Raw genomic sequence first — 140,145 nt, forward strand, 5'->3', positions numbered from 1 at the left:
AGAAGTTTATAGTGCGTTGAGTTTATACTGTTAAGGCCCGTAAACACCAAGCACGATAACTATAAAGATAACGATGAAGATATAGTTCTAAAAATTATTCTCAATATTAAAGAATAGTGGAGTCCACACCACACCCCCTCAGTTTGTTCACAAATCGCACACTGATTGTATCTATCTGTAGTCTTAAAATACTCTATTATGTCTTCTTAACAGCAATAGAAAAATATTGTAAGGAAATTGATCGTAGTTAGTGGAAAGGTAATTGTAAAAACCGCTTGCCATGTGACGTCACTCGTTTGGACTGCTCCACACAGGCCTCTGTCAGACGCTGCTGGATCCTCCAGGAAAAGTAGGTTGCTAAAATGACACCAACAGAGAACTAAAAAGTAGTTCACAAGTGTATTAGGTCAGCCACAAACCTAAAGCGAACACAACTTGCTGGTACTGTTTACTCACAGCGTGTGAGAGTGTTGCTTTTTAGAAGAACAAATCTCGTTTAAATCAGCCGAGGCGACTTGCAGTATTCGCAATATCTAACAAACAAATAAACAGTGTAAACTGTATTTACTGTTGCTCACCGATAAAGTGAATGATCGGTTATATTTTATTTAATGCATAGATAGTTTATTTATAATGCTTAACAGTTTCATTAATATATACTACTTAGAGGTGCACGGGGCATCTGGGACTACATGAACTGAACTTTACAAATGAAACCCCATAGAAATATCAGCTATGGACGCAGAGGCAGATGCTCGGTTGACTCGTAGTCTGTGGGGTTTTCAAAAGGTACGGGAAATTGTTAACGTCCTATTGCTTGAATAACCCAACACAGGACACAAGTTACATTAAATGAGTTAACGTTATAGCAAACGTTCATGCGCGGTAGAGTCGCGCTTTTATCAGTCGATGTAACTTTGCGATGTAACACGGGCTAATGCAGACGAAATCTGTAGTAACACTATATATCACAGATGAACGGGGTTTAAACGATGAAAAACATTGTCATACATACGGGTGATTCATCGGCCTAACAATCCCCGGCTTTGATTACCAGTTTTCACGGATTGCAGGGAAATCCAAGTCGGTGATTTTGGACATTTCTCTGGTTGCAAACTTGCACATTTGTTTGGATCTTGTTCACTGCAGTGATTAGAGATCAGAGCAAAAGTCACAGGTGAAAAATTCATCTTAAGATTTTATTTGTTTCATTACATGATAGCTGGTTATTATCTGGTTCAAGCTGGAAGACCAGTAACAAACAAACCAGTAATTAACATTAGTTGGTTATATTAAGGTAGTAAAAGTTTTTTGTTGTGCTTGATAACTAATCAACCAGCTAATTACCAGTTAGAAACCAGCTACCATCTTAAACTGGACTATCCTGCACAGTTTTAAAGGATGTGTTTGTATTTTAATACTAAAGATTGGGTCCTTTTTCTTATTGTGTTTACAGCATTTGTTAGAATCTTATATTGTTGTGAAGTTTATTTCCTTTGTTTTCATAAGCTTATAATAACAAACACTCCTTAGCACTTGGATACACAGGACATTGTCCAGCGGACACCAGATGGCACAAATGAAAAATTGATCATTACACAACATTTCCTATATTATTTTCATGGACAGACTCCGTAGATAAAGGATTGTGGATTACAGTAAGTGTTGGGGACAATGGCTATTGTTCCAATGGGATACTTCCAATGGGAACGAATACATTGCGAAGGCTGTGCACCTGTGGGAATCGAATGCATGAGTGAGAGAGAAATGCAGTTCAACTAAGGAACCCTGGAATTCCCCTTTTGGCTGAGAATGGTTGCCTTTTCCTGCTTTTTAACTTAGCGCCCATTGTTTTCATGGAAATCATGTGTTGCCACTGGAAACCCAACATCAACCTGTTATGTGTAGTTACAGTCATTTATTTTTGCAAGCTTGGACAGCACTGCTTTAAGGCCTTAACCTATAGGTTTGCAGTAGTTTCTTTTCAAAATGCACAAATAAGACACTTTGAAATTTAAGAAGTTCTACAATAGTGACATCATTTACATTCTGTGCTGTCCTTGTAGAAGACTGGTATGTCTGGCCCCAACTGGATGCCTCCAAGAACGCTGGGTAGCCCAGATAGAGCCACAACACCAATGTCACACTCTGGCCACGCTGGCCCCGCTCTCTACAGACCTCCCAAGAAAGGTCTACCCGACCAGAGGCCCAAATATAACATGTATGACCAAAATGGTGGAACAGGAGGAAATAGCATGCCTGTAAGATATATGGCTACTGGACCTTCAGGTAAGAGCCCTATAACAGTAACATTTTAAGTTTTTTTAGTGCATGTTTGTCCATCACATTTTCGGCTCTGAGAAAATTATTGTATTCTGTTGATACCCTTAAAAAGGATTTTAATCAAGTTAATCCATGTAGTTTAGAATTTAAATATCTTAAATAGACTTCTCTGTATCATATTTGCTGAATGAAATCCAATACTTGTTTCATGCCAGTTTTGAGTTGCTGATTCCAAAAAAAAGTGCCCGTTTTGCTCTAGCATGCATCTCACACTTTCTCGAAAAATATGTTCAGCTTTCAGCAACTGTTGGTGAATAAGGTTGTGCTTTCAACAGCTATGGGTGAATAAGGCTTGCATTTACCCTTAATTACCGGAAAACTGCCACAAAGACATGATTCCTAATTTTCCCTGAGGCATGTTAAAATGGTTTGTTCATTAACACATGTATGATGATTCTGAAGTCAACATTTTATGCCTAATCCTGATTCTGAGGTTAGAATTATTGCCAGTGATGGAAGTCCAAATATGACCCAGATGTTTTCTCTGACATCTATGGGTTGCTGCATCCAAACATTAACAGGAAATTACCGGTACAGATTAAAAAAAAAAAAGTTATTTAATATATTTAAGTTATTTAATGTTGAATAGATCATTCAAATGTATTTCTTTGCATTTTTAAAGTTAAATAATACATTTTTAATACTTGTCATTAAAGGGGACATCAGGTGCCCATTTTCCACAAGTTGGTATGATTCTGTAGGGTCCTTGTGAAATCTGTAACATACTTTGGTTAAAATTCCTCAATGGTTGTTTAAAATGACACCCTTTTTACCTTGTCAAAAACAGCTCTGTTCACAGATACCCATTTTGGTGCATGTCTCTTAAAATGATAAAGAGCTACTGCTCACCACATCCCTTTCTTCCATGGGGCTTGTCAACACAAGACTCATGAAAATATCCATATATGGCTTGGAGGTGGTCTTAATTATATAGCTAACTATCTAGGTAGAAACCTTCTGCAAATTGAAACGCTGGATGACAGTTCAGACTCAAACAGTCCATGACAAACTGGTTGTGTGTTTTTAGCATTTATTTGAAGACAGACATGCCAGAAACCATTCAAATGCGCAAAAAAAAAAAAAAAGTATTTACATGTGAGAGGTTCTTGTTTAAAATGGTTTAGAAGGGTCAACCTTACAAACACAGTTATATATGAAACAGACACATTTTTGAAGCTTGTAATATTATGTTTTTTGTTTAATTTGTATCTTAAGACACACTTTGAATACTATTTGACAGTTTGTGTTTCGTATACTGAACTCATGTTTGTGTGCTCAGGTGTAACCATGCAACACCAGCATCAAGATGATCGCTCAGGGTCTACTACCTACCACCCCTTGTCTACACAATCAGGAGACCGATACTATGCTCTAGGCCAGGGACCTAAAGAAGAACGCCACACATGGAACCCCCACATGGCCAGCCATGAACTTCATGTAAGTGATGCCTGCATCTTCATTTATAATTATTATTTCTCAGCAGGACTTGTTGTGGTGTTCTAAATATCATTGGAAGACAAGTCAGTTGATCAGTTATTCCTTAAACACCCCTAAAAATTGAAAAGGGAAAGTCCCCAGACAATGGAAGTAAATGAGAAGCATACGTTGTTACAGGTTTGGAACAGTGTGAGGATGAATAACTGATGAAAGAATTTAAAGTTTAGTCTGAATTATTTCTTTAAATCTGTTAAAACGTTCCCCTCACATTTAGGCATTGTGTTCCTTGAATGTATAAAATGTGAGTTTTGTTTGTGGCTGTTGTTTGCTTAGAATCTGGGATCAGAGAAGCACATCTCTAATATTGATGCAGAGATAGACTCTCTTACATGCATGCTGGCTGACCTGGACAGTCACCCTCAGAACTCAAGCACACAGGTACAACACACCTATACTGCAACACTTTTGGGTATGCTAAGTGAGTGAATATGTTTAAGGCTGAAATACACTACACAACTTTTAAAATCTGAACAGTTTTTTAGTAAACCCTCACTGCAGAACACAAGATCCAGGGGGCATGGTTGGATCCACATCTAAGGGGTGGAGATTGGTAGGTTTAGGGGTGGAGATGGGTGGGTTTAGGGATCAGGGGGTGGAGAGAGGTAGGTTTAGGTATATTTAAGGTGGGAGGAGTTGGATCTGGACCCAACCACACCCCTTGAATCTTGTGTTCTGCAGTGGGGACCATATCCACATTTTGAAGGCTGTGTTGGAAGCATCTTCTATAGTTGACTGCCTCAGTCTAATAAATAATTAGACAGAACTGTTTATCAACTGTGCATGAAAAAAGTATCATAATGTTTGCTTTTTGCTTGATATCACAGTTGAAGTCTGTTAACTCCAGACTCAGTCTACCCAAAATCTGCAGACTGTCTCAATCACTAGCATCAACTCAACCTGACTGCAAATCATTGTAAAAAGTTGTGTAGTGCATTCTAGCCTTTAGGAAATGTTTAGGATTGTGTTATTGTTGCACTGATTATAATTGTTCTGATTCTGTTTTTGGTTGTTTTTACGAAACTTTGTTTTCAATTTTAAAAGAAAGTTTACATTTTTGTATGAAAGAATAAATAAATAATAATTTCAAATTTTTTCAACAGTTGTATGACAATGTGCCTTACAGCAAGCACCTCCCTAGTGACCGCTATAACCCTCCCAACCAGATGGGGGCTCCACCACCAAGCAGACAATCAATGGGCTACCCCCCTCCACTCCAAAACCAGTACCACCCCGCCCCACCTTACACCTCTACACCTCAGCCAGACTATGTTTACTCCTCTGTTGCCTCTTCCGTCCACAAACCTTATCCACAACCAGTGCCTGCCTCCTATACCACTGCCTCCACCCCAACCGGTCCACGTTTCACAGTACAGGTGAAAACGGCTCAACCCGTCACCTATTCTCAGAGCGGACGGCAGGCAGAGCAAGCTTACACCCCTCCACCACCCAGCCAGCATGCGTCTTACCCCCCTCAGCAAGAACGGCCACATTATGAGACGCAGGGACAGCGCTGGTACCCAGCACCACCACCTCCTGCACAAGAACCTCATGGAGATCCAGCTGCCTATAAGGGGGGGTCAGGAAATATGTCCGGAGGGCGAGCCGGCCAGGGACCACCAGTGAAGAAGAGTCAAGACCAAGTGTCAGCGTATCAGTCTAACAAGGTAAGACTTATTTGTCGTTGAGGTCGAAGCTGGTTTGTCAAGTTGTGGTAGAGATGGAAATTTTCTGTCATGAATATTAACACACAATTTCTATTGAGTGTCATTTACAAAGAAGAAAAAGTTTTCTGGTATTTTTTTTTCAGGTCTGTAACTATCTGTAAGTGAAGTGTTTAATATAAGTTTTTTTTTTTAGCAGTGGGGTTACCCAAGCCTGCTTGAATGCAGTGCGGAAGGTGCCTGTGAGGAAAGATGTGTTGATAATGTGTGTGAGTGCTGCTAAAAGTGTAGGAGAGATTGCTTGGAGGAGGTGTGAGGGTATTGGGTCCATTTTGTAGGATGGCAATTAGCTAAACTTTTGAGAGTGCTTAAGTAGGATATAAGAATTTAATAAAAATAAAATTTAATTAAATTTTAAAATTTTAATTTAATGCATTTAGCAGACGCTTTTATCCAAAGTGATTGACAGTGCATTCAGGCTATCAGTTTTTACCTGTCATGTGTTCCCGGGAAAAAACGAACCCCCCAACGCTTGATGGCGCAATGCTCTACCAATTGAGCTACAGGAACACTAATATAGCATTTATGGCAAATTCAAATATACTGTAATGTAATTTCTGTTGAAATTTGTATTTAAATTTGTTTGTAATTAGACATTTGAAATAGTACTTTTAAATGTTCTATTGAATAACACACTACAATTACAAGTACTTAACATGTGCTTTAGTATGCTAGTCAACACATCAAAATAAATGTTCTACTGTAGGACATAAAAAAAAAAAATATTAAAACAATGATTTAAAAAAACCTTTAAGTAAAACTTTTAATTTGACATTATTATGAATTTTATTTAAGTGTACTTAATTTAAGAGTCAAGAGAGTTATATGCAAGTAAAATATGTTTCCAATAGGCTTTTAAGATTTGAAGCACACTACTAAGTACATACAATACAATTAACTGCACTTTGATTTCACAAAGGTTGTGAATATGTCAGAAAGGTAGTATGATTTTTTTCGTTTTAACTCTACAGAAAGTATGAGACTGTATAAAGAATGCATCTGTATAAGAAAAATCAAATCTGTACAAAGTGAACAGCAGTAATGTTTCATATGTCCAGTTTACTTATAAATGTTTTTCTATGTTCTGCCAGCAAGGGGCAGCACCACACCCAGAGGAAGAGTTGGAACGACTCACCAAGAAGTTAGTGTATGACATGAATCATCCCCCTACTGAGGAATATTTTGGTATGCTCCAATATTTTACATCCTCATTGTTGTGCTTTTGCTTTTACTTGTTTTATGTTTCAATCATTGTAATGGATTTCCCTGTCTATCTGTCTCTCAGGTCGATGTGCTCGGTGTGGGGATAATGTTTTGGGAGATGGCAGTGGCTGTATTGCCATGGAGCAGGTGTTTCACGTGGAGTGTTTCACCTGTATCACCTGTCATGCCCGTCTGAGAGGCCAGCCGTTCTATGCACTAGACAGGAAGAGCTACTGCGAGAGCTGCTATATAGTGAGTTCTATTTATTTGTTGACTTGTGTTTGTTTCTGCCCTTTCATTGCATGTTTTTTCTTTGGACATTCAAACTTTTCTCACATGTTCTTCCTCTCTGCTTGCAGAGCACACTTGAGCGTTGTTCGAAATGCTCAGAGCCCATCCTGGACCGGATCTTGAGGGCGATGGGAAAGGCTTACCACCCTCGCTGTTTCACATGTGTGGTTTGCGGTTGTTGCTTAGATGGAGTGCCTTTTACTGTGGATGCCACATCTCAGATCCACTGTATTGATGACTTTCACAGGTACTCCACAACTTTGTTTTTTTTTTTTTTGCTGTTACTGTGTGGTGTGTAGTCTCTGTTTATATTGATTGACAATCAAATGCAGATAGTGGAATGCCATGTTGTTTTTTTGAATGGATGAGGTTCTACCAAATGTCTGACCAGTTACTACATGGATTTTATTATTAAAACCTTGTTTGCTGCTTCTTTGAACAGGAAGTTTGCTCCCCGCTGCTCGGTATGCAGCCAGCCCATAATGCCAGAGCCTGGGCAGGAGGAAACCGTGAGGATCGTTGCACTGGATCGCAGTTTCCATGTTAACTGCTACGTATGTGAGGTAAGATCTTTGAGGCTGAATTTTGAGGCAGGTGTTTTGCCTGTAGTGTCGTGCCTTAATTAAATTAGAAAAATAAGACATTTTCAGAACTGTTTCCAGTCAAATGAAATCAGCATCAACAAAAGCCATCTTTGCAATGCAGAGGTGACATATATTTAGATGTATTTGCACATTGTTAAATGCAGCTAAAAGGTGGCATGAATGCATTTACACTGCAGTTGCAATTGCATGAATAATACTATGAGATTATTTTTTTAATACAATTGTGAATATGAAATGATGTAAATGCATAATAATAAGTAAAAAGAACTAAATGAGTGCTACAGAAAACTGTTTTTTGGTTGTAGGACTGTGGTCTTCTCCTCTCTTCAGAGGGCGAGGGCAGAGGCTGCTATCCCCTGGACGGACACATCCTGTGCAAGAGCTGCAGCGCCCGTCGCATCCAAGATCTTTCTGCCAAAATCTCCACCGACTGCTAACGCCCTCGTCCCATCACTCTGTGCCCTTTCTCTCCTTCATGCTTATTTTTCCGAATGTACCACCATCTAAACATCCACCACCTGGGATTTCTTTCTCATCCTTGACTTTACGTGTTGATCGCACAAATAATATGAAGTCGTCCCTCTCAGGGTAGCATAGAGCTGAGGAGAAAAATATAGCTCTTGTGCTAAGGGTAGTTTCACTGGAAAGCTGTTTCCTCAAGAATATAGAAAAACAGGTGGTGAATGAAGTATGATGGTTATTGTATAGTATAATCCTCAGCATAAAAAAATGTGAGTCTTGTAAACAGGGTGCATTTCCTCCTTTGGAGAAACAGTCACTTTTACAACACTTAAAATAATAACCTTTAATGGAAATACAGTAACAATGACAGTTTTCTCAAATAATGCCCCAATTCTGCTGGCAGTTGGGGTCAATTCATATTGTCTCCATTCAGATCATCTCTGTTCTTTTATCCTCTCAAAAAACAAAAACGTGTTGTCAGCGGATATCCAGTGTTTATTTTAATACTTGAAATCATGAATGTTGAAGGATATTATTACTGTATTACGTTTACTAGCTTGATATCGGTTCATTATCATTGTGTTCATCATGATGAGAATGATAGTTCTGGTAAAAAGGTGGGAAAAGTTAAACACGGGCAGCTGTTTGGTTCTGATTTCCCTTCAGTCTCTAGACGGTTTATGCTGATTTCTGAAACTCTTACAAGAGACGTGTTGTCAGATAATAAAGGGTCAGTGTATTTAATGACCGCTTCAATGAAGGAAATCTTTTGGCAGGTGTGTGTTGGATCAAAGTGCTTGGTTTCATTCTAAAGCTTAGTAGCTGCTATCAGGTTATTTGAGATTTTTGCTATGTTCAGTGGTTTGTTTTTGGCAGCAGGGTGCATCATTTTCAATGAGTTTGAAAAGTGAGAGAAATAGAGAGTGATTAGTGAAAGAAATCCACTAGGCTAGATGAAACCAAACTCATAACATCAAGGAACTTCGTTGCAATTTTGACTTACAGAATGTAAATGGTCAAGTATGAAGGTTAGGAGGAGGTAAAGCACATACTAGAGATATTACTTTCAGATTGTTACACGGAGATTGTTACTGATTGGGTATTTGTTTTTTTTACATCTTTTCTGTATTTTCTTTATATTCTGTCAAAATGCATTTTTAATGGTCTGGTATTTGAATAATGTCTAATAGCAAGCATTAGTTGCTTAATGCTGTTATATAAAAAGGTTTCAAATAAGGTGTTTATTGTTTGATGCAAAATAATTAAGTGCTGGGGTTTGAGTTTGATGAATGATGCAATTATCTAGAAACTAAAAGCATAAAGTGGCTCAGATGGTTGCATGCTTTATTTATTGATTTGTCTGGAATAGTTTGTAAGATTATTCCAATAGTGTCCATCTGGTCAATTTGCTGCCAAAAAACTTTCTGTAAACCCGTCATTGCAGATGATTGCTAATTGATAAACTGCCCTGGAACTGCACATTCTGTTTTAATGGCTGATTTACTTTGTGAGCTGCCAGTTTATTTCAGGGCACGGTTGGATGAGATCGCTTTTTTTCCTCTGATGTTGATTGTAGGGAGAGAAAAAGGTCAGTTTTATAAATTCATCTGTTTTTACTGCAAATGTGTATTGACTTCTAGTTTGTACTGCCGTTGTTCTGATTGATGGTTGAACTGATGAACTGTGAGAAAAAAAAAGACTTAATGCTGTTTGCATTACATCCCATAGAGCCTATCACACATAAACGCACTTTCCCTGATCACACTTTATTACAGAGGCAATTCAATGACATTGAACCTCTCATGAATTTTTCAATTTAATTTAAACTTTAATATAATCACTAGCAATCAATTCCACCCATGAAACAAATATTTTATAGCATCCAGTACATAAAAATGCATAAACACTCTTTGTACCGGAATCGTACTACTGGTGTCATGTGCTGGTGAATTAAAGAACATTCTTGGTTAGTACAAGATAGAGGAGAAACCGAAGAACATGGAAATTGGTTATTACAATCCATGATGTATGCACAGGACCAGAAATCCTCTTAGTGTTGATGCCTACACAAATATAACAATGTTTGAAATGGTATTGAAATTTGAAACTAAGTAGATTGATTAACAAGAGGTGAAGGTCTTCCAGTAGAAATTCCGGCAGCCTGCTTTGCGTTCCCGCTGGGAGAGGGGAATCTGCCGAATCACTTCATTACGAGCCTCAAGATCATCAAAGCTTTCAAGAGCATCTTTCTCCTCAGGTGCCACCGACTCAGAAAGCTGCTTCAGAAACAGCAGACGAGAGAAATCCTGAAGCTGAAGAGAGAAAAGAACGATGATTCAGAAACTTTTCACTATCAAAAAGAAAAACAAGACTCTACTTTGAAATTGCTTTGGTGCTTAGACAAGCATGTTATTATTTTCTATATTTACTCAGACATTACCTTCACAAACTAAGTGCACTGTAATTTTTTTTTAAGTTGTAATAAAGATTATTGGTGTAGGTTTTACAAAAAAAATACCACTCATTCTTTCACCTTTGAAATTTCAAATTTTGTTCAATGTTTTACTTGCTGTTTATTTGTAATTATTTGTGGTAATTATTAACAATTTCTGAGTAAGGATTGTTTTAAAGCCATTCTTCACTGTACAATTATATTACAAATATCACTCAGTAATTGCTTAGAAAAGGGTTTATTTATTAACATTAAATATTTACATGAACAATGTTTCTTAAATATCCGATATATAGTAATACAAACTAAAATCAAAAGTTGTATCTAATCTGTATTAAATCTGTATTATTTAATCTAAATGAGATAACAGCAGAAATCATGTCCCATTAATGTTAGTGCATTAGCTAACAATTTTCATCAAAATTAACACTTAATTAAACTGAAATAGAAATTTCTTGTAAAACATCCTCCAAAAATGTGTATAAAAAAAAAACTTTTTTTTTTTTTTTTTACAGTTTTTGCCATTTTTCTCATTGTACACGGAAAAATGGTGTAGAAAACACACCGAGTCAAATATGGACAAAAGTTGTAAAAATTTTAGAAAGGTTTCTCTCTCACCTCATTCTCCTTGGAAACCACTTCTGAACGTAGCAGCTGGAGCAGCGTGTCTCCTCTTGGAGCCGAACTGACGCTGCAAAGCAGCAAAGACATGGACAGAGTCACAAAAACCACCTGTAATGGGGAGAACATCTTCTCAGAACTGTAATCGCTGCCTTTTAGAGGGGTTTAAAGGTGGCAGGCTTTTATAGGCACCAAAGGTGGGATCCATGGGTCGATTAGAGAACATGTATTGGTCGAAATTAATGATGGGTGGTGGGTGTAGAGGAGCAGGGCTAAAGGGTAAGGAGACATTTTTGCATGGGGAGGGACTCTCAGTCCCAGTAGGAAAGATGTTTGATAAGGTCACACTAAGATGTTACTTTAGCATCAGAAGCCTTATCAATTCTGTCGTTTGCAACAATATATCATAAAAAAATGGATGGTCTAGGACTTAAATATACTCCTTTTTGACAGGTGAAATGTTATTAATTTCAGTGGAAAGGTACTAATGTACTGGTAGGGTGTTAATTATTACAGGGTGATGATGCTGTTATGTTCCGGTAAGGCGTGTGGTGTCACTTGTAATTTGAAGAGCCATGCATTTCTGTGTCTTGTTCTCACTATGAGGTCCTCATTAGACTAAAGGATTAATGATGCGAAGTGACTCAAATGTTAATAGGTCTGCTTAAACATTATTTCACACCATCTTCCATCTCTGGTGATTTAGTTGACTGCATTGCATATACAGTATACAGAGAGATCCAGAATATGTGATCAAATGTGAGACTCGTTTGTGGATGATATCAATTATGTTTGCAGCTATACGTGACATTAGTCTAAATCCCTCACATAAACCAAGACTTCGAGATCTCAGAGGGCAATTACTCAGACTTGGCCATCTCAATGGGGGGTCATTAACATTTACAAAGGAGAGGTGGGCATGTCAGTGCTATGGGCATCATGCTGAGCATGTAAATCACACCCGTCTCATCCTTGGTTTAATATGCCAGAAAGAAATAAGAATGTTTTTTTATTTGTCTATCTATCTATCTATCTATCTATCTATCTATCTATCTATCTATCTATCTATCTATCTATCTATCTATCTATCTATCTATCTATCTATCTATCATTGTATTCATTATTTATATTCTGACCTGCACTCTAGGCAACATTCTATAAATGAAAAGGGCTGCTGATTTAAATTTAGCTTTAACAAATGTTGCTGTTACTGTCCTATCATTATTTATTAATTTATTTGTTTATTAAATATTTTATTTTTATATTCTGACCTGCACTCCAAGCTACATTCAGAGCCTATGTGAAAGGAGCAGACAAACCCTTTATATATATATATATATATATATATATACACACACACACACACACACAAACACACACACACACACACACACACACACACACACACACACATATATATATATATATATATATATATATATATATATATATATATATAATATAAACAAAATTGTTTATGTGTGTGTGTAATGTATAATTTTGTTATATAATAATATAACATTTTGTATTATGTTAATAAATTATTATTTCAGCTTTTTTATACATTTGTATTAGAATTTTTTTAAGCTTCTTAGCATATAGGCAAAACATAACACAATGTGAATAATTAAAATGTCGACATTTTTTCTGCATCCACTTTACCTATGTATAAAAAATATTACAGTTTAATATAAAATAATTTTCACTAAATAGCAGGCAGGTTTGATATGATGATTACAAATACATTGCACTTACATAGTCACATAATTATTTTATTTTACTTTATTTTATTTATCAGTATACACAATCATACAAATATTCCCTAAACAAAGCCTTTTTTACGTGCTGTTGATCCACAACTGGGTCAAACGCTTTCATTTATTCGCACGTTCAATGAAGACACCATAACTAAAAATCCTAACTTGACCTGACATGACTTGTATTTTGTATTTAAGTGTCGCTGATATCAGTCTGCGCATGCGCTTCTCACAAAGCAGGAAGTATCTGTTCCACACTGACAACAACAACAGTCCAATCACGGCCCCTTCATTCTGTCTCCATATTTATACTACTGTAAATTTAAACATATAAGTGACAGTGATGTCTCGAAAAACCAAAAAAGAGGAATATCACCGCTTCTTCACTGTGACAGATCCACGCACACACGAGAAAGGACACACGGAATATAACGTGACAGCAAGGGTTAGTAGCATCAAATCATATCACTGAGAGGAATAATACAGTGTCGTTATTAACAGTTGACGTCCGATTTCTGAGTATTTTGTTCTGAATGGACTGTTGTGCTGATTTCAGGTATCTTATTTATTAATATTCTAAATAACCAAGATCTTTATCATTTAACTACTCGTCAACTGCTTTGTACACTTAATAAACTGTGCTTCATAGCTACAAAAACAATATTTCAAAATAACTGATCCTCATAAAGAGTGTTAATAACTCTTAGTACAAGGCGTTGTTAATCTGTTTTGCTTCGAAACTCGTGATTTAAAGAGTCTGGAACGAGGTCACGTGACTTCAGTGTCTCATGCACCAGTCTCCCCCGTTCCTCATTCATGCATACAATAATTACCCCTTTCAAATCCTCTCCCTTCGTGTAATGTGCTTTAACTGATCTGTGTCTTTCTCCACAGTTTGTATCAAAGACACAGCCGGCGAATGTTAAAGAGGTATGAATATCCTTGTGTATTTGCATCAAGTTGCATCAAGATGCATCAGGCTCATTGCTGGTTTGATTGGCAGGTTGTGGTGTGGAAGAGGTACTCAGAGCTGAAAAAATTACATGGAGAGCTAGCGTACACTCATAGGAACCTGTTCAGACGACTAGAGGAGTTTCCCCCTTTTCCACGAGCACAGGTTTTTGGTAAAGTAAACAGGAATTACTAAGAAATTATGCAAAAAAATATTTACTGGTTGGTCATTTTTTATGACTTCACTTTTTAAAGCACTTAGTCTGCTTCATTGTATTTTGTTTGACATCTCCCACTGCTCTCTATTCTGTGTTATGTAATGTATTTCTCTGTCTCGCTCTCACAGGGCGTTTTGATGAGGCTGTGATTGAAGAGAGGAGGAAAGCAGCTGAGGCCATGCTGCTCTTCACTACAAATATTCCTGCTCTGTACAACAGCCCTCAACTCAAAGAGTTCTTCAGGGTTAGACATATACAGACATTATGAGAAATATACATTTATATCATTTATTTTGTTTGTATTTTTTTTTACTTATAAAATCTGTACACTACAATTTAAAAGTTTGGGGTAAGCTTGATTTATTTATTTATTTATTTTTTTTATATATTATTTTTATTTAAATAAATTAATACATTTATTCAGCAAGGATGCATTAATGGGGTTCGTACCCCATATGTGCCTCAAAAAAAAAAAAAAGTGACCGTTAAAAACGTTTACATTGTTACAGAAAATTCGGTTTTAATACTGGTTCGTTTAATCTATTCAGCATAAGAATCACGAAAAGAAACCAACATTTTTTCGACATTGATAATAATAAAGGCACATGTTTAAACTGTGACATAAAGACTGTGAAGCTGTGATAGACTAAACTAACCAGTATTTATGTGAAATAATTTTCTGTAAAACTGTCACTTTTCATCAGATCTGCATATTAGAATGATTTCTGAAGGATCATGTGACACTAAAGACTGGAGTAATGATGTTGAAAATTCAATAAATAAATTAAATGTGACCCTGGAGCACAAAACCAGTCTTAAGTCGCTGGGGTATATTTTTAGCAATAGCCAAAAAAACATTGTATTGGTCAAAATGATATTTTTTTTCTTTTATGCCAAAAATCATTAGGGTGATATTTTTATGTTTACATTTGTCTTTTTTTCTCCTGTCTCAGGGAGGAGACGTGAGAAGACCAATGGAGACAGCTGCCATTTCTCCATCTCTTCCGCCGCCTCTCATTCCCCTTCCTGAGAGGAACGCTGAGCTGTCCGCTGAAGAGGAGACAGGGAGAGAGGATCCTATCCAGGCCCAGGAGCTGGAGTCCAGCCAAAGACTGACCGATCTAACCCAACCTGAAATGGCTGTTGAGGCTCTCAGTGACATGGAAAGCAGCCCCACACGAGAAACACAAACAGAAATACAAGGACTGACAGAAACAGAGAAAGAGACTGACATGACAACACATAAGACTAATGGCACAGACCAATACGCTGCTGCTTCAGACACTACAAACTGTTAGTTTGTTACAGTTATCAATCATAAAAAGTCATTTTATTGTGTTTTTATATGATTTCCATCTTATTTTTTCATTGCTGCTCTCCATCTTCCAGCTGTCTCACTTGGAATTCCCGGCTCTCCACTCGACCAATCAGAAGAGTTTGATTCACTGTTTGACTTAGGATTGGATGATCATTCAGACAAGGCCCCGCCTCCGCTTTCAGATACAGACCTCGCTATTTTTGACCCATGTGCCAAAGAAGGTAATGAAGTCTGCACAGTTTAACTCATCATTTCTACATATAACTGGTTTTCTTGTTGTTTTTTTAAACCAAACCTCACTCTCATCACCTTACTCAATCTTTCAGATCATCCGTATGGATCACCCAGCCACGCTGAACTCCTGTCCGTTCCTCTAACCGCTCCAGATGGGACTGAGTCTGCTGGAGATGTGAGCTACGTGTACCAGGCCAACGAAGAGCTGAGTGCTGCCAAGGAACGAGAGCGAGAGGGCGAATACAGTACAGCAGTACAACGATACAGGACGGCTGTTGATATATTTATGAAAGGAGTGCACGGTAAGAGAAGGAGGCTGTTCTTGATAGTAGACAAACCAACTGCAGTATCCTACAATGCTTGACATGACTTCATTTCCAGAGTGACTTATGAACTTAAAGTTATAAGGCGTACAAAACTGAGGGTAAAATGCTAAATAGGTTCACTACCGTTCAAAATGTTGTGGTCGGTAAGATTTATTAATATAAAAATGTTTTGTTTTATGCTTATTTAAGGCTGCATTTATTTGATCCAAAAAATACAGTTAAAAAGGCAGTAATATTGTGAAATATTATTACAATTTATAATACCTCTTTAAAATTTTAATACATTTAAAAATTTCATTTATTCCTGTGCATTTTCAGCATTACTTCAGTCTTCAGTGTCACATAATCCTTCAGAAATAATTTGTAATATGCTGATTTGGTGCTCAAGAAATATTTCTTATCATTTCTAGTCAGTTGTGCTGCTCAATATTTTTGTGGAAACTGTCATACATATTCTTTAATGAATAGACATAACAAAAGTATTAATTTCATTCCAAAAATTATTTAACTAAATAAATCATACTCAATATTCCAATATTTAAAGACACCACAATGTTTTAATAAGCTGCATGACCAAAACATTGCTATTTCAATGAATATAGTAATATTTTTCTTTTTTTTCTTTTTGTTTTCCATCTAAATAAAAACAAAATTGAAAAACTGGCGTATTACATATGCAGATTACAGATCCTAAATCAGCCAAATGCCAGTTTACACAAGTACGTTAACATGCAATGTATTTTTTTTTTCCCTCAAAGCAGGAAACAAGCTCTATTTGGATGCAATACACAATATTTAAATAGTTGGACTAAACTAAACCTCACAGCATCCCTTTGTTCTACCCTTCTCTTCTCTTTCTATTACTCATTCTCTCTCGCTAGGAGATGTAGATTTGAAGAGGAGAGAAGCAGTGAAGAGGAAGATTGCTGAAATCCTAGAGCATGCGGAGAGACTTCTCTCCATACAGACTCCCACTCACGAGCACAATACATAGAGAAACAATTTAAACACACACGCACACATACATACCCACTCAAGCTTCATCAAACCTGGGATACCCAAGCACACTCCCACATACATACTCTCATCAACCTGAGTTTTGACTAACACACACACACACACACACATATATATATTGAAACCACAGTTTCACTTAAGTGCAACTCGCCGGCCACCCACACAGTCAACACACACACACACACACACACACACACACACACACACACACTTGAGTCCCACACTTACCTTCCCGCTCACTCAGTTACACTTGCAGGATATGTCCATCGGTACTATACTCCCTGCAATGTAAGACCACCACAACAGAGTTTTACTTCATATGACACTATTTTAACTTAATAATCTGATCCTAAGGAACTGGAAATGGCTTTTATTAATCCAGTGGTTGATCTGTTGTGTGTATTAAGCTATGTTATGTAAATGACTGTTTAAATGAAGACATTGCCTTTTCAGTGAATACTGCCTGTTTTGTAAATTAAAACTAAATGAATATATAAATTGTTATTATCAACATGAAATGGCATTTGTGACCTATTTTACTTCGGTTATATGAAATTTCAGTATGGAACAGGACGTTCAGTGACTGTGTGTAGTCAAAATGTAGGGAAGGGGTTTGATTCCATCCACTGGGAATCGATTGGATTGTGGGCGTTTCATAATAGAGTTTACAGTCGATTGTAAAATGATACTCCAGTCCTGAAACTGTGCGCTTCATTTTGGGGAGGCTGTCATTATTGGCTATTATTGCTGTAGCATTACATTACATTAGCATTAGCTGGCATTAAATTGCTGCATGTTCTCATACTACAGTAGCTTAAGGAATATGTTACAGGTTCAATACAAGTTGAAACTGTAAAGGAATAGTTCACCAAAAATAAATAAAAATAGCTAAAAATGTACTTACCCTTAAACAGATTTGAATTTGTTTCTTCATCAGAACAGAATTGAAGATTTGGATTTAGCATTGCATCACTTGCTCACCAATGAACTCTCTGCAGTGAATGGGTGCCGTCAGAATGAGAGTTTAAACAACTGATAAAACATCACAAGCAATCCACACGACTGTAGTGAAAACTGCATCTTTGTTAGAAAAAAATCAAAACAAATCCATCATCAAGACATTTTGACTTCAAACTGTTGCTCTTCTATAATATTGCTTTCCCCAGTGAAAAAGCTGTCTGAATCAGGAGAGAAATATGCACTGATCGAGCACTGTTTACAAGCAAGAACAGTCTGAAACATGAATATGGATTTTGATATGAAAGGACAACAGGCGATGGACTTTTTCACTAAAGGAAGCATTATTTTGGATTATTGACTGGTATTTTGGCTAGTTTAAAGATTAAAAACATCTTGATGGGTTTGTTTCTTTCAGACATTCAGCTTCACTTCACAAGACATTAATTCATATACTTGAGTCATGTGAATTACTGTATTATTGTATTACTGGATTATTGTAATATTTTCTCAGCTGTTCGGACTCTCGTTCTGACGGCACCCATTCACTGCAGAGGATCCATTGGTGAGCAAGTTGTGTAATACAAAATATCTCCAAATCAAACAAACTCATTTACATCTTGGATGGCCTGAGGGTGAGTCATTTATAGCAGATTTTAATTTTGGGGTGAACTATTTTTTAACATAATGAATTTAAATGATTCAGTTCATGTCATGATGACTTGAATGAGTTTGAGTGCAGTTTATTGAACACTCCACCAGATGTCGCTGAACTAGATCAAGACATCAGCGCAGATAAATCTCCATCTCTAGAGCCGTCATGTGTCTTGTGCACTTTGGCTCTGTTTCTGGAGTTGGGTAGAAGGGAAGTAACGAGTATAAAGGACACACAAAAACAGATAACATAGCAGAAAGAACTAAAGGGATGAGCTGAGGATGAGTGTGGATCATCTCTATTGTCAGTGGATGGAAAATTCCCTCTCTTTTCCCTCCTACTGTTGTTTTCTCTCTCTTTCTCGCTCTCCCGTCGGGCTTGTGTATTTGCTGTTTTGGCTGCCTGGGGAGAATGTGGAATGGAGAGATGTTACCGCACCTGTGTGTGTGTGTGAGAGATGGAGAGAGTGACAAAAAGGAAAACGGGGGGAGATGGAGTGTGTTTGGGCATTAGCATGCTGAGAGTGTCAGCTCTCGATGTCCCTCTCTCCCCCTCTCCATCCCTCATTCTATCTCTCACTCACCAATCCCTCTCTCCTCAGTGTCCATGGCAATTATACCATCAAAACACTCCAGCCAAAGAGGATAATTGCAACCTGAGTACTGCGGAGAGACTGAGAGGGAGAGCGAGTGAGATTGTGTGTGCGCGGGCGCGTTTTCTCACGTCTGTGGTATCTGTGAGAGTGCGAGTCGGTGCATTTGATTGTGTTCCTGAGGTTCTCCACCGCATTGTGAGAGTCATTTCGGTCAAAGATCAAAGAATATGTTTGCGGTGCTGAGAGGACAAGGACAATCCATTGAAGACATGCACACTCTCACGGTTTTAATGATGTGCATTACCGCAGTCAGTTAGTGAAGCTCAAGGTCAGAGGCGTAAACTCGAAACACAGCTTCAGTTTTATCAGAAAGCTGCTGAAACAGTGGCTCGACTGGATCCAGCATCCAGTGTTGTGATGGTTACATTTAGTGATATCTGAGATGCAGGGTGGCTTATATATGCCTATTTATGCTATAGATGACTCTCCATAAAATTCACAGGCTCAAAACTATATTTTAAAGTGTATGCTCCAAAAACTGTTAAAAGGTATAGGGTCATTAATATATTTTTTAAAGCAATGAATACTTTTATTCAGCAAGGATGGTTTTAAATTTATCAAAAGTGAGATCAAATGTATTTATGATGTTACAAAATATTCTATTTCAAATAAATGCTGTTCTTTTGAACAACTTTATGTAAAGAGGAAAAAAAAAAGCAGCACAGCAGTTTTCAACATTGATAATATATAAAATAAATAATAATTTATTAAGAACCAAATCAGCATGTTAGAATGATTGAAGATCATGAGAGTAATGATGCTGAAAATTCAGCTTTACCATCACAGGAATAAATTACATTTTAAAATGTTAAAATAGAAAACAGTTATTTTAAATTTTAATAATATATATATATATATTTTAATAATATTACTTTTATTTATTAATTTTATCAAATAAACGCAACATGGAGAGTGTAAGAGATTTATTTAAAAAGCATTAAAAAAAATCTTGACCACCTCAAAAAAATATAATATAGATTAAAACCTATATACATAAACGCTGTTAAAAATATATAAAAAAAATATATTTTTTGTTACAGTACACTGAAAAATGACTTTGAAACACTTTTAACTCAGAAATAAACAAAGATTAGCAAAAATTAAACGCTAAATATTGCAGAAGCAAAACTTAAGCAATTATTATGGCAAATTAATTGATGTTAACAAGCTAAACCTTATTGTAAAGGGGGCTAAAGATATTTTTGAAAACATGATATGCAATGTCATGTGCATAAAGTAATTTATTCCATACTGGCACTAGTAAAATTACCATTTCTAAGTCATTCTGCTCAGTTATTGCCTTCTTATGTCAAAATATTTCAAATTTGATCAGTCTGCCTGATGTATGCATCTATATAAAATATCCCCTTAAACACGCTCACATCCTGCATGTGTGGATTAGTCGTCTTTGGTGTTTTTACGTCTATGTGGTACTAATTTCTGAGGACTGGATTCATTATTTTGTCCCTTCAGTTTGAATATCCTCCAGTTCAACTGCAGTTGTCACTCACTGTCTCTCCTCAGTCACCTTGCCCAGGGCTGAATGTGTGAGTGCTCTTTCCTCTCATACACACTTTCCCTCAGAGGCGGCCAATGGGCAAACACTTTGCCTGTCCATCGACCCCCTCAAACGTCTATCCCCGCTCCTGCTTTCTCTTTCTCTCTCTCCCTGCTGGAAACCACATTTTCATTCCGCGCATATTACCGACTCATAATGCAATATGTTTGATCGTGACTCATTCAAATGAGACATTTTGATATGTCTCCCACCATTTGAAAGGATCGACATTCGTGTGGCATTTTTAAAACACTGCTCGCAAATGGCTGCGTCCCTTTGGTGTATTTCATAGCTCTTTGTTAGAATTGCTCATGCATTTTAATATTGTTTGCTGTCAGTCATTTGGCTCCAGTTCAAAGGATTCAGTGTGAGTTGCTAATGTAGTTCAAAAGCCTTTCGGCCTGACCTTACAAAAGGTGTGTGTATGTTTACAGTGCAGATGGACTGTATTAGCGGATAAGGAATTTAGCAATGCATTTAACACCTGCATCGCACAGTTTTTACAGAGAAATATAAATGAGTCAGAAATGAAGCAGACAGAAATCCGTTAGCATTAATGCCACTTGTCGAAGTATGCAGGATTTTTTAATGTCCTGTCTGCTACTGTATTTATCCAATATTTATGTTTTCAATTTCAATTACACTTGGATCGCTCTACAGTCGCAAGGACCTTTTATTAATAATGCTTTGTGTCACATTTCTTGTTTCCATAACAACTGGGTTATTGTGAACAGTTTGGTTGGTTGAGGGGTATTTCAGTGAAGTGGGGGAGAGAGGGAGTGATGGAAACAATGAAAGAGAGAGACAAGGGGTGCTATGAAGAGGAGTGGAGGGACCGATAATCAGCTTTCACACATTGAGGGGTGGAGGAGTCTCTGATTATGAAGAGCTCTGTTGCTGCTTTTTCATTCCGGCCTTGGCATACAGTCTCAAAGGGCACATGTCTGGGGGAATACGTAATGAAAATAAAAAAAAAGTTAATTTAGAACAACAAAAAACAGACCCCTTTAGTTCTGAAATATTGTTTATATTATGTATTAGCCAATTATCTACTAACATATTTTTATGCATGCTGGTAGATATTCATGATCTCTCATAACACTCAATACTAAGTCAGATGTTTATTCAAGCTTCCTGACAAAAATTGTAATCATATGTTTCCAACATACTACACTCAGTGTTGTTATGATCTAGCTTGTATGTAGCATTAGTCATAATTGTTATTAAAAAGAAAATGTGAAAAAAAGAATGTGGACAATTCCTATTAGAATCCTGTTATTATTTAGAACCTCTCCTAAAGCATTCCGGTGAAAACAAAAAAGAATTCTCCTATAACCAAATGTGACCCTGGAGCACAAAACCAGTCTTAAGTCGCTGGGGTATATTTTTAGCAATAGCCAAAAAAAGAAAAAACGTTGTATGGGCGAAAATTATTGATTTTTCTTTTATGCCAAAAATCATTAGGATATTAAGTAAAGATCATGTTCCATGTAGATGTTTTGCAAATTTCCTATCGTGAATATATCAAAACGTATTTTTCGATTAGTAATATGCATTTCTAAGAATTCATTTGGACAACTTTAAAGGTGATTTTCTCAGTATTTAGATTTTTTTGCACATTCAGATTCCAGATTTTCAAATAGTTGTATCTTGGCCAAATATCGTCAGATCCTAATAAACCATACATCAATGGAAAACTTTCACTTTCACAAAATTTACACGTAAATTTCACAAATATAAAATAAATAAATTCTTACATTTTGCATGATCTTTATCAGAAACCTACTATTGTAATAATATATTTTAAATATTAATTTAAAATAGCTGGAAGAGGGTTACAATTCTGAAATATTTTCTTTACATTGCTTGTGATATACACTACCGATAAAAAGTTTGTGCGCTGTAAAATACAGTGAAAACATTAATATTGTTAAAAAATGTAAAAAGAACTGATTCCTATTTTTAAAGATAATTTATTCTTATGATGCAAAGCTGGATTTTCAGCATCATTACTTCAGTCTCCAGTGTCACATGATCTTTCAGAAATCGTTTTAGTATGCTGATTTGTTGCTCAAGAAACGTGCTGCCCAATTTTTTTTAGGGGAACTGGGATCAGGATTTTCTGATGAATAGGAAATTTAAAAGAATAGCTTTTATTTGAAATATAATGTTTTGTAGCAAAATCTTTACTGCTACTTTAGTGTGTCTTCTTTTTAAGAAATAAAATATTATCACTGACCCCAAGCGTTGAAGCAGCAGTGTAATAGAGACATCTTGTGAACATTGTAGTCCTGTGGTGAGCTTTGTGTATCAGAAAATACATAGATCTACTGTGTGTTCTGCTCTAAGAAAATTCTCTCTTTTTAGCATCACTTTCAGACATAATAACAGTTCCATTTGTTTTATGAATTATCCATTTGATTTGTGACTTCAGATGAAACGGAAAGCTTCTTACATTTCTTGAATGAGATATATTTCTAATCAATAATTAATAAAAATATTAGCAATAACTGTAGTAATTTTGGCAGGGAAAAAAAGGTCACCATTGTAAATGTACCTTATATGTACTTCAGATTATTTTGGTAAATCTGGTCCTTTTTATTAGTGCACGCTAATAACCAGTAGTTGCCCCACGTGGAGAGTGAGAGAAACAGTGAACTCTCTCTCTCTCTCTCTCTCTCTCTCTGTGTGTGTGTGTGTGTGTGTGTGCGCGCGCGGAGCAGCGGACATCCCTCCCTCACGCCTCGACGCCCACTGGCTGATCACCACGCGATAGAGTGCGCGAGAATGAGAGATGGACAGCGCGAGACGGGAGCGACAGCAATAACAGGAAACTCGGTGGCGCTTTTAACGCTGATGCTGCCGGTGACCAGCGGACCCCTCGACAAGACCCAAATAAAACACGACAGGAAAGCGACGGACCGGGAGATGCTTTCTGACTGACTATTTCGTAAGTTTTTAGATTTTTTTTTTTATTCCTTTTTTATCTTTTCGGACATCTGCGTAGGCTATTTGTTTGTCCTTGTTAACTGCGCCTCATCATTATCTGTTAATGAATCTGCGTCGCGCGCACAGAGGTTACAAATGTCCGCTCGTGCGTTCTGCACCGCTATTCGAGCAGAAGCGGTGTATCTGTCTTCATAACCAGAAGAAAACTTTGATGTGAACTCTGCGATATTATTTACGGCGAGTTGGTTCGTGTGGCAGTAATTAACGCAAATCAGTTTCTGTAATTTATCCATGAGGGTGTTGTCCTTCCATCTGCTACTTTTTTTTTTCATGGCAGTTAAACGGCTTTATATTCGAGCAGTAATCTGATGACATCTGTGGCGTTTGTGCCAATGAGGAAAAGGCATAAACGTCAATTTAGGAGAGTAATTTCTTATAATCTGATTTATCTGTCTATCTGTCTGTCTATCTATCTATAAACAAAACTATTTAGTACTAATGTATGAATTAAGAAAAAAATTCAGATTTAGAGCTTTGGGACTATGGTTATCTCATTAAAATATTTACTGTCTCACCATCCATATATGTGTGGGAGAGAGAGAGAGAAAAAGAAGGATGAGAGCAATAGAGTCAACAGTCTGAACAAACAGGGTACAGCTGTCAGCGGATAGATAACGCACACATGCAGAGAGGAAAAAAAGAGGTGATGATGATGCCGATAACAATGAGAGGATTATGAAAATTTTTTAAACCGATCCAAATAGCTGCATTTTTTTTGTCTGCCATTATGCATTAATTTTCAGCAAATTGTGCTCTCTTTAAAGATCCCAAAACCATAATTGAATGCAAAAGGCGGCAATGGATTCCCCTTCGGATCGATTTCATCAGCAGCCCTCCCAGATGTGTCCCTTCGAACTGTATCGCAGTTTGCCAGATTCCAACCCCTCAAGCCACAGATTTTCCCCCGGCAGTCTGTCTTCCCACCCGCTCTTCTCCCCTCTCATGCACCCCAACAGCGTGTCCCAAAGGTGGGGTAGTTTCCGACAGCGTCAGGGCTTGTTCCCTGGGCTTCTGGTAGATGATGATGTAAGTGAAGAGGACGTGTTTGGGAAGAGAGAGTTTGCCGTTAGGGCTACGCCATCATTGCAGCGCTGTCCGGAAGAACGGGGACAACGTTCGGCTACTGAGCCTGGAGACTGGGGGCAGGATTTTGCTAGAGTCAGGAGACTCAGGATGGACTCGGCAGCTAGAAGTGAAGAAGAAATGAGGAGAGAAGGCAAGAGGGGGAGGAAGAGCACTGCCTCGGTTAGAATGGACGAGAAGAAGGCAGCAGAACAAGGGAACAGGAGGGAAAGCAGGGAAGGTAGGAAACGACAGCGGCAAGAACTGAAGCTCCAGCTGGAGGAAACCAGAGGGAAACTTCTAGAACTCCAACGCAAGGTGTGGAAAGTGTACGGAGGGCAGGCGGATGACGAGAAAGGAGGAGAGGAAGAACAAGAGAACGGACCGATCAATCTCGATGAGGTTGCAGAGATGTTTTCCGACAGTGATGATCCGCTAATTGGCAGTGGTTTTTCTCCTCCGCACTGTTCGTCTAAAAAACCCAGTGAAACAAATGGCAATGCCGGGATGTTTCCAGAGACCTCCGTGGACCTGGATTTGGAGTTAAATGGTGATCAGGTGTGGCTGGGATGCAGTCTGATCAGAGGTGAGTGGGAGAGTGCAGAAGGAGGTCAGAAGTTTGCTCAAGCCCTAAAACAGGAGCTGGCAAATGTTGTGGCTCAAGTTATTGACAGAGTTGTCCGTCTCTATGCCGAAACCGACCCCTCAGCAGTCACAGTGTCCAATGTTCCCCAAGAAACCAGCATGACGTTAGATCTAAACCCAGACCAGAGGCCGAGACCTCATCTGTCAGAGCAGGTGGAAGCATTGCCACTTCTCACAAAGAGTCCTCAAGACAAGAGGGCCCCTATTGCTCAGAGTGTGCCCAAGGACCTCCTCCTCCCTCGAGCAAATGCGAGCCTCACTCCACTACCCCAGCCTCCTCTCCCGGCACTATTACCTCCTAGGAGCAAAGACCACTTCCTTCCCTCCTATCCCCCAGACAACCCCGTTCCCCTGCCCCTTCTTCACTACACCATGCAGAATCTCTTCGCCCGCTCCCTCTCCAGTTTGCCTCTTCATAAGGACTGCCTGTCTGAATCTTTCATGGACTTCCGTTCACACAACTCTGCGTTCCCACCCCTCCCTTTGCTGGGCCAGCTAGAACCCCCTCCGTCAGATAGAGCGAGAGAAGGGGGGATGAGGGGAGGTGGAGCAGGAGTGGTAGATGGAGGAGATGCAGCACTCTATCTTGCTGCTGGGTCAATATCCTTTTATAAAAATGATGAAAATAGACACACATATATAAATATATGTACACTGCAAAAGTTTGGGGTCAGTAAGAGTTTTTTTTTTTTAAGAAATCAATAGTTTTATTCAACAAGGAAGGATGTATTAAATGTATAATGTAATTCAGTATTTCAAATAAATGCATCAAGGAATCCTGAAGAAAAACATATCACTATTTCCACAATAAATATTAAGCAACTGTTTTCAACGCTGATAATGATGTTCCTTCAGCAGCAAATCAGTATATTACAATGATGATGATCATGCGACGCTGAAGATTGGAGTCATTTCTGCTGAACATTTAGCCAGGTCATTACAGCAATAAATAACATTTTATTTCAAATATTACATTATTTTAAAATAGAAAACATTTATTTTAAATTGCCATAACATTTCACAATATTAGAGTTTTCCCAGTATTCTCGATTAAATAGCCTTGGTGAGCATGAGAGACTTACTTCAAAATTAATAATAATAAAAAAACTGACCCCAAACATTTGAACGGTAGTACATATTTAATGTGTTTCTTTGTTTATTTGTACCAAACATTCCTTAACCATCTACACTCTCAGGAAGGTCTCTCTCCGTGCCACCTGAAGAAAGCCAAACTCATGTTCTTCTACGCACGCTACCCCAGCTCCAGCACACTCAAGACATATTTCCCTGATGTCAAAGTGAGCATTATTCCTATCCTGAACACCAAAAAGTATAGCTGTGTGCTCATAACCTGCACAAATTATATGGGCTAATGACTTATTGAATGAATTTGCACTGACCTATATACAGCAGTGTGGCATGGTTTCCTTTTGAAACAATTTGAATCAATTTGAACAATCAGAAATGTCACTACATTTACAATGAATTAATATCAATGGAATTTTTATTTAAAAAATTACATGTACTGTGTTATAATAAAGCTGTATTGGTATCTTGATTGATATTATGCTGGATCTATCTCAATGTTATCTGTTTTTCTCTACACAGTTCAATCGCTGTGTCACTTCCCAGCTGATTAAGTGGTTCAGTAACTTCCGGGAGTTCTTCTATATCCAGATGGAGCGCTTTGCCCGTCAGGCAGCCAGAGAGGGGCTTGCATCTGCCAGGGAAAGAGCACTCCGCCTGGGCAGAGACACTGAGCTCTACCGCATTCTCAACATGCACTACAATAAGAGCAATGATTACCAGGTCAGTGTGTGCATGTGCACATGAGTAAAGGCTGTAAAGTGGTTCATGTAACCATTCAGTAATGTGTAAAAAAAAAATCATGCCCATTTTCCAGGTTCCAGAGAGGTTTGTGGAAGTGTCTGAAGTGGCCCTGAGGGAGTTTTTCACTGCCATACAGAGTGGTCGGGATGCTGATCCGTGCTGGAAGAAGGCCATCTACAAGATCATCTGTAAATTGGACAGCCCGGTGCCTGACAGCTTCCGTCTGCCTGGCTGCCCCACGGACACCTACCGGATGGGTTAAACAGAGTTTATCACACACACATGCACACACATCCATACCACATGAAACACTGTGCACGGTTTGATATCATGAGTGTGCACAGAGCAGGTAACAATTAGTGAAAAAGAACCAAGAAGGAAATACAAAATTGTTCTGTAAAGATTGAGAACACTGAATAAATGGTTTATTATCTTTATCATGCTCAAACGTATTACTTGACTGATGATTCTACTTTAGTCCAGCATTGTTCCAGTTAACTTAGCACTGAAAAATGTTTTGATTATATGGAGAAAAAAAATCTCATTTTCTTCGCTGTTACATTAATGCTTATTAATTAATCTGAAAATGCAGGCCTGGCTGTCTTTTGATTTATATGTATATATTTATACATATACATATTACTTGTTACTCGTTCTTCAATGTTGTTGAGTTTCTGTGAACCTGTGGTATCGTGTAATAAAATAAGTCGACCCTCCTTGCTGGCAGTCAACGCTACAAATTAGTGCTATAGTATAAATTATAATTGTCAAATGTTTATGCAGTCTTACATGTAATACTGTCTGAGTACCCTAAACAACATGAAAATTGTATATGCTCTACTGTGAAAGAGTAATGAAATTGTGACAGTTACCCTGTAGCTAAGCCCAAACACCTGACAGCTACCACGAGTCTACAGTGGAATGAGCATCTACAGCAGTCAATACAGATGGTCAGATATAGATTAGCATTGCCAGCTTTTTTTGCTGTGTGGGACTGATCTGAACAGAAATGAAAATAGTTCTGTTAGAAGTAATAAGGTCTTGATATAATCATAGTTAATCTAGTTATACACTAAAATCTAGTTAGAAGTATGTAAAACATTTTGAACAAAACATTTATGCATTTACTAAAATAAGGTGGTATGATTATTATCATAAATGTGACATATTTTGATGCTATTCTTAAAAATGCAAGGGGAATGTGGTTCCAACTGATATTTTGTGCAATCACATGATCGTAGTTAACTCATGATGCGTTTTTGGGCGCATGAGGGTGTATGCGCGCCCCCGCGGCTGGTTAAAGACATCGTAGCGTTGTTGCACGCGCACTGCACGCTATGGCGCTTCCGTGGCCTCTGCTGCTGGAGCTGCTGTTGTACGGGAGCTGTTTTATCTGCGGGATCGTCACAGCCGCCTCTGTTACAATCTCACAGGTATCTGCTGTTTGTTATTTCACACATACCTTGGTGATACACGGTGCTCTGCGCCCGGAAACAAAATACAAAATGCAAGTTTCAAACTTTGATGACGTTAGCTGAAACCTTGTTTACAGTTTACAGCTTTGTTTAGTGCCGTTCTTTGCTTAGAATGTGTTTTTGATGTTTTCTCTAGCAATATAGACATGCAAAATCATAACTTTCCCCTCTGGAGGTATTCTGTGCTCGTCTCACGAGCTGCTCTTAACATCGTCATAGTCATGTGACTGAAGAAAATAAGACCAGAGATGTTTTAAAAAATGTCAAGTGTATTTATCCATGCGTTAGGTTAGAAGAAATAATACGTTTTGGAGGTAAAACCCGGAAGTGAAGACAAACTGAAAGTGTGAGAAGTAACTAATCTTCCACTTCTGTCACTTTCTCCGGTTTGTGTGTGTCATGTGACCATCTAAAGAATCTGCTCCCGAGAGTAATTGGCTTATTAAAGTCAGATGAGCAGAAAAATAGTGTGTAAAAATATTTGAAGGAGACTCAGTCGGGTTTCCTGCTAGCATAAGGAGAAGAATGAAGGAGAGAGAGAGAGAGAAAACCCTTAAATATAATTTTGTCCACCAGGGATGATGGTCTTTATGTAGTACAGGCACATTTCACTCATATTCTTTTTAAAGGCTTAGAAGCACACGTCCCTTGTTTGTTTGTTTTTTAGATAATAGATATGTTTGATAGACTATTATCTAACATAACATTAAACATCAGCAGTATCTTTTAATTGCATCAAATTACTATATTTCACTCCTCAATTTGGACTTTGGGGTATTGAACCAACAATTAACCAACTGCATCCAAAAAAATAAAAATCATCCTGACAGTTAATTAATTTGATATTCAGTCTGTTGTTGTAAACAAATAAGTAACTTAATTTTTATAAATATATTTCCCCATAGAAAATGAATTTTTAAAAAATTATATACGCTCATTCTATTTTTTTTATTTATATAGCTAAAGGTAAAAAATAAATGTTATATCTTATTCTTAAGAAGTGTTTACTATGGTCATAACAAGATGCATTTTTGTAACCCAGAATTTTCTCTTCAATTAAACAGGGCAGTTTTGATGGGAAGTGCATGCTGTATGGTTCAGTGCATCTGAACTCCTCATCCATCGCTGTGCTTTCATCCAGTTCTCCCTCCCTTTGTTACTTTGTGTCAGCCATCTCCGTGTGTGTGGCTGTCTTCTGCTTTTCACTCACTCTCTACTGGATCTACATCGCCTGTTTTGACGGAGAAGTGAAAAGGTATGTCCAGGAATAAAGTAAATCCAGTTTGATTCAAGAATGAGAACAGGGGTTATCTGAAGGTACCTACGTTTGTTTTTCTGTTATGTCGTGCACTAGTATGAATGGATTGCAGGTTGAACTCTAAACAGACATGATGCAAACTCATAAAAATAAGTTGGGGCCAGAGTTTTTTTATTTAAGAAGTTTATCCTTCTATTCCATTAAGGATGCATTAAATTGATCAAAAGTGATGGGAAAGACTTAAATAATGTCACAAAAGTTATAATCTATTTCATAATTTCACTTATAACAAAATGATCAGAATCCCCTTAATGCACCATTATTAAATGTAAAATAATAATAATAATAATAATTTCAAATCCAGTAAAAGATTTTACAGTGTTCCTGAACTGTCAAACCTAGTAAAACCTTGTTCTTTTAACCTGTAAATTACTAGGAATACTCATAATTGGTTTAATATATTAAGATTTTTAAAAAAATTCAAAAATATAATGCAAACATTGTGCAATGTTGTCTGATATCAGAGAGAAATTATGGATGAATATTACCCTTGGCTTGTGTGGAGTCTTCCTCTTCTTCCTCTTGGTGACGGGATGCATCCTGAAAATCGGCCGAGACCGACTGTGTGACTCAGTGATTCAGACAGTGAAGGATATAACCAAGTAAGTGTGAGAGAGAGACCTCGGTAATAGCTTTTGATTATTGCAGGCAAACAGTATTGTACATGATAACAACCATAAATGACTTGTAGGACTCATGAGTGTATCTACATTGTTTTGTGCATTTGTAGGTGTGAAGAAGCACAGAATAAGCCTTGGATGAGCCCTACAAATGGGAGCCAGTTCTACACCAGACTACACAGTGCAGAGGTACCTGTAGCTACAAACTCCCTCAATCACAAACATAATAGATACTGTAATCACTTTTCATATGTTCATATAGTTTTTTTAATTACTTAGACAATACAAAAATAAATGTAAATTTATTTAATAATCAATTTTTTTATTTGTAATTTTGTTCTGTGTTTTGACATTTTTATTATTATTATTTCTTTGTCAGATGTATTTTTAATATGTCTAGTTTAAAAAAATTAAATTCAGTTTTAGCAGAGCAGAGGTGACCGTGCCTTTGCAGTAGCGGCCCCGAAACTCTGGAATAATTTACCTTTGTACATTAGGCAGGCATCTTCACTTGCTGTTTTTAAATTACATTTAAAAACATATTTGTATAGTACAGCATATAACACAGTATGAGAGTTACCTGTTAGGAGTTCTTTTAAGTGTGTGTTATAAATCACTATTGTATTTATTGCATATTTTATTGTGTTTTTATTTATTATATTTTATTTCTTTTTATGCTTTTTAGTTCTACTGTTTACTTTATATTGTATGTACAGCACTTTGGTGAACACCTGCTGTTTTAAAAAGGTGCTCTATAAATAAACTTTGATTGATTGATTGATTGATTGATTTAGTTGTCTTAGTACATTACGTTTAACTGATTAAAAATGAAAACTGTTGCTTTGGCTATAGTTAAATATTATACATTACACACTACTGGTCAAAAAGCTGCATTTATTTAAGAATGCAGTAAAAGCAGTTATGTTGTGACACATTGTTACAATTTAAAATAGCAGGCTTTTATTTTAATTTACTTTTAATTAATTAATTTTAAATTGAGTAATGTAATATATTTTTTTAGCAGCCAATACTGTAGTCTGTAGTGTTACATACTTCAGAAATCATTTTTTAAAAAATAAGAGAGAAATTTGACAGATGGAATAATAAAAAAAAAAAAAAACTAAATATCTTATATAGAGAGAGAGAGAGAGAGAGAATAAAAATATAAATATAGATAATGTAGAGAAAAGCTTGATAAGATACCTCATCGTGAAATGATTTTATTATTTGTTAATTTATTTATTTTGGACATCAACTTTAAGAAACTTTTTTTTTTCTCATTTTCAGACAGCAGTATGGGTGAATTTCTTCTTTTGGTTGATCATAGCAGTTCTGGTGCTGATCCAGCGTAACAAAGGGTCAGAAGTCCGGACAGTAGATGCAGACCCAGCAGCGACTCCTTCTGAAACTGAGCCCTTGTTCAACCCCGCAGGACACTCTTAGTGACCAGAGACACGGCTAATCTATGTCGCTCCACACTAACGCAGTCTATGTGTTGCCTGAACACACACACTCACTCACTCACTCACTCACTCACACACACATACATACATACGCTCGCATTGACAATCGCACTGCTGGCTAGCAGTTGGATAGTTGAGCCAAGAGGATTTTGGCAGCGCCAGTATACGGTCTTGATTTTGTTCACGAGCATTGCCAAGGGTTAGTTGCCATGGTTACTGATCTGCGGCTGGCAGCACAGACCTGGCAGGTGATAGTGTGCGGTTGCCAGATTGGTGCTGTGACCTGAACTGATTGAGACGCCGCTTTATGTAAAGAGATCAAATCAGACAGCATTGTCAGCGTTTTTATGAGCGGCAAAACAATATAAAAAAATAAACCTGAGGAGATGATACTTAAATCTTCAACAACAACAAAAAAAGGCTTTATATTTCTATACTACGACTCTCTGGCTAAAACACTTCAAGGGTACATAAGTCAATTAAAAGACTTTTGTATAATAACAACCATTATATTGAACCTAACTGACCTGGAGTCAAACCAAGTTAACCACTGTACTGTGACTTTTAACCTTTCTTAAGTAAAACCTGCTTTATATCAATGTACAACTTTTTCGCCCTCTGCTGTCTGTTTATATGAATTGCTCTGTAAATCCCATTGTACAGTGCTCCTATGCCTATTTTGTGGGCCAGGAATGTCCCATAAGTGATCCCCTCCCATATTTCACATTTCTCGTACTCATAGTCCTTGGCGTACTTTACATGGGCAAAACTGTTTGAGAGTGTCTTTCCGAGAGTGTTTCGCTATTAATCTTGTGCCCAGTAGATGTGTCATTTTTTTTAATGGCTTTTTCCTGCACACAGCCATGGGAGGTAGGAGTGTGTGCGTGTGTGTGTTTGGGATGACAGGGACATAAATCCATAATTTGGCCTGTGATGGTATCCGCTTTCCACAGGCGAAGTGCCAAATCTGAGGTGCTGCCCACAGCACTAAAGTCCTCAGAAACACAGTGTCCTTGTCCCCTGTCCACTAAATGCTTCATCATCATCTAAACATTTCACCTCCTGTTTTCATGCAACTTTTTGTACGTTTTCATTTAACTTGCAACCATTATTTCAGATTTGCTGGTTATGGATTATGCACTGGCGTTTTTTTTTATATAAATACTAAATCTGTTGTATAACCCTCTATGTCAGAGTTTATGGCTATGTCAACATTTCAAAGCAATTAAATTTATCAACCAAGAGCTTATGGTCTCACAATATGTCTATGTATTAAAGGTGCATGATAATATCTTTGATATTATTAGTATATGGGATTTTATACCCAGGGATTTCATTCGGCTGCTATATGAAATAAGTATATGAATAATAATAATAATTAAAATATAAGCAAAGAGAAACAATGGCACCCTTTTTCATATAATCTGAGGCAAGATGGACATGAGTTTGTTCCCACAACTGAACAGATATGGAGACATTTTTTGCATTACATCATTTACTCACCAGTGAATGGGTGCCATCAGAATAACAGTCAAAAAAAGATAAAACCTCAGAATAATCCACACAACTCCAGTTCACTCTAGCAAATTCAATAAGTAAAGCTTACAGAATCAGAATCATGTTTGCCATAATTAAACTTTATTTATATACTTTTATATAATTGTAGCCTACTTTCTCTCATGCATTCGCTTTCTGACGGTTCTAATCTGTGTCCATTAAAATAGTACTCGTTCTTTAAAGCTGCTTGCTAAGTTTTCGGGTCTGTCTCTCACGGGCCTCGAAGGCATGCTTTGTATCCAGTAGCTCGTCTAGCATCCGTCGGAGGCGGGCCATGTCCAGCTGTGTGGTCTCACAGTGCTCCCTCAGGCTCTGGGTCTCCTCGTGCAGCTCCACTGAGGCTGCAGCCAGCTCCGCGCTGCGCTCCTTGCACTGGATTTGTAGTCGAGCAGCATCCGCCAACATGGACTCCACACTGGACACCACCGAATCAGTCTGTGCCTTTGCTATCTCAGTCATCATCTGGCAGAGGGAAAAAGAGGTGAGCATGGTCATGAGTAAAGACAGGAAGTGCTGCTAAAGGATAAATGAGAAGATGCAAGGAAGGGAGGTTTGATGTCTGATGTCTTTTGAAAAATGCAATAATAATGTGTCTTTCTTCTTTTGAACACATAAGATATTTTGAAGAATGTGGATAACCAGTTGTTGGTAGCCATTGACTTTCATATAGTTTGCTATTGAAGTCAAATTGCAATGGAAGTCATTGGCTACCATATAAACTGTTTTGCTACCATAAAAACAAGTTATTCTGAATTCTTTGTATGTGTGTGTTTTCAACAGAAGAAACTCATTCAGGTTTGGATCATGAGGAAGGGGAGTAAACGATGAAAATTTGTTTTTGTGTGTGTATGTGTGTGAACTATCCTTTTAAGATAATATAAACTTTGACGACTCTAAAATACAGGTCTAAGTAATAGCTATACATTTTGTGAAGTAATTTTTAAATCTATATTCGCCAGAGTACTCCTAAATGTCGACCAAAAATACAGATGACTCGTCTTACACGAGTTGTGTGTATTTATTCATTTTGTGGATCCAATATTTTCTACACTTACAACCGACGGAAACTCAGGAGCTGTGTCCCAAAGTGAAATGATGTATATGCAGTGCTTGACAAGCGCTGTCATTAAACGCATATTAGCAGACATCAGTCGAGCATTTACACTCGGCCAAAGTGAAAATGTGTCAATCATCATCCGTCGTAACGCCTCGTTATACCGCAGCGGTTATCGGTTTGATCCGACGGGCTTGAAGCGGCATCAAGCGGCTTACAGAGGCTTACCGAGCCTCTCTCAATCTCATCTTCAAATTGCTAACATTGTTAAAACACTAGACCCTATAAAAAAAACCAACAGCAGGTACAGTCTTAACAATTACAGTGATTTAATGACAACTCAGCACCCAAAACAAACTTTACAGCTCAAAAACGCAAATTACTTTCCACACTGATCTGATACCAGACTCACCAGATTTTCCCCTCAGTCTTGGTCATGTAGTTTTTCTGCTTGCTGTGCGTCTGACTCGATTCAGAGTGACTGTTAAATCCGAGATTTTCTCTAACGTGTGGCTTAAATCTACTTCACCTCAAATTAAATACGACAGGATTAAGAGCGAGACAGGGACAGACTGAGACTGGGAGAGACATTTTCATAACAAGAGTCTATTTACAATTGTTTACCATTTTGAATGTAAATAGACTGGACTAAAAGAGAAAAGTTCTTACAAGTGATTGAATTAATTTTAAACAGACCTATTAAGAAACTTGTAACACCAGCACTGGCCGCCTGGCGGTATAATCTTTTACTGTCTATGGGTATAATAGAACCTTTGTGTCCAACGTCATATCCGGTGTTGAGTTCTTGGTTCGGATTGGATGATCAATGCCGAGGATTCGTTTTCACCACTGCTGTTGTTCCAGGTATGTTGACCTCTTGACCTCCATGTAACCTTAACACGTTCTTTATGAAGAACTTAAAAACAAGACACTTAATCAGTGACAGGAAAGCAGCTCTACACAACCTAGACATGTCCAGATAGCATAATAATATTACTATTTGTGGGAAACACTGCAATGTAAATGTCAAATGGATTTGATGAAACAATCAAAAGTATCTTTTTTTATTTGATCAGACTGTCAGATTACATTTGTAACACAACAAGTTACTAAATAATCCCCTATATACTGTAGTGCATTATGTGCCATTCACTTGACAGAAAATACTAACTCTGTGAACAAGTGATCGATTTTAGCTGCAAGTTCAATGTGTATTGAAAGTGTATGGGACGTTTCGGATTCTAGAGAGCTTTTTACTGGACAGAAGATCTGATGAGAAGCTGAAGTGCAGGGTGATGTCATTAAAATCGTTGATTCATTGGTGAAAAGTGAGAGACTGTAAGTTTTAAATACTTGTATCTTGTAAATGCAAATTTTCTAATTGTTTTGGAGCACACTAGCTTATAAAGTTATATTTGTTTATGGCAAAATATTTCTACTACTGTAAAAGCCAAAGAACTTCAATAATGATTTCATGGGCACTTTAAATTTACAAAATGATAACTGGACCCCAAGTCAAAAACAATGTCAAGGCACAAATAAGATTTCAAATATAGCAGTTTATTATGTACCATCAGTATTATGTTTATCATGATCATCATGATCCTTATATTAAGCTTTCCCTCCAACACACAGACACACACTCAAACAACCTTTCATAACTCCAAGCAAAAATCAGTGTAAAAAGATTTCAGGCAAACCTGTTTGAGGCATTACAACATTATTTTGCTTGCTAACAATCTAGTAATTTTGGGGAGGGACAACTTTTAAGCTATTTATTTCAACTGACCAAATTAAATGTACCGTACATCTCAATGAATTTGGCTACGTTGGAAATGGTATTGTCAAAAAAGTAAAGTATTGGTTTAATTTTTATGCTACTTTTAATATCTGTCTGGGGGAAAAAAATGCAAATTTGCATTTCCTTGAAAACACACACACACACAGATTCCAAACATAAAGACAGTTGATCTCAAAAACCACCTGGATCATCTGCAATTTAAAAGTAAATCTAAAAAAACTCTCATCCATCTAAGCGCTAGAAGACAGTTGTGCATCCAGTTGAACAATTACAGTTTCTAGAAATTCAAGAATCTGGAAATCAAGAATTCTGGGAGTCCAGGTTTCCACCATCTTGGTATCAACAACAGGTGAATGGATAAAACGCACAGCACAGTCAAATACAGATGGCATACTTTACATTCTTATTGTGATTTAATTAGACACCACATCACTGTTAGATCAACATTCACGTTGTGACAGAACATTTTGACAGTATTGCAAAAACATGTTCTTTTCCTTAATCAAAGTGTTTTTAAATTATTTGCAGTACAGTTGCAACATTTATGTGACCTGCTAAAGGATAAATGAGAGCGTATCTGCATGCTCTAGGCTTATGGTGGGACGAAGCGTATTTATTTGGACTCCAATGTGTATTTGCAGATTATATTTAAAGCTTGACAGCATAACACAGGCAGGAAAATGTGCATTTGTACACATTTTCCAATTATTAAACACATTCACGTGTATGCTGCAGTGAACTCACTACTACGACGTCACACAAAGATCCACATTTACCAGAAGATGAATGTATCTTGGCACATTAAGCAGTCTCATCTATGATTGGCCTATTTATTCACATGAACCTTCAGCCAATCAAAACTGAATGAAAACAGCTACAATGGAGGGCAACATGCTGTACCATTATTTTTGTCTGTGTGGTGCTCTTCTGTGTCAAGTTCTTCATGAGGCAAATTGGTGATATGATGCTGTACAAATAAACAATTACTGACAAACAATACATTGAAAGTGAACACAAAGTGATTACAGCACCTCACAGAAGCAGGATTTAGTTTAGTTCTGTAGTTTCAGCTTAGTTTTTTTTTTATAAGTGAACCAAAACATATTACAGGGTCTTGCAAGCTTGCAGAAAGAAAATATTCTCAATAAAGCTGCAAGAAAACAGCTTAATATGATAATAATCCTTGCAATATTAATGGTATCCATTAGTTTTACCAAAAATCCATTTAAAAAGTGAGGGAATTTTTAAAGAAAAAATGTAATGTCATGTCAACAGTGAAATGTCTCAAGAAGTTGAATCGCAACATTTTGTGCAAATTTATAAGGTTCTTCACTTTTTTTTCTTCTTGTTTTTCCTTTATTTCTAAAAAACAAAACTTTTTTGACTTGTGGGACACAGCTCTTTGTTGGCTATGTGTATAGATTAACATTCCTCTTGATGAACTGAGCTGTTCTCTTCATTATCTTTGGAAGACTTTCCAATGGTCTTGTCTTTCAATAGCATGCCTTTTGGTGCATTTTGCTCCATGACCAGAGTTTATTTAATGTTCTTCTTTTCTTCCGCATTCCCCTTCATTTTACAAACACTCACTTCCTGTTTCTTTATTGCATAGATAAGTTTATATTAACATCAATCATTGTTTGTTCAATTTATGCATCCATCTTAAACCGATCAAACTGACCATTCTCCAAAATGCTGTCTCAAAAACTTTATTGGCCAGTTGTTGGCATTATTTTTTAAATGCTAGATATTATGGTAAAACATTGGTGCCAGGCCACTTATAATATTAGCACGAGGTACCTGGAGTTGAAATATTTTCCTTCTCTAATCTTCAACCAAATACTTATTGATTCATCTCTATTAAAAATTGGTGTGTCTCTTTTCAGTTTCCTGTGGTCACCATTCACGTTGTGGTTTTGAACTTTTTTTTTTTGTTTTTTTACTCATTCATATGCATGCATAATTTACAATGAAAAACTCACAGTGTATGTATATCTCTTGTTCTTTCCTATAGTATATTCTGCAAAGTTTGTCTGAATTAGCTCAACTGACAAATTACTTCACATTCTTTTTGGCCATGACTTTTCTAATCATCTCTCTTTTTTCTTGCATCCTCAATGCAATTTTTTATGAGGGGTCTTCAGGAAATGTCCTCACCTGAATGGCAACTCTCCTCTCCATGCACAATCAACACCGGGAAGAAAAAGGCATCCTGATATCTAGGAGGTCCGTCTCCCTCCCTGGCTTCATCATCTTCTGCATCCTCCTGTTGTTCTCTTTCCTCCCCATCTCTCTCAACTCCTTCTCTGTCCACCACATTTGGCACCTCCTCATCCTCATCAACCTCTCCCCCCAGCACTCTTCTGCTCTCTTCATCTTGTCTGGTTCCCAAACCTAAGAAACCACCTCCCCCACTTGCCTCTTCTCCTCTTGTCGCAAGTCCTCCACCGACACTTCGGGAGTGGAAGAGGGATGATGGCCGAGGAGCTTGGAGCCGTCCTAATGAGAACCCACTCCTGCTCAGAACGAGCCGACCCGGTCCTCCAGGACCAACTCCTGATCCACTAGCTCTCATCCCACCCATGGTTCCACTCAGCAGGGCTGCAGTCGGGCCTCTCAGCCGGGATGGCAGGGAAGCACTGCTTGTGGTGCGGCGGCAACGAGGACAATTCTGGAGCAAGTAGGCCGAAGCGAAGGCCACTGGAAGAGTTGGGCCGCCCACTGTTGAGTTAGTGCCTTGCCCAACTGGAGGAGTGTTGGTACCTTGGTTACCGCCTGAACCAGGATCCATCAACAGAGCCTCAGAGTAGCTTGGCACCATCTGCTGGTTGCAGCGAATGTGCCACTCCAGCTCTGTCATGTCTACCGTATTGACACGTGAAATGGCACGATAGCTCGATCCAGTCCCAGACCCAGGTCCGTTTCCATTCTCGTTGCCTCCACCATTCTCAGTTACGTCACCCCTACTGTTATCATCAGCCTCACCAAACAATTTCTCTACATGGTAGTGCACATATGCAGTACGATACTCTGCAACAACCCGAAATGGCCAGGACAGGAGCAGGGTTGAGGCCAGCCAGAAAATTTTACACCTGGCATACCAGGGCTTTCTGGATGAGTCTGGAAAAGCAAGGATGTGCTCACGGAAGTCCACATTCTTCAAATGCATTCCCTCCCGTGCCTCCATGTAATCATCTAGTCCTTCGTTTTCACCAAAAAATCGTGCACGCTGGGTGAGGTAGGCAGCCTCCGCTCGTGCACTGGCGAAACTAAAGCATTTGGTGAAGCGCAGCTGTATTGCTGGGTAATCCATTAGGCCTCTAAGCTCCTTTGAAACATCTTTGACGCCATACCTCGCATAGTCAAACTCAGAGCTTGCAGCATGCGTGTTTACACGCTCATGATACACTTGCGTAGTGGTATAGGCATCCCCGTTGCGGTAGCGCGTTACCTGTCTTGTCCGTCGCACATAGTGATAACTGATGGCCTTCCACCAAATGCATGGTGTTGCTTGCTGCAGCCTCTGTACACGCTCATACACCTCTGCAACCTCTGCTTGAGCCAACATGGCTGTCTTGGAGTAGCAGTGCCAGCATTCCACCAGGTAGACCACATACAGCATGGCCAAGAAAGCGAGAGGAATATAAATGTAGCCGCTGGAACAGGGACTATCCAGATCCACTTCTAAGGGGATATAGACATTGGAGATTGCTGAGGTCGTAGAGGGGTCTCCAGGCTCCACAACGGCAGCCTCTGGCTCTGTTGGAGCTAGCACTGGAACTTTGCACAGCTTGCACCAGACCAATGTACCAAAACACCCAAACATGAGCAGAGTGAGGAGAAGACACTTCCAGTTAGACTCACGACACAGAGAGACAGCCAAGGACTGCTTCACTGGACGCTGCTGCAGAGAGGTAAGAACAAAGAGAATATGTCAAAGCCAGCATGTGGACAATAGGTTATAATAATAAAGATATTTAGGATTGAATATTGCCTGGAGAAAAATAGATCTCATATTTGCAAATTACTCGTTTGGTTAAATTACCCAACACTCATGGCCTGGCCTAAAGTAAATTACATGTACATTAGGTTACAAAAAATAGACTTAATTACTTCATACAAGCCATGAGATTCCAGACAAGTACGTTTTGTACGCAATTTTAAGTCTATATACAATAGTGTTGTTTGCAATGAATTAGTTCTCTAATGAATTCAAAAAGATCTGCCATGACAGAAAATCCTTTAAAGTTTGATGTCACAGGACTATGAAAAAGAATGAAAGAATGAGGAATGCTAAATGCTGCTTTCTTTGTGTATGTCAACTGGGATGCAAGTGAAGTGTTCTGGACAAAAATAAAATCACATCACAGTTAATCTTGTCCATGACATTAAATAAATAAAAGTGCACATTCTAGATTTGAAATTGTCTTGAACACTCTGCATAATGATCTCCTCTCTTCCATAAAGCCATATCCCCTTTTCTTGCAGTCTTTTTCTATTAACAAAACCGCACATTCAGAACTTAAGTAGCAGGAGGATTATAGCCTTTGAATGACTGGTGTAGCTATCTGAATCTTAAGATTATAAATTTGCAGTTCGGTTAACTGAAAATGACTGAAAGAACATGGACTATGCAAGAGTGAGGAACATAACACAAAGAAAGACATTGGAATATGATACATCTTTACAGTCAGAGAGTTAAGTATGTTGGCAGGTAGAGTGATATGTCAAAGACAGATACTCTGTCAACATCCTTCACTTGACTTCAGTCTTTCATTATCCTTCAAAAGCCTGTGCCACACTAATGCCATACTAAAATGTACAGAAATGGCACACTATCCGTTGTAGCATATACTGCTGCCATCCAAATTAATTTAAAACTGCATTTCTGATATGATTCACATCTTTCTTCATTTCAAGCGGTCTCCATTTCTATTGATCTTCATGTAACGAGAGACAGGAGGTTAACTCAGCACCAGTGAATAAATAGAGAATAGAGAGAGAGAGGGGGAAATGCTGTAGTTCGTTAATATAGACGGCCTGGAGGTCAGTGCTGACTCTGGTCTTGAGCTTTGTCTCAAATTTGTTGACCTAACCAAAGTCATTATCTGCCTTGAAATAACACAGACCTCCTTTGATCAGATACTGTACCAGTGATAGGACATCTATCAGATAGAAGAGCATGACAAATGTTAAAGGGAAAGAGCCAAGTACAGTGGCAGACAAAATGTGAAAGAGAGGAAGAGACATTGCCAAGAAGGCTGGTAGTAAAACAACAGCCCCAAGGGAAAAGCTCTGCCAAGACCTGAGGGAAAAAACCAACATATTACCCTTTGTGAAGAATATGTATTAGGCCTACTTTGTTACACCATTGCATTACTTAAACTGTGTTCTATAGGTTACACTCTTTTTTTGGTAACATGTTCTGATTAAATAACGAAGACGACAAATTTTTTTTAATGTTAATTACCAATTTAATGCATCTGTTACTACCATGCCTTTCTTATAGTACCTTATAATAACATTCAATCTTATGTTAAGTGAACATGGCAATCATTCTATATGACAATATTAGCATATGATACCAATCAATGTACTACTGCAATAATTTTTTTTGCAGTTACATTTTGTGCAAATATGACCTCTGTTTATCCAAGAAAAAAAGAGAGCCAGACTGAGGACAAATAAATCTAGAGAAATTACAAAATGAAGGCAAGAGATAAAACACATGGTTAACAGGAAATATACTGTACCACGTTCACTGTGGAGGGATATAATATTATATCTATATACCACCAAAACAATTATGAGACTGAAGTACTGGCAAGAGTACAGCTTGACCATGTAATATGGCAAGCTGTTTATATGGCTTATGATATTTATCAACTAGTTATTATTTTATGTTGCAGCGGGAACTGTATTTTGTTCAGTTTCACTAGTAACTCTTCATAATATTCAATAAAATATGTATACTATAACAGTCACTAATACTTATTCATTACATGTTAATTTTAAATAAATTATTATTAATATCTAACTTTGGTATTAGTACTTTTTTAGTAACCGTAACTTCGGTTAAAAGTTTGTTCTAGCATTTTTAGTAGCAACTGAATAGAAACTGGTATTTATTTATTAGACTAATGTATTTCTATTGTTGCTTAACACTTTTAGCTGTACGGTCCCACATATGGGATTTTTATTTCTGTGTCCCTGGGAGTATTGTCCTACATATGGGATTTAGATCATTTTACACATTTATGAAATCGGAATATCAGATTGTTCATGACATGGTATGCAGGTTTATGAATATTTTAAATAAAGGAAACACAAAAGCGATCCATTTGTCATATAGTGTTATTGTAGACATGGTGTGTCAAGTGACAAGCCTGACACGTTGACAGGAAACAGTAAGGGAAACGTTCTAAAACAATGGTCACCTTAAAAAAAAATTCAACTTACTCTGGGGGGACTGCTAGAATATTTTAAACTCAACACTAAAAAAGTTCATCTAATTGGTTATTTTTTAAATTAAATTATGAATAAGCCATTCTGACTGGTCATGACGAAAGTAAACATTCATTGGTAAACTGTAACAAGATAAGAAATGTTGCTAGTAGCAAATGGGATAGATTTGTCTTATGAAGGTCTAATTATCTAAAAAGTACCAGGCTAGTTAAACACAGATAAACATGGAATAAGAACTATGAATACGGTTAAACTGAAAATTATGTCACTGTATTCATTACTGGATTGTTATACTAATTAAAAACTGTCAGGGGAAAAAAAATGTTAAAACGGCTTGCCATACATGTCGTGACAGTCTTCCTATGCACATCAATGATGATTGTACTATACAATACCAGCTAACCTGTCTATGTAAACACAAAACACAATTTATTTAGGATTTGGTAGAATCTACACGCCCTCGTCTCACCTCTTCCCTCTCAGCTCGGTTCAGAATGGGCTCCTCTCCATCTGCCGTCGCCTCCTGCATCTTTCCCCCGTCCCTCCAGCACCACGGAGACACCCCGGGGATGGCTTCAGGATGTGGCGGCCCACGTCCGGGTCTTCCCCTGCGGGTAAGTCACCCCATCCGCCGCTGCTCCCGATACGGTTGGTAAAGAGCGGCAGCCAGGGCGAAGTTGCATGAACCACGCCGCATTACCCACCCGCAATCTGCGTCTCCTTGCCCTTCACACATCAAGTGCATGCATATATTCTCAAGTAGTCTCTCGGATCTGACCATTTCACCATCAGCTTCATCACCTTCACAGTCTCGGTGATGAGGTTGTTGTTATGACTGCATGTCCAGAAACATGGACGATGGGAAGAGAATGCATCGAGTATTTTTTAACGCACGCGCCAGTCTGAATACTGGATGCAGGCAGCAAAACGTTAAAACACATTTCCACTAAAGCAACCAGCGTCAATCCAAGGCGCCCTTGTTTGTTGATAAGCGTGTTTCTCCTTGAGAAAGACTCAGAGGACGTCAGCGGAGTCCCCCTCCAATCTCCTTTAAGGCAAAGCAGCGGTTACCTCAACACTGCTTTCTTAACACTGATGTCACTCACATTTCCCATACAGCTAGTCCCAATGCCCCTTCTAATTCTTTGCCTCATTTTAATGCACATTTTGCCTTTTTTTGAAAGCATACGCTTCAGTGATTCACGCTTAGACACAGCAGGTTAGCGGTTTTTGTTTTGAAGCATAGAATTGAACTGCATTGTTTCAGAGGGGAGAGAAACATACAGAATACGCAAGTTTGAACAACTGTAATTTATATCTTTATTACTTTAAACATTATCTGAGAGTCAAAAAAATGTACAGAATGAAAATGAAAATACGATTAAACTGAAATGCTGCACACATTTGTATTTGTCATAAAGGCGAAAGCCTATGACAGAGGTCCATGCGTACAGTAAAGCTGATATATAGTGCGGCTCAAGGCTGGTCCGAGATTCCTGCAATAATAAAAAAATAAATAAAATACATATACATCATAATATAGCAACTTTAAAAATGCGTGTTATTTAAGTCTCTGAGGCTCAACGAAGAATGCATTTAATCTAAAATACAGAAAAATACTAAAATTGGGAAATATTATTACCATTTAAAATGTCTGTTTTTAATTTTACTAAGTTAAAATGTGATTGTATTCCTGTGATTGTAAAGCTGAATTTTCAGCATCATTACTCCAGTCTTCAGTGTCACATGATGCTTCAATATGCTGATTTGGTATTCATGTTTTCTTGTTGTTATTAATGTTGAATACAGTTGTGCTGCGTAATATTTTGGTGGAAACCACAACACATTCTTTTCAAGATTCATCGATGAATAGACAGTTCAAAGAAACAGCATTTACTTGAAATAAAATGTAGAAGCTGATTAATTTATTGCATCCTTGCTTAAAGGGGGGGTGAAATGCTATTTCATGCATACTGAGTTTTTTACACTGTTAAAGAGTTGGATTCCCATGCTAAACATGGACAAAGTTTCAAAAATTAAGTTGTACGTTTGAAGGAGTATTTTTGTTCCAAAAAAACCTCTTCCGGTTTGTCACAAGTTTCAGAAAGTTTTTTTAGAGTATGGCTCTGTGTGACGTTAGATGGAGCGGAATTTCCTTATATGGGTCCTAAGTGTGCACTCTTCTGCCGGCAGAGCGCGCGCTCCTGTATAGCAGAGCAGAGAGAGGCTGTGCACAGCCTGATCAGAGCGAGAGCGTCGCGAAAAGTCACAAAAGAAGTGTGTTTTTGGTTGCCAGGGCAAGACAACCCTGCACAGATTACCAAAAGAGAAACAGCATTAAGGGACCAGTGGATGGAGTTTATTTTTACAGAGCATCAACGGAGTTGTGCAAGTGTTTTTGTTTGTTCCCTGCATTTCGGATTGCACATCGTTTATTTCTTAAGGATAATGCAGTCCCAACGAAAAAGGGTCACGATCGTGTGTTGAAACCGCAGGCGGTGAGTAAAACTGCTTCAAATATCTCTGTGTTGTTAACTTAGCTATCAGTGCGTAAGCACATCAAGTAAACAACATGCGATGTTGTCATCAAACTGAACTTTCCACATGTACAGCTTAAAAAAAATTTGTTTTTTTTAAATTAAAAAAAAAAAGACGACATAAAGTGGAACTTAGTCATTTTCCAAAACCGCTAAGCAAATATATACAGTTTCAGTACATACCACATAGCATACCGCCTTTGCTGATGCTGCTCTTGTTAAATTTCAGCCTCTGGATCTGTGTCACAGCTTCCACATGCTCTCACCTCAAAAGCCTACTGGCGCTCGTGATTCTTTAGCTCCGCCCACACGTCACGCCTCTAGGCGCTCGTGTTTTTCCGGGGAAAATCGGTACAGACTATCTTTCTCTTATAAATATAATAAAAATAAAGACTTTTTGGAATTATGAAGGATGCAGTACTACTCTATAGGTACTCAAGATTAACAGGATATTGAGTGAAAACGAGCATTTCACCCCCCCTTTAATAAAAATAAAAAACATTTCTTTAAATGACATACTAATAAATACTTTAAAAATCTATGTATGTATATATATATATATGTATATGTATATATATATATATATATATATATATATATATATATATATATATATATATATATTCTACATACAGATAGATAGTACAAACAAATTAAAGAACAAAACAAACCTTTTGAGTTTTCCATATTTGATGGATGAAAGCAGCTTCTCTTTTTCTGATTCACTGGAGCACTGATCATATGCTTGCAATAAACTACAGAAAGAATGAATGATTAAAAAAATAAATAAAATCAAGCAAAGCCAATAGGCTTTTCCAGATTATTAAGCAAACCAATGTGTTTTATGACAATGTCGTCTGCATGTGTTACCAATAAATTGTTACAGAATACAGTAATTTTCACATCATACAAGTGAATAAATGTCTGGTATAGTAGAATATAAAAGAGTGATTTAATGAGTGAGTCAGTGTCTGTGATAGTGGAATGTAAATTAGTTTTAATGAGTGAGTCACACCTGCTGACTGTGCTGTAGTGCTCAAGAACAGCGGCTGCTTTATCACCAGAGACTCCACTGATCTGCATAAGCTGTCGTGCAAACACTTCTCGCACTGTCTGGCACTGTGTTTACATGAGACAGAGATCTTGATTAGAAATAATAGTAGGATTTATGATGATAAAAATATTTTCTCACAGAAATTCATGTGATATCAGGACAACAAAGGTCACCAGCTTTATATATCCAGTACAAGCCAATTCTGATAAAATAAATATATATATACACAGTATTGGTTGATCCTGGATATTTAATTGCAATTTGGTACTTGATAAGAGTAAACAACAAACAAAGGCTGTTTTCAGGACTTTCTCATTTCAAAATGAATATTTAACCATACTTCATAATGTATAATATACTATTGTGATGTCACTTTTATGAGTCACAATACCAATTAAAATTCTTTTTTTTAGTACAGTTCAATATAGTCATTCATCATACCAGCAATAATTATTTTCAGGTCATCAGGAAATCATATCGGGCATAATTTTAATATCAGTGCAACCTTACTTTCTCATATGTGAATTGATTTGTTGACATTACCTTGTTCTTAATAGCCCCATAGTTAAATTCTGTGAAGGTCATGAGAGAACAAGAAAGGTTTTCCGTTTGCTCACTCTCATCTCCTCCATCGCCCTCCAGTTCTCTGGAGCGACAGAATAACGTGCAATTCTGACAATGAAAAAAGAAAAAAGGAAAAAGTTTCAATAAAAAAAATACACTAATTAAGAAGTGATTCACGCATGCTGCTTTGATTTGACTGTAAAACATACATGGTAGAGTTTCTGGAGGTATCTGGTCATGATGGTGAGGTAAGCAGCAGACTCTTTCACATCCTGTACACGCTTCACAAAGAAGCCGTCAACCACCTGCGAATTACACACTTATACAAGCACATCATCGTCGTCATCCACTATTTCATGATGGTCTGTATGGCCTGCTGTATACCTGTGTATTGGCTATTGCTTGTTGTAATGTACTCTCAGGTATACTGAGATGAGCCGCCGCTGATCCGCACTCCTCCACCAGATAAATGGGCTTACGCAGACCACACCTCTTCAGTCGAAACTACACGAGAACACGAAAGGAAAAAATAAATAGGAAAATATAACTCAAAATAATTTTTCAATTCTTTTCATTATATAAAGAGCAGGTTATCAAAAAAATGGGACTTAATGGGTTCATTTTCATATTATATATAGGTCATGTTTCAAACCTTTTGCTCTCTGAAGCGTCCATCTATAATGCTTCCACACAGATCATCCATCCTCTTCCTCTCAATTATGTAATCAAGCACCAACTCTTTCCCCACAGGTGGACGAAGCTGTCCTGTAGGAGGACACAATTTTTTGGAATTGGTACATGTTGAACTACACAATAAAAATTCCCCAGGAGGGCCCCAAAAAGTTTTCTCATTATTTAAAGGAATAGTTCGACCACAAATGAACATTTGCATAAAATTCAGGCCATCTAAGATGTTAATAAATTGGTTTGTTTAAGGGAAAAATTTAGCATTACATCACTTGCTCACCAATTTATTTTCTGCAGTGAATGGGTGCCATTGGAATGAGAACAAACAGCTGATAAAAACATCACAATAATCCAATTTGTTCCAAAGAAGGAACAAACTCATCCAGATCTTGGATGACCTGAGGGTGAGTTAATTTACTTTTCTTTGGGATTAACTTTGGGATTTAAATTGTTAAATTGCTATATTGACAATTTAAAATACAATTTTAAATAAATAAAAAAAAAGATGTAGAATATGAACATTTTTATTACAACACAAGTACATATCAGCTAGGATAGGAGTGTTGAGAACAACTTTATATAAATGTCTTCATTTGACCTAGTAAACGTTCATTGAGCAACAATGCCATCTGCTGGTTATTAACTAGTCCTAAATCTGTTAAACAACGGAAAAATAGCTAGTTGACTTACCAGGAACAGGTGTCACTTTCTCACGTGCCACCCAAAGAAAATCGCCCACATTCAGTTTCCTGATGTCAAAGGTCACACAATTCCTTTGCAATTCCTTAACCAATTCTTGTTTGCGACCACTGCTTCCCCTGCCGAGTTCAGAATATCACTGTGATGTAATTCTACTAATTATTTTCTGTTTTATGAAAGACAGTTCATTAGAGAAGCTTGAACTTCAATCTCTTTTCCTCTTACCCTGTTGTTTCGATGACGTCGACACACAACACAATCTCATAAGAGCCAGGTGGAAGATGCCAACCCATTGCTGCTCTCCCCGTCTCTAGGGTCTGAGGTTTTCCCGCGGCATCTGATTCAGAGATCTGACCTCTGGCCTGGTTTACAGAAAGAGCTGGGACAGGCCTTTCTAAAGACTTGCTGGACCGACTGGCAGATGAAAGTTTATACAGTTAATATGTCACCACTGGCACTGCTTCATACCCCCCCAACACACAAAACATTTTTGGCACGTCTTGGCAAAAGCCAACCTGCTTCTACATACCAACGCTCTTTTTCTTCCTGCTGCTCCTCCTCCTCCTCTAAAGTCAGGTCTACGACATCTGGTCCATCCCGAGCATGCTCCTCTTCACTCATTTGCTCCACATGTTCTTTATCCATCCCCGTCTCTTCAGAATCCAGCTTCTCGGCTAGAGCCAGACCCTGATCGGTCAATGAATACCTGAAATAAAAAATGGAAAGAGGGATATTATGAGCAACTGAACTCACGCTACAGCAGAAATCCAGGGCTGGGATTGCAGTTTACATCTCACCTGGCAGGATTGTGTGTCTTCACCAGAAGGTCTTTCTGAATGAGTGTGCTCACCGAGGACCATGCAGTGTACTTGCTACCAAGATCAGGCTAGTAGTAGGAGAAAACAATATACTTAGGGTACAAGCAGTGGTTATAGTGAGTCTTGTGTAGAAGTGAGCGGTTTGCCTTACCACTGTGAAGGACTTCTCACACAAGGGTTGTGCCTCAGTTTGTAGTTCATTCCTAAACATGAAGCCTTTACTGCCAGGCATCTAGAAAACAAGGGACAAACTTTTACCCTTGCATTTTATAGAGTGAGTAGGCATCCGCCATTTATTTGATTGTTTTTAGCAGCCTTGGTTTTGACAATTTATTTAAATAGAACATGAAATTAGATGAAATTAAATGTGCTCGTTTTACCTGTGCGTGTCTATACAAAGTGAGCAGTACAGCGTAACCTCCAGACCTCTTCTGCGGCACATACTCTCTCTTTTTCTTAGTTCCCTTCTCCTTTCTTACTTCTCTTTGTGTTCGCTTCTGCAAAACGAGTCATTAGTTTTCTAATATTAACACAAACAAGTACATGCAACTCTTTTTCTGTTTTAAACCAACCATATGTTCACTCAAGTTTCCCGAAGGTTCATTTGTGGGTGCTTCCATCTGTTTGGAGGAAGCCATGTTGCTCCTCTGGAAAGAAGGAGCCAAGTGGATTGGAGCATCAGAACCTTTTTCAGGAATAATTCAAGATTGTAAACATGAGACCAACAGACTAAACCTTGGTTTAAGATGATTAAAGGTTGTGGGTACTCTAAAAATTTGATAGGAAGTTACCGTCTGCACTAAATTGAGGTCCCTGACCGTTTTCTCTATAATGCTTCTGCAGTCGCTCGTCCAAAATCTTGCAGATCCCGTCACCGAAATTCTGCAGGATCTTCGCCTCTTTCCCGTTTTTCAACGGCAGAGGATATTTTTTCAAAGAGTTTATGGCCTGTTGAAAACAAACACAGCACTTCAGCCACTGAGTTTAATCGGTTACTAATGGATTTATTTACAATCGCTCACCTTCTGATACACGTACTGCGTTTTCAGGCCTTTCTCTTTGGCGCTGTCACGCAACTCTGTTAACCACTGCAGGAATAGAGGGTTTGGGCATGAAGGTACCGGGCGCTTGCGACCCAGACACACCTGATCCGTCGGCATATTTGCATCGAGCATGCAACTTACATCCTATAAAGTAAAAAAACCATCCATGTGCTTAAATGTTTTCAATGCAACTGACTTAATCTCATTATACGAGAGTGGACACGTAACTGTTACTATATAAATGTATGTACTTTCAAAACTAAACGAAGAGCCTATTTGCACGTTTAGTGATTCGCTTGCAACCGATGTGCTAAAAACCTAGATCATCATCTTTTAAAATGCATGTAAATTATTACAATTATTATATTATCTGCAGGGTTTTGGGACGCTGTATTTACCTTAGTTTAGCTGCCCACCGCTTCCCCGCCTGTGTTTTCGAAAGCAGTATAGTTCCGTCATTTCCGCCCGACGATACACAGTAGCGCCACTCCAAGGTTTGTGGTGCATTTGAGTAAACCTCGAAACGTAGAAACATGGCATATTGCATGAGAGTTGTTTGGACTACACATACATCATAATGTTTGGATGATGTTTAGATTGATGTTTTGCAGTAATAGGCTATTTAACAAGTGGTTAATTTACCAAACTTGGGCTTGATTAATAAGCAAGCCTACAATTCATCTCAATTAAACTTAGGTTTGTTTTAACAAGAAATTCTTGTAGGTATTATAGTTTGAAAGGGTGGTACTGAATTTGTTAGTGCTGTTGAAAATAACGGTTTAAAGGGATAGGCACCTTTGAGCCGTTAATGCCTGATGGGCCCATAATGAAACAGACACTGAATTCCAGAAACAAGACCAAACAAGGATCTGGAATCCACCAGCAGCCACCCACTGAATCTCTTTCTCTCCTGCTGTCTCTTATCCATGCTCTCTTACATGATAATTTTAAAATGCTTTATTGTTCACAACTGTTTGCATGCATGTATGCATGCATGCAATTATACATAAAAGTACTTTAAAACATGAATAATTAAGTTCTTAGTAGTTGGGTTTCTGATAGTATGTTGCTTATTCCTGAAATAATTTAACAATGAAACACTTTTTTTAAACCATCAACAAAAACACATTTATTGTGGAGGTGTGTTGTTATAGATTGCCAGAGAGCCTACTTAATTTATCTAACAGTGACAAGAAATTAAAATGTTATTACATTTATGATGCTTTTGAATATAAAAAATACAAAAATAATAATGCAACCCAATAAAACACAAGTATTACAAGTATCAAAGGTTGTTACATGTGAAAGTAAATATATAAAATCTAGCAAAAACATACCCAAGAAAATATAAAAACTACACCAGGATAAATATAAATCTTTTATGATAAATTTATGCAGGTATATATTACATACAGTAGTACAGCAACAACAAAAAATTAATTTCCTTTTCAAAATCCCTTTTTTCAAACATTCAGAGACTGCTGATATGTAACTATCAGTCGCCACAGAGTTCACAAAAGTATTATTTTAGTGTTGAAACATTGCTACATAAAATCATTGTCACACACACTGTAAATGGAACAATTTAATGTCACATTCATCTGTGTTTTTCTCCTGAGTTGTGTTTCATTACATCTATTTTAATAATAATAGTATTATTATGTAAACTGAAGTAGTGCATACTTATGCTGTAGAAGTTATCAGCTGCTTTTGTGCATTACACAGGGAAAAGTACAGCCCGATTGTGCAGCAAAAGTCTAAGCTGAATCTCAACACACTACCATTTAAACAGCATTTTGCATGACTTTACTTTCCCTTTTTAAATGACTTCTTCCCTTATTGTCTGTATTCTGAATGAAACATAAAATCACCAGAATGCACATTAATGACATCCCTTAATATATACACAAAAATATTGTTTAAGAAACATCCCTCTCTCTACCTCCCTCCTGACCCTACAGTATCATCACTATTATTAGAGAGAGGGGAACCAGGTTGGGAGATGTCATCTTTAGTAGCATTCCCCACTGGTGACAGTCTTCGTGCCCCCTTGGCCCGCAGGAGGAGATTGTTTGGATGTTTAGTGTGGAGGTGATGCAGCAATGCATCCTGGGTAGAAGCCGTAAGGCCGCACTCTTCACAGACGTACAGCTTGCTGCGGCGCTCTTTGTAAGCGTACTGCTGCATGACACCATGAATCTTCTTCATGTGTGACTCCAGAGAGCAGCGCTGAGTGAAGGCCTTCTCGCAGAGATTGCACTTATATGGACGAACACCTACAGGAGGAAGAGAAGAATATTCTTGTTTTAAAAAGTTGAAGATGTTTTGCATGTTGGTATAACAGCACTTTTTTCTTTTACTAAAAAAAAAAATCTAACTGAGAAAGAAATCACCCTTTTTTAAATGATTTCATGATTTCAACATCTATAGCAATAACACATTTCTTATTATTTTTAATGTTGAAAACAGTTTTCCCATTTATTTTATTATTTATTTATTTTTTGCGGAAAGTGTTATACACTACTATTCTGAAGAAAGTAAAGTAAAATAAATTAAAACATTTTATTAAGCAAGGACATTAAATTGCTCAAAAGTGACAGTAATTAGTAAATTAAGTATATTTATAATGTTAGGCTGTAAATTAAGTATTTTTTATGATATTACATAAGATTTCTATTCATTAAAGAATCCTGAAAAGTTTATCATGATTTCCACATATGTTAATGGTAAGCAGCAAACAGTTTTCAATAATGATAATACTTAATTATTAATAACAGTGTACCAATTATAATAATATATGAGCACCCATTAGAATGATATCTGAAGGACCATGTGACAATAAACACTGGAGTAATGGCTACTGAAAATTCAGCTTTGCATCACAGGAATAAATTGCACTTTTAAATATATTCAAATAGAAAACAATTATTTTAAATGGTAATAATATTTCACAATATTCCTGTTTTTACTGTATTTTTGACCAAATAAATGCAGCTTTGGTCCTTTTTAGAAAAACTTTTAAAAATCTGAATTATTCTAAAAAAAATTTAACTTTAGTGTATCTATCTATCGATCTGTCTATCTGTCTATTTAAGTTTTTTGACCTCGTAATGTTTCAATCCTCTTGATCTTTCAGTAAAAGTCTTGATCTTTCAGTAAAAATGCTTACACAACATCCAAGTCTCACAATCCAGTCAGCAGCCAATTATTTGTGGCAACGTCTACTTCATCGCGAACAAATAAAGCTCTTACCTGTGTGTGTGCGGACGTGCCTCTTGAGATCAAAGGTGTCGTTAAAGCCCTTTCCACAAAAGTCGCACAGGTGTCTCTTCTGCTCGCTGTGACATTTCAGGTGTCTGTTTAGCATGCGCTGGAACTGGAAAACTTTTTGACACACCTGGCAAACATAAGTACCACCACTCAACTGCACTGAAGGCGACTTAGCGGCAGGAGGGGAGCAAGATGTTGCTATAGAAGCAGGTGTACTGGTAGTTACGCTAGGAACAATAGCTGGAACCTCTTTGGGAAGCTCACCTGTGGTGACCTGCAGTGAGATAACAAACAAAGAGGAAAATATAAAGATGAAATTAGTGGTAGTGGTAGTGTAAACACAAAAAAAAAAATAGTAAAGTGATATGAGTATAACCCATACACACAAGCAATTTGCAAATCAATAATGTTCAACGGTGGCACAATGGCTCTGCAGCTGAATATGAGCTTATTGCCGCTGTAACTAGACCTTAGATCAATATAGTAAAGGTAAACATTTTCCAGAAGCCTCACCTTTATTTTAGTGCGCTCATATGTATTGTTGTGTGTGCTTCGGATGTGCTCGGTCTCTGGACTCTGGCCTAGAGCAGTGCATGATGGGAGCTCAGCGGCAGGAACCACTGCACCGGGGTCATTGGTGTACATCTGGTTGTACGTGTATATGCTGTGGTCCTTGCGAGTGGACAGGCACAGTGCCACCTCTGCTGGACTGGCTTCGGTCTCCTCTCGGAGCGCAACGGGAGACATGGAGACTAGAGGAAAAAGAAGAAACGATGGCGTCAAATGTTAGAAGTAGAGCAGAAAGCAACATTCATTGTGTCACCACAATATTTGCTTTGCTTATTTGGCCCGAGTATTGTTTAAAGACAAATGATGACAAGCGAAAGATGTACAAATCTTTCCAGCGTAACATCTTGGCTTTGTGAGCAAGTGTGGATTACAGCCGACATAGCTGAAGATGAAGGATGTTATTTGTAGACAATCAGAAACTGGGTGTGTATGTGGCTCTCGAGGCTAAGGGGGACAGTTGTGCCTCTGGGCCAGGTGTGTGAAAACACGAGTGTGAGTGGGTGGGTTGGCTGGTGCGCATGAGTGTGTGAGTGTATTGTGCCTGGCTGAAGTCAAACCACTCCTGTTACTGCTTTACCAGTCAGACCAGCTGAGCTAGAGACACAGGCTCGAGCTCCCTTTATACAAACCTCCACGCAACACAATACATCAGATGGATAATCTGCAAATGTTTGCCAGTCTATCATATTCTTTCCTGAGAGGTTGTTCGATAATACTAGCTACTGAGAGAGATTATTAGGTCACTGAGAGAGAAATAGAAAAAACATTGGTTGCATGGAGATAGATTTCAGATGGTCAAGAACACTACTAGTAGTAGCCTGAACAATGAATCTGTTGATTCTGGTGTGGCACAATCGACTGGGTTGCAAATTATAATGCAAATATCTGATGTGTGCAGTGGCTAACGGTAAAATGCAACAATCTATTTCATAACGACCATATAATCCAAGCAGATTTATAGAATTACTTGGTTTCATGTCATAAAGAAATCCAAGTATTTAGTGGTAGCCTATGTTTAGTAATTAGTTTGATGCTGAAGAGACCCGAATGTATAAATGTGAATGCTATATTTTATAAGTTATTCTCATTATTATTATTTTTTTTTTCTAATATAATTTATAAGTAAAAACGATACATAGCAGTGATTGTTTCTTTTTGCCTTTGCCCTGGAGTTTGCCAACACCTCCCTTCACAGACAGTCACACAACAAATATGATATAACCAAACAGGTCTTAAATATCACAAATAGATTCGACTTAGAAAAGTATTTTGGGTAAAAACTGCATTTCATTTAATTAATTTTTTTTTTTTTATTATTATTATTTCATATTTGATCGTATTACCGACTATGACAAATCCTGGTTTATTAGTCATTCAAGCAAGTTCGTAGCCTATTTAAAATAGCTAGATTTTCAAAATGATTACTATTATTTTCGTTTCTCGTTGTGCTTCAAAGTCAGTTTCACCCTTCTCTGACTATTTCTATGCGTGACATGGCAGGCGAAGTAGAATAAAAAAATTAAAAAAACTAAACTAAACTAAAGTTAAAGAATGGGTTTTAAACAAGAGTCATAAAATGGGTAGGCGACGTCGATAAATATTTAACAATGCTTGTGCTCCGGGTTTATTCAGCAGATATCGAAAAGTGGGGTGAAAGGTACACTCGCTGTGTGTGTGTGTGTGTGTGTGTGTGTGTGTTTGCTAAAGGTGTAGCGGGAAGAGGGAGACAGCGCGGCGAAGCCCGTTATTTCCTTTACCGCTGTAACCATTAACCCAAAACCATATCACGGACGATAATCTAAAGGACCACGATGCGTTAAAACGGATGTTGCATAGATTAGAAAGAAAGAAAGAAAGAAAGAAAGAAAGAAAGAAAGAAAGAAAGAAAGAAAGAAAGAAAGAAAGAAAGAAAGAAAGAAAAAGATAAATTAGATTTTTTTTTTCATGTCAGGATTGCTGTAGAGAAAATATCAGAATAAATCCATTATTCACCTACAGTCTTTAGGCAACTTAGCTTTTGTTTACAAGTCGGTAAACGTTATGGCAACACACGGAACAGGTACAACAACCTTCTGACATACCTGCATGAATCAAAGGTATATGTCTCTGTTTCAAGTTGGTTCAGTTTATGAATGGGCTGTTATGCAAATAGATTAAACTTTCACAAAAACTCGCAGGCTGACAAAAAACATCTGAACGCATTCTCTTAAAATGTCAAATTTCTTGCCTACTAGGCTACACACATTTTGATTGCTAAATTGTTAACCGTAAATAAAAAACAAAACAATAAATACATAAAAAAGCACTATAGTGTAGCCTAATAGGCCTATCTCAGAATATCTTAATAGGTCTGTAATATAATGATAAGTGCAGAGATTGAAGAAGGGGAGCATAATGAACGGTTGTGTCTATTCCGTTAGGTGATCCGCAGTAATCTAAAAAAAAAAAAACCCCTGAAAATTAAGCAATTATCAGTTACTTTCTTATAATACGAATACATAAATATCACCCAATCTAAAAGTTATTAGTTATTAGATAACAGCCTTCAAATGGAATTTTCCCTTACTCTCTAAACTCTAAACAAAAAAGGCTAAACCTTAGGCTATAGGCCTAATTTCAGAAGACTTTAAAGGTTTTGTGAACAGGCCACTGGCACCGTGTGTTGCAATGAGTTTCACATTATAAGGAAGACAGCTGGGTCTGAAGGTCAACCAAAAGAGCAATAACGGCCCGCTTACACATAAACTCATTTTATAAGATCATGCTTAGTTAAATCACACACAAAGAAATTGTCACATTTAGATAAGTTTTATATGTAGGTAGGCTACTTTTAATTTACTGGAGCCAGCCAAGGCACACACACAAAGTTAAAAATTTTTTTTTATAAAAACAATAGCCAACAAAAAATAAGCTATTCAATTACGCAGGACTGTTCCTAACACTGTTCCTGGGAATAAACTCTTGTTTTACTGAATGTGCCATTCGATGCACCCGTACCGTTATCCGGATTGTGAGCTAAAAGTGTTTACTTCTGTATCGTCTCACCTGGAATATAAATGTCTCCGCGTTCATGATCCGGTAGATCGCTCCAGTTTCTCTTGCCGAGTGAATTCCACGTTTTCTTCACTAGAAAAGCTCGTGGCATGGTCTGTTCCCGAGGTCCTTCCCCGCTATCTCCTCAAAATTAAACGGCAGGCTTTTTAACACCGACTTACTTTTGGAACAACTGCTCCACAATACAAATTAAGCGTAATGTCCTTCTTGGATGGTGTTTTCAATTGCCTTATCCTCAGTTTGGAAAAGCAAAGCCGAGCTCTTCGCTCAATACGGACACCTCTTTACTCCAAACTTTTTGTGTCTACCTGTGCAGGTTTCCGTGGAGCTACGTTCACCCGCTTCTGCGTACACCTTACGCCGTCTTCCGCTACTCCGAGTTCACGAAGTCTTGCTCGGAAATACACTCAGTCCGATAGGTTAAGACACAGCTAGGTGTCTTTGTCAAGGAGGAAGGTGATGTTTGTGGCAGGTAAATAGTCCAAACTGCTCAACCGACGGACGACAAAGCGAATTTCAGCGGCTGATTAGAGCGCAGGTACACATTTCGTGAGGAAACAGGTAACAGTGCGCATGCGTCTGAATATAACGGTGACAACAAACCCGACCCAGTCCGGCCTCTGCGTCTTACCTGTCCAACCGGTTTTCTCTCTCTGTCTCCCCCCCTTCCCCTGAACAATTCCGCTTCAAGGTGGCACCGGTGTGAATGTAGAGGTAATAGTCTACGAGGTAGGATGTGACCAAAAAACGAACTAAAAATAAATCTTACACCGATTGTATAGGCTACAGTTAAAGTTGCATTTTACACCATGTGAAAGCGTGAAAGACTGTGTAGTTTCATTCCTTGGGATTTTCTCTGACACCTTAAGAGCATTGAGCATTTAGCCTATAGGCTATATGGTCAAAACAGCTCAATTGACAGAAGGTAATTTAGTTGTTGTTTAGTTTAAACTCATATTGCTTATTGTTCATTAGACTATAAGCATTAGACATGGGAACAGCCAGGTTAGGTTTCTTGCAACTCAACTGCCAAATGCAACTGCACACTCTGTCTTAGTCCCTAAAAAATACAACTTTAACAATTTTGCAGTGAAACTTCTGAGACCCAATCCCTCCAGCATTTCACAGTTTATTTATGAGGCAATTGATAATGGCAGCTGAGCTAACAAAAACACCTCAAGTGTACACAAAACTGCAGTTCATCATGATGCTAATCGAACAATTAGGAAAATACTCAGTTCCAGCAGTTTCGTGTTGGCATGCAAGTTTCAGAAGACCATGCGGTTTGTGTAGTTTTGTGTTAGCCGAAATGACTGCTGAAGTTGCAGTAAACATATTGTATATTTTCCAAAATGATCATGCTGTTCTTCGGCCTCCGTGATATGAAAACCAAATTTTATATGAATTCCTAACATGCTTATTTTTTCTCAGTCATGTGCATTAGCTATAAATGACCTAGATAATAGGAGAAGAGAACAGTTTATAAATGGAAAACAGGTTGAGGTAAAAAGAGCAAACAGGTGGAAAGATGAAGAGATGAAGAGATGATAGCACAAATGAGAAAGAGAAAGACTGAGTGAAAGGCAGAGGTGTGCAGAATGACAGGTATGCTGTCTGGGCTGTTGGAGTGGTTGTGGCAGGACATTTGGCTTAAGCTTTTTTTTTTTTTTTTTTTTTTAACCAGCTTCTCCATCCAACTCATTAATAAAAATGAATCTTAGTAATTATCACAATTTCAAACTCAGGTCTATAGTTCGAAACACATTCTGCGTTTCAAGTGAACAAGACTCATATGTGCAGGGCTTGCATAAGCTGTTATAAATCAGTTCAGCCACCTTATACTGTAACTTTACTGTTACAAACATTGGTCTCAAAGATGGAGATGTTGGTTGCCATGCAAGTAGATCTGGCAGGAGGGCAAGAGTCGTAGATTCAAGTTCAACCTGATAGACGGCCCAAGACCATTTCTCTGAAAATCACCCAATCCCTTCCCCCGTTTCTCTTCTTCTCGTCTTGCTCAGAGCCTGCTTAGCTTCATTCACTTCTAAGCCATAACAATGACTGGTAATGACTTTTACTGAAGTTATTTTTATTTTTTTTCCACAGCCGGGTGGAGTTATGATCAGCATTTATTACTGTCACGGTATTTTGCGTGACATGACTTTAGTGTGCGTCACAGCTGTTGACCAGAATCGATTTGCGGTCTGAAAAGGTAGTTTGGAAAAACTCTTCTCACAGATCCACATTCTAGAGTGTATTAGTGAGGAATGTTACCATTGAAATATGGTAATAGTCATCACACACACATGCTGTCTCATTCTGTCATTTGTGTTATTTCAGTTGTTATGTCCTGCTTGGCTTGTTACACCTGTGATTTCTGTTGAAGTTTAAAGCTCATATGATGCTTCCTGGAATGCTATATTCATCACTATCTTTTTTCTTTATTATTAAGTGGCAATATTTTCCACGTGGAATTGTTTTGATGTATATTTCTTTTACTTTATGAGGGTACCCTTCCCACCCACCAATACAGTGTTCTGTCCATTTATGTCAAATACTTCTATTGAAACAATTGACTGAATTAATTTTCATTATGAGCTGCTAATGTGCAAAAATATAACAGCACAGTAAGGGCTCTGCTTGAATGCATTTTAAAATAACCGGTTCAAAAATAACGTTCAGTGTTTGCAGAGCTTTAACGAAATTATTTTAATTAAAAAAAAAAACACTTCATGTTTGCTATACATTCAACAACATACACCGTACACATAGCCCATTTGACCTAGAATAGAATATCAGTGAAATACATCAATATTCAAAAACAAAAACAAAAAAAGGAATTTTTGTCTGTTTAATTTTTGACCCTGATATATATTTTTATTAATTTCCCTTATAATTTCCCTCAAATTCTCATTTAATGCACACATTTATTTCTCAAGTTCACATGGCATATTTGATTGTACATCTAATTCTACAAGTTACTGAAATTCATGTTTAATTATTAAAAAAGTTGTTTAGGAGTGAAAATAGCAAACATTAATCAATACTATTAAGTTACTAGTATACATTAATATTTAAAAACACAGAAACCGACGGTGCCAGAGAACTTGAACAAGAAGTTTCCATTAAATACAATAAAAAACTAAATGCTAAAAAAAGTCTTTAGAAAAGTAATGTTTTAATATGACCGCATTTTGTGTATTGATTTTTAAAAAAAAAAAAGAAAGAAAAAAAAAGATAATAATAATGATCAGTGCATGTGGGTGAATTAAATAAGGCATTCAGGGAGCTAGATGTTACAATTTTGTACTTCAGTTAATAATTCTCTTTCTGTGTTTAGTGTAGGAAGTCAATTCCTGAATAGAAAATAAAGGTAAAAAGGCTTAAAGTCTTTGCTAACAAAAAAAAGTTCCTATATTACTCCCCACATTTGCATATAGTGTGGCATGTTGTCAAGCACTCTATTACAAGTTTTCAGTCAAATTTTAATAGTAAAACAATTATATAAAACATAATGTAGCTAGATACTGAGATATTACTGTTGTGAGGCTTCATTGCTTGACAACAAGCCTCAGTCTTATGCTCTCTATATGGATCAGTTTAACAGATTGACAGTGGCATATCTTGGCAAGGAAAAACAGGTTGACATCTGTGAAGTTTGCTTTATATGTAGTTTTATATACCAATAAAAAGTCATAAAGGGCAGTTTGGCTAGATGGCGAAGATGAAGTTAACCACGTGTTTGCTTCACGTTAGGGAAAAAAAGTATAGTTATAAAACCAGTATGTCTGCCACCTGGCGGTGCGTTGAGGAAACGCAGCCTCGCCGACTCCACGGAGCCCTCGGGTATTTCCTGTCCGAGTCCGACAGTTACTTTTGACATGCTTCAACACGAACGATGCACACAGAGAAAATACCGTTAGGATTTGGTTTGGGAGTTACCTGGAGCGGTAAAAACAACAATGTAAAGGCAGTTAGTGTTGATTACAAGTGTCATAAACAGACACACTGGGGTTGTAGTGTATTATGAAAGTTTAAGCAGCATAACTTTAGTCTCACTCCGCTGTAAATAGGGCCCAGTCTTGGTAGCTACTAGATATATGAAAGAGAAAGAAAGGGTGTGAGGTTATAAAGAGAGAAATTACCTGCAGTAACTTGCCATATGACACCGCAACGTTTATTTCATCATTTTCAAGTACACTCATCTTTACAGAAAATTAGGCCAAATGAACTGTATAGGCCTGCAATAGTGAATGAAGCATTTATAAAAACAAAACAACATTCATTAATTTTCCCAGACTGGCTGGGATTTCTAAAGTGTCTGGGATTTGGCTATTTTTTTCTTATTGTTTTATATTTGCTGAGGGTAAGAAAAAGTGGTTTGACCAGTAGTGTACAAGCATTGCATAATAAACATTATCAAAATGGATTGGATCTACAGAGAATGGACAAAGCAAATGCAAATCTGCATAAAATAGAAAAAACAAAAACAAAAACTGGAAAGAGAGGATGTACAGTGTCATGTGTCATCTTAGTGAAATTGCCAATAGCAGCAGACAAATCATATATAAGGCAAAAAATGCCACAACATTTTGTATCGGATGCTTGCTCATAAAATGTTTACATCTCACTCTTCAGTCCATAAGGACAGGCTTGATCACCAGTGGAGCATCATTTCTGCCTGTTTTGTTGGTACAGGGACTGAAAAATGGGTAAATAGTCCCAGAGAAGATGTCCATAAATGTGTAGATGTGCATCTTTGCATCCACATTATAAAAGGACACTTGGCCTTTTTCATAGTCCACAAATAGCCCTATCTTCTGAGGTCTCAGGCTCAGGGGAATGGCAGTGGAAGGCTCAGTCCTAAAGGCATAGTTGTTCTTGTCCCGCAGGCTAAGAAACCAATAGCCATTGTTGGGGCTGACTGCGATCTTACCCTTTCTGTTGCAGGAATGACTCGCCACTCCCAGATCCCAGTCAGTCTTTCCATCCACCTCCACCTCCCAGTAGTATCGGCCACTGCTGAATCCCTCGCAGCCCAGGACACAGACTACACAGTCGAAGCGCTCACGGTTGTTGGGAACTTGTTGACGCTTTTCACCACACCACACCTTCTTCTTGTCTTCTGATAGGATGAGACGTGGATGAGCAGTGTTGGTGTCCAGGGTCACATCCACTAGTGTAAAAAGTTCAAATATATATATATATATATTTATATTTAGGATGTTTAACACACACACACACACACACACACATTTATATAATAAACTTGTATTTTTATTCAGCAGGGATGCATCAAATTGACAGTAAAGACTTGTATATATTGTTTTTTTATTTATTAAAAAAAATCAGCATATTAGAATGATTTCTGAAGGACCACCTCAGGAATAATTAACATTTAAAAATGTTGAGCTATATGTAAATTCTAACTTTAATTATATTTAATTATATACAAATTGTATTGATTTAAATTAATTTGTTTAACTCTCTCTCTTTATATATAGAATAAAAAATAAATTATATATATATATAGTTTAGATAAATTAACTAATAAATAGTCCTTTTTGTTTAGTTTAGAAAGTATAATGCACAGAAATATATGATTTCTCTCAGTTGCCATAATGGCATATATATCTGTGTGCATAATAATTCATGAAATAAGATGATAAATTACTAAGCAAATAGCAAATTAGAAAAATGCTTTTAATATAGTTTTTTGTGAATTGTAGCGTGTCATACTACTTGAGAAGTTCGCAAATGCTCTGAAACATTTAAATCGAAAACTACTTGCACAAGAACAAACTGAAGTTTTTATGGCCATTAAGAGATGCAGATGTGTTATGCAAGTATTAACAATCAATAAACTGTTATCTCAACTATTTAGGACTTTATCCATAACAGGGCAAAGGTGTTATAAAGTTTTGGAGAAAAAAAAAAAACATCTTTATAGCACCTGCTTATATATACATTGCAATAAAATGCCATCTCTAATACATACCTGCATATTCCTGTATTCTCTTCACTTCTGCAAAACATTGAGATAAGATCATTGTAATTGAAAAAAATGAAGTTTTAAAATGCATTTCATAATTCTAGATATATAGTTATACAATGCATCATGATAAGACGAACACTTGCCAACAGAAAGTCTTACTTGTGAGTGATTTCACAGGTGATAGGCTAGTGGACACAGAGAGGCCTAGAGCAGAAAGAAACTGTCAACCAAAAGAGGCAACTTCTCCATCTGCCACCTGATGGCACTGTAGTGTAGTATTTGACCTGATGGCACTGTAGTGTATTGTTTGACAGGTGTCACTCACAGAATTCAGGTACTCTCTGAAGCTCCTCCTTAAACTGTTCCAGTAGCTGACAGGCAGAGGTGTAAATTGTTTTCGTTCCAAGGTCACAGGTCAGTGAGATACCCGTCCAGTCTTTCATTGCCTTGAGAGTGCTGATGTCAGAGAAGCCCTGTTGGAAAAGACCAGGAGCAATTTTTTAACTTGTTTGTCGAGTCATGCTTATTTTCTCTCTATCGCCGTAACTGCAACCATTATAAAATGTATTTTTAACTCCACTGTTAAATATATAAAGAAAGGTTTTCTGTATATAAAACATTATATATTAAATTTTTTTAATATATATATATAATATGAATATTTGTCAGAACAAAACACGGCACAATGCTAAGGGCTTTGGAATTGTGAATTTTAGTGTGTTGTCATGCCTTCACCAGGGTGCTGAGTGCTGAGGTGGTTTCTTATTGGCTCATGTCAATCAAACCCACTTATGTCTCTGTGATATTTGAAATAGAACATAGAAATAGAAAACTGAAAAGATGGAAGAACTGGAGTCTATTACTCTAGTGTTTCCTGTGCACACAACACAAGCAGGAAAGAGTGAAGAGATACATGCTGAATTTGTTTATTTTAAAGTGCCTGCGGGTGTTACAGGTTCTAGTTTAATAAGACTGTAAAGAATAGAACCACTGTATATGCAAGGATCATTTCTGACTGTTTTTTCACCCACAGAGATGGAGTTTGCTTGCAGTCATGTTGTGTGTAACTGGAGGTATTGATATTATGACATGTAAAGAGACAACATTACTCTATGAAGAATAATACGTAATTATTATTGAGACAACAGTCCAGTTACACATGCCTGGTTTCAATGTCATGTTGGGGCAGGTTTTTATTTTTGTATTTTGCTTTTTATATTTTGGATTTTGTACTTGATATTTCTTTTACTGTTCAAATTTCACCAAAACAACATTATTATTGTCTACTAGGCAGGTTTCAGTCGTGACAACTAGGCTCATGTTGTGTATTTTTGGGGTATTTTTTTAATAATTTGGCACAAATAGTCAGTGTGTAACTCCCTCTATCTCTCATGACTGCTCATGTGTTTCGTAGGCTGTTCCTCCACGCTTCCCTGTGGTCTGTCCAGAGCTCAGTCTGATCATCCTTACGACAACCGCGTTACCTTTGTTCAGAAACCAGGTGAGTAATTGACACCTTGTTTTTCTCCTTAGCATTGCTTTATGAACATTGATTCAAATGTGTGAAGTGGCTTGTATGCTCTCTTTAAAATGGAAAAAAGGGAATGATAGGGACTGTTGACTGTAGTGTATGAACACAACTTGAAGAAGGATTGTGTCCAAACATCACACACAAATTACTGCAGCAAAATCCTGCAAACTTCATTTTCACTTTGAACACCATGTAACCACAAAAAGTAACCACAGAGAACTTTAAAAATCCAACATTCATGACAGAGCTGCTACAGCTCAAATCACAGACACCAATGCTAAAATGAGGAAAAAGTATGAGTGTGTTGTCTTGACACATTACAGACCTTCAGTCCGGTGATATAATTTTCAGACTGGGCCAGTTTGGCCAGTGCTGTGCTTCTCCTCCTCAGTTCTGTGATCTCCTGCTCCAGCTCTCTGATCATGAGCTCAGCCTGGTGCTCTGCTGAGAGACGGTTTATCTCAGTCACTTCCAGCAGCCCGGCCTGACTGCGCTCGAGGGAGCTTATCAAAGCCCCAAACAGCTGCATACTGCGCTGCACCTCATGCTCTGACAGCATCTGGAGCACAGAGGGAAGCAGAAGCACGGATGAAGGTTTTCATCATGGATCTAGATTTAGGGTGATGTAAAGCCCTGACACTGTGTGACAAAGGTTTAGTACTTGTTATCACTAAATATCAGTTGACATTAAACCCGTAGGTGTTCACTTTTCTCCAAGACTTTGGGGACTTTTGATGTTGTGGGATGAAGAAAACAAGTGAAGCTACTGCGTTACTTACTTTAAAATGAACTAGTGATTGTTTGATCTCCTCCACTTTCTCCATCCTGTTCTTGGTCATCTCCTGCATCTCGTTCTCTGTGATACCAATCTTCATCTGTGTGAAAGAAAACAGGAAATGATGCAGCAGGAAGCGCCCCAGATTACCAGTCAATGCATGGTGGTAATGCAACATTGTACCCCCGAAAGAAAATAATTTGCACAGTTTTTTTTCTGAAAGTGTATAAACAACATTTGATAAGCTAATGAAATCAAATCAAGTGGATTTTTTTATATTATTATTATATCTGTTTTAAAGACTGACAGCACAAACCCAATTTTCAAACAAGCAAAAAAACATACATTTTAAAATGTATTTATTATGATCGGTTTATATATTTTTAGTTTATTATCTTTTTTTATTAACTTTTTTGGTTTAGATGTGAAGGCTTTTACAGATTTTCTGTCATTAGCAGTTATAACTTATTCTTCATTTTATCCTACCTTATGACTTTGCCACTCTTTCTCGGCACATGTGATGTCATGTGACTGGTGTTCGGTTTGTCCACACTCAACACAAACACACTCCGAATCAGATCGACAGAACAGCTCCAGGTTTCGGTGATGTTTTGGACAAAGGGGGACTTTCATGGCATCTGCCGCCCCACTCAAGGTATACCTTCGCAGGGACACCTGTCTGGCAAAACCAGGTGGCTGGGTGTCACTAGTACTATCCGTGTTTGGTGTAACAGTTTGTTCAGACCATGATTCATTCTGAGAGGCCAGAGAATTGCTGTGTGCCCTGTGCCGTGTGAGTCTCTGCTTCATTTCCTCAAGAAGATTACCTGGAAGTTGGGCTGGCCTAAGTGTACTACCAACTGTCTCTTGTGTCTTTTCCCCTTCCTCAGCTTCTCTATCTGCCTCGTTCCTTCCAGAAGTCCCCGGGTTTCCCTTCATCCGCTTGAACTGTTCAGTGATCTCTCTGAGAGTTCGATTAATTTGGAGATCTGGCTTTCTCTTGAAGGTCTGCTTGCAGAGGGGGCACTGACAGTGCTTCACTGAGTCCCAGTAGTGGCCGATGCAGGTCATGCAGAAGTTGTGGCCACATGGCGTGGACACCGGATTGTCAAACACGTCTAAGCAGATGGAGCACAGCAGCTGCTCTTCAGACAGGAAGCTTCGAGAGAATGGCATGGCTGTGCAGGGGGACGGCAAAAGATGCACGAGGAGACAAGGAAAAATGGCACTGAGGGAAAGATGCAAAAATGAAAGGAAATGTAAAGCTTTAAATTTTCGTTTTGGTTATTTTAGTACATAAGGTCACTAAATGAAAATATCGTAATCACAAATGGCTGAAATAAAAACAAATAAATGTTTTATTTTATTTCATTTTAGACTCGAGCATTTTGCACGACAGCAAACACAAGTAGAATATATCATCACAACACATTGTGTCAATAAGAAAGCTGTGAGAATAGAAGCAGGTACTAAAACGAGAACCAATATTTAACATTAAAACACAGTATATACGATCAGATAGGGTTGTTATGCAAACAACTGTTGTCAATATTCACAAAGCAACCTATAGAATGACTGGATCAGTGAACGTTTGTAGTAATAATCCAGGATCGGGGTTAGTCTCATTGAGATGATTTTAAATGTTTTAAATCTCACTAAATCAGACAGATTATGAAAACTGTGTCAGTTGAAAACTCACCTCTAATCAGCAGTTTCACACTGGAATGAGGCACTACTGGCTAAAGTGTCTTCTTCAGTGGTATGTTCCTTCCTTAGCTGCCTGTTATCTTAGTCCTGTGGAGCAGCTTAGTGGGTTCTGGGAAACAAATGAACAAAAGCACACAAATACAACCATTCAGTTGTACTATTAAAACTCCAGAATGTCATTGAATAAAAACAAAACATCAAACCAAGTAAGATCTACTAACAAATAGATGATTTTGATTTTTAGCCATTTTTCCAGTGACTATTAACCAGCTGGCTCATGATTTTAGGTTCACAGCGTTCTTCACCAGTATCTCTGAAACAAGTGTGACAAGTGGTAAAATAGGGTTTGTACCTTTTTACCACTTAAAAAAAATGTTTTTCCTAAGAGGAAGCCTTATGTGCTATCTTTCTTTCAAATAAATACCTGGTTTAATCCAACATCTGATTAATGACATTCATTATTTTTTAGTGTGGCTAAAGTGTCAACAATGTTTTTTGGTAAAAATACTTAACTATGATTAAGTATGACTTATATCTTTTATAGCAGTTTTTGACTTGCATGCTTAACACCAAATCATGTTATAAAATAGTTTTACATTAAATCTATACGAAACTTACCTCTGTTAGGCTTGTCTGTGCTTTATCCGGTGGTCTCTCATCAGTGCTTGTGTTGTATCCTGATGGTTCAGTTTTACAGGTATTATTTAAACTCTTACATGTGGTTGCTTTTGGCCGACTCCCTCCTCAGCTCTTTCTCTCTCCACCCTATCTTTCTCCCAGACAGTGAGTTCAAACCTGTCTGATGAGATTCCAAGCAAGATTACATGCTTGTTTCAGACACACTTCAGTGTCAGGTTTTGTCAAATAAATCATGCAGAAACATAAGTAGTTTACATTTGGATGTAACTAATACCGACGATGACCATGACCAAACCCAGACAGAATCTGCAAAGATTTCATTTTATTCAATACAGCTCAAAATCTGTTAATATGAATTAAATGTTTACATGATGAACTACGCACAAGGACACCATAAAAGTCATTGCTAAAAGTCAGAAAAATTACTTTGGAGAAAAGGTTTTTGCATCATTTGTTTCAAAATTTTATTTATCATTATTTATTTATTTTTTTGCATTTTCTTTTTGGGAGAAAGTGGAGGAATTCTATTAAATGGATTTGGATATCGTAAAACATGTTAAACTGAGATGACATCACAACATGCTAAATGCATGAAAGAATGAATAAATAACAATAAAACGAATAACACTAGGAGCTGAAGCTGCAAAACCTATGATTCTGCAGAGATCTGGGACTGATCATGACAGAATACGGTTGAATTAAAGGTCTTTTTTGGTCTGTTTGTGGGGTGATTCAGAGGTCACATGTGTAAAATAAAACCTGACATAGTGTTAAATCGGCAGAAAAACAGATGTTTTCCGTAAGGGATCACTGGATGGTGACACAATCCATCTGTAGAGAGACAGATAGAGTTGCCTCATTTCATGAATGCCATTTCAAAATTCAAATGCTACTCTATATCTGCCATTAACATTAGGGAAAGAGAGAGAGAGATAAGGAAGAACACAAAGAGTGCAACTGATCAGGGCTTTTTTGTCACATACCTCACTGAAGTTGGTTCTAACCAGTTCTCACCATTTCTTGTTGACATACTTTCACCAGTGTTTATCGCTTAAATCCGCATACATTAAAAAATAATTTGAAGACTGACTGTTTTAAGGTGATGTAAGTAGACAGAGTAAGAAGAATCAGTCTCTGATTTCTATAAAACATGTTTTATTTGATTGCTTTATATTTATTAATACAGTCAATAGTATCCAAGCTGGTAATCTGACAATTGCAAATGTATGTCAAATATGTTACTTATTCAAAAATGTCTTAAATGCACAAACCAGCCAAAGATCAATACAGAAGTGATGCCATGGAAAGTGAAAGTGAGTAAAAGGGTTGGCAAAATCACACTGGACCCCTCACACCCAGCCCACTTCATCTTTGAACTGTTTACAGCGTACTGAGCACCGAAACAGCCAGACATAGGAAACGTTTCTTCCCTCAGGCCATATACCTCATGCACAGTTAAATGTTCTCCCCACTGTGACTTCTTTCCATACACCTGTTCACATTCCCATGCATAATTTGTATATAGCACATCTGTACATACAATATGCTGTTTACTGTCTCTTTGCCTATTATGTTTTTTTTTACGTATTTATTTTTACTCACTTTTTTTGTCTGTGCACTGGAAGCTTCTCTTACCAAGACAAATTCCTTGTGTGTTTAGGCACACTTGGCAATAAAGCTCTTTCTGATTCTGAAAGCAGCTCACCAGCTGGATATTAGGTTATCAACTCATAGTTTGCATATATTGTATATTGCATAAATTCCAAGCAGTATTCATTGTCCATAGCTTGAGATTGATATAGCAGCCTACATGACACTTAAAATGACTGCTCACAACTCTTGATGGCATCTGAGCTCAGTTCTCCATCATGGCAACTCTCTGTCCCTTTCCGCTCATACTCTTGGCTCTCTTCATTTGGTAGACCACATTGGCCGCTGCATCTGAGAGACTCTGGAGGAGAAGAAAATAATGTGATGATCCATGATATCTAAGCATGATCTGTTCATTTTATGTATAACTTTTCTTCAAAAACCTAAAAAAGGACATATGGGTTTCAATTACATTTAGAATGCCAGATTTTCTCTGTTATGTATAAAGTGTGGGAGATCTTTAACTCACCGCAGTGGAACATGTTCGGGATGCTTGTTTGGCGTCAGTTTCCGTTGTGTTCTGTTTAGAGTAAAAGTGTGTCATGCTTTTAGCACAAGGACATATTTAGTCACAATGATTCATCTAGAATGCTAATATGGCTTGGGGCACTTTTGGAGCTGAGCAGATTTCAAAACATGTTGAATGTTAAAGACAATCACTGACACATATCTACAAGCATGTGAGAGTGTGTCAATCTCGACTGTGGTATGCTGAATTAGGTAAACAATGACAATGCTTGATAAATGCTCTGCTAAAGTGTCTATTTTTTATATAGTTTAATTTGTTATTTTGAAAAACCTTATTCATAAAATAATATTTTTTCATATGTATTCATATTTGAATAGCACGACATACTGATTAGTTAAATATTCTATAATGTTTTAATGGTTTAAATATTAATGATATGAAATATTAATGATTATATACCGTTTGGAATTTTTGGAAAATTCCGAAAAAGCAGTAATATTGTGAAATGCTGTTGTAATTTAAAATAACTGCCTTTTATTAAAATGTAATTTATTTATTTAATGGCAAAGCTGAACTTTCAGCGGCCATTAATCCAGTCTTCAGTGTCACATGATACTTCAGAAATAATTATAGTTTTTTATACTTCTATTTGGCAAGGATGCATTAAACTGATCGAAAGTGACAGTAAATACATGTACATGTAAATTCTGTCTACTTTTACTTTGTACATTTTATTCATCAAAGAATCCTGAAAAACTGTATTACAGTCCACAAAAACTTTAAGCAGCAGTTATTTATAGCACTGCTAATAATAAGAAATGTTTCTGACACTGAAGACTGAAGTAATGACTGCTGAAAATTCATTACATTCAAAAATAAAATAAATAATAATTTACATATGCTATTATTTGGATGGTTGAGGGTGTATTCAGACCTGGTTGACTGTGGAGAGGTCTTCACAGATCATACTCATGGTACTAATCCAGTTCCCATAGATACTCTCTTCTTTAGGACTCGGCTTCTGTTGACTGTAAGATAAGCATTGAGGGAGACGTGTTTTATACATTTCTTTATACAACCGTCTGGGGACGTTTGCTGTACCTGATGTCTTTGAGAAGGTCCTGTTGAGCTCTGAGTTGTCTCTGTGCTTCCTGTACTCGGCCCTCCATAGTCAGCCGGGCACACAGCTGGGCACAGTGAACGCCCAACACAGATATATTTAAACTGCCTGCCCACACCCAGCTACACACACAGAACCAGACACAGAGATAGAGAAAGGAAAGTTGTTTTATATATATATATATATATATATATATATATATATATATATATATATATATATAAAACAACTTTCCTTTCTCCATCTATATATATAAAGGAAAATATAATTTTCCTTCTATGTCTACAATTAAAATTTCTGCAGTTATTTTGGATGTGAAAGAGCTGACTATAAATCACCATGTAGTTTATGGCAAAATGATTAAGTGATATGTGTCAAGAGCTGTATGTTTGCTGTTATGGTGTAATATTTCGAGTGGTTTGCCTGCTGGTGGTGACTCGTTTCTGATGAGTGATGACTCTCGTCACTTTCTGCAAATCTCGAGTCTTGAAACTCAGCTGCAGTTGAAAAGGGATCCGGTCCCGTTGTTGGAAACCTGAAAACACATTTAAAGATACATAAAAAGGTCTACATTTTGTGTTCCATACAAAACAACAAACAAAAAACACCGTAAACAGTTTTAGAACAACATGAGGGGGTGTAGGAAAAAAAGAGTTCCATCTTTTCTCTAATGCTTCATTTTCTTTTGATTGCACTGTTTATTTTGTGCTTACTTTCAACTTTTTCTGCTCTGATTGCAAACTGGAAGGTGATCTCAACACCATCTGTTACATTGCCAATCTCTCGTACTAACCGATGATTATCCTCCTCATAGGGGAAGTACCTGAGGCGGTCAGAGAAGACATAAACATAGAGACTTTATGAAATGCGTTTATAGTGCATAGTGCGTATGTTGTTGCATGTATTTACATGTGTTTGTGTCACTGAATGTCATAAATGGATACTTACATGCCATCTGGTGCCAGCAGTGTTGCCATGACACTAGTTGCTAGGACATTGTCAGCTATAGCGCTCTGGATCTCTGTGGCAACTGTACCAACATTAACAATATTTATCTGGAAAGTGGATGAAAAAATAAATTATTTAGTTTTTTAAAATGTAAGATCATGGCTTGTTTATAATATTGCAGCTCTCCTTTCAAAGAGAAACATGAACTTTTTTAAATATTTTTGTGTTTTTGAATGAAGTCTCTTATGCTCAGAAATAAAGTAATATTGTAAATTATTAAAACTTAAAACATCGGTTTTCTATTTGTATTGTTTTTCAGCATCAGCACCCCAGTCTTCAGAGACACATAACACTTCAGAAATCATTGTAATATGCTGATCTGCTGCTCAAGAAATATTTTGTGTTATCATCAACTGCTCATATATTTATTTATTTATTTACTTGTTAATTTTTTGATGAATAGACATGCAAACAAATAGAATTTGGGTAAAAATCCTTTGCAAGATTGCAAATGTCTTTACTCTCTTTGATTTATTTAATGCATCATTGCTTAATAAAATATTAATTTAAAAATAAAGAAAAATAAATGAAGAAAAAACGGACCCCATATTTTGAACGTTAGTGCTTATTATTCAAGCTAAGTACAAACTGATAATCTTGTGGTACACACTATGCATGATACTAAAGTTATTGATGTCTTGCACCAGTTTCCTATTATCATTGTTTCAAAGCAAAAATCTTTTGACATTCAGCAGAAGGGGAAATACTGAACTCAAACTCGTTCTTCCTTGCATGTGTGGGTGTCATTTGGTAATAAGTATTGGTTTTTCTAAAATAGGCTTCAAGCTACATGTGTCAAACCCATTAAAACAGATTGAGCTTCTACCGAGGGGTTTTTACACACAAGGTTCAGGATGTGTTAGAAGTATGCAATGTAACAAATGTAGTGACAGCTGCTGTTAGCGGAAAATGTCGAGCGAAGGGTTCATACAGAAAATGTGAGCATTTCTAACATAGTTTACAATGAGCTAAGTGTGTGAGATGTAACCAAATTAGTGAAAGACAACACCCTCAGGAGAAACAGATTGTTGCTGCACTCATAGGTTTCTCGAGGAGTCAGTCTTTACCTTCTCATCGGATATTAGCAACATTACCCAGATCGCTAATCAATAAAAAATCAGACTGCAGATGAGCAGTCGCAGTAACTCACTCGGCCTCCTGTGTGATCTGCCAATCTCCCAACCTCTGCCAAACGACAGTCCTCTCCTTCAAAGGTCATCACAGACACTATCACGCTATAAACAACCACCACAACAGAAATCTATGACTTACTGATCATAACAACACTTGACATGACATGATTTCATTTAGGGTCACTGGGCTAAATTTGTAATTTTTCAGTAAATGTGGGATATATATATATATATATATATATATATATATAGGTGCACTTGCTTCATATATATATATATATATATATATATATATATATATATATATATATATATATATATATATATATAGATTAAATTATTTTAGATGCATTCAAAAAGCAGCAAGTCTATTTCTATTTTTACAGAAGACTAGGCAGCTATTTCTATTGGTAACTAGATTTTACTCCTTTAAGTATATTTTAATATATTTATAATTTTGTATATATATATATATATATATATATATATATATATATATATATATATATATATATATATATATATATATATATATATTTTTTTTTTTTTTTTTTTTTTTTTTTTTTTTAAGTAACATTATTAGATGTTACAGCAGTAAAGTGATTACATTGAGGTAGGCTTTTATTTTAGATTAATAAAAAGGGGCAATTGTAACACTCTGACTTCTTGCATTTAATTTAATATTATAGTCTTGTCCTTAAATATATAAACTGTATTATTAATTAGTGCACCTATATTTGTTTCTTGTATCAAAAGCCGACTAGTGTATTTCAAAAAGTCTGTGAGTTATTAAAGAAAATCCCATTTTTTTTAATTTTTTTTTTTACAATTGCCCAGGTCTCTCCTAATTAAATGACAGTAATTCATTGCCTAGTAAAGCATTACACCCAACACTGGTTATAACTAATATAATATTCAGAAAGAGATTTGTGGTTTGCAGTCACTCACCCCTTTTCGGCAGCATAATGGGCTAACCGATTGTAAAAATAAGGTGAGGGGTTGGGGCAACGAGAAAACTCCTGATCTAAATGGCCTAGGCCTATGTTGGCCTGACCATCTGTGCAAATTATAACCTGGAAAAAAAAAATCACACAGACATATAATCATGTAAATGCAGAGCATCAGTAGCTAAATAATGAAGTCCTCTTCTAGACTACGGTTCAACTCATTGAATAGTGGTTTTATCATTACAGCACACATTTAAAATAGTTTTCAGAACATGTAATAACGGATACATACTTTTGACCCTGTGAACTGAGATGCCATGGCAACAGAGACGAGGGCAGCAGGTCCCAGGGCTGTGGCTCCATGTTCTCTGAGTCTGCAGAGAGGAACAAACCCTAATTAATAAAGTTAGACAGACAACACAAATACTGACTTAACACTATAGCTTGCTTTTCATGAACAACGAAATAAAATAACACTGTAGCATTTTCATGAAACATTAGGATCAGCCAAACATTTGCACTGAGTAAATACAGCTGGATTAAACAAAAATCGTGTCCATCTTCATTTCAGGCTGCAAAGCAACAAAATGTGATTATTGTAAAGGAGGGTGATACTCGTCTCTACTCGCTGTACGTTCAACGCCACTCACTCTTTGATTTTCTGGGTGAGAGGTTGGATGGTCTCTGCGATGCAGTGAGGGGTGCTGTAGTTCTCGCCCGCCTTCTTCACATAGTCATAGTCCACCAGTGCCCAGTCTCTCAGAGTCAGAGGAACCTTTGTACCATCCCCATATACTGTCACCTGAAAACCACACACATTCATGCTTCTCTAAACTCTGATCTATCCACATCACAGTAAAATAAAGCACTATATGAGCTAAGCTGGTGCTATTGTTTATCTCTGTATCTAGTTTTCTAAAATGACTTTTCAATGGCTAATCTTAGTAGTTTTACATGCTTCTTAGTTCCTTCATAGTGAATTTAGGTTTCTACAAACCAGTAGCCACAAGCTTGTCAAAAACAAGAAGGGGAAATGCTCAGTCATCACAGTTTGACATCTCAGTAAGTTTTATAGAGCTGCTGAGCTTTGGCTTCAGAAGTACGTCGTTTTACAGGGTATATTAAACCTGGTCCTGTTTTGCCAAAATTTACCAGCATAAACTCTAGGTCACAGATATATGTATAAAGCCATTTATAGCAAATGAGAAAAAGCATGACATTATAAAGAGAACATGTTGACAAAAATAAATAACTGGCCTTTATATTTAAATTGCACATAAGGCAAAGCAAATATTCAAATTCTTTGTATTAAGTTTATCTTTTTTCCTGCCTAACATTAGAATAATGTTGCACAGTATAAACTTAAATAAATTCTAATATGAATGTATAGTGCTTTTCACAATAAATATATTTGCAGTAAAATTACACCTAACAATTTGTTTATATTTAAAAATATTTACATATATCTTACATAATATATAAAAATAAAAAATATTTTTCCCCTCTCGTTTTTCCCAGAACCCAGTTTAAAAAACAGAAAAACTTCAAATAATAATGTGGCAGTTTTTGCAAAAAAGTTTCCAAAAAAAAAAAAAAAGAGGAAATCCTTATGATCAGAACTGGGCATAATAATCGCTTTGTGCTTCCCATAAGTCTCTTTACCTCATTGTTAAATGTCACCAGTGCCACTCTTCGGTGAGATGAGGTTTTCTGCAGGGAGGACAGCACCATCTGAAGAGCTTCTTGGACTCCCTGAACCAAAAAAAAAAAAAGTGAGTAACTTCACATTTACTGTGCCTGTTTACATAAGCAAAACATGTATTTATTTAATCTTTTTTTTACCTGCAGTCGTGAAACATAAGTGGGTGATCGCATGGCGTTACCAGGAGAGATCTGCGAGGAAAATATATAATATATTTAATGTGAACATTAAGTGAAGGTGTTGAGAACATAACAACAGCTCTGGACGTCTGTAATGAAAGTGATCGGCACCTCAGAAGTGACGCTCATACTTCCGGAAATGTCCACACACAGGACAATAAGCATGTCATCTAGATTCTCATACTCTGTGTCCTCATCGTCGTCCATGTACAGTATATCCCTGCCTGAAGGACTGCGCAAAGAAAACCGGCCTCCCTTCAGCGTAGTCTGAGGGTAAACGTTCTCCTTTCCACAAAACTCACACCTCCATATCTAGAAAAAAAGGACACGAAACACTTAAACAATAAGTAAATGTCATATAATCTGATGGGTTTGCACCTGCTGGTATAACTTACTATTGTTTTATGGTGTGTCTCTGGACTGCTTGCTGAGGACATGACAGCACTACATTTCCCACAATGCACTGGTTTTTGGCTGCACTGTATAGCAGATGCTAAAGAGACAGTAAGTGAGCTAAACAAATGGAACATTTAGAAAATGTATGCTTTCAAAAAAGATTGCTTAGCAGTTTAGCACACCTTTACTAATGTCCACAAGGCTACCCACTTTTAGCGACACCACATTTACATTAGCTTTAAGGTGAGTCTCTCCAATATTATCCAAACCTGAGAGAGAGAGTGAAGGAAAATAATATATAAAGGTTGGAATTAACACAGAGTTTTTGTTGTGTAATTCAGCTCACAAAATCAAATAAAACAACTCATTGTAAAACACCATAGTATTTTTAGTGTATCGAGTATGTTTTTGCATAACAATATTTCCTGTGCTTGTTCATGTTCTGTAGAGAGTGTGTGAATGTCTTCTCACCTCTCGGCGGTAAAGGTGGGGGTGGGAGAGCTCTAAACACAGTGCCTCTCCTTTCTATGCTACGGGGAGGAACAGGTGGTGGAGCCACTGATGGAGCTGTTAAAAATAACACACTCAAATAAATTAGAAAAGATTAAAGAAAAGTAAAACTTCTATTCAGTAAGGATGTAAATGAATGAAAAGTGACAGCAAAGCCATTTACATATTTCATCAAAGATTTATATTCCAAACAAATGGCTGTTTATTAATATAATGTAATAAGAAATGATTCTTGAGCACCTAATAAGGATACAAGAATGATGATTTCTGAAGACTGAAGTAATTTTTGTTAAATATTTAGGATTGCCATCTCAGGATTTAATTACATTTTAAAATACACTAGTTATTTTAAACTGAAATAGTGTTTCACAATAATATTATTTTCATTATATAAAAAATATATATCAAATAAATCCAGAGTTTGTGAGCATAAGAGGCTTATATAAGTGGTTGGACAAAATAATATGAACACCTAGGAAATATTTCTGTATTGAGGTATTTTACCATCATTTGCCTAAAAGGGGTCATGAACGTTTTACATTTAAGAGGTCAATGTACTATAAAAACATCCTGTATGTTTTACAACTCAAAACATTCTTGTTAGTCTAAAAACAAATTATAATGAAGCCAATCTGCCAAAAACAACAGGTATGAAATGTGCCCTTTCATGAAGTAATAGTGTGGCTAAACACCGCCTCCGCAGAAGAAGATCAATGCCTGTGAGAAAGGTCTGGCTGCAGACATGTACTTGCGTTCTCAGACACCTGTGCTTTCACAAGTGATGTCAATCATTTTTATTTTATTTTTTATTTTTTAATTGAATCTCTCAACATTTTACAAAAGAAGCCAGGTGGTGTAGACAAGAAAAACTAAATTACAATATCATTTACAATCGTCACCTGCACTCTCTGCTACCTGTGACTTAACTTGCAATTGGCACAAATTGTGCGTGTTGCCAGTATAGACAAGAAGCTGTGGTGGTAAAATGATTAAAACTTATTTAGTACCATAATAAACTGTATATCCAATTTGATCTTCTTAAAACATTAAGCCATATTTATTCTCTAAGGGAGAAAAATGCTTAAAGGGTCCTATTATGCTCTTTAACAAAGTCTCGATTTAGTTTTTTAGTTGTTGTTTTTTTTTTTGGGGGGGGGGTGTACTGTACTGTATCAAATGAAATGTATCAATATAAAATATAAAGATAAAGATGACTCAGAAGATAACAAGACTTTGAAGACTCTTTCCATTGCCTTCCTTCTGAGCCCCCTCATCCCCCCGGGAAAAAAAAACAGTATAGAAAATAGCCTATTTCTTCTAAATTATGTTTTTTTTTATGTAAAAATCTCGATATCATCAGAGAACAGTACAAAATAATAACAAATGTTAGATCATGAGCCCTTTAATTCAGCCTTTCAGCCTTCTTAATAGGGGTGCTCCGTTTATCGGCCGATTATCGCTTTGGTAAGTTTGATTGTCGGTCTCTATGAAGGCCGATCTCAAACATAATGTCCCCTCAGATACAGCTCATGAAATCAGGCTTGTGCTGTGTGTAAGTGAAGCAATTTCCCCACTGTAAGCACAAAAATGCTCCTGTATGATCAATTATATATTATATTTTATACTGTATATTAGTGAAATATGTAAAAAAATATCCACCCCTCAATTCAAAAAAATACCCCCGCAGGAGTCACCTAAGAGGGAAAAATTAAATTCTGGCCCTTAATAAATGTCTTTAAAAATCTTGACTGGAGCATCACTATAAATAGTTCTACATGTTAAAATGAAGGCTTCATAAATATCGGTATATGTGATCGTATCGGCAGATACTGCTTCCTGTGATCCGGTGATCAGCTCATTAAACCTGATTGGAGCACCCTTACTTCTTAGAGTAAATTTATACTTTGTAATAGTTGAAAAACTTTGTAATAGTCTCTATGACAATGTCATTTATTATAACAAGTGGCAGTTGTTTTACTGATATTGGAGTTGTTAATCAGCATCTCTCTCCTCTTCAAACCTGTCCACAGTGGTCGATAATATTCAAATCAGTTTCTCAGAATATCTAGGTTTTAATATACTCACATTATCTTTTTCTCATTTTAGCATTGGTGTCTGTGATTTGAGCTGTAGCAGTTGCCGCTTTGTCATGAATGTTGCCAAACTTTTTAAAGGTCTCTGTGGTTCGTTTTTGTGGTTACATGGTATTCAAAGTGAAAATGAAGTTTGCAGTCTTTTGCTGTAGTAGTTTGTGTGTGATGCTTGGACACAATCCTTCTTCAAGTTGTGTTCACACACTACAGTCAACACTACAGTTTTCCATTTTAAAGAGAGCATACAAGCCACTTCACACATTTGAATCAATGTTCATAAAGCAATGCTAAGGAGAAAAACAAGGTGTCAATTACTCACCTGGTTTCTGAACAAAGGTAATGCGGTTGTCGTAAGGATGATCGGACTGAGCTCTGGACAGACCACAGGGAAGCGTGGAGGAACAACCTACAAAACACATGAGCAGTCATGAGGGATAGATGGAGTTACACACTGACTATTTGTGCCAAATTTTAAAAAAGAATACCCCATACACAACATGGGCCTAGTTGTCACAACTGAAACCTGCCTAGTAGACACTATTTAATGTTGTTTCAGGGAAATTTTAACAGCAAAACAATTATCATGTACAAAATTCAAAATATAAAAAATAAAACACAAAAATAAAATCCTGCCCCAATCTGACATCGAAACCAGGCATGTGTAACTGGACTGTTGTCTCAATAATACTTACATATTATTCTTCATGGAGTAATGTTGTCTCTTTACATGTCATAATATCAGTATTATGTGTTCTGTAATATTAAATTTTAACTCATTCATGACTTTAAAGCTTACAACTGACCTTGATTTGAGACTTTAGCTTCATCTTCTGATAAGCTCTCCGACCTCCAGTTACACACAACATGACTGCAAGCAAACTCCATCTCTGTGGGTTAAAAAACAGTCAGAAATGATCCTTGCATCTAGTTCTATTCTTTACAGTCTAATTAAACTAGAACCTGTAATACCCGCAGGCACTTTAAAATAAACAAATTCAGCATGTATCTCTTCACTCTTTCCTGCTTGTGTTATGTACACAGAAAACACTGGATAATACTGTGTTTTTCTGTGCATTTTAAGCAAAACTTTTTTTTTAAAGACTTTCATTTCCTGCTCAAATGGTTTCTTTCACTTTGATCTCAGTTGCTGAAGGCAGTTACACCTGCAGTAAACACTGTGGCACCGTTCGATTTCCTTGTAAAATGAATGCTGTTTTATCTTTTCTTCTCTGTTCTTTTTCTTTTCAAGCTAAGTTTGCAAAAAACCAAGAGCCAACACACCCTTGTGTTACAATTAATATAAGATGTATAAATAATTTCACGTCATTATGACTCAGTTCAATGGAACTGCAAGCAAGAAATAAATAAAAAATGAGTGAGGTATTGAAAATAATTATTTACTGATACAAAATACATGGTGACACACAGTATAATAGAAACAGCTGAAGTTATTCATCTCTGATAAACTCTGCAACATTTGAAATGTACCTACCTGGTGATGGTAGCTCAAAATAAAGTGTCTGACTTTTAGCTTGCGTAGAAAGCCAATAACATTAAGGTCCTGCTCTCCACACACCTACTGTGCATGTGTAACTGTGTGCCTGATGAAACAGGAAGTAAAGAAACTGTTGGTGCACGACCTAAAAAATTTTAAAGGCAAAGAGAGGAGTGAGTGAAAAACTAAACCAGCTTGATTGTTCGTCTCTGTGTAGATTTAAATACACTTGATTTTTTTTTTTTTCACTTTCATCTTACGTGGACTTTGACTCAGATGTCAGAGACACAATTCAGTCATTTAATCATTAGCAGCATGCAAGGCTTTCACACTTAGTGTAATAAAAATAGTCATCACACTAACGTCATCACAATAAATGTTACCCTAGGCTCGAAACTGGATGGTTAAGTTTCTTGTGTAGACATGTATGAATATGCTGGAGGAGGCAGTGGCAAAGCCAGGATGTTTTCATAAGGGTGGCCATGGAGGGACCAGCAACCAGTCTGGGGTGGCCCAGAAATCTTTATTATTTCAATAGAAAAATGTGTTTGACTATGATGTACTGGACTGTTTTAGTGCCTAAAACACAACAGAGTACATTTAATTTCAACTCGTGAATTAGAAAATGTAATACTGAGTGAATTTGACAATTTGTGCATTATACCTAACCAGGTATTTTAATAAAGGGGCTCACTATAGCTTTATTGCTCATTCAGTTTCTTAAAACTCCCAAATGCTTGCTCTCCAATATTGCATACTTTTAGATGAGACATGCAGATAGTGATAAAATGTGAAAAAGACTGGAAGTTAACTAAATGCTAGAATATAAAATTAGTTATTTTATGCGTTTAAATGGTTTCACTTTGTCATATTTTTAGTATAAGTATACTGTGCTCACATTTATTTGTGCATTAAATTACAAAAAAAAAAAAAAAAATGTTTGTATGATTGAACCTTATGATCTCGAATTGCAGAATATATTTTAGAACATGCATTTGAGAGACGTTATTGTATGCTGCGTATAGCCTACATGCACATTTTGCAGCTTTAATCATTTTTTTTTTTTTTTTTTTAATTTCATGACTTAGCTGACGACAGAATTAAGTATGCTCATAGTTTCTTGAGCGGGTTTTTTTATGATGAGGTGATATAGGGCATGCATATTTTCGTACTGTTGAAGAGTGCACCGTGAACAAAGTAAAACGGCTGATAAGACCGGAAAGTGTGTTTTACCGACATATAGTCTGAACAACATCTCATCAGACCGCAGTTCACAGTTGATCTATCTACTGAAGCTGATTTGGCTTCTGTCGCTTTTCCGCTCGTTTGACTCGCGCCTGATGCTGAGGTGAAGTTCAAGTGCGTGTGATCATAAAGAGATACGCCGGTTCCGCGTCGGGTATTAATAAAAAATGCATTTCTTGTCAAGAAAAAAGTGACAAAAGCTGAAGTTTTGATTGACCAAGCTTTCGTCCACCCCTTGCTCCGCCCCTGGGAGGAGGTTCATGATCATGTAAACCTTCAGAATCAGAATCAGAATGAACTTTATTGCCAGGTATGTTTACACATACGAGGAATTTGTTTTCGTGACAGAAACTCCGCAGTACGACAGAATGACAGCGACAGAACATAAAACACATAATAAAAGAATAAAAAATACAAATAAGTAGATAGTGAATGACAATATAAAAATTGACAATTGTAGGCAGGTATATTACAAAATGCAGTTATGTGTGTACATGTGTATTATGTGCAAAATTTAAGTGTATACTAAGTATGTGTGTTAGATAAATAAGAGTATGTGTATATAAATATAAAGTGTAGTGTGTTCGCAGTTATTATCAGCTGTTCATAAGATGGATTGCCTGAGGGAAGAAACTGGTCCTGTGTCTGGTCGTTCTAGTGCTCAGAGCTCTGTAGTGTCGACCAGATGGCAACAGTTCAAAGAGGGAGTGTGCTGGATGTGAGGGGTCCAGAGTGATTTTGACAGCCCTTTTTCTCACTCTGGATAAGTACAGTTCTTGAATAGAAGGGAGGGTTGTACCGATGATTCGCTCAGCAGTCCGAACTACCCTCTGTAGTCTTCTGAGGTCAGATTTAGAAGCTGAGCTGAACCAGACAGTTACTGAAGTACAGAGGATGGATTCAATGATGGTGGAGTAGAACTGTTTCAGCAGCTCCTGTGGCAGGTTAAACTACCTCAGCTGGCGGAGGAAGTACAACCTTTGCTGGGCCTTTTTCACAATGGAGTCAATGTGAATGTCCCACTTCAGGTCCTGAGAGATAGTGGTGCCCAGGAACCTGAATGACTCCACTGCAGTCATAGTGCTGTTCATGATGGTGAGTGGGGGGAGTGCAGGGGGGTTTCTCCTGAAGTCCACGATCATCTCCACTGTTTTGAGCGTGTTAAGCTCCAGGTTGTTGAGAGTGCACCAGACAGCCAGCTCTTTTACCTCCTGTCTGTAAGCGGACTCGTCACCATCCTGAATGAGGCCGATGAGTGTGGTGTCGTCTGCAAACTTCAGGAGCTTGACAGAGGGGTCTTAAAGGGTTAGTTCACCCAATAATCAAAATTATGTAATTAATAACTCACCATCATGTCGTTCCAAACCAGTTAGACTTCCGTTTATCTTCGGAACACAGTTTAAGATATTTTAGATTTATTAAAACTGTGTGAACGGTATAGGTGTCCATGTCCAGAAAGGTAAGAAAAACATCTTCAAAGTAAAGTTAGTCCATGTGACATCAGAGGGTCAGTTAGAATATTTTGAAGCATCGAAAATACATTTTGGTCCAAAAATATCAAAAACTACGACTTTATTCAGCATTGTCTTCTCTTCCATGTCTGTTGTGACAGAGTTCAAAACAAAGTAGTTTGTGATATCCGGTTTGCGAACGAATCATTCGATGTAACCGGATCTTTTTGAGCCAGTTCACCAAATCTAACTGAATCATTTTAAACGGTTCGCGTCTCCAATACGCAAATTTTTGTTAATTTTTATTTTTATTTTACAGTGCTGTTCCAATATACATAAGTAGGTGATGCATCAAAGAATCAGTGATATATAGTGCTGTACCTGAACATACTCAAAACAACAAAATAATACATATTATTTTCGGTCATCGTTCCTCTCAAAAGGCACCAGGTAAATGTGCTTCATTGATACCCAGTGCCTCTTCTAAAGGCGACCTATTGTTGGTAGGCTGATGGATGCCACATTGGCAAAGGTATCATTATCCTCCTAAACTGCCTGCTTTATTTCTGAAAGCCGTATATCATTAATGGCTCTCACCATTTTCACCACTGGCCACTCCTGCTAGGCGGTCAGCACACGGCCACCCCTATGGGGTTTTCAGTCAATTCTAAGCATAGAACAGGGTATACCGTATTGACAAAGTAAAGCTCATACTGTAAGAATACTGTAACATATTTGATGAATTTACATGCATTACAATTTTCTGTAAATTTAACGGTAAAGAATAGTATATATCCTCCACACTTACCAGTTTTCTTGGCAAAAAGTTGAATGATAGAATTTACATTTGATCTTTTATATTTGGATCAACTTATCTGGCAGCCACTGCCATAGTAAGGACTCAGTTCACCATACGAGCAACGATGGTGCTCCAGACTTCATTAGAGACAACAGGCCCCATGCCCTCCTCTCTGATGGATCCGTTGTCCACAAGCTCTTCCTATTCCTTGCTGTCTATCTTGCTCCGTGTTGAAAGAAATTTCCAGTGTTGACACACCCACTTTTATATATAGCATCCAATTGTGATTACCACTGTGAAATCAATTAGCAAGGAGTATTCATCGTGTGGTAACATGTAATTTAGATGTTTGTATAAACACACATTTTATTTGTGTAGTTCTCGAAATCCATATACTGCATAGGTTTACCAAACGGTTCAGTGATGAACCATTAAGAGCAGTTGGATTAAGTGTTGGTCAAATGAATTTACTCAAATCAGAAGAGAAGGATATCAAAAGAATTGTGAGCGTTGCATTATTAAAGACAATTACTTCATATGAAAGGTATTTATTTGATGACACACTGATTATGTGTGGTGAAAAAGTTAGTGTAATTTTGTGTATTGTACTTAGTAAATTGAACACATGATTACATGTTAGGAAAAAAACTGCCCTTTTGAATATCTGCTTTGAGTTTTGTACTAACAGTTGTGAGTTTTACCACATACTTGAGATAATACCATAGCGATCAACAAAAACTCTAATAAACAAATTACATGCATTAAATGAACATAATTGTTTACAATAGTAAAAGAGCTAAAAAGCCCTAATTTTAACACAGGTTGGTATTAGTCACACATTGTATCATTAATGTAAGTGCATTGGTTAATTTTTCATTATTTCCAGCATTAAAAGCTAAAGCTAAAAAGTGCAAATTCTCCCAAACTAGTGGCACCAAATTGCAGTGCAACATTTTTTAAAAAGGCTTCTTGGACCAAACTCACACACAAACTTGATTGAGCCAATGCTTCTATGTCGGCCAAACATAATTAAGTGTTGAGCAACAGTTTTTACACTCTTTGTAATGATGTCAACCTACTAAAAAATCACCTTTAACAGGGAACGGAGAATGTATTTTAAAATAATCTTGAAGATCATCAATAATCAAATGTTAGCCATCTCCGTGTTGTGTTTACAGCCTTTTGCATTACTGTTCCTTAAGAAACTGTTGGTGAGCTCTAGGCCTTCAAAGCGCTGAGTATAGCCTTCAGGATGGCAGCTACTGCTACAGCACCAGGGTCAGGCTGGGTCAAATGTTCAGACGCAACGTAACTGGCACGTCCAGCCCTTGCAGTGAGATTGCGTGTAGATTCTGCTCCCAAATCAGCTTTCTGTTAAAGATAAGCAAGAGGCTATCTTATAGATTAAAGAAATTATTAGAAAACAGGAAAGAAAAAATGGTTAAAGAGGTATTAAAGTTCATACCTCCACTGCTGATTGTAGTATAGCTATGTGGCCACCAGGAGGCGCCGTGGAAAGTTTCATCAACTCTTCCACAGCAGGGCACAGGGCATCAAGCTAAAAAGATAACATGCAGGGTCAGTTTTATCAATGATTTGTAGAGCTATCAAAGACTTGATTTACTGAAGGTCCTCGGATAAGACTTTATTTCAAAAGAGCACAGCTCAAGAAATTTTTTATTTGGGATCAAATATTGATATTCATAGATATATAAACAGTAGTGTTGATCAGTACTATAATACACAGATTTACCCAATAAACTTGATTATTAAATGTTCAATATATTCTGACATGTAAACAGGGATCTACACAAAGGTCGTGGGTCAGTATGATTTTTTTTTTATGAAATTTATTTTATTTTATTCAGCAAGGACACATTAAATTACTTAAATATGACAGTGAAGAGTTTTACTTTGTTTAAAAAATGTTTTAAATGAATACTGTTCTTTTTAACTTTATATTCATCAAAGAATCCTTAAAAAAACAGTTTTCACAAAAACTATTAAGCAGTACAACTGTTTTCAACATTACCAAATTAAAAATAAAATGTTCCTTGAGCACCATATCAGAATATTGTAATGATTTCTGATCGATCATATGACACTGAAGACTTGAGTAATGATGCTGAAAAATATATTAAAATAGAAAATTGTGATTGTAAAATGAAGAAAAAAAAATACTGTTTTTACTGTAAAAAAAAAAAAAAGACAATGTAATTCATGCATACGTTACCTAATCTACATTTACTATTTAATAACTCAGATTACCACAACTACCACAGTTACTACAACTAAAATATGAAATTTGTGTTTCAGTCCTACCATGGTCCGGTCCCCTGGTTCAGCACCTCCATATCTGTTGGAAAGCATGGAAAAAATGTATATGTGCAATAAAGTCTTTATACTAGAATGTTACTGTAAACTTAACGATGAGTATAAAGAATAAAGGAAAATAATTCAGACTGAAAGTGTTCAGCTAGTATTTGTCACTGACCTCTTCATGGCTTCTGTCCCAGCATGCAACGCCTTCGCCCAAGCTGCACCATCACTGCTTTGCATGAGATGAGGGGCAGCAGCAGACAAAAAGAGGCAGTATAACTGGGGAGAAAAAGATCAAGGGTACTTTGGCAATTTCATGAGAAAGACTATTTTGTTTCAAGATTTTTTAAAAGTAATTAATCAACTCAAGTCAAGTGTTTGAACCTGATGTACATTCACATACCGCCCCTGATGATCCTCCCATGCTTTGCTGAACCAGCAGAGCAAGATCTGCTAGAAGCTGGCCATGGTTCCCAGGGATTCTGTAGGTGTGGAGCCACTCCTGAATGGCTGAAGTAAACCACATTTAGAGGTCAAGAAAAACAATCATTTAGGGTGCTTTCACACCTGCCTCATTTAGTTCGGTTGAATCGTACCAGAGTCCGTTTCCCCCTTTGGTGCGGTTCGTTTGGGCAGGTGTGAAAGCAGCAATCGCACTCGGCTGTGCACCAAAGGTGGACCAAACAAGCTTTCAAACGAACTCTGAAACGGTCCGTTGGTGGTGAGAACGTGATCCGACCTCGAACAAACCCAACTGCAAAAAGTACTGATCATTTTTGGACTAAACCAGCTGCCGTAGTCAGCTGCGCTGTGCATTATGGGATGAGGAAGTGTTTGTAGGAAGGGTTTGGCAGCTCGTGGACAAACTTGGAGTAGTGAAGAGGTGCGGAGCCTCATAGAAATTTGGTCTGATGACCATGAGCATGTCAGAGTTAAGAAGAATTAATGCACGCTTCCGCTTGAAGTTACGAGCGATGGCCGCTCGCCATTTGCAGTGCATTAGAACGTTGTTTTCAAGCCGCATCCGCACTTCATTATAGAAATGTATTGTTTGCATATCGTGGTGTATACAAAAAATGTAATAGATTATGGCCAGGGACAAAACCAGCCTGTGCAGTCGTCTCTCCATAGTTGTGTTGTCTCTGTGTTTGCTGGCTTTTCCTCTTATGTTCTGACCAATCGAAAAGCAGTTTAGGGAATACGTCATGGCCAATGAGTGATGTGGATGTTGTCATGTGACTGCATTTTGGTTCATTTCAACTGGTTCGGACCAAAGCAATCAGTGTGGTGTGAAAAGGAACCAAAAAAGCTGAAAAATGCTACAATGTATAATTGTTTGCCCTTGGTTCGGACCAAATGAACCAAACTAGAGATGTGAAAGCACCCTTTAACACACATAAAATTACCCAACATGTTGGTTTAAAAGATTGTGAATCAATATGTTGGTTTAAACTAAAATGTTTTACCATTAGCGACTAGAGCATGTGTGCTCCCACAATCTCCATCTCCTGCTGCACGGTCCAAAGCATTGAGTTCCTCTTGGTGCTGCAGGAGGATCTTGCACACGGACTCCAACACCAGACGAATGACTGAAGACAGCGAACCTGTGGATCAGAACCACTGTGTTGAAGTGTTTCAGGTATATACACTACTGTTCAAAAGTTCAGTAAGATATCTTTTTTAAAGAAATTATTTTATTTGACAAGGAAGCATTAACTGATCCCAGTGACCGTAAGGGCATATACTATAATGTTATAAAAGATTTATATTTCACATAAATGCTGTTTTGAGCTTTCTATTCATCAAAGAGTCCTAATTAATCAATTAAAATGCAAAACTAATTGTTACTTTATAGTGTAATAATTTCTCATAAAAGTGGTGTTTCCACTTTATTTTTGATTAAATAATTGCAGTCATGGTGAGCAAAAGAGATTCAAAAACATTAAAAATGTTTACCTACCACAAACTTTTAAACTGGATATGATAAAAAAAAAAATGTATCATGTTAATTTTCATTACAAATATTATATTTATTAGTGGTTAACAGATATTGTTTTTTGACAGCCGATGCCGATATCTTTGAAAGAAGTGGGGGCCGATAGCTGATATAAAGGAGAAATTTTTTACATTTGAATTCATATATAAGAAATTTGAAATCATTTGATAATGGATTTAAAAATAAATGTGTAAAATAAACATACTTATACTTTTGGTGACAAAGTATTTTTCTGAAATAAATAAATATTTTATAAAAATATTATTAAAAAGGAAGTTAACACTGTAACCAACAGAGCACACAGGAAGTTTGTGTGCACTGGGAATAATATTTTTCAAATAAAGCCAGAGTAATACTCATTTTACAGCACACAGAGAAAATGACATGAATATGACAGCAAGCAAATGCATACACCGTGGCATAATTTGAAATCACGAGTTTGAAGCATTCAATTCACACAGACCGACCGTCACACAGAGAACAGCTGGATTCGAGGTTTTTGAAATTAAATGTTCATTAGTAACTCAAATATTTGTTGTAATGAAATAAATGCATATTTGCTTAATGCTGACGGCAAATGAGAAAGTATTATAATGTTTGCCTTTCACTAATAATATAAAAGCAATCGTTATAATACTTTTTCTATACATTAATTCCTTTGTTTAACCGTTCTATCTGATTATTAGACACTTCTGTCCATATTAAACAGAACTGTTAAAGAGGACATCAAAAAGGATGGAGAATGTGAGCACTTGTGTGCTCAGGTGCTGCCTTTCTCAGCACAGTCAAAATAAAAGTCCTGCCTCGAAAACATTGACCAGGCAGAAAAACTTATTGGCCGATGCCGATATTTTAAAAAATGACAAATATCGGCCATGGCAATATATCGGTTGACCACTAATATTTATATTACTAATTAAATAATTAGGTTTAAATGTATATTTAAATCTGAACTACATAAAATGAAATGGAAATAAACTGAGGCATTTACGACATGAACAATTAATATATTGTTTGTGTCTCTGTCTCTTACCTTCATTATAATTATCTGAAGCTGCAACAAGTTTTTCTTCAGGTTTTATGAACATGTTCCTCCCACTCAGAGAGGTTTTGCTGAGGTTAGGCCAGGCCGGGGCTGTGGTTTTAGCATCTGAGATACAAATCAGAGATTCTTTACAATATTTGCACTGCGCTACACAAACACACACGAATATACACACACACACACACACACACATATATATATTCACTACATTTTAATTTCAGAGAATACTTGCAATTGAGCACTGTTTTTTTTGCAGTTAAACATTGTTCATGGATTTAATTTGGTATTATTTTAGTTGTATCTATCATATTACTCTATGTTTGAGAATAAACAAATGATTGCAATCTCATCCAGGTAAATATGCTTGTGAAAAATGGTTTTAAACGGAACACACCAAACAGCCTAAGCATCTCTTCATCAACCTTCATTAAAGAAAGAGACATTCCCGCCATTTCCAGTGATGTCATAAATGTTCCCGACATCACCCTGACAACCAGCACACCACGCTCCTCTGAAAATGACAACAATCGAATCAGACAATTTTCATAGTCATGAAAATAAAGAAAACTCTTTGAATGAGAAGGTGTGTCCAAACTTTTGGTCTGTACTGTATATATATAAAGTCTAAATAAAGCTGAATGTTGTACATATAATAAATATTACAATATATATATTATGTTTTGTGCTACTTGAGTCTCACCTAGGCAGTGAACAGCCACTTTAGAAACAACAGCTATTTCCAAACATGAGAGTGCACCAAGATTATTCACACACAGCACCACCTTGTCTCCTGTGCATTTAAACCAGAGAAATACAGGTTCAAATACACACTCACGTAAACACACTCGCACCTTCAGAATCAACCCTGTACACATCTTACCTGATTTCAAGGACAGATGTGATTTGTTTGAGGAATCAGTTATGTGACTTATTATAGTTTGCACAACTTCATCAGCAGAGCCCACCTGTATATATAAAACAAACAAAACAACATCTGAAAGACCTTACACTGCTCTTTATTGTAGGGATTATTAGTAACCCTTTATTTTAGGGTCTCTTAACTAGTTGCTTATTAGGGTGCATATTATTAGAATATTAGCCATTTATCAGTACTAATTATCACATATTAATGCCTTATTCTACATTACCTTATTCTTCATCGCTAATCCTACCCAATACCTAAATTTAACAACTACCTTACTAACTATTAATAAGCAGCAAATTAGGAATTTACTGAGGGAAAAGTTGCAGTTAATAGTGAATAAGTGTTTCCTATTCTAAAGTGTTACTGGATTATCGTCACGTTGAAAATACTCACTTTTGATCTCTTAATACCTGGTTCTCCATGGATCCCTATTCAAATAAATATATATATTTTATGAATAAATGTAATATACATACATGCATGCATTAAATTGATCAAAGGTGACAGTAAACAGACTTTTAGTATTGCAAAAGATTTCCAGTTCAGATAAATGCTATTTATCACAGTTTCCATAATAATATTAACAAGTTCAGCTATTTTCACATTGATAGTAATAATAAATGTTTTCTAAGCACCAGGATCATGTGACACTGGCTGCAGAAAATTCATAAAATTACTGCTGAATAAATTATTTTTACTCTTTAGCTGTTAACCCCTCTTACCCAGTCCCAGCTCCATCTCTCCTGGTGGAAGCTGGAAAGATGGAAGGCATCCAGGCACACTGCATGGAGACAGACTAACACCCAGCGTACCTGTAAAAAAAAACTAAATATTTTTCACATAGGACAGCGGATGTACATCCACACCGGAAACAAATTTATTGCAGGACTGCAACATTTACTCTTAGCAACCCAGATAGTACTATGCAGGTTTTTCTCACCAATATTTTTTGTTGCTTCGTTCACCCGTGCAACAATTTCATCCAATGGACAGCCTTTCTCTGCCAGAGCTCCAGCGATCTAAATATAAAAAAAGCATTCCTTAAAATAAACAATTCCTGTTTTGCCATAATTGATGATTACTATTCTTTAATGCCGCCACTCAAACTCATTATAGTACCTTATGAATGAACACAGTTCCACACAAGCCTCTCCTGCCGGCCTTGCTGGGCTGAACGAAGGCGCAGTCATCGGCCACAATCACCATGTCCACATGCACACCCTGTAACCGGGCCTGTTCGACAGCTATGCCAAAGTTTAGGCGGTCACCCGTGTAGTTCTTCACGATGAGCAGGACTCCCGAAGCACCTCCCTTCCACAGAGTCAGAATGGCAGCCAGCACACTGCCTGGAGGAGGAGACGCAAATACTGCTCCCGCCACAGCTCCGGACAGCATTCCCACGCCAATATAACCTGAGTGAGAGGGAGATCTGTCAGGTCATAATAGTTCAAAATAAGTGTCTGTCGCATGCATAAATGTACACTACTAATCAAATGTTTGGGTTGGGTAAAATTGCTAACTAAGGCTGCATTTATTTGCTCAAAAAATAAAGTAAAAAAAACATTTTAAAATCCAATTTATTCCAGTGATGACAAACCTGATCAAACGTTTGGGTTGGGTAAAATTGCTAACTAAGGCTGCATTTATTTGCTCAAAAAATAAAGTAAAAAAAACATTTTAAAATCCAATTTATTCCAGTGATGACAAACCTGAATTTCCACCATCCATTACTTTGGTTTTCAGCGCCACGATTCTTCAGAAATCATTGTAATATGCTGATTTGCTGCTCAAGAATATTTCTTATTATTATAAATGCTGAAAACAGGAACAAATATTTTGTATGGTAACTAACACCCTCCCCCCCCCACAAAAAAACTGTTACTACAGTTATTGTTTTTACAGTAAAATCATAATAAACAAAAAATCCCCTTGAAACTGTACAAGAAGCTTTAATTTCTTTCTTATGATAGTGGTGGCTAATACAAAGTTTACAGCAACACTAGCAATGTAGGTTTATTTCCACTAAAATGAAATGACTAAGCAAAATTAATGTGTAATTAAAAAAAATGTTTGTTTTTTTTTAAAAGTCACCTAAGAGGGTAATCGCTATAAATAATTAAACTAAACTAAACTTAATATTTATATATTTTAAAACATTTATAATAACGGATTCGGATTCCAACTGACTACATTAGGGTACAGCAATCAATTTTTTTTTTTTTAAGAGCTAAATAAAGTAGAAAAAATAAGCATGTGCGTGTATGTACCAGCAAGGAAGAGACATAAGAGAGTGACTCGGTTTCAAATGGACACTAGCGAGGGTTTAAGGTACATTTGGGACAGGGCCAGAGAACCAGAAGAGGGAGGGGCTGGTGTATTACCTGCATGCGCGGGTTCGTGGCCGGATCCTCCCCCGGACAGGAGCGCTACCTTTCCCTTAATGCTCTCCAGATCGGACCGCAGCACAACTCTGTGGCCCCGCAGCAGCGCCAGATCCCCGTTACTCCTGACGAGACCCTCCAAAGCCTCGTCCACACACTTGTCATCTGAGTTCAATAGTTTCCTACGCACCTGCCCCGACCAGAAAATATAAATTCAAGGCCTTTGCATGCTTAATTGCCATAATTTAGCAGTTACACACTGTTTTAAAATCAACACAGAGAGACTCTTAAAGTGTGTGTGTTTTGCTCTGTCAGCATTCAACTGTATTTTAAAATATTCATGCAGGAGAACCCGTTACATACCTCCATCACGCCTGCACAACTTTCGTCCTTTGGCTATGATGATCACTTCCGCAAACAAGCATCTAGATGACGTCTTCTTCCCATAGACAGTAAAAGTCTTTTTCTTCTTCTTCTTTTCTGTGGGTCTATTTGGAGGTGCATACGAGCTTTTAGGTGCATATCGCCACCTCCTGTGTAAAATCTGTATTCTGTTCTTAAGATCAACATTTTAAATGTATTTTAAAACATTTCGATTTGTATTTAATACATTTATGACTGTAAATGATTTGCATCCCATGTTAAATCATTCCATTCCTGCTCATACCTGCTCTACAGTCTTTACTTGGCATGTTTCACATAATCCTGTACCATGTTTACCTAGCTATTATATAAAGAGTCTAATTAAGTTTTGTATGTCTGAGTTTTCTAAAATAATTTGATCTTCTCTACTGAAACTATTTAGCCATTTACTTTTTCTAATACTGTTTCATATATTATAAAGATGTCTTCCTGTAATACAAATATTCCACTTTCCATGCCACTTTTTTGATGGCATGCTACTTTAACTATACTTTTTCCTTCCATTTTACTTAATGAGACTCCAAGTTAAGGAGAGTTCAGTTTAAGTGCTTCTTTTTCATTTCTGCTCAATATATTTTCCACCTTAATTTAGAGTCAAATCATATGGCCAAATATTTGTACTTCGTTACCCTTTCTAATGGCTGTTTATAAAAATAGTTTAATATTTTCTTCAATCCTTTTTTTTCTGTAAAAAAAATTGATAACAAGTTTTAGTCATAGAGAATATAATCCCACATTCCACTGACCATTTTTCTACAACCTCTTTTTTTCCACAATATGACATTCCTTCCACAATACTCCATCATCTGCATATAATGCATATCATTGTGTCTGAATCCCTTCAAACACATCATTAATCATAATATTATAGACCATAGTAATATTATAGAATAATATAATATTGTAGAATATTAAATAAGCAATTTAAAATCCAATTATAAAATCTCCCTTCAATTCTTATTCTCTGCAACTTTAATAACAATCTTTCTCTCCACATTTCATATGCCTTTTTAACATCTAAATAGACACCAACTAACCCCTCCTTTATTGATAACGCTTTGCTTATATAATTTTCTTGTCAAATTAACCAGGTTGAAAGCCAAATTGGTGAGGTGCTATTAATTGTTTGCTTTCTAAGACATAAACGATTAACAATCATCTCCTCCTTTTTTTCAAGTTTGATGCCAAAGCAATCAGTCTATAATTTCCTGCTTTTGAAGAATCGTTTCCTGGTTTAAGTATAGGAACTATGATTTCTTGTTTCCATGTTTTATTAAAGAAATATATTAACATTTTAAGTTATACTTCACCCATATGTTTAATCATCTTATACCAAATTTGGTCTTTTCTTGGTGCAGTGTCACTGACCCTCATTAAAACAAAATCTAGACTATTAGGTTTCTTAATGTAAATGTGTTGTTGTTGCTTTAAAATGTCTTCCCTTCTTTCCTTATAATTTCCTTGTAGATTATGTGCTTTTTGAAAGGCTATTGCTAACATTTCACCTTTATCCATTTCAGTACCTGTTGTTTTCTCCTCATCGACTAAAGCAGATAAATTTTGAGTTTTATAAACTTCAACCATCTTTTTAAAGACATTCCAAACTTCTCCTACCTGAGTTTCTCTTCCTATTGTAGTGCAAAATGTTTGCCAATATTTCCTTTTAGCTTGCTTAATTATCTTCCCTGCCTCTGCCCTTTTTCTCTGATACATTATTAAAGTTATAGGAATTAATGTTTTCCTTAGCTCCCTTTTAAAATGTTTTATTCCTTTCTTTAGTACAGTCTTCATTCCACCAAGGTGCAATCTTTATTCTGCCTCTATACCCTCTGATTTAGGTATGGATTCTCCAATAATAATTTAATTTAATATAGTACAACATGTGTATATATCTTCTTCAATAATAAATTTTGCCAGTTCGTTAGTGCATAAATGTATCCCAATCAGCTTGAACAAATCTCCATGTAGTTTGCTTTGTACTAGTTTGTTTATGTATTTCCATACCAATATTACATTGTATCTGAAAATGATCACTTCCTGATGTTGTATGATCTAAATCTTCCCATTTACTCTTCAAAGCTATATTTCCAGGAACTGTTTTAAGTCTAAACATCCAGTGGATCAATCCAGTGCCCTTCCCATCATTTTAACTTACTAACCCTTGTTCTTCCATAAACTCTTCTACCCTTCAATTACTATCTGTGAGTAAACTTCCCCAAAGTGGATTATGAGAATTAAAATCCCCACACCAAATAAAAATGATCTACAGCCTTTTTTCATATTATAATGAATTCATCTAGTGATAACTCCTTGCACGGATTATAAAAGTGTATCACCTCTATTCCCCCTTCACATGTCCACACCTCTACAACAACACATTCACTTTAAGCATCTATTATTTCTTTTTTAATAAAGGTTCCACATCCTCCACCACTTGCTCCAATTTGGTCCTTCCTGACAGATATGTATCCAGGAATTGTAAAATTTAATTAAAAATTCAGCCAAATCTCTCGAACGCAGATAATGTCTGTTACCACTATTAACTGATGTACGATTTTTTAAATTCTTAGTCATTCGCAATTAAACTTTGAGCTCACGAGTGCTCATCTCCAGTCTGAAATAATAGGTCTTGAAATAAAATTTTATTTTGAAACAATTTAAGCTAAATTTAATATTAATCTTGAGTTTTATTCTCCCATTAATCCATCTTTTTGTGTGTGTGTGTGTGGATGTACGCTGCAATGCAGAGATCAGTTATTCTCGTTTGCTGTTTAGTGTGTTGAATGTTATTGAATATAATAATAATAATGACAATACTCATAAAGTTCTCAAAGGCACTTTTTCTTCTCTTTATTGTTAAATATAATGATTACAATTTACTACGTCACCTATATAATAAGGCACAGAATTCATTTACACAACACTGATGATCCTTGTCATTCATATTTCTTCTTCTTCTCTATTTCATAACACTCAAAGTGTTTACTTAATGCAGATCAACAAAACTAAAACTATTATAGTCATAGTCAAATAGGCAAAGAACTACATTTGTTATAAATATACAGGCTCCCAAATTTTTATGAATTAACTTTTCTAGTGCATGGTAGTTTCTTTCGCTTGGACAAATAGACAATGGACTGTATTACAGTGCTTGGTAGCTGTATACATGAATTAATGCCCACTATCAGGTCAAAAGTATCATTTGCTAAATATTTCTTCATAATAAACTGTAAAATTTCTATGCCATATGGAACAGATAAGTTAACTAGAATGACAGTGATGATTACAAATGCCCTCTTTTTCTGACGGTGCATCCCTTCCTTCTGTGTTTCACCAGGATTCGGTCTCAGCAGGACCTTAAGTACTCCTAGACTACAAGCGGTTATCACCAACAGGTTGATTGCTAGGAAAAAAATGTAGGCCATAGTTGTGGGACTTGAAGAGATGGAAACAGAAATTCCTCCATAAACCAAAGATGACAACCAGACCAGTCCAGCACCAATATATCTGTGCTTCACAAAGGCTGGTTTGCGGTAAATCACTGGATGAGCCACAGCTATGTAGCGTTCAACACAGATCAAGCAATTCATGAATGGACGTCCAACCAGGTTGCTTCCAGAAAAAAACATAGCAAGAAAGATTCCATTTTGATCATTAAAAGCACAAGCAACATTATTAAGGAAATACACTAGTATCACTATAACCTCCAGTGCAGACAGGTTCATTGTAAAGATTTCTGATGCTGCCAGACGTCCCTTTATTCTAACATTATTTATGCCCAGCCAGAGGACCCAGATTTGTATGGGAAGAAGGACAGTGAAGTCCAGCACTAGCACAGAAAGTTGAATTAAAAATCCTGGGTTGGAAATATTGCATCCAGCAACAAGAGAGGATGTTTGGTTCTCGGAGGCAGTGTTGTTCATGGTTCCTTTCAAGTTCAAGACACATGAGTAGACCTAAAAGACATCACAAATAACAGAATAGCAGCAAAGAAAATGCATTCCAATATAAAAAGTCAACACCTGTTATTCTGACATATGAACAATAAAGAAATGTCACTTACACTGACCTGATGTTGGACCATCAGAGTGGTTTAAGCATTGTTCCTGCAGCTCTTCTCATGTTGGTTTTGTCACGTAGGTTACGTGTATGTTTGCATCTGTTTGTCTAAGTGTAAATTATGAAAGGAAAACATATAAGGAAATATGCAAATATGGAATGAAAAGCAGCATTATAACATCTGTTCACTGGAGCTTGTGTACACAGCTTTAAACGCTCAAAATATGAAGTGAAGAAAGCTGATATTGTAGCATTTGGCAGTAAATTTCACATTTAAAGCTCTGATTTGTGACAATATACTTGATGCTAATTCATGCATCAAAATCTGTCAATGGACATTTTCATTTAATTCTGATGTTTTATTAAAAAATGTAAATGTATTGTATGTATTAGGGATGTATAAGTACTCATCTTAAATGGTTAGTTCACCCAAATATTTAAATGATGTCATTAATAACTCACCCTCATGTCGTTCCAAACCAGTAAGACCTCCGTTTATCTTCGGAACACAGTTTAAGATATTTTAGATTTAGTCCGAGAGCTCTCAGTCCCTCCATTGAAGCTGTGTGTACGGTACACTGTCCATGTCCAGAAAGGTAAGAAAAACAGCTTCAAAGTAGTCCATGTGACATCAGAGGGTTAGAATTTTTTGAAGCATCGAGAAAAACATTTTGGCCCAAAAATATAAAAAATTGCAACTTCATTAAGCATTATCTTCTCTTCCGGGTCTGTTGTGAGTGCGACTGCTGTGACTCTTTACGAATGACGCTGCTGACGTGTTTTCTGGTACACCCAATAAGAAAGGTATCATGACTTATCATCTGAGAAATGTATGTTGTACATGGCAGCTCAATCTAATGTTAGCCTAGAAAAAGAGTGCATGTTTGTGTGGATGAGAATCGGCTGGGATGAGAATCAGCACCTCCAAGTCCGAGGCCATGGTTCTCAGTCGGAAAAGGGTGGATTGCCCACTTCAGGTTGGTGGAGAGTTCCTGCCTCAAGTGGAGGAGTTCAGGTATCTTGGGGTCTTGTTCACGAGTGAGGGAAGGATGGAACGTGAGATTGACAGACGGATCGGTGCAGCTTCTGCAGTAATGCGGTCGCTGTACCGGTCTGTCGTGGTGAAGAAGGAGCTGAGCTGTAAGGCAAAGCTCTCGATTTACCGGTCAATCTACGTTCCTACTCTCACCTATGGTCACGAGCTGTGGGTCATGACCGAAAGAACAAGATCCCAGATACAGGCGGCCGAAATGAGCTTTCTCCGTCGGGTGGCTGGGTGCTCCCTTAGGGATAGGGTGAGAAGCTCGGTCACTCGGGAGGAGCTCAGAGTAGAGTCGTTGCTCCTCCACATCGAGAGGAGCCAGCTGAGGTGGCTTGGGCATCTATTTCGGATGCCTCCTGGACGCCTTCCCAGGGAGGCGTTCCAGGCACGTCTCACCGGGAGGAGGCCCCGGGGAAGACCGATGACACGCTGGAGGGACTATGTCTCCCGGCTGGCCTGGGAACGCCTCGGGGTCCCCCTGGAAGAGCTGGAAGAAGTGTTTATGAGATCCATAAATATAAGAGGCTGACAATTAGCTGAATATATCGCATATTTGTTTAATTAGTTTAACTCTCCTTTAACACTTGAACGTGTCAATTAACACTCTAATTTTAAAACCTTGTATAGTAAGGTAGCAACATAGTAGCAACATAAAATTGCACTCTACAATATTTCTATGAATAAATCTCTGACAGAGCCAATCACTGTGTGCATGGTTAGTAAGCATGCTTCAAGAATCAGCTTAAAACACATCTCTTCCATCTTTACCTCTAACTTTAGCACTCACTACTCTAATTCTATTCTTCAAAAAATAGCTTTTTAATCTTTTTGTTTCCTTTTTATTTATTGTAGTTTTTAAAAGCCCTTGCTACATGTGTTTAAGCTAACTGAGACTTGGTTTAGCACTTTTATTTCACTGCTCTTTTGTTGTTTTTGATTGCTTCCATAGTCATTTGTAAGTCGCTTTGGATAAAAGCGTCTGCTAATGACTAAATGTAATGTAAATGTAGATAAAATGTTTTGTGAATACGGGCCCAGATGGAAAATGTAGTTCAGTGCTATTACAGTAAATTGAATTGAAACCCCTGCATAAGAGTCGTTGCATGCAAGAAAAAGAGAGGATGTTTAGTTTTTGGACAGTTCATGTTTCCTTTCAAGTTGCATGGAGAACAACAAATAATACAATCGTACAATGAAAATACATTTGAATACTATGAAAACAAGACTGTGGTGATGATGAACAATACAGAAATGTTACCAGTAAATTAGACTGACCTGATTCGGGTGAAACGTTGTATGTCTAAGTTTGATTAATGAAAGGAAAATATGCAAATATAGAATGAAAGGCAGGATTTTAACATTTGTGATTGTGTTCAAAGTTTTTAAATATCATACTGATATTGCAGCATTTGAAAGTAAGTTTATATTTAATGCTTTGATTTCAAAATGTTATGATAATAACTGAAAGACAAACTAATCTGGATTTAATTGAAAATGTATATGAAGTATTAGGGAAGCCTGTGCATACTGTATCTTCTCAACTTTATCACCCTTTAGGCTTCAATTCATTTACAATTCATTTTTGGTCTTCTTGTCAAACATATCTGATATCACAATTAAATCCAATTCAATTCTTATAGTATTAAAAATAAGATTGGTTTGATTGGATGGAGCTAATCTTTGCATAGTTGGTTTGCGGTAAATCACTGGATGGGCTAAATCTACAGTTATGTAGCGTTCAACACAAATTAAGCAATTCATAAATGGATGTCCAACCAGATAGCTTCAAGAACAGAACTTAGCAAGGATCAATGTGTGTTTATAGTTAGGAGTGAAGGCAACCATCATAAAACTAAAATAGTTATAAGTTCTGATAGAGATATCTGAGGTTGCCAGATTTCCTCCATTCCTAATGTCACTTTTGCCAAGCCAAAGGATCCAGGTGGATGGGCAGTAGGACCAGGATCTGAAATACTGTAACAGTCCAGTGAAGTTCCCTGGTTCAGAGTCTGTGCTTTTGAAAGCAAGAGATGACTCCCATACAATGACAAAAAATAAATAAATTATATACTCTTTTATGGTACATGTTAAGTAATGAGGTTAATACATTATTAATACTTTAATAAGTTAATACTTAAATTAATACACACCCAATTCAAAAAAAGTTGGAACACTGTATAAATGGTGAATAAAAACAGAATGAAATGATGTGGAAGTTTCAAATTTCAATAATTTTATTCAGAATACAACATAGATGACATATCAAATGTTTAAACTGAGAAAATGTATAATTGTAAGGGAAAAATAAGTTGATTTTAAATTTCATGGCATCAACACATCTCAAAAAAGTTGGGACAAGGCCATGTTTACCACTGTGTGGCATCCAGTCTGCAAACGTCTGGGGACTGAGGAGACAAGCTGCTCAAGTTTAGGAATCGGAATGTTGTCCCATTCTTGTCTAATACAGGCTTCTAGTTGTTCAACTGTCTTAGGTCTTTTTTGTCGCATCTTCCTCTTCTTTATGATGCACCAAATGTTTTCTATGGGTGAAAGATCTGGACTGCAGGCTGGCCATTTCAGTACTTGGACCCCTCTTCTACACAGCTATGATGTTGTAATTTATGCAGTATGTGGTCCGGCATTGTCATGTTGGAAAATGCAAGTTCTTCCCTGAAAGAGACGACGTCTGGATGGGAGCATATGTTGTTCTAGAACTTGGATATGCCTTTCAGCATTGATGATGCCTTTCCAGATGTGTAAGCTGCCCATGCCACATTCACTCATTCAAACCAATACCATCAGAGATACAGGCTTCTGAACTGAGCGCTGATAACAGCTTGGGTTGGCCTTTTCCTCTTTAGTCCGGATGACATGAAGTCTCAGTTTTCCAAAAAAGAACTTCATTTTGATTCGTCTGGACTGTTTTCCACTTTGCCACAGTCCATTTTAAATGAGCCTTGGCCCAGAGAAAATGCCTGTTTTTCTGGATCACGTTTAGAAATAGCTTCTTTTTTTTACCTATTTTTTAACCGGCAACCTCGAATGGCACGGTGGATTGTGTTCACCGACAATGTTTTCTGGAAGTATTCCTGAGCCCATGTTTTGTTTTCCATTACAGCAGCATTCCAGTATGTGATGCAGTGCCATATAAGGGCCCAAAGATCACGGTCATCCAGTGTGGTTTTCCGGTCTTGACCCTTACGCACTGAGATTGTTCCAGATTCTCTGAATCTTTGGATGATATCATGCACTGTAGATGATGATGATAACTTCAAACTCTTTGCTATTTTTATCTGAGAAACTCCTTTCTGATATTGCTACACTATTTTTCGCCACAGCATTGGGGGAGTTGGTGATCCTCTGCCCATCTTGACTTTTGAGACACACTGCCACTCTGAGAGGCTCTTTTTATACCCATGTTGCCAGTTGACCTAATAAGTTGCAAATTGGCCCTCTAGCTGTTCCTTATATGTACGTTTAACTTTTCCGGCCACTTATTGCTATCTGTCCTAACTTTTTTGGAATGTCTAGCTCTCATGAAATCCAAAATGAGCCAATATTTGGCATGACATTTCAAAATGTCTCACTTTCAACATTTGATATGTTATCTATATTCTGTTGTGAATAAAATAGTTTATGAGATTTGTAAATTATTCCATTCCTTTTTTACTCCCAATTTGTCTTAATTTTTTTGGAATCGGGTTTGTACTTGTATTTTGTAAATTAATTGGCTTATACGATTTTAATCCTTGTTTACGCTATAACCATTTTTATATTATGCAGCTCTTAAGCTCATTTATTGAAAAAAAAACATTTATAATTATTGCAGTTTTTTTTCTTTCCATCCAGGAAATGTGAGAGTTATATTTATAAGAAGAGCTTAAAAGCTGATCCCTTGTCAGAAAAAAAGATTTTCCTTTGTATTATTCAACCAACACACCCAGTTCAGGCAAATCAATGTCTGATCATTTTCCCAAAAGAAAAACACTGATGTGACAGTGTAAAGAGGTTGTCACTACAGATTGCATTACATTCAAATGAACTGGAAATAGATGACACTGCGGCTTTGTGCCTCCTGTAAGCACCATGTTTCTATTAAGCCTATAGACCACATGTTGACAGGGGTGACTACTAAATTATGTCATAGAAAAGTGTTTGCTAATGGGACTTTTGTAAGCTATTTCCTTTTATAACTGGTGTAAATTAGAAAATGGTTAGCCTATCGGTAGTTTACATTTACATTTTTTTTTTTTACATTAAATATAACTACTAATTTAGAAAAACTCAAATGTTGGGTTTGCAGGGAGGCAAACTCTGGAAATGGTTTAAACAATTGTCATCAGAATCAGTCACATTTACCATTTTTCAGCCAATAGCAATCTAATAGATTTCCCCATGCAGATTTCAGAACTAGTTTTGATGCATTGGCCAACCAAAACCTGCCTGCTTTGATTGCTATGTGAGCTGTGCTCTGTACAATGAATGTTTTTACACCTTAATTAAGACTTTCTGGCTACTTAGCTGCTCTCTTTCGTGGAACACAAAAACAGTATACTGGTTTGGCTGTACTTGATTGTGCATGTGCTACATTGGTTACCATTGACCGTGTTATTGTAGACCAGGGGTTCTCAATTCAAGCCCTTAGGATCCACTTTCCTGCAGAGGTTAGCTCCAACATTGATTAAACAGTACACAGACAAGTGCAAGATTATTAAAAATCTTGTTTACCCTTTGTAAAGAGGTTGTTACTTTAGTTCCCCTTACATTCAAATTAACTGAAACTGATGACACTGTAGGTTTGTGCCTTATATAGACATTTTCTACCAAAGCCTATAGACCACATGACAAAGATGATATTACTAACACCTGGGATTTCACAAAACCACACTGAACAAACACAATTGTTTGAAGTAGTATTTGAAACTTTATTTTAAATAATCATGGTAATATTGGCAACCATATATTGAAGCATTTACAGATTTATTATTGTAAAGTATGCAGAAAAAATATATAAACACTATTTAATATATATTCTATATTAAACAACATCTACGGATACATTAAATATTTCTGATGCATGGCAACTTGTCTACTTTGGACAGGTAAAGGTACGGTTGAACTAGAGTGCTTGGCAAAAGGGTCCACCAACTTAAACCTACAAGTAAACAATAAGTGTGGTATGGAAGTGTATCCCTCAGTATAATAACACATGAGACTGTCCCATAGCCAAACACCAGTGTCATCAAAATGACTGTGACGGCTACAAAAGCCTTTCTCTTCAGCTGATATGCTCCTTCTTTCTCCTTTCCATCCCCTGGCTTGGGTCTCTTTAAAACCCACAAAATCATAACAGAGCAAGATGAACACACAACTAACATTGCTAGAAACAATCCCATTACAAGCCATACAGGCAGTTTAGGGTAGGAATCCACAGTAAGCCATCCAAACATCATGATTATCAGCCAGACCAGCGCAACAAATAATATTTTAACTTTAGGGGCTTTTATGTATTTTATATAAACCAAGGGATAAACCACAGCCAGGTAGCGCTCCATACAAAAAATGGTTTGAAAAATTGGTCGACCCACCAGAAATGTACTGTTTAGGTAATTAGAGATGAGAACAACAACTTTCTTATTAAGTAAAGTACCTGACAGAAAAACATTGAGGGAAATAGCACAAATGACCTCAGAAACAGATTGGTTCAAAATGATGAAGTCTGACCATACAACAGCTCTGTTTTTCAGCATCAGCCACAGAATCCAGCAGTTCAGAGGCAGAAAAAGGATGACATTCAGCACTATGAATATGCCAGTGAAAACATTTCCTGGATAGGAGTCCATGCACTCATAAAATGGATCACCAGAACAGTTGCTTCCAGGTTGAGAGGTGCAACTGGATAAAAAGTCAACAGTACTGTTCAATTCCATATTCAGTGAGTTTTGCCCTGGTGTGAAATAGAGGAAAAAAATAGTCAATACTTTGCATGCATCATTTCAGAAATGGTCATAGTATTCCGTATAAAGCCACAAACTGTAAATGTTGTACGTTTTGCAAAAAAATGAACATCCATTTTAAATGCATTATATTACCACGGGTTAAGCACACATTACTTTTAGTAGATAATACAGCAAACAGTGTTTACCATCATACCAGATAAACTGATAAATTCCTTTTTATTACAAAGATTCAACTGCGTTGAGAAAGAGACCCACCCCTGTACTTACGCATGAATAGTTTTACATGTATATGTGCAGGCTGCAGAGCATTGTGAGGTTTTCTCTTTGTATATGATGTTCTGATGGCCACTCCTCTCATACACAGTGAGATGTTAGGTAACTGCAGGAGTCGTGTGTATTTGCCAAACTTGAAAAATAAAACATGCTCTTGTTATAAAACAGATCTGCAAATGAAAGTTAACCGGAGAACCTATTAGTGGACCCTTGTACTGCTACCTGTCACAAATCAACAGGCGTCCTTGGACCAAAAACTTTACAGATTGTCAGAGATGATCATAAATGATAAATTATAATTTTGTGATATGCCTTTAAAAATCTGAATGTCACTTATTTTAGTAATGATGATGGAAACTGTGAAGAAAATGTATAATTTTTAGTTCAAAATCTTTGTCTGTATTGTTTTATCAATATACATGAAAAATCAAGCATATAGTTAACCAGTTGTTTGGTACTAATCAATATACTCTAAATGTTGCTTTGCTCAGCCAAATTCTTTGACTTTGAAAGTATAAATTCAAGGAGATGCACAATGTTGCAAAGTTTTCAGAGATGGTAAAAATATGAAGAATTGAAGAGTTGTTTGAAAAAGTTTATTATTTGTAAATGGAACATGACAGGTCACATAATGTATAGTAATTTGCACTATTTCTGCATTATTAGTTCCTATTGGTTGCTAACTCTATAACACATTTGAATGTTTTTAGGCCCATTTAGATAAGCGCAATATTAAGTTAAATGCAGGCTACTGCATGCCAATTGTTCAGTAACAGATGTTGAAGTATGAAGTAATGATATTTACATGCGCTATGACATTAATGAGGGACATATTCAAATGATCAGATTGTCATCATTATACAAAACCTTTAGATTACAGTTTAAAAAAAAATGTTTACACCATTACCTATACATTATTAGTGCTTTTGTATTATTACACTATTCCTGTTTTATGTTTTGTTTTTTGTCCTACATAAATCTTCCTTTAAAGGTAATGCAAGACAAGAAAAGTTTCATACACAATGGTAATTCAAAGTGCTTGACATAAAAAGGAATCATAAATATAATAACAACAATAAAAGCAAAGATTAATTTAAAATAAATTAAAACGGTTCAGAATAAAAAAAAGGAGTATATATAAAATTCAGTGCAATAATTTTTTTAACATTGTCTTGAATCTGGGAATATTGTTCAAAGAATATTGTTCCTTCATTTTATATATATATATATATATATATATATATATATATATATATATATATATATATATATATATATATATATATATATATATATATATATATATATATATATATATATATATATATATATATATATATATATATATGAAGAGTTCAGACGCAAAAACCTCTAAATGCCATCTGAAATTTTCATCTAAAATTAGGATTTTTATCAAGCTCCTATGCTTAGGTTGAGTCATTTTACTTTAATGGCAATGTGCAGGTCCTTTTCCAGGCTATTAAAGTGAAATAACTGAACATAAATATAGGAGCCTGAAAAAAATCCTAATTTTAGATGAAAATTTCAGATGGCCTTTAGAGGTTTTTGCATCTGAACTCTTCATATATATATATATATATATATATATATATATATATATATATATATTAATGGAATATTGTTCATTTTATTTTGTAACATGGCAGTTTGTTGTACTTGGACAAATACAAGATCAGTTGTGTTGCACTACTCGGTCTCAGAAACCACATGCTAATGCCTCCCAACAAACAAAAAGTGTCATATGAAATGTCTGCTTTTATAAATACAATTACCAACAATGAGAAATAAGACAAGAACAACTGGACTGAAATATGTGTTATGACCCAGAATGCCCTTTTTTTCTTCTTTCTTTTTATCTCCAGGACTAGGTTTCAGCAGAGCTTTTAGCACACCTAAACTACAGGCAGTGATGCACAAGAGACTGACTGTGAGAAAGATACTGTAGACTTGCAGTGGGACCAGGTCACCAGCCAGGCCATCGCAACACACACGCATCTGAGCCTCAGAGTGCTGAACTTTTGGAGGCACTCCAGACAAATCAAGCAGTTCATTACGGGCCGTCCGATTAGGTATTTCCCAAGCAAGAACACAGCCATGAATATGGTCCAGCAAATTTCAAAAACAAGTGAAATAATACACATGAAAAAGCCTAAGAATGAGATAATTTCCATTACAGACAAGACAACTGTAAAGACATCAGCCGCTGGAATGCTCTTCCCTTTAGTCAGCTCTTTGAAGCACATGAAAATAATCCAGAAATGTAAAGGCAAAAAGAAAATTAAGTCTAGAAGCAAAGAGCTCAATGCTATGACGATCCCTGGGTAAGAGACAAAACATTCATAGTTGTGGGACGTTTTGTTGACAGAGATGGTGTTCATGTTTCCATCCAAACTGCTTTTGCTGTAGTAAAAAAAAAAGAAAAGAAAAAAAAAGAGGAATGTTGTTGAAAAAACAACAACAATTTCTCAAGCGAAAGCAATAGACTGATAGATTTTTTGTGTTCTTCACACTGACAAGGTTTGTGCCAACCTGGCCAACAATGATTCTGAGGCACCTGTGAGATCTGATTAAAGTTTTATACCTGAAACGATCATATTCAAATGCTACTGGAACTGAGACCCACCTGTGCTATTATATTGAGCTTCGAGAGGGACTGCTATGTAATCAAACCTAATTCCTAAACTTTTAGACTTACCTCAATTTTTTCCATTTACCATAATTTTTGCTCTGCAGGTGGTGATTTTACTATGGTTGAATAGATGGCTTTGTAGAAATACATACACAGGGTCAGTGAGCTGGAATCTCTTTATAAATTTTGTTGCATAAGAAACTGCAAACAGTAAACATATAGACTTTGTATAATGTATAGAGCCATCTTGAAGCATAGTTTAGTAACATACCTTTACATTTCATAACAACCTTTGAAGATTTTTTGACATACCTAAAGAGTGACACTCTGTTGGTTTGTTCTTGTTGTATGGGCAGACATGTACATAATGTAGAGGCTGCAAAGAAAAAAAAACAACAACAACAAAGATTACATATATACGATGATACATACAAAATTCTCAAACATACAAGATGAAAAAAACAACATGGAACAAACACAAAAAAGCGAGACAATCTGCTTTGGTAAAAAACAAAACAAAACAAAAAATTAGTTAAGGTAACTTACATCAGATATTTATACATTAATGAATTATACAACATACTATATGATGAACTGCTCAGTCACAGCCCTCAAAGATCTCATGTTTCTCATATTCCAGTTTGAATACAGGAGATAAATCAGCAATATATAATGAATTTGACTACTGACCCAAATCAGATGACCTCTCACTGATGCAATGGTTTTCATCTAATTTTTACTTTTACTATACACTACCTCTAACCCTCTGTGAATTATTGGCAAAACATCATTTATAAGCCACTTCAAGCATCTTTTCTATTCTCTCTGTCTCGCAATAGTAGTGTATCAGTACTTAAAATAATCCAATAAAAGAAATGTTATCATAACCAGAATTTAACCTTCCTAGAACAAGGTGCTAAGCCTGTCTCTGATGACACTATTTAGGAAGGACATTAACAGGTGACAATAATAGTGCCTCCTCTCAAAGCCTATCCTTCCACAGTTTTATTCTGTGTATTATTCTGTGTTATATTTAGTGCAAACACTTTAAGTGACAAAATTGTTGTCATGCACCAGTGTGTCACCCAAACATCTGATACACATATATCTATTATGAATCAGAGCATTTTATCAGTCTACGGTGCTCTTTTATTTTAAGAGCTTCTGTTTTTCCTGCTGAAGAAATTTTTTCCATATTTTCCATGCATAAAAAACAAGGTCCATTGTCTGTTGTCAATAGCAAAGAGATGTCACTTTCAAAGCAAGCAGCTTTCAACTTGAACATGAGTAAGATCTTAATGGGGAATTTTTTCTCCCTTGTGCGAAACTCTTGTTCACACTGAAGCCTAATGGAGTGACTGGAATTTACTCATTAAAATTTGCCAAGCAATGGTTAAAGTGACCGCAACTTTACTCCTTCTTTGGTCGCTGATGTTCTTTCTGCTTTTTATACACTTGATGCTGCTGATAAGTTTGGAACTGCCACATCTATCACCACCTGCATTTTATGCTTACATGATTACAATTTTGGGCTCGATGCTTGTTGTACCAGTCTAAATATTTGCTTTCATTTCAAGAATGTAGGCAGGACATGCATTTCACCATAAATTTCTAAAGTGTCTGTTGTTTTTTTTTTTTTTTTAAATGGCAATATGCATGCACAAAAGAAACTTTTAGCAAATATACACATTTAAAATGTATTAAATTAGTGCATTTGTAATTCTTATTACAATAATCAGGCTTGATCTAATTAAAAACTGATCTAAACAGAACAGTTTCAAGAGGGTTTTCTCTTCACACAGTTAGAGTGTAGTAATTGATATCTGGCAGGTCAAAAGGGAGGGATTTACTGTCAGTGGATGGAGGGCCAGAGGTACAGATGAACCTGTCCACTCACACAGGACACACTTATATTCTATCTCTTGAGCCTCCAGTGACAGCTGAGTTTGAGTGGAGGATAAATTTGCATTCCAGATATGATTAAAATAATTCATAGAGGCTTCAACATAGTTGACTGGGAATAAATCCACATTTTTGTACAATTACAAAACATATACAATGATTTGTCATATTTGACTATGAGCAAGAAGAGCTCATCCACCCATCCATATAAAGGCCAATCAAACTTCAAAGCTTTTTTCAGTCTTTTCAAACAAAGTCTTGAAATTGAAATTTTCATTCCGCTTCCTTTTTATTCAAATTTAAATTGTCTAATTCTATCTCAATTTAAATTTGATTAAATTACAACAATTTATGAGGCAGTCTAAATTTAATTCTGAACGGTGAACAATCCTTGACTATAATTCCAGACCCTAACAGTTGGACGTTACAAAGGACAGGTGACGTGATCTTGTGGCCTTGCAAGGAAATGGAGTGGTGCTAATCTCAAGAATTTGATATTTTAATTAAAAACCTAAAATTACTCTGATGACAGGTCTTGTTGACATATCTAATTAAAATGTAAATTTGCAAGAGATTGAGCCAACACATGGGGTCAGCAGTTAGCTATGAGAGTGAGAGAGAGATAAAAGAGAGAGAGGAATGGGGGCATAGGATATAGAAGGATGGAATGTCTCTTTAAATTACACTTTGCTACCAAGCATGAAGAGAGGGAAATACCATCTCTCTCTCTCTCTCTCTCTCTCTCTCTCTCTCTCTCTCTCGCTCGCTCTTTCGCTCTCTCTCTCTCTCCCTCTCTCTATCTCTAGATCGCCCTTCTCTCCCCTCCCTACAGACGTCCGGCATGTGACACTTTGGCCCAGCCACACCAACTGACTGATCCGGGTGGCAGAAACCATGTGGCTTGAAATCCCAGGACACTCTTTGCAATCCAACCTTATTTTGAGACTTTTTTTTTTAAAGGAGTACTTGCAGCATTTGAAAGTGTGTCATTTTTGTCAACAAGGCAATGCCAGCTTGGGTTTGTCAAATCAATTTTCTTCAATGTACGTCAAATGAAGATCTCCCAGCTACAAAGCTCTGGTATCATCTATTGGACGTAGTCATTATTTTTGGACTTTCTGCACTAATTTATTACCCATTCACCAGGTAATTTCATGTAGCGACCCATAAACAATACCCTGTTTGCACCACCAGGTAAGGATCAGCAACCAATCAATCATATAAGACTATCCACAACAACCAGCATCTTTCATCCTTCTGAAAGCATTTCAGACCCTGTATTCCCGTGGGTTGGTTTATTTGTGGATTTTAAGGTCTCTTTGGGTCCCAGAGCAGGTGTGAGCCCTCCATTCATCTTTTCTGGTGTGGAAGTATGATAAAGAACAATAAGAAACTAAACTCCCAAGATGGCTCAACAAATGCTATCACAAGTAACAATGCCAACAAACAGGTCAATAGCCTGGCTCTCTTCTCCCAACCGTATGCCCCAAATAGGTAAGTGGATATGTGTTTTAACACCAACCTATTATATTCTGATTTTAGATCAATTGTGATTTACTTCATGAGCTGATCCAGATTCAGCGCTTAAGCATTACTTGTATATGAAAATGTGTGGCTTAAAACGTTGGCTCTGAAACAAAAACAGACAGGAAATGTTATTTGTGTTTGTCTCCAATCGTACGCAGTTTGATTCGCTAACCTGTATGGATGTGAGATTTGTTGCGTTTTGTGTCCTGCTCATGTGCCTGTTTTTGGTCGTCTTGTCCTAAACTTTATGTTGACGAATAATCTATTGACTTTCCGGAAGTACAAGATAGAAGAACAACTTTTCAAAAGGGTTTCAGTGATTATTTACATACTCTGCAAAAACAATACTTCTAAAAATCCTTAAAACAAGATAAATGTATTTGAAATATTATTGAGGCTTGTTTTCAGAGAATGTATCTTTAACATGAGAGTAATTAGTCCTGTGTTTTTCAGTGCATTAGGACAAAATTGACTTCTGTTCAAGACAGTTTATGAAAACAAGTCTTAATGTTTTACGGTGTTGCTCAGTTCCATGTAACTTGTTTTAATGATTTTTCATATTTTAACTGAAAAGCAAGGCAAAAATACTCATTAGAGAATATGAATTTCTGCTACTTTGTGGTTCTATGAAATGAATTAGCATTCATTTGAATATGATTTGCAAAGTCTTTTAAAAATATTTTTTTGGCAATGTCACATCAAATCAAATTTGCTGGTGAAGGCATCTGTAATCATAGACTAGTCATGTCTGGTTTCATTCCTTTGGTGTGAGTCAGTATCCCCTGATAGCAATAGTCTAATTATATAATCCATGCTGTATTCATTTATAATGTTCTTTAGACCAACTAGCATGAGAAACAAGAAGCTCAAGGGGTTGGTTTTCGGCTGCAGAGACCAGCACCTGTTGAGTCTGCAGTTTATTCTGCAAAGGAATGTCATTATCATGTATAAAATGCACTCTTGAACCTTTTAGTCCCCAACATGAGGTTAGACAAGCCTGAAATATAATGCCACAGTCAGCCAGGTAATTGCTTTGATATATCTGGAGTACAGTGTAGAACTGTTACCTTTCGGATAATGAGAAAGATAAGAGTTTTCTTTAAAATAAATGCCATGAAATTAGAAGCATATTTAAGAAATCCCTCTCTGTTCTTGCAAGCTTCATGGCTTTACATCTGGGGCCTAGATTTATTCTCTTGATCACATGACTAGAGGATACTGTTGCTAACTTCATGTTGCCTTCCTCTCGTCACTCAGCTCAGATTAACACCGGTTAAGATAACATTGCACATATACAGGATCTCCCACATTAAACTGAATGAAAGACACAGTCAAAACAAAACAAGAACCAACATCGATCTTTAAATAAATCTAGGTCCTTTACATTTAATTCAAAGCAGTGTTTGCTATTAGGACTACTTAAAAAGTACAGTGATTATGGACTGATTGTTGCTTTGGTATGTTCCCCTCCATCCCCAGCTGAACTTGTTGATGTAATCCACTAATTCTGTGGATGAAAGGATTTTGTTGTTTTCTCTCCAATTCACATCCTTTTTTTCTCCCTTATTCTTCACACTAACAATGGATCTTCCTCTGCTGTCTGCGGGCAGTGGCCATAAGTGCATTGCTCTAACACCAACTAACTCAGATCCTCTATAGATGAGAAATCTAACATTAAAAAAGATTAACAAATAAGGTTAACAAGGCTAAAATTAAATTACCAAAACAGATCCTTTTCAGTTTTGACCTAATTGTGTTTTTGACATTGTCGTTTGTCAAAGGATGATATAGAGCATGATATAACTTCATGAACAGGACTGTTGAAATGTGAATGACTCCATTCACAATGAATTACCAGCTTAATTTCTGAGCTGGGCTTTTGACATTGACATTTGCACACAGCAGTTGTGTGGGACTGTGGCGAGACTGTCTGGAGAAGCCCACAGTGTGTCCTCTGTGGCATTCTTGTAAATTCCAGCAACTCCATTACACTGATATGCCATTTACATCAAAACATTTGTAAATCATTTGTTTTATTTGTCACTGTTCTAATCATCATCAATGCAGAAATATCATTATTAACCTCAACATTTTAATCGTTCATTTCACTCTTAGTGTCATTGTGATCATCAGAAACAGCATTTTTATTATACTCGTCTTGATAAAAAACAAATTTGGAATTTAAAGATAATCATGACAAATTCACAAAGCACACGAGGCAAAGAGACAATATCTTTCTGCTGTCTGTATGGATTACACTACCACAGTGTGCTGCTTCTTCCAAATACACCCTTGAGCTGAAGGGCCAGCCATATCAAGCAGCTGAATGCAAACTCAGTAGAGCAGCTACACAAAACATAAATTCATAAATTCAGCACACGGCAAAGGGTTATGACTTAGAAGATGGTAAGCTAAACCATGCTGAATGATGACCTTCACTACATCAATCAACTGCTAGCTGACTATTAATTTAATGATGAAATGTAAGCGAAAGTATCTTCTAAAAACTATTATGTGTACTGTTGTATAAGGTGACAATCTGCTGTCGCTTCCCAGGCATCTGATCGAGTCCGGTGATATGGCCTGGAACTAAAGCTGTGATGATGATCCCACAGCTTGCTGAAAGTCTGAACAAAGTCTGAAACAGATTTATGACGCTGATTTGTTTGTTCTGGAAGTAGTCACAGCCACGGGCTTATGCCTTTGATTAAACGTTGACAAAATAAATACCAGGCGGGGATGTGAACAAATATTTTGAGGGGCAGTCGTCAAGTGAAAAAAAAGCACTTCTCATATTTATTTACATTAAAAAAAAAAAAAAAAAACGTTAAATAAATTAGGGGTGTGCAAAATATATCTCAATATTCTCTGGGATTTCACTGATAATGATAATTAGACTATGTTTTACTGAATGTGTTATTGTGCTGATATCTTAAGGACTACCATTGACAGCTGACTCCTGAAGTTATTGATATTCTGAATATGGAAAACTGTGCGCAAACAGAAACACACATGCACTCATATATACAGTACACATATTCAGCTATTTAAAAAAAAACAGGCCACTTCCTCTAAACGAAGAAAAAGGGCAGCTGCTGATGTTTATACAGGAGATAATGGTTTCTTTTGCACCTCCTCTACTTTTGCTTTGTTTCGTTGTTTAATTCAAAATCATTGTCAGGGTGCTAAAGAAAAGACAATACAATAGCCAATAAAATAGCAATTAAAAATATATATATACTACCAACTGTTCTTTGGAAAAATTCAGATATTTAGTGTTATTAAAACAAGTATTTTATGGTCACCAAAGCCAGACTTATATGATCACAAATACAGTAAGAACATTAAAAGAACTGTTCTAATAATATATTCTAAAAAAATAATTCCTATGATGGCAAAGCTGAATTGCCAGCAGTCAAGACAGTCTTCAGTGTCACACGATCCTTCAAAAATTCTTAATCATTCCCAAATGTTGACCTTTAGTGTGTGTTTCTATTGGTGTGTAACTATTGCTTAGAATTCTATGGAAAATCAGCTGCCGTGAAATCAAACCAAAGACTATTCTGAACACCTTGGCAAGATTTACTGGCTGAATTAGATGTGATAATCATAGTCTCATGGCACTAGCTGTTTGCAGAAACTGCACACAACTGTCACAATTAACAATAAGCTTGAAAAAAAAGTAAAATTTTATCATACTAAAAATGAATTCACATACAGTTTAAACATCTATGCTATATACCACAGAATCTGTGAATATGTTCTTAGCACATGCTGGTATGAACTTGACTCTTGGCCTTGGTTCAGTTTTAATGCCATAAGGACCATAGATAGGCAGTAGTGGATATCTATATCTGGGCCCCTTAACAAGATTTATGGGTTCCTCCTTCAGAAGGTTACATATGTTTTTGGATTTGTTTTATGGGCATGCATGGTCCAAAGTGATTGTGTGTGTGTTAAGCGTTGTGGAGCTAACAGTACCACAACTAGAAGTACACGTGTTGTTACTATAGTAAAGGCATAAAAAAATGTTTGCAAAGCATAAAAATGGATATACAAGATGTCAAAAGAATGTGAAATTTTTAGAAGTAATGCAGCACTGACACAAAAGGGTGATGGACAGTTCCATTAAGGTAATTCAGAGAAGCTATGCTTATTTAAAGGATGTCATGTCAATGCAGCCAGTCCCAAAATTCAAGTGCAAATACAGTGTGTGCAAATACAGCTTATCTATTGGTCTATAACTTGCTTACTTACGGCAACTTTATATTACTTTGACTATTGTTAATATGATTCACCTATAAAATGTGAAATATATTTTATTCAAAATCAAAAATATAAGTTTTGAGAGATTTTATACAAACCATCATATCTTGTTAAAATTGTAGTTTTACCAAACACATGAACCTGGAACAGGCTTTGGAAGAAAAGGAGTTCGATAAGGACAGCTGAAATGAGGAGCAAGCTGTTTTCAGTTACAGCAGAAAAGATGGTGAACATATCTGAGGACACTGTTACCACAAAACGCCTCGCCAGCACAATTCTGAAATCATGGGACCGGGAGAAGGTTAAAGGGGATGTGTTTGTATGAGGGTGTGTAAGTGTTTATCTGTGTGTGTCTGTACTCTGAAATAGAAGGTGTTGAGGTGCTGAAAGAACTCATTTTAGATGAGGTGACGAGACCATTGCCCACTTTAATTGAAAATGGAAACATTAACCAGCTCATTTGAGCTAACCAACAGATATCCATAAGAAATCATGCTGTGAGAGTATATTCTTTCATACTGACAGGTCAAGTCTGTTAGGTCAAGACACCTTTATTTATATACAATTCAGATTGTGTCAAAGCAGCTTTACAGTGTCAAACAGGAAAAGAGTCACCTCTAGTTTTGTTTTCTTCCAGCTGCGCTTCATTTTCCAGGCTGCTCTCTTTAAGGTTTCGGACTGTTTTCCTTAATCTTCTTTAAGCGTAAGGGACGCAACCGTATCTATAGTGCAAAAGAAAGGGCCCATAGTTTCTGTTACAACATCAAGTTTTACTGAGATATTAGATTCGCTAAATATAAAGTATGATTATGAAAATGAGTAGGCCCCGACAGGTGTCTGACTCCAATAGAGTTCAGAATGTCTATAAATGCTGATCCCAATGCATCATTTTCATTATCAACATGGATATATGAAATCATCAGCAATTTAGAAAATCAGCAAAGTCTTTGATAAAGTTTGTATGGTGCCCTGGTGGCCTGTATAAAGTAGCTAGTGCAAACATCACAGAGGATCTATCATTAAATGTCTCTATGGCCTGAGAATGAACTGAATTCTCTGATGTGAGGCGGCCAGCAGGTGGTCAGTTTAGTCAGTCTGTCTGCTTCGTGACCTGGGCCCCAGCTAGTCAACTACAAACTCTAAGACTATAAGACTCTAAGATTAAGCGATATACCAAAATCCACTTTTCATATTAAAATGTATAATAGTAATCTTCATAGTAAAACAGGTGGTACAATATAAAGCCACATAAAGCATGACCGATAGTTACTTATAAAAGGTGCACAGTGTCATACACTAATACAAATAATATAATACAGCCATGCAGCTTTTTTTATTTAAATAATAAATTAATATAATAAACAGTTTGCACAATATATAATATAAACAATTCTATGATCTGACACAGTAAACTTAGACATCTAAAATAAGACCCAGTGGGTTACATGCAAACTGCAAATACTTGTAGCCTGAGCTCCATCTGCCATGAGGACATTATGTTATCGTGTTATCGTGACCTTTTAAGAACTGAAGTTCTCCTGGGAGAATCTGTCCTGACTGTCCGCTGAGTGGCAGGTATTCCCCCAACCCCTGGAGGCCATTTATTCTTGTTATATTAAATTAGTTATCTGTTAACGGGACCCCGCACTGTCCACATCATTTGTCCTGCCAGACAAGGATAAAGTGTCATGCCAGCTGCCGATAATGTAGCTACAGTACAAGTTGTTCCCCACAATAATGCTTGATCTAAGTTTATCTAAGTCTCACGCTCTTGTTTAAAGTGCAAATGAGACCTTTCATCATGTCTCTTTTTCTTTCTGTCGCTCGCGTCTCAGTGTTTGCAGTGCGGCCAGCTCTCTCTCTGTGTCCAAATTGTTATTGATTGAAATTGGCCCCTGGTGCTTGAATGATTTTGGTCTGTCGCTATGCTGGACTTGGACATAAACCAGGGCCAGTGAGAAAGTTATGGAGAAGAAAAGGGAGACAAAGGAAAACTTAGATGAGCTATAGGTTTAGAAGCAAGTGTGACATTAATATTCTCTTCTGTGTCTTTCACTGCAATTAAATGTTTAGTGCTGAGTCTCCCAAAAAGCAATAGGAAGCTAAATAGATTGTAGAAAACATTGGCGTCAGTCACTTCTACAGTACACTTATAATGTTTCTCGGAAGCAGAGCCCAGGCTCCTTCTCTTGGTTAACTGATCTCAAGTTCTGCCAAGTAGATTAGCAAGTGGTCAAACACAGTAAATACTCAGGGTGTGAGTTTGGGATTGCCAAACTGATGTAAGAGAATTTGATTCATTTATGGCCATGAAAAATGGCTTAATGAGCAAGCCATGACTGAGTGGCCTTACTAACCTACATTACTAATGAAATATATATATATATATATATATATATATATATATATATATATATATATATATATATATATATATATATATATATATACACACACATTTCCCCATATGTGTTTCTAAGCATTTAATGCTAAATATTTTCTAAGAATTTTAGGTGTAAAATAACATTTCTCTCACACACACACACACACACAAACATTAAATAGATTTCCTGTTATCTCTCAGCTTATCGAAAACTCAAAAATACATTAGATATTTTTTTGGAACCCAGAAACATTTTTTTTTAATGATTTACAGAGTATTTGAAATAATGTTACAGAAATCTCTAGTTCGAGAGGTTCACACTCTCACACATGCTATATAGGAATGACTGCATGCTAGGGCTTACTATATCTTTAAGTTGTTGTGAAGTTTGTCGTCGTCAGCCACATAACACAGCTACTCTGGGCTACTTAAAGTAATCTCATCTAAAACAATGGGATCAGTGTGTTTTCTTACAGCACTAAAAAATACAAAAGCATCTGACTGGATAAGCAGTTATATTCCATTAAAGCTAATGGCATTCTCTTAAAGTGATTTAAAATGAGATTCAGTCTATTGCTCAGATAAGATTATTATGAGCTTGTTTATTTTAACATGAAATTATAAAAAAAGCATCTAAAATAAACTGAGCTGGAAATATTCATCATGAAAATAATCATGCTACTACATTAGTGATATAATACTTAAAGTCTAGTATAGCTAAGAATAGAAATCTAAATCTAAAGCCTAAATATAACAAACAAGTACAATTATTAACTACTTACAGCTGCTTTTTTGAATATGGGAAGTGAAATGTTTTAAAATAATAGACAATGATAACAAAATAAAAAGGGGGTGTTTAGTACATTACCACAGTATGTGGTACATTACACACTGAAGAAAAAACTACTTGAGACTAATATGTCATTAAAAGAGTTACAAACAGACAAAGCATTTTTGTTCTTAGACAACTGGATCAGTGAAAGTCAAATTATTTCATGAAAACAAAAAAGAGAGGTCTGGGTGAATAGTTGCATCTGTTAATGTGGAACTTTGTTATTAAGTTATTTTTGAGACAGGGAACTGAAATGTTTGTAGGCCCACAGTCTTTGCCTGAAAGAAGAGTCGGTCTTAAAAATGAAAACACTGCCATCTCCTGGATACCCTTGAAGGAAAACGACCCCCATCTACTGTTTTCAATAAACGGCGTAAAAACTGTCTCCTTTTTCTATTATGCAAAAAGTGCGCCAGCCTCGCAAAATAACTCGTTTTTACGTAATAAGTGAAAGATGTAACGTGTTTCGCGTCACAAGAGCTCGGGTTTGATTGTTTTTCTTGACTCGTGATTCAACTCTTCACTCGTTTGATCACGCCTGAATGCGAGCCGTTCGACCAGCAGTCTCCAGAGAGTGGAGCGTTTTCGTCGTCGGATTTCCTCAGTAAGATTTTGCATATTAAAATACGAGGTATGTTATTGTAGTGCATTTCAACCGTTTTAGGAACCATTTTAGTGTAAATGTGGTGATCTATTTGTGGAATAAAATAGTTTTTCCTTTATAAAACGTCGACTGAGATCGGAGTAATGTTAAACGATACACAGGGCGAAGCAGAGGCCTGCAGGTATCGGGTTGGTTTCATTACCAATCTGCCCATAAAATCACTCCTATTGCGTGTTTCGTGTATTTAAACATTTACTTTCGTTTTGTATGATGTACACTTGTCAAAAACATAACGTTAGCAGCACCCCATACTGACTAAGATATACCGCTTTCATTAAAATGATCGACGCTCGATCTGGCGCGGTGTCGTAATGGAAGCGCTATATATTGTTGTTTGGGTATAAAGCCTCACGATCTGTTAATGATTTTTAATAGTTGTGTACACGATATTGCATGATTCACGCCCTTCATTTGCAGTACACGTGCTTTTTTTTTTTCAAGAGGGTAAATGAAGCAGATGTTTGGGTTCAAATATAATATCGTGTTTTTGTGTCGTTCTTCTTAAAGACCGGAAGAGTAACGTTACCTCCGTTTAGTGTCCAGTGGTTGGCATTAAATACTATTTTAGGCCTGCTATCAGAATTGGCTGCTGTGTGAGGTTCAGTGGACATTTTGTGTTCAGTCACTGGATGGCGGCCTCACGTCTTGAGTTTCGTTTCGCAGTAAATATTCCCATTAAAACACTTCTTGCGGGATAATGACAGAAAGTGCGATCCAAAACCCAGTGGTTTTATGATTTCAGGTGAATGTTTGATGATGTAATCTTGCACACATTATTTAATTCTGATAAATCTGTGAAATTCAGATATGCTACATTTAAATTGTATATGCAGGTGTTTTTTATTTATTATTCAGTTAATTAATTCTAAAGTCGACATCTAAATCAAAATTGACCTCATTTTTTAATGCATAATATTGGTCTTTATATGCAGTTTTTAGTGCACATTATTTATGAGGGGAGAAAAAGGTTTTAGAATATTTCAACAACAAGTAGTACATCCAACTTTCAAATGATAAGATCATTAACAGTAAAAAATACAAAATGTAATTTAATGCCGGCTACATTGCCAATTAACTAAGGTTATGGCAGTGATGTGTAATAAAGACAGATCTAAATAAGAATTGCTCCCAAATTGGATATAATTGTCTTTTTTATAAAATTTGGAAATATGGGACATTAAAGAAGTAGAATGGGTGGTGTATGCTGTTTACACTTGACGTTTGACACTTTAACTGTTGGAAAAACTGAATGTAGAGATAAATTTTTTTTTTTTTTTTTTGTAGTGCTACACCACTAGCTGTTTTGTTTTATTTGATCTGGACTGTGTATCCCTAAAGCACTATATGCCTAAGTAGATCATAGAGAGCACTGGAAAAAGCAGCCCTGGTTGCAGGTTTGGCAAGTCTGCGTAACAAAACCAGCCCAATCAGTGCTCAAAACTAGCCCAATCTCGTTCCAGGGGAAATTGGCTGTCAATGGTGTTCAGGGGTCAAAACCACCTTCGTAGAAATAGTGTTTCAGGGAAGTAGGACAGACTGGAGAAAGAAAAAAAAAATGTGGCAACAGTATAAAAGTGGCCAAGTTTCGCAGGAGATCCACGGACTTGGCAACACTGCCTGATTGCTTCTTTTTTTTTTTTTTTTTTTTTTTAACGGAAGTAGATTCTTAGTCTCTTAATTTTGTCATTGATATGTTCATGAAGAGGAGTCACCTTAGTGATCTTTGACAGGGATGGACAATATTGAGTCCAGACTCTAATTATATCAAACCAACATTTATGTAAAATGCTGAAGTACTGCTCACAGGTTATTAATAAATTAGTTGTCTAATATCTGTAAATTAACAGTCTGGCTTATCATGTTGTCCTGTTTTGAGGCATGTTTGTCCCTCCCTGTTTACATTCAGGTGATAAAAGAGCCTTACTAAAACTCATGCATGAAAGTCTCTCTTGTCCTTGCTTGCTGTTTTTTCTTCTTCAGTGAAGACATGGAAACCTGTTTAAATCCCTAGAAGCTGGAGCTTTGAGAGTGTGTTACAGAAGGGGAAAATGGTCACAATCCGCTTTGCCATTTCTTTGTGAAGACGACAAGCCAATAATCCTTTCTGTTTTTTTTTTTTCCTTAATTTTTCCAGCTTTTCATTGTTCTCGGAAAGTTGTGTGCCCCCTGTTGCATTGAGGCATTTTGGGAGTCTGCCGCTTTTAGGCCCCGTCTCCCTCCAGTTGGCACAGATAAAGACTCAGTTGGCACTGCACCAGCTGAATGCAATTGCTGGCACAAGTGTCGCTCCGCCTGCAATTGCATCACCTGCTTTGACCTTGCTCAGCTTGCTTAAGGTCACCATGTCACATCCATTATATAATCCCAGTGGAGGGCGGTTCTCCAGTGGTCAGAGACCTGTTGTTCCTGGCCAGTATGGTCTTGGGTCACAGCCTCTAATGGAGCTGGGAGCAGCCCGTCTTGGCCCAGGTTCCATATCCAGTTCTCGCGGAGGATTGATGGTCAACCAGCCCTTCTCACTGGGACAGCGCCAGTCGCAGATTTCCCCAGATCTCGAAGCCGCCATAGATCGAAACCTTCGTGGAGTCCATGACGAAGTTCGCCTTCTCACTCAAATGCTCCAGCAACCGAAAAAAGCAGATCCCCGTATTAGAGGGGATACGAGAGATGAAGTGATTTCCTCCAGGAGCGGCTTTTCTGGGAATTTGCGATCTGATGAGGGGGATTGGTCCCAATACCAAGCCCCAGGCAAGCTCTTCACATCTTCAGGTTTGGATCGTCCTTCCAGTTCTTCACAGCTGTTAAAGTCTACAGGATTTGGTGGAGGATCAAGTGGTTTGGAAAGCCAGCGACAACCAGGACCGCGACCTTCACGCTACACCTCTGAAAGTGCCAGCAGCATCCTAGCAAGTTTTGGACTCTCCAATGAGGACCTAGAACTTCTAAGCCATTATCCAGATAATCAGCTGACCCCTGACAACCTACCGTTTATTTTACGAGACATTCGAATGCGTAAAGCGAAAAGGGACGTTGATGCGAGATCTGAATACAGCAACGTCATTGACTATGGACATTCTAGTAAATTTGGCTATCCTGAGGATAGCCCGGATGGCTATGCAAGTGAACACCTGCCTAAAGAGTCACCAAAGTATGTGAGGGAGGTCTCTGGACCACCCTTCAGTGGCATGGACATCACAAAGCATCCTCATCCGTGTAAACCAGCTCCAGGCCCTGTACAAGCTCCAAAGCTTCAGAAACCTCCACTAGTTGACCCAAGACCCACTAAGATGATTCCAGCGAGACCATCTGCTTCCCAGCCTATTCTACAGCCTTCCAGTCGACCTCCGTCGCAGATTCCACCTCTACTTGGTGTTCTTCCTTTGATGACCATTGATAGAAACTCCGGAGGTTCGAATGCTAACTGGATCCCGTTCCTTCAGCCTCAAATCAGCATGCCCGCCACGAAGAGGCTTCCAACTCCTACCATGATGAATGATTACTCCGCAGCTACTCCAAGAATCTTTCCTCATACATGCTCTCTATGTAACATTGAATGTATCCAGATTAAGGTGAGTATCTTCTTACCCAATAGTGCCTCTTTTGAAAGCTTTTTTTATTTTTTTATTTTCTTATGTAAAGGGTTTCACTTGCGGTTTCATTTATTTTAAATGTCTTGGTGAACTTTGAGCTAAAGCTGTACTAAATTTGACTATGAAATAAAATGTCAGAAACTTGTAATGAAATTTTAATGTTTCTTAACTTAAATTGCTTGTTTATTGTGCAGTTGCCTCAGTGTGGGTTAAAACATTTGCCAATAATTTGATGTAAATAGAGTACCGGTAGATAATAACTGGCTGATCTTGACTACTTCAAGCCAATTCCAGTTTCAGAAGGAGATTTATCTGTCAGTTTTCTGGAAACCTGAGGGAAGCCGATGGAAAAACCATTTTGTTGAAACCTAGTTTAAGACTGGACTGGCTGAAAAAATACTGTACCTGTTGTGAAGGCAGGCCTGATGACTGCTGAAGACAAAATGTGGATGGCGATCTCCTTCATAAAACCTGAAGCAACGCTTTGGACTTTTTCATGTCAGAAAAAGTTTTGTCATCAAAAATCATGGACTTTTTTACTCTGTGACGATAGTGGATTTAACAAGCTTTATCATGTCTCGCTCAAATTTGGACTTCTGGGAATTCTTTTTAGTTTTTAGCTTTATTCAAAATTTTGAAGATCTTTTTTTTTTGTTTTTTTTAGCTTATTGCACAATTTAAAACACTGAACAAGTAATTATTACAGCAAAACATTGAAAATTAAAGCTTTTTGTTTGTTAACAGGACTGGCTTGAACATCAGAACACAAATCTTCACATTGAGAGCTGTAGACGTCTTAGGAAACAGTGAGTGTTTTTTTTATGATTTGCTTGTATTGCTTAAGAATTCCACTGAAAATTTCTCATCATATGTCATTCTCATTGTTATCATAGATATCCTGACTGGAATGTTGATGCTGTCTCTGTTTCAAGGTAAATCCCTACCATATCCAATCGTGGACATTTAGGTCTAGAAATAGAATTAATCTTATGTTAAGAAGGTTTTAAATTTACATGAAAATGTGTCAATCATCTGCAGACCTGAGCCCAAATCAGAACACAGCAGCGCAAAGCGGCACACCCAGTCGCACTCATACTCCAGATCCCCCAGCCCGAAGCGTCACCATGACTCCTCAAGCCGTCGTAAACGATCTCGTTCCCGCTCCCGAAGCCCTAGGAAGTACCACCGTTCGGGAAGTCCCAGCCGGTCCCCCCATAGGAAGTCTCGAGTCAGTCCTTACAGACGGAGATCCCGTAGTCCACCATCTCAGCGGTCAAGGTCTCCCGTTTACAGTAGGCGCTCTCCTGTACAACGTTCAAGCCCCCGGCGGAGCAGCCCCTCCCATCAGCAGAGGTCTAGCAGTAGTGAACGACTGGCCATGAAGCTCATGTCTTCAAGTAAGATCTTTCATTGCAGTGCTTTTGCAATGAAATTTACAGTTTGCTTTCAAATCACTTGGTGTACTAATGCATGAAGTTCTTTTCTTGCCCACAGCTGAGCTTTCCTCAATCACAGACAGTAATACTTTGAAGGCTGTGGTGAAATCCTTGGCACCCGCCCTGCTTGCTGAGCTAGCAAAGAAGAAAAGTAGTTCCTCTACTTCCTTATCAAAGGGAAACAGTAGCAGCAGTAGTTGGAAACGGCCTTCCCCTCCTAAGAGAGCAGAGTACTCCAGGTCAAGCAGAACCTCCACCTCAAAGTCATCCAGCACTCCAAAGGTACATCCCCATATTGCAGTAAATGCTGTTTGTTCCTCCATTACTTTGGCTTTGAGGTTATTGTGTTGTCATATTTCTTTCAGGGTCGTCATCAAATCATTTTTGAAAAAAGTAGTGATGAATGTAGGTCATTGTGAATGAAATCTAATTGCTATCTTTCTTTGATTCTGCATGACGTGAAGCCAAGACCCAAGGATGCCCCTGGCACAGCTTGCTTGTTGAGGCTTATGCAAATTCCTTTTGGGACTACAAGCAAACAACTGACTGATGCCATTGAACCTTTTGGAAAGATTTATACTGCCATCCTCCTCAAGGCGATTAATGAGGTAAATTGAATACTTAAGTTAATTTGAATACTTTTTTGTGACCAATATTTTTATTTTATTTTTGCTTAGAAGAGATCATTAATTGTATTTGCTGTGTTCTATGGGGTCTATGAATATTTTTTTTGTGTGTAACAGTGTGAGTAAAAGCATTAACTAGTTTCTAAAAGGAGTAAAACCTACTGGCTCCAAAACAGTTTAATGCTAGTGGAATGCAATTATGTGCATTTAAAATGTAGTTTGTGTAGCCGTTAGAAACATTTGTGGTTCTTACTCTCTTCAGGCCTCCGTGTGTATGGAGAGAGAGGAGGATGCCAAAGCTTTGCTCAACTGTAAGAACCTGAAAATTCGTGGACAGGTTATAAAGATCTGCATGGAGAAGGTATGTTTGACTCTTTAAGTCACCTTACGGATGAACTAAACCTAGCCCTGACATTAAATCCAGTTTGTGCATTTTTGTAGGATGCAAGAACTGATGATGGTAGAAAACCTGTTAAGAATGAAAAACTTAAGAAGTAAGTTCTCACTCTTGCAGTTTTTTTGCAGTGTATCTAAATAATATCATATTTTTTAATTATACATAAAATAATTATTTACACCTTACTAAAGGTTCTGTAAATGCATTTGTTTCATTACAGAAAAGAGGTGACTACAACAAGATCAACCCAATCAGCAAAAGTAAAGAGTGCAAACCCAATGAGGGCACCTCAGTCAGCTAAAGCAAAAGAAGTGACAGGTTTCAAGACGTCTCAAGCAATTAAGGGAAAACCAGCCGGCCCCATCAAGTCATCTCAAGTAACCAAGGGAAAATTCAGTGTCCCCAAAAAGACTGTACAGACAGCTAAAGCTAAACTCCCTGCTAAGGGTGCAGGTAAATTTAATAGATTTCCTTCTGTAATTGTTCCCATAGTCATGCACGGTAATCTCTATAACTTTTGCTTGTATAATTTGACAGAGACAGCAGTTGCCAAGAAGTTAGTGAAGAAGGTATGGCATTTTGTGTTGTCCCTCCAAACTGTTTATTTATTCATTCTACATCTAAAAACATTCGGTTTGTTAAAACAGCTACTTACATTCTCTCTTTAACTACAGGAAATACCCTGGAGTAAAAATATAGTAGAGATTACGAATCTTCCCGAAGGGGTTACTGAGGATGACCTCACCAACCTTGCTAAACCATATGGCTTCAGTGTAACTCCTCTCATAGCATCCACTCAACATAAGGTAATAATATTAGGAAATTACATTCAAAAATCCTTGAATTCATTAAATTGTTATATTAGTGTGTTATTTTTACTTTATTATTTACTTTAACAGTATTTTTTATGCTGTTTTTAGGCATATCTGCAGATGCCCAACACAGAGGCAGTTGAAGCAATGGTGAAGGCCTACTCTGAGACACCAGCTAAGGTGCAAGACAAAGAGATTACCATCAAGATGATGATGCAACCTATCGACCTGAACGACACTGTGAGTGTGCTCTTCATCTCGGTCTCTGTCAAGTTACACATAGGAATTTTTTTTTTTTATATATATAAATATCCAAGAACATTTTATGTATGTTTTGGTTCTTAATCTAACATGCGGTGTTCTCACTTACAAATGCAAGAATAATGTACACTCTCTGTTGTCTATCAGAGTGAGAGTGCATTATGTCTCAAGTACATTTATACTTGCTTCATTGATACTATTATGTTTTCTGCCCAAAAGGAGTCCGTATTCACAGTGCTTCTGGACATGGAGAAATCACCTGTAAGTAAATTGACAAAAGTATGACATTAAAATTAACTTACCTGTATCATGTCTCAGACTCACTTTTTTCTCTCCTGATTTACAGGCTATCACTACTTTGCCAGACCGCCTTCTCGTTGTTAATAATGTGCCAAAAACACTCACCGCAATCAAGGAAGTAGAGAACATAATTCAACGCTATGGTGGCTTCAAGAAAGTTTTGCCTCTGAATGGCTGGGTAAGATACTCCAATTCAACTTGTGTTAACTAAACAATTTTATTTTTGTATTGTATTATTACTGTAGTGATTATAAACACACATTGGGTCTTTTTCTTCCATCTTATGAAATCTACTTTCTTTTATTAAAGGGAAATGTGACTTAGTTGACTTGCAATATTGTTTTATTTTCTTTCAATCTCAGATTATTTTTGAAATGGAGACTGTCGCTAAAGCAAGGGCTATCTTCTGTCGCTTCCTCAAGTTTCGTTGTGTGGTTCAGAACAATGACCTTAACTTCCAACTAGCCAAACCACTCAAGGTAGTTTAGTGTTTTTTTTTGTTTTTTTTTTCATGTGTGGCATCTCAGTGCTTTTATAGAGGCAGTTAATGAAAAACTCAACTAACCGTGTTGTTGTTTATTTAACAGCTAAAAAAGAAGCCAGTAGCAAAAGGGTAAGGGGAGTGTATATATATATATATATATATATTTATTTATTTATTTATTAATAAAAAAAAATTATAATTTTTTTTTAATACAAAGTGTTCTGGAAATGTCAACATTTTCTCTCTCATGTTTAGAGCGAACCCTCCTGGTACAGCAGCAGCGACGACAACAAAAACAAATACCATCAAAGCCCAGAAGCCAGTGGCTGTGGCAGCAGCTTCTGCTGCATCTACTACAGGTCCACCTGTCACAAAAGACAAAGCTCCCAAAACTGATGCTGTTATTGTGGCTAAAGCAAAAGAAAGTATTGTTACAAGCAATAATGAAGTATGTTTGCAAAAAAGTGTTGACGAAGGAAAGGTGAACGCTGATACAGCTGCAACTGAAGTTACTGCAGTTACCATAGACCTTACAGTTGATGAGTCTGCTAATGGAGAAACAGCTACTCCTGAGAATAAAGCAAAGAAGGATACCCAAGCTGTTAATGAAATTGTCATGGATACCCTTGAGACTGAATCTGTGAAAAAAGAGCATGAAGCTGGATCCTCAGTTCCCTCGACAGAATCGAAGAGTGAGAACAAGGAGCTTGAAACTGGATCCTCTGTTCACTCTTCAGAATCGGCCATTCCAGCTGAGCTTGGGAAAGGAGAGCTTAAGGTTGAATCATCTGTCTCTGCTTCAGAATCTGCCATTTCAGTTGAATCTCCAAACACCGAGCATGAATTGGGATCCTCTGTTTCTGCTACAGATTCTGGAAAAACAGAGCTTGAAGTTGCATCTGCTGTTTCTGTTTCCGAATCTGAAGTTTCAATTGAGGCTGCAAAAGCAGAACATGAATTGGCTTCCTCAGAAACATCCATTTTAATAGACACAACTGATCAGACAGGGACTTTGCCCCAGAAAAATGATCAGAATGTGCTTGAGGCTGAAGATGCTCCCAAAGAATTGGTTCCTACATCTGTGGAAGAAAGCAAAATTGACAATGAAAAGTTAGAAGACGGAAATAATATTGAGGCCATGTCACAAATGGAGATTGTTGCTTCAACTGTTGGCAGTGAGGAAACTGCAGTAGAGGCCATGGAGACCCAGAGTCCAGAAGAACCTACCAAAGGCACTGATGTCAAAGAGGAAGCTTTGGAAACACATGAGCTCAAGATAGAAAATGAGGGCCAAGCCGATGACTTGAGACCAACTAAACCTTTAGAGATCGATATCCATCGTAAGTCTAATAATCAAACTGAATCCGCTGAAGAGCATGGTCCTGTAGCTGTTGCATCTGACTCCATTCCACCCTTTGATCCTGCTTCTGACCTACCTTCCACTTCTGATCAAACTGTCAGTAATTCTGCAGTCAGGGTTACACGCGCTTCAAACAGTCCTCAAGCTGTGATTGAGCCCTTCCATATTGATGACAATTCTCTGGACTTTCCTCCGCTCACACAGGAGATTTTGAAGGCCCTTGAATTAGCTGTCCATCAGTGTCGCTTACAGTCTTCATTAAAACGCGCTGAAGAAGAAGCCAAACAGAAGGCGGAAATGGAGAAAAAAGCTGCAGAGAAGAAAACCACAAAAGGTCCATCAAGCTCAAAGAAGCCTGCTCAAGCGACCAAGAAGACCACTCAAGCTGAGAGTAAAAAGGTTCAGGATGAGAAAGAAAAAAAGTCTCAGAACTCCGTGTCCAGGAGCAAGCCTGTGGACACCTCATCCCCAGAGAAAGAGCCTACATCTAGGCACAGGATCAGGGGTAATTCTGAAGAAGATGGCTCTACCACCAAGCGTGGGGGATCTTCTGGGTCCTCCTCCCGGAGGAGCAGGCGGGAATCCAGCCCTCCATCAAAGCACTCAAGCCCCCCATCAAAGCGTTCAAGGGGGCAAGATGTTGATCGCAGGGTGAGGTGTACCAGTGTGTGTGAGAGAGATATATATATAGCTATTGTTTTGAGATGTTTAAAAAAGAAACCTCAAGGTATCATTTGTCACTTTCTTAATCTGAAATTTTAATCTTTTCGCTTGATTTAATTGCTTTTTTTATAGAGTCGTAGCAAAAACTCACAGTCTTCAAGAAGTCACTCAAAAACAAAGACCGCTGACAAGGTAAGTTTAAACATTTAACATATTTGCAGTCTAATAGCTGAAGATAGGGATTGCTGATTTTGAATTTGTGCTTTCCAGGAAAAAGATGAGGAACTGTTTCCATTTAACATTGATGAGTTTGTGACCGTTGATGAAGTCGGGGATGATGCAGAGGAGACTGTGGTCTCAAATACTGAGTCTTCAGCCGAAGACGAGAAGATCCAGGATAAACCCGATTTCCACTCCATAGTCTCCCCTATTACAGAGTCTGGTTCAGCTGATAAACCAAAACTAACTGACACATTAATTGCTTCTGACATTGGAAAACCTGAAGTAATTGAATATGTGGATAAAATGGATGCCACACCAGCTGCAGAAGTTATTGCATCTTCAAAACCAGAAGAGCAAGAGCTTCAGGAAGAGAGTGGTGATAAACCGCTGGGAACTGAAAGAATTGAAACTGCCATTGTTAAGAACAAGACAACAAGGCCTTGTACTGTAACAGAAACTGCTTCAGCGGAGATGGACAGCAATGTTGAGACCCTTTTAACCATGAAAGAACACCATGGCGCGGGGGCCTTGGTTGAATTTGAGCCAAGTCAGACAGTTTCTTCCTCTCCTTCACAGAAAGAAGGTTGTCCACCAACTTCTACAGAAACTTCAGATAAATCAGATGATGTCCATCCTGAGGAGCCTGAAACATCTGCCCCAGTGATGAACAAAGATAAGGCAACTGTGATCTCTGAAATTCCTTCTCATGATGCAATGGTCACTCTTGATGAGGTCAGTGAGGGTGAGGAAGATTTTCTTAATGAAACAAATGAGGGACAGTATTCGAAGGCTGATGAAGTCCCTGAGACACTTGTAACGGTTGATGAGGTTGGAGATGATGAAACAGGGGGTGAAGAAAAACTTCAAGGCCTAGTCACATTGGATGAGATTGTTGATGAAGAGGAGGAGTTTGATTCATTCAATCATGAGGTCAGTTTTTTTGCTTGCTACCCCCACAGTTTTTTTCAAAACACGTTTAGTTCTTGTAGTTTAACACAACCTCTTCTTTGTTTTTCCAGACTCTTGTAACCCTGGATGAGGCAAAGGGTGACGATGAGGAGATTGAGGAAGTGGAGCATAGTGAAGACAACCCAAGAACCACACCACCAATCAGACCAGAAGAGCCGGTGAAATCACCAAGCCAAGAAGAGGATCCCTGTGACCTTGAAGAGCTCCGCAAGATGAACTTTGTAACCGTGGATGAAGTAGGGGAGGAGGAAGAGGAACAACCACCCAGTGAAGATGTCAAAGAGGAGAAACAAGTTAAAACAAGAGCTACAAGGGCCAAAAAGAGAACACGCCAGACACCAGGTGAGTAAAAGAGAGAAAGCAGAGTTTCCTTCTCATTACACACTCAGATGAGATTGAAATGAGTATTTCTAAGTGTAAGCACCATTGTCTCCTTTTGCTCTCTAGTGAGGAGATCAACCAGAGGTAAAAGAGAGGCAGAGGAGCCCGAGGAAACTGCGGAGTGTGATTCAGAGGCAGCTGCTTTCATAAGTGAGAGTCCTTCTGCAACTGTAGAATCCATGGATCTTGATGTTAAGACAGAACCGCAAAAGGCTGAAACCTTGAAAGTTCCAGATTCGTCAGCTGCACTGGTCACCGCAGAGGTCTCTTCAGGATCAGAAGAGGACAAGACGAGAGCTAAAGATGACAACTCTGCAAAGCCAGAGAGTGATACTGTTGAGACACCAGTCTCTGACAGAAAATCCACAATCAAAGGTGTTTAATCTCATTGATGGTTATTTAGCATTTGTTGGTACCAGTGTTCTTACCTATTGCTCTCTTCCATTTTCATTTGCAGAAGAGTCCAAGCAAAGGCGGGAGACTGAGCCAACACAGGAACCTGAAGCTAAAAAGGCCCCTGTGATTGAAGACTTCACCTTGCCCCCGTTTATACCAAACAATCCCATCGGTAAGAGATCCACTAGAAATTATGCAAACATCAGTTAAGCCAAGCTATTGGCTTTATATATTTAAAAAAATCTTTGTTTGTTAATACTGTTCAAAAAGACTGAATCAAATGGATTCTTTTTTTTTTTTTTTTTTTCGTTTCATAGGGGTTGACTTTGTGGTGCCCAAGACAGGTTTCTTCTGCAGACTCTGCTCTTTATTCTATGGCAATGAGGAAACTGCTAAGAAAAGTCACTGTGGTAGCCTAAAGCATTACCAGAACATGGAGGTACAAGTTATTTAATTCTGAATGTTAATTTCTTACTGGTTTAAAATACTGGTACCATTTTAAATTAAAGTACTGTTCTTATTCAAGACTGAACACATTTATATAAGTTAACGTTTATCCTTTTTCTCTAGAAATACTACAAGAAGCTCAAGTCTCAGAAGCAGGGTGACTGCTCAACACCGATAACGCCCAGTCATAGTTTTCCTTCTGAATAGCCCCTATTAAGAGTTTTTTTTTTTTCCTTTATATTAATGTTAACAGATGGGTCCAGTTGTTTTGTTGTAAAGGTTTATTATTTTCTTGTTTAGAGTGAAATGCATTTGCTCATGCTAAATAAAGATTACATATAATCAGACATGTCTCTTTATGTGCATCTTTAAGTTTTGAAATTATTCATTACATTGTAACGTCTACTCTGTAATGAATAATATAATTTTCAGAATAATACAGGAATACTGTGTGATGACATCTGAAAGTGTTTGAGATCTGGTTCACTAGTGATAAAGAAGATTGTAATTAAAACGCAGAAGGAAACAAAAAGATCTGTAGGAAGTTACAGATGAGCTGCAATCTCATGCTATGCATCCGCCATGTTTGGAGATACACCATTTCGCAAATGAAGACTACGTCATTAGAGGTGTTAATCAATTTAGTGCTGAAGTTTTCACCAATAATTATTTTAAAATGTACATAGAAGTTGTTTCTTACACAAACATCTAAATTGTCAATGGTTCTGATTGTGCAGGCACCATGGTTTGAACATCAATTAGAATTTTGAGAATCATACATTTGATTTTCTCCTGAAGAGTCCTTCAAAAGAGCGTGCACACAGGCTGTAAATTTGTTTCTGCATTTTTTTTAAAGCTTTAGACTGCCCCAGTTCCAACCACGTGAGGATAAGTAAGTTTTCATATTTGCGTCCACATTTGCTTTCATGTGATTATGATCATGTTATGTTCCTTGAATGTTTACAAACCTCTAATGTGGGTCATTTGTTTAACTGATATAGCTTAGATACTTCATATGTGGCATCATATCATAACAAACTCTTAAGGGTTGCACATGCATACACTAGAGGGCATAGCTAGCCTTTACTAGTCTGTACTTCACAGTCCTATAAAATATTTCCAAGCACTCTTCTCAGATGTTGTGCTGCAGTTCATGTGATTTGCAAATAAATAAAAACACCCTTAAAATTGTTTGTCAACTATTAATTATAGTAGCAAAACTACAGTAACACTTACCAAATGTGCTAATTAATAGAGGGTAAATAGTTAATCTATGAAATATAAATAATCTCTTATTAAAGTTTAGTTATGAAGATTTTCTTGGCTTTTCCCTTCTGATTACATTTACAGGAGAATCCAAGGACCGAGACAGAGCTTGTCCTACTGTCATTCCTCTGTGATTGAAAACTTAAGTGTGAGATTAACCATAGTTAGGAGCAATAAACATTGTTTATTAGAATAGACTACCATGCAACCCAAAATTTGTATTTTAACTTTTGCATGATTGTTTCATATTGTTGAAACCACATCTGAACTGTTCATATCTGCAGAAATATTATGCTGGCTTTATGGGAAACTCCATTTAAGGTTTGTTGAATAATTGTTTACCTGTCTAACATTTGAGGCACCGGCTTGTTAACAGGAAATTCCAGAGAAAAATAAAGCAATGTCTTCCTCTTTGAAATACAATGTCACAGTTCTCAGACAGACAGCCAAGACCTTTGGTTTACATGTAACAGAAAATAAAACCTGTCTGTCATAATGTTGAATTTGGCATCATACTTGGTCTGTTCTGATTTTTACTTTGCAGAAACTTTAAAGTCTTTAAGGCAAATTCCATTTCAAATTTGAGCCGTCACATTTGAAATTAAGAAATTTCTTCCTGTTTTTTATGTACTTGAGAAACAACGGTTGCATAAATGTTCTTAATACCTTCTTGTATTTTTAGTACTGATTAAATATACCATTGCTACAATATTTTTCAACAAACTGATTTTATTGTTGTATATTAGATCAATTTATGACTGCAGCAGAAGAAAGTTAAAGAGGCCATATAATCCATTCTACAATATGAAAACATCTTCAAATTCCCTCTCAATTATGCCTAAAAAATAGTTTAATGGTTACAAAATTCAGTAAGAGAATAAACAATCAATATAAGAAGAATGGAAAGAAAACCTTCACCTAGAATAACGCACAAAAGGAATAAACATTTAATATAGCCTACTACGTTTACGCATTTGGCAGACTCTTTTAACCAATGCAACTTACATTACATTCAAGGTACACGTTTTTGACATTTTATCATAAAACATAATTTTGTTTGGCTTCTTCAATGGTTTTCAGTTCCTATTCCAGGAAGGAATGGAAGTCTGCCGTGGCGCGACCCCATCAGAACAGCCAATGAAGTAACTGCTTGATTGCAAGCATACTTGAGTGACTTTCAGGCAAACGAAGCAGAACTCTACCCTGCAGCGATTACATATGACATTCTTACACCCCGTTGTGTCATGCTCCACAAGGTTGCCACAAGTGGGGCAAGCGCGCATTGAGGGACAGCTCACATTGTTGACTTCCGGTAGTTTTATTTCACGACATTTTGCCAACTTTTCAATGTCGGGATTGGTGCAGCCAGTGTTGTCACAGCGGTCAGATCGAGGGCCAGGGCCTTTCCACTCTCTCATACACTGCCAGCAGAACTGAAATGTACAACCCTTCTCAGCCGTGCAGATGGTGCACATGACACAGAGGTTGGTAATGTCCGCTCTCTCAACGAATGTTTGACATCCAGGGCACTGAATAAAAAAAAATTAAAGGCATCCATGGAATTACAAATAAACTTCTAAAAAGCAGTTTTTATTAATCTATTCAACAATGCAAATATTTCTGGATATATGTTGTGATGTATGCCAGTAACTCACTGTTTTGTGTTCGCAGTACTCAGCTGCAGCGAGGACAGCCATCGTCTCTTCAAAATGGCTCTGCTCCTCTTGAGTCAGTACAGCCAACCTCCGCACCTCTACATAGGGCCATTCTGCATTGCATCTTTGTACTGTGTCTTCTTTAAGTGCAGGACACATGAACTTGTGCTGACCCTGAGAATAAAATGCAGGCATACTTTTAGATTACTGTATGTGCCTGTTAACAAGTACTGAATGTTTAAATGTATTACCTGGTCAAGCAAACTACGACACCATGCAGTCAGTGACTGTGGGGTCACTGCATGGCCACATGACATCTCAGCACGACAAGTCTCAGGGTCATCATCCCCAGCTGAAAGGAAAATCGGCACTAATGACACGTAGCATACAAACACTAGCATTTAAAAAAAATACAGTTTCTATGCAACACCTTGATAATTAGTGTCAAAATGTTTGGTCAATGCTTTGTGAAATGCATCTGACTTGATAACAATATTGAGTAAAGAGTGTATGCCATTTGTTTTTCCAGGGGCAGCAAGGAGTTTCACAAGTGTGTTTGTTCATGAACATTTTATAAACGGCCCAGTTTGACTCTGAAGGATGGAGCGGTCCCAGCGATAAAAGATCCCAGTCATGATTCAGAACTGCAGACGGTAAGTGAAACAGCATCAAATTCACCAAGGCGCAACCAGGAGCTCTGCTTTTTCCAGAGAGAATCATGAAGCTGTATCTTTCTTTTATAAACATAATAAAACTAAAGCCTTTTTGAGGTATGTAGGATGCAGTACTACTCTATACTCTTGATTAAAATGAGACTGGGTGAAACTGTGTGTTATGTTCCCTTTAATTTCAATCCAGCTAAATCCCAGCCTCAGCCCATTCAAAAGTAGGCTACAGTACTTATATAGAAACACATAGCCTATAAAATATAAGTTATTGTCATGTTTTTTCACTTGTTTAACAATTAAAACAAACATCAAAATACTTTGTGATTTAAAAATGAATGCATGAAAGGATTCGTGTGGAAATAGACTTTGTAGCATCACACAGTAGGCTAATAATCAGTCTGAACATTACAGTAGCTAGGCAATGTTTAATAGGCTATTAATTCGCTCTGAGATTTAGAATATCTAGATAAAGTGCAATCAATAATTTTTGGTTCAGGTATAAATTCAAGCTTTCATCTTGAATTTAGGCGCTGCGTAGCTAGTACTCATAAAGCGACTAGACAAAGCGCACTTGTTTTGGGGTTGCCTCTGAAAAATAACCCACCGAGATTACTGACCTGCACTAACGTGAGTTTACATAGATGTGTCTTAACGGTTGTGTATGCTGTATACATACTTATGTCATCCTGGCGCGTTACAAACTTCAGCGTTTTGTCTTTGGGATCGTAGCGTTTTTCTTCCCGCTGTTGTTCCGTCATTGTTGCTTCAGCAGTCAGTTCAGAAATGTAACGAAACCTAGGTTTTTTTGTTGACAGTGTTTTGTTGTCTTTCCAGTTTGTCACGCGTCTTCTCGGCTGACGGGCTGAGGTTATACTGTCACGCTAAATTATAGCATAGGCTAATAAAAAAGAGTCTAATTTAATTTACTGGTGTTTCCTCATTCCAAAGAGACAGCTACAAGTGTTGCAGGCAGTCTATATGATCCATCTAGCCTACAGAATAAATTAATGATAAATCTGAACCACAAAAGTAGATAGTGTGATGTTTTTATTATTAGTATTATAATTTAAAGAGCAAAGATGTAGGCGAATATAGCCATATAGCTTGTTTTTATCAAATGGAGCGTCAACACCTCGCAAGCTATAAACAGAAAGTGAAACGTCCACGGTTCAGTTTTGCAACTTGGTTGTGCTCTCCTAAAATGGGAAAGATTTACCAGATCATAGTTGGAATAAAGGGGGAGAAGAAAACTGTTAATGTTGCAACATCAGAGGAAGAATTCAATAAAACGGCTATTTTGAGATTCAAAAAGAAATGTAGCTAGTCAAAAAAATAGAGTAGGCCTATGCATGTTAGCTGTTTTATTTCTGGACACATTTGTAACCAGTGTAAACCACATCGTTAAAAAGAATAGACGAGTTGCAAACAATAAAGCAATAAAGGGCTAATTTTTATTAGAAAATAAGTGAATTTGTCTTTTTACTTTTCATTTTTCTAACAATTTGAAATCTACAGCCACTTACACTCCTACACTTGTTCAAAATAGCATAAACGTGCACTGACATGTTTACATGTAGCCTATAACGATTGTTAAAGTCTTTTAGAATGTTTTAACCTTCCTTACATGTCTTATGTTTTCCACGGATGTTTCCAAACTTGCTAATAATTTGAGTACCTGTCGGAATCAAATCTACCTCAAGGATTTCGTCGACAAGACAACATTTTAAACAGAGAGACACTTATACATTTATTGACAAATGGGCTATTGTAAATGGGGTCTTGTCTGTCACCTCACATCGGGGATATCTGTGAAACCCATCTTCGGAATTTAGCTTTTAATCCAGGATTTTAAGAATTATGATGACAAATTACGTTCTTTGCATTGACGTTCTCTCCACTTGACAGTTTCCGTCGCGATTTCAACATGCGAATTCGAAAGTAAAACTATAACTTTTCAGTTGCCTGTCGAAGTTGGACGTGGGGAGAATTGATCGCAAATAAGACAGCTTTGTGCTCTACAAATTGTAACTTAACAGAAGGACGAATTTCATCTGAGGTAAATTCGAATGCAAAATATTCGATGCTTAGGCTATTCGAATATTAGTCTGTCTTTTAATTAATATTTATGGAATTTAGGCTAATTCACTATTTGCTCAGTGACAGGCTAAATACTCTGTTTGATCCCACTCAGCTTAACTGAAGTTAGCATACATTTTGCATTTACAATTATTCCCAGAAAGTGTTCGTTCATATATCAACCAAAAGACAAGTGCAAGACCGGGTTGCCTTACAGACACGTTTTCAAAAGCCTCCAAAACAAATCAGCTGTCCGCTCCTTATACAGCATGAATAATCCAGGAACTCTCACAGCCGAGAAACGTGACTCTCCCAACAGGTGGGTTGACTTCTTAAAATATCCACACAGCCTAGATAATACATTTTAAATAATTAGTTGTAACTGCCGAAAGATCAAGGATAATATTCTGCTTTTGTGGACTGCTTGTCTGTTGATTTACGTGAAATACCTATATGCTACACTGTAAAAAAATTAAAAAATAAAATAAAAAATAACTTAAACCTTCTGTGGCATTTACGTTAAAATACTGTCAGCTGTGGTTGAACGTCACCGTAAAAATAGCAACATTTTAGGTTTAACAGGCTAAATTTAAATGCACAATAAAAAATACAGTGTCACAAACACTACCATCATGGTAACACACGATACTGAAATAATGCAAGAAACATTTATTTAACAACATTAGGTGTAAAATAATACCCTAATGTACACAACTAAGAATAAAAAAACTAAGAAGAAACATAACCTAATTATTCAAAAAAATATAAATAAAAAAATAAATAAACTATGAAGTGTCATGAAGGGATTTCTGGGAGATTCAATTTACGGTTTTTGACTGTAAATTATACAATTATTTTTTCTTTTTCTCTTCCTAAAACTGTAATTTTAACAGTATTTAACCCTAGAATTACATTAAATGTAATTACATTTATATAGGGAAACTACTGTTAACCAGTTAACAGGTTTTAAATGTAACATTTTACAGTCTTTTACTGTTAAAATCACAATAATTATTTTATAGTGTATAGCCAATACAACATTATTTTGCCACAATTGTTCTGTTTACTTAATGCTTAAGGACACTGTGAGGATTGTCCAGCGCATGCAGTGGACTAATGGACTCTGTGTATGTGTGTTACTTCTGTATTCAGGAATGAAGTCCAATATAATGGACTGAAAAATCAAGGTGCCACCTGCTACTTAAATGCAGTATTGCAATGTCTATTCATGACCCCAAAATTCAGAGAAGCAGTGGTGAGGTAAAATAAATAAATAACCTTTAAACATTTTTAAGGACTATTGTGATTATTGGTATGACTAATGCTACTATTCTTTACTGTCTTTCTACTTTTCGCTTGCCAAACTTTTTATTATTAATTTCCCCTGATTATTAGTCAAAACGTGCCAGGAGATTGTGGTCAGGAAAATCTCTTGCTACAACTCAAGAAGCTGTTTGAACAGCTGTCAGACAAAGCAGCCTCAACTGAAGGAATAACCAAGAGTCTTGGAGTAAGAAATGGTGGGTTCATTTAATTTTCAAATCAACACAGTTTTGAACCATGTTAAATAGCAAATATTAATACTGAAATTTGAATAAGAGTTTAATTTAACACAAAGTACAAGAGTACAAGAGTAAAACTTTTGTATTTTTTTATTTCCACATATATATATATATATATACATTTTCAAGTTTTTGAGCAACAAGATGCCGTGGAGTATTATCGGAAGATTTTGAAAGCAATGGGGACACATGCCTCTAAGGTATTTCACATATTAAATGTATTTTAATTTGAGTGAGATTAAATAACTGACTGTAAATATGTCTGTAATTATCATTGATGGCTTAAGGCTACACAATAACATTAAGAAGTAGCCTTTGTATCAAAACTGACTTTGTTCCAGGTCTTCGAAGGGAAAATGAGCAACATAACAAAATGTTGTAAATGTGGCGAGGAAACCAAAGAAACCAACACCTTCATCTCAATACTTCTGTCTATTGATGTTGGAAATGATGAGAAATATGATGTGGTAGGAAGACTATGCATAATATGCAAAACAAAGTTTACGTTAGTCAAGGTTTTGGTTTTTGCGTACAGTAGATTTCCTCTAAAACTGCATGGTGTGTGTTTTTTTTTTTTCTCATGGTGACAATATAGAAAAATGGTCTGAAAACCTTCTTTGAACATTCAAAACTTGAAGAGGATGACTGGATGTACTGTGATAAATGTGACCAAAAAACAGAAACAGAAACTGTGAGTTAATTAAAATGTGAGATTTTCAACATCCATCACAGATGACTAATTTAAGTACTGCATGAGTTTGCAACTTTTTTATTTTCTTCTTGCAGTGGAGTGCAATAGATGATTATCCCACTGTTTTAACTCTGCATCTGAAGAGGTTTGACTTTGATTACATGCAGATGAGTTACAAGAAGAACGAATGTTGTCTGGATGTACCTCCAAGTCTACACAATGGGGTATCATTAATCAATTATCATACAAAGGAAAATTGTAATGCAGAATCAATAGAAAATAGTCTAAACATGTAAAACCCTTATCTTTCTCTGCAGGATAAATGGCCTAAATATGATCTTTATGCTGTTATCAACCATAGGGGTGGATACACTGGTGGACACTACGATGCAATCATCAGATCATATGAAAATGGAAAATGGTACTGTTTTGATGACTACACAGTAAGACAGGTACTGTTTGTTTGTTTGATTAGCATTATTGCATATGACTCAAACTGCACATTTTTTTATATATATATATTCACATCCTTTTTTACAGACTTCAGAAGCATCACTGAAAAAGTGAGTGTTGCTCTCTCTCTCTCTCTCTCTCGTGTGAAGAATGCAAAGCAGTTGTTTCTTGGACGTAGTATTTAGTAAAAAGTATTTTCATTTTTCTTTGACAGCTCTCACCTACCATACATGCTGATGTACAGGAAAGGTAAAGGTGAAACTCTAACTTTTTCAACATGTTGCTTTTTCAGAGACAAAAAAAGCCTCTAAAAATACACTTTAAAATGTGTTTAGTTTATGTTTATGTGTTGTTCAAAACAGCTGTGTTGAGCCATGACAGCGTACTGCATCCGATGAGGATCCTTCTAATGGGACCTTCCAGAGCTGGGAAAAGTGCAGTAGGCAACATCATCCTTGGTGGAAATTACTTTACTTGTGGAAGTGGATCAGAGACTGTGACCA

The 140,145-nt window shown here is 37.0% G+C and overlaps 14 protein-coding genes across 27 annotated transcripts in view; 6 read left to right on the plus strand and 8 right to left on the minus strand.

Annotated features, from left to right (window-relative positions):
• Window positions 1-264: 264 nt before the first annotated feature.
• LOC113052234 (thyroid receptor-interacting protein 6-like) lies at window positions 265-10,188 on the plus strand. 3 transcript variants are annotated; one of them, XM_026216629.1, is made up of 10 exons: window positions 265-349; window positions 2,067-2,289; window positions 3,623-3,780; window positions 4,114-4,218; window positions 4,941-5,504; window positions 6,653-6,746; window positions 6,847-7,016; window positions 7,124-7,302; window positions 7,498-7,618; window positions 7,966-8,097. In XM_026216629.1, exons 2-10 carry the CDS (start codon window positions 2,076-2,078, stop codon window positions 8,095-8,097), a joined length of 1,737 nt encoding a protein of 578 aa, XP_026072414.1. In that variant the 5' UTR covers window positions 265-349; window positions 2,067-2,075. The 3 variants fall into 3 exon arrangements, with proteins under 3 accessions (XP_026072414.1, XP_026072413.1, XP_026072415.1); XM_026216628.1 differs by lacking the exon at window positions 265-349 and adding an exon at window positions 399-789 and having other exon boundaries at window positions 7,966-10,188; XM_026216630.1 differs by lacking the exon at window positions 265-349 and adding an exon at window positions 856-1,177.
• A 30-nt stretch (window positions 10,189-10,218) lies between these two features.
• On the minus strand, window positions 10,219-11,338 carry LOC113052235 (somatostatin-1A-like). Its single transcript, XM_026216631.1, has 2 exons — window positions 11,193-11,338; window positions 10,219-10,434 (listed from the first exon to the last, which is right to left on the minus strand). The coding sequence occupies exons 1-2, from the start codon at window positions 11,322-11,324 to the stop codon at window positions 10,243-10,245; spliced, it is 324 nt and encodes a 107-aa protein (XP_026072416.1). The 5' UTR covers window positions 11,325-11,338; the 3' UTR covers window positions 10,219-10,242.
• Window positions 11,339-13,180: 1,842 nt separating this feature from the next.
• On the plus strand, window positions 13,181-17,970 carry LOC113052240 (sorting nexin-15-like). Its single transcript, XM_026216637.1, has 8 exons — window positions 13,181-13,397; window positions 13,847-13,882; window positions 13,956-14,076; window positions 14,250-14,365; window positions 15,075-15,414; window positions 15,511-15,660; window positions 15,766-15,975; window positions 16,881-17,970. The coding sequence occupies exons 1-8, from the start codon at window positions 13,296-13,298 to the stop codon at window positions 16,991-16,993; spliced, it is 1,188 nt and encodes a 395-aa protein (XP_026072422.1). The 5' UTR covers window positions 13,181-13,295; the 3' UTR covers window positions 16,994-17,970.
• Window positions 17,971-23,615: 5,645 nt separating this feature from the next.
• prox3 (prospero homeobox 3) lies at window positions 23,616-28,103 on the plus strand. The gene is made up of 5 exons (XM_026216632.1): window positions 23,616-23,791; window positions 24,615-26,157; window positions 26,748-26,855; window positions 27,166-27,366; window positions 27,461-28,103. Exons 2-5 carry the CDS (start codon window positions 24,634-24,636, stop codon window positions 27,647-27,649), a joined length of 2,022 nt encoding a protein of 673 aa, XP_026072417.1. The 5' UTR covers window positions 23,616-23,791; window positions 24,615-24,633; the 3' UTR covers window positions 27,650-28,103.
• A 559-nt stretch (window positions 28,104-28,662) lies between these two features.
• On the plus strand, window positions 28,663-33,507 carry tmem179ba (transmembrane protein 179Ba). The gene is made up of 5 exons (XM_026216638.1): window positions 28,663-28,820; window positions 29,927-30,117; window positions 30,645-30,782; window positions 30,911-30,989; window positions 32,088-33,507. The coding sequence occupies exons 1-5, from the start codon at window positions 28,725-28,727 to the stop codon at window positions 32,241-32,243; spliced, it is 660 nt and encodes a 219-aa protein (XP_026072423.1). The 5' UTR covers window positions 28,663-28,724; the 3' UTR covers window positions 32,244-33,507.
• A 372-nt stretch (window positions 33,508-33,879) lies between these two features.
• Window positions 33,880-44,315, minus strand: LOC113052237 (transmembrane protein 151B-like). 3 transcript variants are annotated; one of them, XR_003277011.1, is made up of 4 exons: window positions 43,610-44,315; window positions 38,833-40,579; window positions 35,287-35,790; window positions 33,880-34,282 (listed from the first exon to the last, which is right to left on the minus strand). XR_003277011.1 is itself a non-coding variant. In XM_026216634.1 (3 exons), exons 1-3 carry the CDS (start codon window positions 43,667-43,669, stop codon window positions 34,272-34,274), a joined length of 1,818 nt encoding a protein of 605 aa, XP_026072419.1. In that variant the 5' UTR covers window positions 43,670-44,315; the 3' UTR covers window positions 33,880-34,271. The 3 variants fall into 3 exon arrangements, 2 of the variants coding, with proteins under 2 accessions (XP_026072419.1, XP_026072418.1); XM_026216634.1 differs by lacking the exon at window positions 35,287-35,790; XM_026216633.1 differs by lacking the exons at window positions 33,880-34,282; window positions 35,287-35,790 and having other exon boundaries at window positions 37,683-40,579.
• A 121-nt stretch (window positions 44,316-44,436) lies between these two features.
• Window positions 44,437-51,013, minus strand: mus81 (MUS81 structure-specific endonuclease subunit). The gene is made up of 17 exons (XM_026216636.1): window positions 50,941-51,013; window positions 50,522-50,686; window positions 50,291-50,447; window positions 50,072-50,184; window positions 49,880-49,996; window positions 49,651-49,731; window positions 49,479-49,567; window positions 49,211-49,387; window positions 48,907-49,095; window positions 48,673-48,800; window positions 47,948-48,060; window positions 47,680-47,799; window positions 47,505-47,600; window positions 47,275-47,403; window positions 46,693-46,796; window positions 46,349-46,432; window positions 44,437-44,636 (listed from the first exon to the last, which is right to left on the minus strand). The coding sequence occupies exons 2-17, from the start codon at window positions 50,672-50,674 to the stop codon at window positions 44,570-44,572; spliced, it is 1,917 nt and encodes a 638-aa protein (XP_026072421.1). The 5' UTR covers window positions 50,675-50,686; window positions 50,941-51,013; the 3' UTR covers window positions 44,437-44,569.
• An 894-nt stretch (window positions 51,014-51,907) lies between these two features.
• Window positions 51,908-58,103, minus strand: LOC113052242 (putative transcription factor Ovo-like 1). The gene is made up of 4 exons (XM_026216639.1): window positions 57,428-58,103; window positions 54,326-54,564; window positions 53,795-54,086; window positions 51,908-52,818 (listed from the first exon to the last, which is right to left on the minus strand). The coding sequence occupies exons 1-4, from the start codon at window positions 57,525-57,527 to the stop codon at window positions 52,481-52,483; spliced, it is 969 nt and encodes a 322-aa protein (XP_026072424.1). The 5' UTR covers window positions 57,528-58,103; the 3' UTR covers window positions 51,908-52,480.
• Window positions 58,104-60,189: 2,086 nt separating this feature from the next.
• LOC113052244 (E3 ubiquitin-protein ligase TRIM39-like) lies at window positions 60,190-68,500 on the minus strand. The gene is made up of 9 exons (XM_026216641.1): window positions 68,063-68,500; window positions 67,437-67,553; window positions 66,224-66,965; window positions 65,742-65,837; window positions 65,288-65,521; window positions 63,757-63,904; window positions 63,591-63,635; window positions 63,435-63,461; window positions 60,190-62,612 (listed from the first exon to the last, which is right to left on the minus strand). The coding sequence occupies exons 3-9, from the start codon at window positions 66,911-66,913 to the stop codon at window positions 62,071-62,073; spliced, it is 1,782 nt and encodes a 593-aa protein (XP_026072426.1). The 5' UTR covers window positions 66,914-66,965; window positions 67,437-67,553; window positions 68,063-68,500; the 3' UTR covers window positions 60,190-62,070.
• A 721-nt stretch (window positions 68,501-69,221) lies between these two features.
• On the minus strand, window positions 69,222-80,936 carry LOC113052243 (circularly permutated Ras protein 1-like). The gene is made up of 20 exons (XM_026216640.1): window positions 80,783-80,936; window positions 80,094-80,177; window positions 79,610-79,696; window positions 77,159-77,254; window positions 76,870-76,956; window positions 76,687-76,784; window positions 76,403-76,603; window positions 76,253-76,303; window positions 76,073-76,162; window positions 75,061-75,212; window positions 74,703-74,784; window positions 74,412-74,536; window positions 73,481-73,565; window positions 72,271-72,377; window positions 72,036-72,145; window positions 71,746-71,857; window positions 71,304-71,444; window positions 71,137-71,230; window positions 70,203-70,253; window positions 69,222-70,034 (listed from the first exon to the last, which is right to left on the minus strand). The coding sequence occupies exons 2-20, from the start codon at window positions 80,173-80,175 to the stop codon at window positions 69,939-69,941; spliced, it is 1,947 nt and encodes a 648-aa protein (XP_026072425.1). The 5' UTR covers window positions 80,176-80,177; window positions 80,783-80,936; the 3' UTR covers window positions 69,222-69,938.
• A 3,876-nt stretch (window positions 80,937-84,812) lies between these two features.
• tkfc (triokinase/FMN cyclase) lies at window positions 84,813-93,393 on the minus strand. The gene is made up of 16 exons (XM_026216642.1): window positions 93,310-93,393; window positions 92,947-93,136; window positions 91,685-91,977; window positions 91,506-91,584; window positions 91,288-91,377; window positions 90,959-90,993; window positions 90,521-90,605; window positions 90,341-90,430; window positions 90,035-90,151; window positions 89,629-89,745; window positions 88,066-88,203; window positions 87,003-87,109; window positions 86,775-86,878; window positions 86,603-86,636; window positions 85,746-85,838; window positions 84,813-85,651 (listed from the first exon to the last, which is right to left on the minus strand). The coding sequence occupies exons 1-16, from the start codon at window positions 93,313-93,315 to the stop codon at window positions 85,499-85,501; spliced, it is 1,731 nt and encodes a 576-aa protein (XP_026072427.1). The 5' UTR covers window positions 93,316-93,393; the 3' UTR covers window positions 84,813-85,498.
• A 16,739-nt stretch (window positions 93,394-110,132) lies between these two features.
• On the plus strand, window positions 110,133-131,618 carry LOC113052246 (zinc finger protein 638-like). Of its 4 annotated transcripts, none has more exons than XM_026216644.1 (25): window positions 110,133-110,749; window positions 121,062-122,496; window positions 123,262-123,323; window positions 123,411-123,449; window positions 123,556-123,914; window positions 124,012-124,235; window positions 124,418-124,561; window positions 124,842-124,940; window positions 125,021-125,073; window positions 125,197-125,429; window positions 125,514-125,545; window positions 125,651-125,782; window positions 125,897-126,028; window positions 126,269-126,310; window positions 126,396-126,527; window positions 126,712-126,828; window positions 126,937-126,962; window positions 127,089-128,844; window positions 128,989-129,048; window positions 129,127-130,008; window positions 130,098-130,389; window positions 130,495-130,803; window positions 130,886-130,996; window positions 131,142-131,263; window positions 131,395-131,618. In XM_026216644.1, the coding sequence occupies exons 1-25, from the start codon at window positions 110,628-110,630 to the stop codon at window positions 131,476-131,478; spliced, it is 6,999 nt and encodes a 2,332-aa protein (XP_026072429.1). In that variant the 5' UTR covers window positions 110,133-110,627; the 3' UTR covers window positions 131,479-131,618. The 4 variants fall into 4 exon arrangements, with proteins under 4 accessions (XP_026072429.1, XP_026072430.1, XP_026072432.1 ...); XM_026216645.1 differs by lacking the exon at window positions 110,133-110,749 and adding an exon at window positions 118,120-118,867; XM_026216647.1 differs by lacking the exon at window positions 110,133-110,749 and adding an exon at window positions 118,335-118,894 and having other exon boundaries at window positions 120,908-122,496.
• A 1,638-nt stretch (window positions 131,619-133,256) lies between these two features.
• LOC113052250 (probable E3 ubiquitin-protein ligase ARI7) lies at window positions 133,257-136,034 on the minus strand. The gene is made up of 4 exons (XM_026216658.1): window positions 135,537-136,034; window positions 134,444-134,544; window positions 134,193-134,366; window positions 133,257-134,066 (listed from the first exon to the last, which is right to left on the minus strand). Exons 1-4 carry the CDS (start codon window positions 135,616-135,618, stop codon window positions 133,614-133,616), a joined length of 810 nt encoding a protein of 269 aa, XP_026072443.1. The 5' UTR covers window positions 135,619-136,034; the 3' UTR covers window positions 133,257-133,613.
• Window positions 134,555-140,145, plus strand: part of LOC113052247 (ubiquitin carboxyl-terminal hydrolase 47) — a 6,459-nt gene continuing 868 nt past the window's right edge. Inside the window, exons 1-12 of one of the 7 annotated variants that reach the window (XM_026216650.1) lie at window positions 134,555-135,487; window positions 137,097-137,255; window positions 138,089-138,196; window positions 138,332-138,456; window positions 138,628-138,698; window positions 138,840-138,965; window positions 139,094-139,189; window positions 139,285-139,413; window positions 139,507-139,641; window positions 139,730-139,752; window positions 139,857-139,897; window positions 140,005-140,145. The exon at window positions 140,005-140,145 is cut by the window's right edge and continues 868 nt beyond it. In XM_026216650.1, coding sequence (XP_026072435.1) covers window positions 137,206-137,255; window positions 138,089-138,196; window positions 138,332-138,456; window positions 138,628-138,698; window positions 138,840-138,965; window positions 139,094-139,189; window positions 139,285-139,413; window positions 139,507-139,641; window positions 139,730-139,752; window positions 139,857-139,897; window positions 140,005-140,145 — 1,045 coding nt within the window. In that variant the 5' untranslated portion in view covers window positions 134,555-135,487; window positions 137,097-137,205. Of the gene's footprint in view, window positions 135,488-136,217; window positions 136,917-137,096; window positions 137,256-138,088; window positions 138,197-138,331; window positions 138,457-138,627; window positions 138,699-138,839; window positions 138,966-139,093; window positions 139,190-139,284; window positions 139,414-139,506; window positions 139,642-139,729; window positions 139,753-139,856; window positions 139,898-140,004 lie in introns of those variants that run through there. The other 6 variants (XM_026216652.1, XM_026216648.1, XM_026216649.1 and 3 more) reach the window with 6 other exon arrangements.

The sequence above is a fragment of the Carassius auratus genome, chromosome 32 (genome assembly GCF_003368295.1).
Source record: "Carassius auratus strain Wakin chromosome 32, ASM336829v1, whole genome shotgun sequence".
In the NCBI taxonomy this organism is placed as follows: domain Eukaryota; kingdom Metazoa; phylum Chordata; class Actinopteri; order Cypriniformes; family Cyprinidae; genus Carassius; species Carassius auratus.

Bases quoted from the DNA above. Each gene is read 5' to 3' on its own strand.
- LOC113052234 (XM_026216628.1), top strand. From the start codon at position 736: ATGGACGCAGAGGCAGATGCTCGGTTGACTCGTAGTCTGTGGGGTTTT. The intron at 790-2,066 runs GTACGGGAAATT...CTGTCCTTGTAG, and splicing joins GTCTGTGGGGTTTTCAAAAG to AAGACTGGTATGTCTGGCCC. The intron at 7,619-7,965 runs GTAAGATCTTTG...TTTTGGTTGTAG, and splicing joins TTAACTGCTACGTATGTGAG to GACTGTGGTCTTCTCCTCTC.
- LOC113052235 (XM_026216631.1), bottom strand. From the start codon at position 11,324: ATGTTCTCCCCATTACAGGTGGTTTTTGTGACTCTGTCCATGTCTTTG. The intron at 10,435-11,192 runs GTGAGAGAGAAA...TTCTCTCTTCAG, and splicing joins TGGTTTCCAAGGAGAATGAG to CTTCAGGATTTCTCTCGTCT.
- LOC113052240 (XM_026216637.1), top strand. From the start codon at position 13,296: ATGTCTCGAAAAACCAAAAAAGAGGAATATCACCGCTTCTTCACTGTG. The intron at 13,883-13,955 runs GTATGAATATCC...TTTGATTGGCAG, and splicing joins AGCCGGCGAATGTTAAAGAG to GTTGTGGTGTGGAAGAGGTA. The intron at 15,661-15,765 runs GTAATGAAGTCT...TCAATCTTTCAG, and splicing joins TGACCCATGTGCCAAAGAAG to ATCATCCGTATGGATCACCC.
- prox3 (XM_026216632.1), top strand. From the start codon at position 24,634: ATGCAAAAGGCGGCAATGGATTCCCCTTCGGATCGATTTCATCAGCAG. The intron at 26,158-26,747 runs ATATCCTTTTAT...AACCATCTACAC, and splicing joins TCTATCTTGCTGCTGGGTCA to TCTCAGGAAGGTCTCTCTCC. The intron at 26,856-27,165 runs GTGAGCATTATT...TTCTCTACACAG, and splicing joins CATATTTCCCTGATGTCAAA to TTCAATCGCTGTGTCACTTC.
- tmem179ba (XM_026216638.1), top strand. From the start codon at position 28,725: ATGGCGCTTCCGTGGCCTCTGCTGCTGGAGCTGCTGTTGTACGGGAGC. The intron at 30,118-30,644 runs GTATGTCCAGGA...GTCTGATATCAG, and splicing joins TTTGACGGAGAAGTGAAAAG to AGAGAAATTATGGATGAATA. The intron at 30,990-32,087 runs GTACCTGTAGCT...TCTCATTTTCAG, and splicing joins CCAGACTACACAGTGCAGAG to ACAGCAGTATGGGTGAATTT.
- LOC113052237 (XM_026216633.1), bottom strand. From the start codon at position 43,669: ATGCAGGAGGCGACGGCAGATGGAGAGGAGCCCATTCTGAACCGAGCT. The intron at 40,580-43,609 runs GTGAGACGAGGG...ACCTCTCTGCAG, and splicing joins ACCGAGCTGAGAGGGAAGAG to CAGCGTCCAGTGAAGCAGTC.
- mus81 (XM_026216636.1), bottom strand. From the start codon at position 50,674: ATGCTCGATGCAAATATGCCGACGGATCAGGTGTGTCTGGGTCGCAAG. The intron at 49,568-49,650 runs GTAAGGCAAACC...TCCTACTACTAG, and splicing joins GTGAGAAGTCCTTCACAGTG to CCTGATCTTGGTAGCAAGTA. The intron at 46,433-46,692 runs GTGTGACTCACT...TTCTTTCTGTAG, and splicing joins CACTACAGCACAGTCAGCAG to TTTATTGCAAGCATATGATC.
- LOC113052242 (XM_026216639.1), bottom strand. From the start codon at position 57,527: ATGCCACGAGCTTTTCTAGTGAAGAAAACGTGGAATTCACTCGGCAAG. The intron at 54,565-57,427 runs GTGAGACGATAC...TTTTTCCTCTAG, and splicing joins CGGAGACATTTATATTCCAG to TCTCCATGTCTCCCGTTGCG. The intron at 52,819-53,794 runs GTAAGAGCTTTA...TTCCTCCTGTAG, and splicing joins GCACGTCCGCACACACACAG to GTGTTCGTCCATATAAGTGC.
- LOC113052244 (XM_026216641.1), bottom strand. From the start codon at position 66,913: ATGCCATTCTCTCGAAGCTTCCTGTCTGAAGAGCAGCTGCTGTGCTCC. The intron at 65,838-66,223 runs GTAGGATAAAAT...TCTTTCACACAG, and splicing joins AAGAGTGGCAAAGTCATAAG to ATGAAGATTGGTATCACAGA. The intron at 63,905-65,287 runs GTCTGTAATGTG...CTTTTCCAACAG, and splicing joins ATTATATCACCGGACTGAAG to GGCTTCTCTGACATCAGCAC.
- LOC113052243 (XM_026216640.1), bottom strand. From the start codon at position 80,175: ATGGAGTTTGCTTGCAGTCATGTTGTGTGTAACTGGAGGTCGGAGAGC. The intron at 71,231-71,303 runs GTACAGCAAACG...CTTATCTTACAG, and splicing joins GACCTTCTCAAAGACATCAG to TCAACAGAAGCCGAGTCCTA. The intron at 70,254-71,136 runs GTCTGAATACAC...TACTCTAAACAG, and splicing joins ACCTCTCCACAGTCAACCAG to AACACAACGGAAACTGACGC.
- tkfc (XM_026216642.1), bottom strand. The intron at 91,378-91,505 runs GTGAGAAAAACC...TTTTTTTTACAG, and splicing joins CGAAGCAACAAAAAATATTG to GTACGCTGGGTGTTAGTCTG. The intron at 90,152-90,340 runs GTGAGACTCAAG...TGTCATTTTCAG, and splicing joins AGTGGCTGTTCACTGCCTAG to AGGAGCGTGGTGTGCTGGTT.
- LOC113052246 (XM_026216644.1), top strand. From the start codon at position 110,628: ATGATAAAGAACAATAAGAAACTAAACTCCCAAGATGGCTCAACAAAT. The intron at 124,562-124,841 runs GTAAATTGAATA...TACTCTCTTCAG, and splicing joins TCCTCAAGGCGATTAATGAG to GCCTCCGTGTGTATGGAGAG. The intron at 130,390-130,494 runs GTGAGTAAAAGA...TTTGCTCTCTAG, and splicing joins GAGAACACGCCAGACACCAG to TGAGGAGATCAACCAGAGGT.
- LOC113052250 (XM_026216658.1), bottom strand. From the start codon at position 135,618: ATGACGGAACAACAGCGGGAAGAAAAACGCTACGATCCCAAAGACAAA. The intron at 134,545-135,536 runs GTATGTATACAG...TTTTCCTTTCAG, and splicing joins AACGCGCCAGGATGACATAA to CTGGGGATGATGACCCTGAG. The intron at 134,067-134,192 runs GTGAGTTACTGG...TTTTTTATTCAG, and splicing joins AGTACTGCGAACACAAAACA to TGCCCTGGATGTCAAACATT.